Source organism: Chrysoperla carnea, chromosome X, assembly GCF_905475395.1.
Source record: "Chrysoperla carnea chromosome X, inChrCarn1.1, whole genome shotgun sequence".
Lineage (NCBI taxonomy): Eukaryota > Metazoa > Arthropoda > Insecta > Neuroptera > Chrysopidae > Chrysoperla > Chrysoperla carnea.
In genome coordinates this window covers 28,448,378-28,592,556 of record NC_058342.1, presented here as the reverse complement: position 1 = coordinate 28,592,556, position 144,179 = coordinate 28,448,378, and the positions used below count along the sequence as shown (strand labels likewise).

Here is a 144,179-nt window from a genome sequence, read left to right as displayed (position 1 = left end):
TATGATTTTCTTTTACGCATTAAATTCTGTTGCGCCTGTGGCGTGTGATTTCACTGCCACGCCCTAATTGCTGCTCTGCATACACGTTTTATTTGTATATGGAAGTTGTGTGGCGTTCATAGTAAATTTTTTAAATGATCTTTTCCCACGTATGTGACAAAATATGTGCAATTTTTTCTTGAAATATTAATGTTATATTTCTACGTAAATCTACATTAATTGTGCTGTAGTGGTACAATAACCCTATAAACATAGTGTTTCCTTCCGGTCCTTAAAATATATACAAGGTATACAATTATTTATCTTCTTTTTTATAAATAATTTAGGAATCCGTTTCTGAATAATATATTTTTTTATACCCTACCTTAATAAAATCAACATTGGCTTTGACTGTTGATGTTGTAATTTTATAATTGACCTGCTTTTAAAATTTTTTAGAGCCTAAATGGCGAGCGGTCTAAGGCGTTTGTCTCTGTCTATTTGTCCATTTAGAAATAGGTTGCGGGTTCGTATCCAGGCAGCGGCAGTGTGAACAATTTATAATTAATGGAAGTGCAGAATTGATCACATTGTCGGCGCTTGGATAAGAACGAAGTAACCGACTCCACAATGTTCGTCCAATCGTCAAATAAACCCGATTTTTGAATTTTTTGGGACAAAGTTACCTTATAAACTAAGTTTCATCGAATTCTGAAACAGAAAAATTTTTTTGATTTTTTTCGATTTTTTCCAAGGGGTACCCCTTCAAAAAATTGCAAAAAATCCAAAAACTTTTGTTGTTTCGGAATTTCATGAAACAAAGTTTCTAAGGTATAACCGACCCAAGAAATTCAAAAATTGGGTACATTTAACGATTGGACGGATAATTTTTGAGATATCGCCAAAAATCGATCCCTTTACTCGTTTTTTTCAAAATCTACTAACCTAATCGTCAAATAAACTCGATTTTTGAATTTTTTGGGTCAAAATTACCTTATAAACTAAGTTTTATCGAATTCTGAAAAAGAAAAAATTTTTTGATTTTTTTCGGTTTTTTTCCAAGGGGTACCCCTTCAAAAAATTGCAAAAAAATCCATAAAATTTTGTTGTTTCGGAATTTCATGAAACAAAGTTTCTAAGGTATAATTGACCCAAGAAATTCAAAAATCGGGTACATTTAACGATTGGACGGATAATTTTTGAGATATCGCCAAAAATCGATCCCTTTACTCGTTTTTTTCAAAATCTACTAGCCTAATCGTCAAATAAACTCGATTTTTGAATTTTTTGGGTCAAAATTACCTTATAAACTAAGTTTGATCGAATTCTGAAACAGAAAAAAATTTTTGATTTTTTCGATTTTTTTCCAAGGGGTAAAATTTTTTTCCCTTCAAAAAATGGTAAAAAATCGAAAAAAAAAAATTATGTTTCGGATTTTGATGAAACACAGTTTATAAGGTATAAATGACCCAAAAAATTCAAAAATCGGGTTCATTTAACGATTGGGCGGGTAGTTTTTGAGATATCAAGAAAAATCGACCCCAGGACTCGTTTTTTTCAAAATCTACCTGCCCAATCGTGAAATGAACTCGATTTTTGAATTTTTTGGGTCAAAATTGCCTTTTAAACTAAGTTTGATCGACCGGATTAGATGATTACGAAGTGAATAATAAAAAGGAAACAAATTTGAAGTCTGTAACTTACAAATGTCAAAAAATTTACAGAATTCCTTAGCTAAAAGCAACCAATATCTTTTAAATATTAAAATTAAACTTGATCAGAACCTATTTTGCATTTGTAATTAAAGTGTTATGTATAACATTTATAAAATTGGGGTGCGTTCTTATATGATACTTAGCGTACTGAACTAAATTCATTTTTAACCGATTTTTGTTATAATAGACATAATAACCAATTTCCTTTTTCACTTTAAATGTCAAACAATTGATTTTTAATTCAAAAGTGTAGATTTTCTATAATAATACCTATAAGAGGGCCTCATGCCAGAAGGCTGTATCGGCTAATTTGTTGATTTTGAGATATTTTGCAGTTGTTTTTGTCGGAGTTACATTGTGTTCAATTTTTATGGGTGTAGCTAAAATATTTACTGAGATAGAGACTGTTAATCTTGGGTCGTATGACTTTTATGAAATAATGGCATATATAGTACCTTTTGGAACGAAATAAAATGTTTTCATGCAGAATGATAAAATTTTTTCATGACAATGACTTTATTTTGCAAAAATGAAAATATAAGTTATAAAACTTCATCGACTGTATTAAAAAATTGTGTTTGTGTGTCCCTTCTGGCATAAGGCCCTCGATATAAAGTGCAGTTTTTTTTTTTTTTTTTTTTTTTTTTTTAAATCAAAGTTTTTTAACCTATTCAACGAATATAAATTTAAAATGCAGATATTATGTTTATTAATTTCAGCTTATGGTGTATAAATTTAAATATATTTAGCCCCAAATAAAAGTATTAAAATATTGATATTTTCTCAAAAAATATGATTTATTTTAAAACGTTTTATTTAAATTTTATAAATTTGATAAATTAGTAATTTGAATCATAAATATTCAATTTACAAAAACTGCACTGAATCAATAAATATCGGCTTAGTTCGTTAAATGCCACTACGAAAAAACATTAAAAGATTTTTATTAAAAACTCCTGAGATCTGGGGATCCGTAATGTGCGTTTTCGATTGAAGTGTACTGTGTCACTCTCATATCTTAAGTGGTATAATGTGTTAAGATAACAAAAGTTATTGAAAGTATGAGGGACTTTGACTTAGTACACAAAAAATTTGAAATAAATGTAAGAATTTTAGTTTCATAATACAAATATGTAATTTCTATGACTTGTATAATAGTACGAAACATTTGTGTGTTTTGTATACACAAACATACAAATAGAATAAAGACACGAAATGGTTACATATAATTTGTGTCAATCACATAGATCGGATATCTAGATGATCCGGGCTCGAGTCCCGGCTTCTGTGTAATTTTTTCGTGTCTTTCTATTTGTTCAAAGAAATGTTAAGAGGTTTTAAACAATTATGGTGACTTATATCGGCGCCGTGGCTTAGTTGGTTAAAGCGCCTGTCTAGTAAACAGGAGATCGTGAGTTCGAATCTCGCCGGGGCCTTAGACACTGATATATTTTTATATTTATATCAACACCATTGCGAAAAAGCATGAAACAATTATGGATTCGCGAACAATCATAAATTGCGGGAAATAATTGATTAAGTAATTTGTATAAAAAGAAGAAAGAAATTGTGTGTATTTTTCAGAAATAAATTTTTGGTGGTTAAGACTTCAGCATGAATTCCAGTTATGAAGGTTTCTGACTTATCCAGGCCCCACTTAACCAAGTTTCACTGTAATTATGTATTTTATATTCTGATTCAGTTTAAACGCTACAAATTCGTCGTAATAATCAATCCGTCATTTTAAATGATGTCGCTAAGACCAATTTTGAGTGTATTTATAAAAATACACTCAGATTTCCTTTTCCCACTACATGATTAAATTAGGGAAGTGACAAATATAAATAGTTATCAAATCGAATTAAAAAAGAAAAATAAACAAATTAATTGTGTTCGGCAATAATAAATTAGGAGATGTGAATTATTAAAAACAAAAACAAGATTGTCTACCTTCTAATTGACCTGAAATTATCTTCAGACATATGTCAATGTGATACGGTGCAGATCAGATAAAATATTAAGTAAATGGATGATGAACTCTAAACACACATATTACTGGATTGACATGATGGATTGATGAACTTTGAACTGAATCGTTCAGTTCAATGCATTTTTAAAAGTGCATTTACTTCTGAAAAATTAACATATATTGAATATGAAATTAGTTCTTATATTTTATTTGATTAATAATAATTTGCTATGTATAAGATGGCCCAGTATCGATTTATTTATCGGAAACGATGCACAGTGGAGTATTTATATCAAATTTCTGGACAAAAGTCACAAAACTCAACTCAGGTCTGTTTTGCATTGAAAGTAGTTTATTAGATATCCATTCCATCTCAAACAAGTCACTTGAGTTACTTCAACCTCACCTTCAAACAGGCAAGGTGTTTTGTAAGCTCCAATCTACCTGCTCTTACAGATATATGTTATTATCGTTGTTACTCTAGAATTACCGTGTCATTCAATTAACGTTTACTGTGTTTGTTAGTACAATTAAGTAAGTTTTTATATTGAAGACGAAGATTTGTGCTGTTTTTATTAGTATTTAATGTTAATGTTTCTATTAATATAATTAAATATTCCTGATTCATTAAAGAAATTAATTAGTTTCATTAAATTTTTTTGCTCCACAAGGATATGGATAGAGATAAAGATGGCTTAAGGCAAAAGTCAAAAGAAGGAGTAAGCAGTTTGCAACTTACAATTCCAAAATCGTTACGTGGAAATAAAAGCAAGCGTAAGATAAGACAAAAAGTGGCTCAGAAACAGAAAAAGTAAAAAAATTGAAATGGAAAACTAAGCAATTGGTTTTGAAGATTAGAGATTTAAATTAGAGATCAATTTCAAAGCATTTTTCATGTCAATTCTTAAAAATTTGCGTTTCAAACAAACTTTCACGCCAGCTTTCAACCTTCAGCTTTCCTTGTAGATAAAGCCTCACTGCTCATGAAACACACTGTACAATATGTATATCCATATATTATACTTATATATTTTAATATTATCTTCCAGGAGGTCCATAAACTTTATTTGAATGCACTCGCTAATGTAAATTAAATATTTATACCGTTTGTTTAATTCAACATTCAGATTCGACAGGAAACAACTAACATTTAATATATTCCTAAATTTATTAATTGACAAAATTGAAACTGAACTGGCCATGTAGTACAGCAGCTGTCCGTGAAGAATACCGTGTCTTGCCGTTTTGTTTGTCACAAAGTCCAAGTCAAAAAGTGGTGTAAGCATTTAACAAGCATGACTAGTAGGTACATCCTTATGCCAGCGCGATTGGCGCCTTACGCTTTAATATGCATCTTTTATTTTCCTTGTTTATTCCATGCTTCGATCTCGAAACAGGTAAAAAAGAACTTTTCAGACTTTTGTATGTCAAACACAGAGGGAAGGAATTGTTGTTGGTTAACTAAAAAATTTATACGAAGAAGTATCGATTCATACGTTTTTAAAAGATAAAAATAATCAAGTTGCTCACATAGAGAACGCCATAGTTCCGTCGGCGTGCATTAGAAATAAACCATTTTAATCCTAAAATGTGGAAATGCTAAACAATAAAACAAGTGTTTGACTTCTTAAATTAAGCGAGAGAAAAAATGAAAAAAAACAAATTAAACTTAAAATTACCAATGCTCAGAAACGTAAACAGTATCGTGAGAAAAAAAAAAAAATTACAAGAAACTAATTACAATAAACCTGCATGGTAGCGTACCACAAAACAAATTTTTATAATTAATTAATCATACAGTTATTTGTATTTTTAAATAATTTTTATCTTGTTGCATATTTTTCATTTTTTTGGAATTGTGTTTTTTTATATCAAATCGACTACAAGTCACACTGAATATTTTAAAAAATAGACAAAAGGAAAAAGCACAAAATGATCTTACAAAATTGAACATGTGCATAATCAATCATTCAAACCAGCAACGAAAATCAAAGCAAATCTGAGTAAAAAAGTAAGCGCTACATTTATAATATACAAAGAGACGATTGGAACATAGTTTCAACCGTGCGTCCCACGACTTCTCTCGTGTTTTTCATATCTTGGAATTTAGACGTTCTGCATCAGTTTTAATCACAACAATTTCAGTCAGCTATCTATGGTTACAATGTATACATTAGTGAGATTTGCATGTTATAGATTATCTAATATAACGATTATCTATGATTGCATTATACAATTTTAACTATAACGTAAAATAACCAACGTATAATAACGTTTTTTTGATGAATCAAAATCGAAGGTGGAAGAATATATTCGTGCAAAAGACCTATGCGTGATTCAGGTATGTAAAATTTGAACAAAAATTATGCAATCAATGCGTGAAAATTGCATGCAATTTTAGAAGTTGAAATAGAAGAAACAAAAAAATTCACAAAATTTATTACTTCCCTAAAGTAAGAATTTTGTGTATATCCCCTTATTTTATTTATTAGTCATATTTGCTCCGAAAATAATGACTTATGCACAGTATCGGGGAGAGTGTTACAAATCGTAAAATCGTATAATTTATGGATGGTACCTTAATTTTTGTTTTCAAGATATTAATTTTGATGTAAATTGATAAAAATTGGGAATTTAGGCATAATTATCTCCTGTTTAAAATGATCAAAATTTCGGAAACTATAGGGATATAATAGTAAGACTTATTAAATTCGTGCGGAATTCCACTTCCGAAGTTACCATAATCCGTGGCCGTTTTCCTAAGTGGTATATTTTTAGACCGTGAGTATATTATTCGTCAAGCTTAGGCATAATAAGCTTAAAAATGAAGGATGAAATTGATAGACATATATAAGATTTAAAGAGGGAGAAATATGACCTTAGTGATGGTGCTCTGTTGTTCATGAATTTTTATTATTAAATATACCAGACAGGATTTTGATATATGGTTCTATTCCGATTTTGTCTAGACTTTTGCTAATAAGATTTTTATTCTCATATTCGTGATTAAATATTTTGGTACGTTTTGGTACCATGATACAGTAAACCCTCAATAACGTTAAAAATTCTACAGATTATTAATTATGTTTATCTTTTTCCACTTGTTTAAAATACGTTTATGAATAATTTGAGAATTGAGTTTTGAATTTATAGTAATTGATATAAGTTTTTCAACCTTAAATTAAACTTTTATCGTGGTTTTACTGTATTTTTAAATTCTTATTTTATGATCCGTAAGTAATAGTTGTTTCAAACAGAACATTGCACTATTAGCACAACAACCGTGAGCGAATCGCCTCGTATTTGGCGTACATTCCTTCTAAATTTTGGGGGCGGAATGTCCAATTGTGGTAGCATCAATCGTTAGAAAAATTTTGGATTAAATCAATTTAATTACGAACCAGACGTATTTCGAATTTAAAAAATCCCAGTTAGGTCAAGAGTTATTGCAAAATAAAGGTCATGGGGCATTGTTGCATTCCTTTACACCCAAGTTTTAACTCATGTCGTCACTTCTTATACAGCTAAAAAAGATATTAAAAAAATACTAATAAATCCTTTATTTGCCGTCTCTAGAGCAAACTAAATAGGCTCTAGCCGAGATTAAATTATTTCGCATAGACGAAAGAATATCCTAGTTATATGTTTCATTTGTCACACAAATCAAAATTATTAACAAACAAGTGAAAACAAACAATTGACTGAGTTAATTGTTGAACTACCAAATATAGCCAGTATAGATTACGGAATCATTTGTTTTATTGTACATCATGTAAGTAGATAGCCACACAGAACTGATATTCCTATATGTATAATTTGCATCTGATTTGCGCTCTCAAGGGTTAACAGTAATGTTTATGAAAAAGTTTTTCAAACAAAAGTTGTTTATTTTTTTATAAGGAACATTTTTTTGATTTAAACTTACCTTCTATCTCTAACGGTTTAGATGATGGGTCCTACTTATCCAAGACCCCGTTGACGTATGGTTTTTGAGTTATCGTGTTCACAGAGAGGCAGACAACGGACAGACGGATAGACAACCGAAAATGGACTAATTAGTTATGAACACCTATACCAAAATTTTGTTCGTAGCATTAATATTTTTAAGCATTACAAACTTGGAACAAAACTTAATATACCTTAGTATATTTCATATAAGTATACATGGTTTAATAAATAAAGAGTGCTAATTTATTAAAGTTTTATTTTCCTTCAAAAAATGCCACCCATACAACTTATCTCGATAGCTAGAAAGATGGGGCGTCACAAAAAAACCAGGATTCGAAACAAAGTAGAGAAGTAAGATTACGACTATTCTCCCATAAATTAAACAAGTTAAATATTAAAGGATACTTTTACTATAAACATTCTGTATATTGTAATAAATTATGCATTTTATATGTAAATTATAATGCACAAATATAATAGCATTCAAAATACTAAATATATCATTTATTTAATTAAAATATAATAATTCTTGGAATTATCTAATAATCGTATATTATCGATACGATACGATATTTAAATTTAAATATTTTTAAATATTTTATATTTAAATAAAAAATACACACATATGGTGTTAAATACTCACTTAACATCTATATAAATGTGTTTTATCAATTATTCTATTCAAGAGCATTATTATACCATGCATATATGTAATATGCAAGGTATACTAAGTTTAGTCCCAAGTTTGTAACGCTTAAAAATATTGATGCTATGAACAAAATTTTGGTATAGGTGTTGATAAAATCACCTAATTAATCCATTTTCGGTTGTCTGTCCTTCTGTCCATCTGTCCGCCTGGCTGTCAACACGATAACTCAAAAACGAAAAAAGATATCAAGGTAAAATTTTTACAGCGTACTAAAAAGTGAAGTTGAGTTCGTAAATCAGCAACAAAGGTCAATTGGGTCTTGAGTCCGTAGGACCCATCATTTAAACCGTTAGAGATAGAAGAAAAGTTTAAATGTGAAAAATATTGCTTATAAAAAAAATCCAACTTTTGTTTGAAACATTTTTTCGTAAACATCACTGTTTACCCGTGAGGGCGCTAATTAGATGTAAATTGTATAGTATGTATTATGGGGACTGATGGCACTGGCTGTTTGTTCGTGTTTCAAATTGTATTGTAGTTTATATATGGAGGTGAAAAAAAGTTATTGAAGGTGCTAATTTATGATTTTTTTTCTGTTTGTAATAACTTTTCTGTTGGACAAAAAAGATCGTAATCGTAAAATTTATGATTTATGCTATAACCGTTTGGTAATAATTTAAAATGTCAGTGTTTTTCAATGCCTGGTAATTGTAGGTGGTATATTCCAAAGCTTATTAAATTTGCAAAAATTCACATACGCACATGATCAACAAAAATTGAATCATTTTTAAGGACACACGAGCGCCAGGGCGATTTTTTATAAAAAGGTTGATGTTTTTTATATGAAGTTCGATTAAGTCTAAATCAATACTGAAAATGTTAGAAGATGTTGCCCAATTATTTAAACAAATAAATGACTTCAAAAGTAGGTATATTTAACATTGGTCTTATGGGAAAACGGTAGATGGATGTTAAGTTTTCCTAGACTCCTCCAAAATTAGTCAGTGGAAATTAAAAAAAAAAAAAAAACTAGTCAAATCAAGTTAATACCTTATGTATGAGCACGGTAGTAGGGACACAAATTTAAAAAAAATATTTATTTTTCAATTTTGATGCTGAACTATGTTATGTGACTTGACAATATAAGACGGAAATCATAAATACAATTTTTCGATATCTGGAGTAATTTTCAAGATATCAAAAATTCAAAATTTTGTTTACTCAGAAAATTTTATTCTAATTTTTTGTCTACATTCATGAAGTTATAACAAAGATGAAAACAAGGTACAAATAATTTCAACTACAAGTCTAAATTTTAATTGGCGCTCATACTACCTTAAAACACAAGAATACGCATTGGTACAAGGACAACAATAAGAAAACCGTCTAGTACAAATAGGGTATTCCACAATTTTTGAAAAAGTACTTCAAAATGCTGATTTTGCTAATAAAAAGCCACCAAAAATTTATTTCGGAAAAATACAGACGCTTTCTTGCCAAAAACTTAAATTAAATTTTAAACCTCTTTTAAACTGTCAAAAACGCAGGCATCCAATTTGATGACGTAATATTGGTATCAATATACGAAATAACACAAATAAGTTTGACAAATATATTCATAGACAATTAATTATTATAAAAATAAATATTTACTATCGATGGATATATTATACCCAGCTGTCTACACTGAACTAACTGGTGATCTATGGTTCATACCGATATGGCATCACATCAGGGCTTACCCGCGTTTTAGGTCACGTGATATACAGTTTAAAAATTACGATTTTTAATTTTAATATTATAAAAGAAAAATGTGCTTTTATGACTCGAAATCAGAATATTTAAGTATATTTTTACATAAATTTTAACTTTTTTTAAATTTCATGATTTATTTTTGACTAACGATAATTCCCTATTAAGCACTAGTGCCTCCTCTGATTTCGTTTCGAAATTCACAAAGTCACAATATTTTTGGTTATCTCAATTTTTCTTTAATTTGAGTATACTTCTATAAAACTCTTAAGAATGTCATTCATTCTTATTGTAGAGAAATTACACAAATTTACGTGTATTTACTCAAGGTCTTAAGGGTATTAAAAATTTAATATCACATGTGAGTATATGACCCCAAAGAAATATGCCTTCATTTATAAAATTTATCTGCGGCTTGCATCATATTTTTATGATACAAATGCTGATTGGGGCTTAAGTAACCAGATGCATGAGCATCGCCAAGGAGGGCAGGTAGGGATAGGTGCACCCTTTCGAGATTTCCGAACATGGGTCAAAGTCCACTCATTTGATTTAAAATTGTAATATTCTGAATTCTACCGAATTCAAAATTTCATTTTCAATGATCAAATTGTATTTCTAGTAAATTAATAAGAGATCTCTTTTTAATCTGAGAGGTTTCCCGACTATTTTATTTACCTGTTCAGTCAGCGAGTAAATGAGTAACCTATTGCTTTTTATGTACAGAATAACTAATGAAACTTGGTTTTACTTTTAAGTTTGCTGTTTCGCAGGGAAGTCGTGCTTTTTAATTTGATAAATTATTTATTTTAATTTCATACATTTTACTGACAAGTTTCATTTTAAAACAATTATCTATTTATTTTAGTGGCAACATTACAAATAGATATGTATAACAAGTCGCCTATCAATAAAAAAGTTTTTTCACTCCGGATGATGTATGGAGTTTATCGATATCCCATACATCCAAATCTGTTCATGCATTTAGAAAAAATTGTGACACAAACATGAACTCGAAGCACATTCAACTCTTTTTTCTTCGGTAGCGTGTATTATAAACTTGAAAGGGTAAAAAATGTTATCCCTAAATTTTATATAAAGTGTAGAAACGTACCAAAATTTTTAAAATTAGTTTACAAAAAACATGTTTTGGCGCTGGTACTACCTTAATGAATCACAAACTTATTTAAATATATTGGTTGCGCAAACACAGTATATTGTTGCACCATTTATAATTCAAAAAAATAATAATTGCAATTTAAAATTTCATTTACGAATTTTACGATCAAACGTTTAAGTTCTTCTACAATGCCAGATAACGTATATGAAGTGAAACTTGTAAAAATAAAAAAACATCTCCAGTATTGCCACCTAGTCGAGTCCGATCGATGGTCGATTTCTGAAGTAAATTTATCGGCTAATGATTCTAAAACTTTAATTTTGAAGGCTTAAATTGACTATAATGGTTAGGTTAGGTTATATTGGCGGCACACGAAGGACACACTTAGGCTATAGAGCCCATTGTGATATCATATATGTGCTTTACCACCTTTTCCGCTGATAATTTCATTTATCAGCTTCTCAATTTCAGAGGCTGAGTCTCACCTTCATGCATATACCATGCACTTCACCAGTCCATCACAACTATTAAATAAATATATTTTTGTTGTGACGGCGGGAATCGAATCCGCTACCCTAGACATTCCGCAGACGGAATTTGTTACGCCTTAACCAACTGAGCTATTAGGGTTGACTATTGACTGTATAATATAGAAGCGAAATTTAATCATCCCTAGAAGTTGATCTAGAGATGAAAAAAAAATACCTGCAATTTCCTTCCTTGAAGTCTTTGACCAAAGTTTCGGTCTCGGCGCGAAATCTGGTTTTATTGGGTGAAAGTGGCCGAAGTCGGAGCTTCGGTTGGACACCATCACCAAAAAGTTTGTCTTGGTGTGGAATGATTTCTATGTGAGATTGCAAAAACGAATGAAAGTTTGTTGAAATTCGATTAGCGGGTGAGAATTTTGTTAATTTTGTAGCTAGAGGGTTGAAAATGAATTTCTTGATACTGATTACATCAAGAAATTTGTAAAACGTTCACATTTAATGAATACAATAGAACATCAATAAAAGTGACCTAAATTGAGAGTTTTTAACTCAAAAAGAATTTGAACTGTTGATATTTTTTATACCATAAGATTTGCTGAATTAGGGAAGGATAATTCCCAAATTATTCATTTAAATTGTAGAGGCATTTGTGAACTCTATCGGAAAGGGCCCATAACTTTATTAATCTACTAGGTGTTACCCGCGACTTCGCTTGCGTTAATAAAGATTTTGATAATCAATTCAGTTTGTCGTCGACACCGGAAGAATTAAAATAAAAACGATTAACTTATTTAATTCTGGTTGTTATTCAATACAGTTATTAAATATATATTTACAAAAGAAAAACACTACAAATGACTCCACAAAAACTTCCATACACTTAGCCCGTACCCTAAACCCCAACTTTACTTCCATAGAAATGACATGATTCAAATGGACGTAAAAAGTGAGGTCGAGTTCGTAAATGAGCATCAATTGGGTCTTGGGTCCGTAGGATCCATCTTGTAAACCGTTAGAGATAGAACAAAAGTTTAAATGTAAAAAATGTTCCTTATAAAAAAATAAACAACTTTTGCTTGAAACATTTTTTCTTAAACAGCACTGTTTATCCGTGAGGGCGCAAATTAGGCGTAAATTGTATAATATGTATTATATAATTTGTATATGTATGTGCAATGTGATAGAGTAATCAACACTATTTATGCGTAGTATTTCAACAATTAACTCAGTCAATTGTTTGTTTTCACTTGTTTTTTTTGAGATTTCTGATATATTATATGGAAGTGATTGGAATATTTGATATGAATTTCGTTGTATTGTATTGTATAACATTATTTATGAGAACATGTAAAATTAAAAATAGCCTTGTTGTTGCTTTAGTTTTCATGTCCAATAAAAATATCATGTGATAGGGGCAAGCTGCACACATCAAACACAGTTTATGTTGTAAATTAAGAGACAAGTTTACTGTTATTATTAACTGTTTAACCAATAAAACACGTTTACTTCATATTTTTATTAATAATAAGTACAAAACCTTTCAATTTCTCATTAAATTAATTATTTACAAAAAAAAAAACAAAAACAAAAACAAAAACCAAACTAAACTAAACCTTTTTAGGATACCGCACCGTACATCAAGATAAAACGAATCAAGTTAAGTACAAGATAGAGGAAAGTTTCATAATCTGTATAGGTTGCTTAAATCGTACCTGTTAATTTTTTCTTTGCCTGCAAATTTTTAGCAACGGTTAATACATAAACTTGTTCCTAAAGTATGGAATCGACTCGAAATCTCGCACAGATTTTCGATTTTTACATTTTTCGGCGGGGAATCAAATGGATTTGACCTCGAACATAGCCTCAAGGCTACAGCAAAGCAAAAATCGATTTTTCAAATGGGAACTCCTATTTTCTATATTGAGTTTGTATGACCTTGAAGCTCATTCCAAAGTTAAAGATCTTATTACCTCTTTTTTATTGCAGTTTTTGCAAAGAGAAGAATAATTCACGTCCAAATATAGCTTTGAATGACCTTAAAGGTCATTTTGAGGTCAAAGATCTTATTTCAAAAGAAAATCTAAGGCAATAGGAACAATCCTGCCAATCCCTTTCTTCCCGCTGACGCTGCGAGATCTTCAGGGGTTTCCAATCTTTTGGCAAAATCGAATAGTTTTATGGTGATGAAATGCCAGTAAATCAGGTAAATTTGATGTAAAATTTGATTTACTTGTTAAATAATAGGATATTTTCATCATTTACATTAAAAAAAAATAAAGAAATTTATAAAAAAATTAAGGACCACGCAAAATTAGATAGAAAAATTAGAAAAATGGCTTTCTGTGAAACATTATCAAAACATCCCCAAAAGGTTCCTCAGATGTTTCTGATCAAAACCTCTCCCGGCCACAAAACTTTTAAACGAATACTTTTTGACCTACGGGCGATTAAAGCTACATATACATTATACATATAGTACTTATATGACTAGGAAAATGGTATTCTGTGAAAATTTTTCAAATCACCTCCAAAATGTTATTCCTATCTAATCTTGTGAGGTTCTTTAGGAAACTGGTGAGCACGATTTAGGAAATCGGTTGTCAATATCGTCCTTTTGCATGTGTTTAATGTTATGGAGTAAGTTATGGAGTAGAGTGAGCTTGAAAACCTAGGTCAAATTTAATGCCTGCATAAGATGCGCGTCTACACACCCAACATTTTTTGCTTGAACCATTTTCGATACCAACCATCGATAAAATTAATTTTTCGAGTTTCAAGCATATGCCAACTTATATAATCACCCTTTAATTTATAAATGAATTTTTCCATACGATACCAGTTTTCGGAATTGCCCTGGTCGTATTGAGTCTCAATGATCGAGATTACTGTATATAATATTTTAAGGACATACCTCCCCAAATTTTTGCCACTCCAGTTGGCCGACTCGATACCCCCCCCCTTCCGTCTTTACTGTCATTAAATAGCACCAAAAATTTACTCTAAGTATTAGTGAGATTATGGAAGGGCGCGATTGAATCGTCATGTATTTTGCTCCGCCTGTCGTTCTATCATAAATGGACGTTTTTGATATGTTATATAGATTACTTCAATAATAAATCATTTTAATTGGATAGTGTAAACAAGTCTTTATATGTATCATTATTACAGTTAAACTTTCTAAAACTGTACTTATTTCTTTAAAAATATTATGAAATTCGCTGAATTTTTTTCCCATTTAAAAACAAATGTAACTGATTTATATGTCATTTGATTGAAATAAAAGTTCTAACATCATACAAATCGTTTGGTAAATTTTGATTGATGGTTTAAAAAACTCATCATCTTGACATCGTCTCTGGCAAACATGCAAACATAAAATAGAAGAACTTGTTTTAGGAACTGACGATAAATTACACTCCCTCCCCAAGTCCTCTATCACGCTCCAAAGCATCTCAATGGTTTAAGTAGAATTTATAACGATATTTCATTAGAAATTCCGATTTCTTTATCTGAAAGTAAAACTTTTCTTTCAAATTTATATAAATGAAATTGTAGCCTATTCCGTAATTTAATTTTAAGCTTGTTTTTAACGATTATATTGAGGCTGTTTTTCTGTCACATGACGAGGTATTCCTTATTCCTTTATAAATTTCCATAATTTAATATGGATGACTGATGACAGTGTACTGCTTAGGAAAAAAAAGGCTAGAGAAATAATATTAAGATTTAATTTTGTTCTGTATGTAATTTGTGTATCATATCTGTAATAAAATTGCCTATAAATAAAAAGAAAGTAGATTGCTGATAATATTCATCACTTATATATTATTTCTGTAGCCAATTAATAGCCAAAAAGAACCATATTTTATGTAAGTATGATATTTATAACAGCTAGATAAAATAAGGCCTCAATTCCACCACAGAATAATCAAAAAACAGTCAAACGATTTGATGTTTTCTTTACATATTCTGAAAGAGCACTGCGTGCCTTAATGCAATAATACATTTTAATAAAGAACTTTTGTTGCTCTGGGGCGGAAATGAGGCTTTTCGGCACGCCTCCTTTATCTGATTTCGGTACGTATCTATATAAACTCCCCTTTCCTCTCCCAAATGAAAACCGGATACTACCGTTTTTGCTGTTCAGGATATTTGGTTTATCGCAGTTCAGCTGTAATATATGTAAAACCATCGACCTTTCCAATGATAAGAATAAATTTTATTCATTAAATAGAACTAATAGTGAAATCTATTTAACAATTATTGAACTATTGAGAAAAATCACTTCTAAAAAAAAATTTTACTTGCCGAACCATTAAAATTCGAATACGTTCAAACTTGCTCAACAAAAAAATACTCGTTATGTGCGGGTGTTACTGATATTTTGTACTTAAATAATAGGCTTTCAAGTATATACATATGGGTGCCAACAGGCTTATGTTCAAATGGTTTGTGGGTGGGATTATCATGTGTGAGGTCTTTATAAATACAGGTACGCTTGAATCAGTTTACGCGTGGCCTATTATTAAAAATCAGTCAAGTGCGAATTGAACTCGCATGGACAGGGTTCTGTCATGAACCATGCCATATATTACAATGCTGACCCAAATTTGTTTGGGATGACAAAAAAGTAGATATGTATGATTTAACACAGTAATGAAAAACTGGTGCATATAATAGAATTAATAACATAGAACCGACACCCAACGGGTTGATCGTTATAGAGAGAGAGACCTTAAAAAAAGTACGCGTATAGCTTCTTCGTCTCTCTTATATTACTTCCATAAAATACACAGCATGCACGTGTTTATACAATAATTCAAAATATAATATAAGCGCTTTGTCATTCTGAGAGACAAAGAGAGAAGATGGTCCCTTTTTTCGGTCTCTTTTTTAACGATCATTAATTCACTGATTGCGTTTCCTATGCTTTTAAGTTTCTATGTTATATATAACCTCTTTGGTAAATGTACATGGTATTTCAACAATTAACACAGTCAATTGTTTGTGTACTCTTGTTTTTAATTTAGTTTTTTTCTTTTTCGGAAAGACTTTATTATGACAAATTTCTTACAATTTAAAATAAAATAGGTAATTATTTTACTTTTTTTAATTTAATGTAGAAAATTTGTGGGGTCAAGCACGTAATAAGTTGGAATATATAATCGTGTAAATAAAGCGAATATACAAATTAAAATAACATATCTTTACGTTTGCTTTGAATATAGAATTAAATTAGTACGAAAACATATCTATCATGTCTAGTCCATATGTGATTGAGACAACTTCATGAAGATTGTTGTTACCAGCTAACAGAGAGCTTGAATCAAACATATTGATCATTTTTATAACATTTACTCTATTTTTTGGTACATATGTAACAGGCATTGATAGCGCAGTTGGTTAAGATGTAGACTTAACACTTAAATCAATAGTAATCCATATGCTGCTGGTTCAAATCCGTCTTTTTTTTTTTTACTTGCTCGTATAGTTTTGATAACTATAATATTAATATTATTCAAAACAACAATATTTCAAATTTGTTAAGACAGCATATTACTTTCATACAAACAACTCATGCGTTTGTGTCAACTTCACCACTCATTCCCGTTCGTTAGTTCGTGGCACCATTCGCCATATATGATCTCGCGATGAGGTTGAGACAATAATTTTTTTCAGTGATACCAGTACCTTAATACTAAAATGGACTTACCTTCGAAATTTTTTTATGATTAAATTCATTTATCTCATTTATATGAAGTGATAAAAAAAGGTATGAAAAATAAAAACACAAAAAGTTTTCTTTTTGATTAAATTTTTCTATAGCAACATTTTTTTTTTTTAAATATAGTTTACAAACAAAATGTATTATGTATTTTGACATAACGTCACAATATAAAAATATTTTTAATTATAATTTATTCTAAGTGTTCCATTTTCTCGACACTAAAAAAAAAATCAAACAATCTCAAAAAATAAAAATAAGAAAATTAATTATTTAAAAACCAAAAAAAAAAAGAGAATAATCTACTAAGGTAAATATATTTATATATCAGTTCAGACTACGTCTCGAAATTATTTTACAAGTTTTTTTAGAACATTTAGAATACCACATATTTGATTTTCACAAAAGAAAATGCATTGAAATTAAAAAGAAAATTTATGCTCTGCATATGTTTTATCTAGCTTTTTGAAAGCTCACCACAATAGACCTAAAAAATATATGTTGCTCTAACTAGAAATTTAGTTGCATTCACAAGAGCATGTCAAAAATTTAAATAAAAACTAACAAAGTTATTTGGTTTAATACCCTAAAGCGTTGATTGAATAGGATTCAATTGGAAAAAATTTCCAATTCATTCCGATTCATTCGTATTGAAACCAATTAAAATTTTGAACCGAAATTTAATTGAAATCGAATTTAATTGGAAAAAAGTTTCCAAGCCATTCCAATTGAATTCGTTTCGATTGGCGAAATGGAAATGGATTCATTATAAAAAATGGATATTGATAAATATTCTGTAGTTTTTATTCAAACCTTAAACCTTGCGCCAGTGAAAGCCTCCCATCAAGTTTTCGAATAATTTTTCATTGAATTCGGAATAACCAGGGTATTTTAATTGATTCCTCCACGAACAATAGTTACCACCAATTTTCCCCAAATTCATTTCATACTTGAAAACTACTGAAATTATCAAGGTAGGCTATTTCTTATGGTTTGGTATTTTTTTTTGTATATCTATTTATTCATTCTTTACATTCATTTCGATTATCAGTTTAAGCGATATTAAATGAAAGTGTTGAGGGGGAAGTAGGATATGGGGGTACTCAAAATAGGATAGGATATGGGTATACTCAAAATAACTTTAGTTTTCGTGATGGAAACGCCTGAGATTATAAGGTTTACATTTTAGGTCAAAGAATGTCACGCTAAGCGATAGACGATTTTTTTATGTTTTTGAATGATTGTTGAATAAGCTTTCAAATTGTCATAAGCTTCAATAAAACATAATTTCAATTAGGACGGACCTGTATAAAAAAAAAAAACAATTCAACAGTGGGGAAAAACACCCTACACCAAAAAAAAAAATTAAAAAATAAAAATAAAATGCTTTTAAAAATTTGAGATCAACTTTAAACATTAAACATATTTTTTTTCTTAAAATTACAGATTTAATTTTACAGGGCTGTATTCCAATAACTGTAGGCACTAAACGAACACTAAACGACACATACATTAGGCGTAAACAAATCTATGTCAAAATACAGTCATAGGAATCCAGCACCGTAATATACACAATATTAGGTCCTTTTTTAGACAAAAAATTTTTTAAAAACGTATTTTTTTTGCACAAAACTTATATATTATATACGTTTCAAAATGCTATTTAGTTCCCAATCAAATTAATAATACTGATTTGAACTGTTTGGGGTACGTTCAGTGGAACAATTTCTTAACACAAAATTGACTGGAGTAGCAAATTTAATACACATTTGAAAACGTCATAATATATACGCAAATTAGAACAGTTATAAGTTACAGAAAAAAAAACTTCGGGATTTTATTCTATTCGAAATGAAGTTCATATCTTAGAAGGAGGGAAAGAAGTCTTGAAATTGAGGTGCAAAGACAAAATCACAAGTTTACCTGGACGTCAAAATATATGTACACATTTTGGGTAAAATTTAAATATACACCTTCATTTCCTTCATTTTAAGATATATTCGATTCGAAAACAAATTTCTCATCAAAAAAATGTTTTTTTGGAACTTACGACTGTGCTAAATGTAATTTCAAAAATATACTTCTTTGAATTCTTATGGTACTTAGTAAAAAATCACAAAAATTACAAGGCCTTTATCTTTAATGCACACATCCTAGCAGTCGCGCTCTTAACATGATTAATTATAAGATACAGTAAGGTTAGAAAGGCGGGGAGAATAGGAAAGGGGATAATTTATTTTTGCTATGTTACAAATTAGTACGAACGCACGAAAAAAAAATAAACAATTTTTTTTGTTTAAGAGAAGAAAATTTTGTTCTTCAAAAATGATTTCAGACGAAAATTTTTTGTTTGTTTTAACATTATTAAGGCAGATCACAATTTTAAGGCCTTTTAAATAATCACAATTGTTTTATCACGAGAAATGTATATTTTTTTTTTTTACTTTTTCAAAAAAAAAAAAAGGTTTTTCTTTTTTTGATTCATCACATCTGATTTTTTAAATACATGTCAAAATATACCAATTAAAATTTTAGGTTAAGGCTGTTGGCGTAATAGATCAAGTCAATTCACAAAACTCTATGTGAGAAATTTCGGTAAATTTTCATTAAAATTCCTATTAGCTACAAATAAAATAAAATATCTTTGACAGTTTCGTATAAAAAAGGGTAGAGATGGATCTGCTTTTGATATTTTATGTATTACAAACTTAAACCAGTCATGAATTTTGAAACTAATCTATTGCACCAATCCCCTTAAGTTCTCTCAATTCAGTTATAAATGGCACAAAGTACGCAAGAGAACGAAACCTTAAATTTCTTCGGTAGTATTGTCTGTTTAAGTTGACTACCATCGAAATAGCCTTACTATTCTAGAAAAGGACATTCGATAGTTTGTTTGCACTTTACGATTCTCAAGTTGTGTCTCAAATGTTTATGATAAGTACTTAGATTTGAATGAAATCTTGATTTGAAAATTGCAAAATGCAGCGTAAGTCTTAAAATCTTAAACACAACAAAAATGACTTTTTTAAATCTAAAAATAATTTTTTTTTTTTTTAATTCTAAATTTAGGGCAAAAAACAAAAGACTAATTCATGCATTCTTTATTTTTCTGTTTTAAAAATATAAATATTAATACGTCACAATGCTAAGTAGAAATTTTGGTAAAAATAATCGTACATTTCGTTTGATTTCGATTTCTGTTTTTTTTAATCTTTGTATTTTTTTTTTTTTTTTAATAAATTTTTTTGTTTTACAATTTTTTCAATATTTTTTGTTTACACTTAAATACAGGTAAAATCATAGACTAACAAAATATATACTTCTAATTTAACAACAAAAAAAAACGTTCGAAAACATTCTGGGAGAATTTTTTAACTGTTACAAACCTCAAGACAGGTTTCCATCACCTTTTTCCAACTTTCCTTTGTAGAATTCAAATTTTAAGAAAATTTTTAAATTCCATTTTTCAGCTTGGAAATTTTTTTCCGCGGTTCACCTGTGTGTATATTTTTACAAATGAAATAAATATATCAAAACGCACAATGTTTGATGGAAATAATCTTGAAATGTCTTCGAACTAAATTTCTATTTAATTAGAATTATATATTTTGTGCGTCTATGAGTAAAATATAAGAATAATTTTAGAGGTTATTATGTACAATAAGCTTAGACAATACTATTTATAAAATAATTCAATATTTTTTTTTATCTACTTATACAATAGCTGATTTTTATTTATTTTTAAAAGAAATTTAAAAGTTTTTTAAATCGTTATGCTTAGAAAATTTTTTCTAAGTATATAAAATTTGACGTAACGTTAATTGTCGCCATTATGCGATACGTCTTACACTTTCAATAAAATTGTGAACGCACCCTTTTGTAAAAAGAAATCATAGACGTTTATTAATAAGAGACTGATTGTATATCTTTGACGTTTGAGTAGAATTATATTTTACAAGCCTTTTGTGGATATTGATTGACTCAATATAAAGAAAATGAAAATATTTGGATTTCTGAGGAATAATTTTTCTAATAGATTCGTTGTATGAATAATAAATAAAGTCGTTGTATGAATTTAAGGTTTATGTTAAATTTTTTTTTTTGACATCGTAAACATAATTTGATTTACTATCGAACTTTGATCAAAGGTATTATTTGTATCAATTTACGTCAATACGAGATTTTTTTGGCGAATTCTTTTTTAAATAAAAATAGGGTACTATTTTTAATTAATAAATTATGTATGTATTTATTTTTATAAAAAAAATTATTTTAAAATAAATTTTAATACAAAAAAATGAGATAAAATTTTGTTTGTTTAAAAAAACTTAAGAAGTTTTTACAGTGTGTTTAAGAAGAAACTGTCCTCATTTCATTGATTTTTTTTTTGTTTAACTATGGGAATTAGTTTTGAGACAAACTTTTACCTAATTAATGTTTAAATAAAATCAATTTCAGGAAGCCGAAACCCAACTGGAATCTGATCGTTTGAATAAAATTTTTCGTAAACTTTATAAGTTATTTTTAACTATTTCAAATGTAGTTAAAAATATGTATGTTCAAGGCATAGGTCATTCGTGGACATTTAAGTGTATAGAGCGGCAGTTTATTCAACCGGAGACATAAGGAGGTGTAATAGCTCCTATTAGTTTTTATTTGAAGAATTATAATTTCTAGTGCGAATATAAATCATAGAGATAATACAATAGAGCTGTATAGACATAGGAAACGCAATAAGTAAATTCTTGACAGCAGTGAGAGAGGTAGTAAGAGAAACGAAGATAGCTATACGCGCCTATTTCATCTGTTTCTCTCTACTGCGATCAACTCTATAGTATTATCTCTACGATATTAATTGCCGTATTTTGCACCGGACCGGTAGTGCAAGTGATTTCCTTGGACAGGTTTCTAAACTGTAGACGATTTACAAAAATGTCACTGTCTTTTTTTATAGTTAAAAGATTTTATATTTATAAGATTTCGGCCTTATTTTTTGTGTTCCAATGTATAAGAAAAAAAATTCGTCGATTAAAAATATTTACTGGAACATCTGGTATAAAAGTCTTAATCATATATTTTAAAATATAAATAATGCCACCCACTGTTTAATTTTTTCAAAATATCGCACTCCTGGTTTTTTTTTGAGAATCTGACTTATTTTAGGTGTTAAGTGTTTATATTTTCAAAAATATTTTTGAAATCTATATAAAAACGGAAAGACCTTGTCATGTTTCTTTAAATTCTTTAAATTTTTTTAACTACCCAAAAAATTAACTATTTCAAGAATTCATTGTTAATGAAGTTTAGTTTTGAATTCTTTAACCCCCAAACTAAAGAAATGGGTGCTAGAAGTTTTACCGCTATGAGTGTGTGCCTGCCTGCCTGTCTGTCTGTGGCATCGTAGCGCTTAAACAGATGAAAGATAATTTAATGGAGAGTGAGAGAGTTCTTAGCTATATTTCAAGAACGAGTTTGGGATTTCGTATCCGAAAAAACTAAAAAATTGAAAATGGTCTTCAAAATCGATTCAGTTTGGAAAAGGTTTTAAGAAAAACGATAATTTAATGATGAGTATTCTTAGATATGTTTCAAGTGCGAGTTAAGGGTTCCGTACTCAAAAAATTTGCTCAAACAGCCGAACTATTTTAAAGTGCACTCAATCATAAGCAACTCATAGACAACCAATATTTCTGTTCCTATTATTTGAAGTTACTTTCACACTTTTACCAAGTGTTAATATTTTCCTTTGTCTATTCTATAAAGTTATTGTGCATTCAAACTTCAGCAACTCATAGACTTTTAATATTTCTGCCTCTGTTCGTTACTATTTCAAATTACTTATACGTTTTTCCTAAGTGTTTTTATTGATATTAAATACTGAATTTGGTCGTAATTTTGTTCGCTCGATCGAATTTAAAGTAAAATATAACCCAGACCAGTAACAAAAACATTGAACGTTTATGGTACGCTTTAAAAGTGTAAGACGTTAACATAATAACGTAATCAATTGTTTTATATGGTCACACGACGCACATATAAGTGAAATATAATGAAAATCGGTTATAACGACGTATTGGTTGGGTCCAAACTGCGGTCATTACTATATTTAGCCGTCTAATATACCATATTTAACACTATTAGCTTAAACCGTCAGCACTTGCGTTATGAGAATATTGCTCACGCTCGATTTAAATCATAAATCATGTAGTCAACATTAATATGAAATACTTACCAAGAATTGTTATGGTGGAAGTATAGGGCTGCGTTGGGGCGTGCCAATCCTACCCTTTAACAAAACGCTCCAGCTTTTTTTTCCGAAGAAAGATTGTTTTTAGTAAAAGAGTAATCAAATTAACTTTTAAGGACTATTCAAGCAGTAAAACTTAACTCTTTAACGATAATTATCGATATCGACATTTGTGGTCGGATTCTGTAACTTTGGTTGAACAACTAAAGTTGATCAAGTACAATTGAATACTTTTTTTTGCGCAAACGTAGAAAAAATAAAGTGAGGTTATGTGCATAAACGCGTAACGAAAAAAGTATTATCTTGGTAAATTTTCGGGCCTGCTCGTGTACTTCCGTAGTTTGAATGCTTCTTGTCTGCCCGATGCAAGTCGTTAGCGAATTGATTTGTAAAAATAACGTACTGTCATAATTTTTTTTTAATTTTAATGATAGTATTTGTAATAATTGACAATCAACCAAAGTGAACGTTCACACGTGTAAACTTTGACGTGTTTAAGTGCTAACGACATCAAGATTGATGGTGATTCTAATGTGTTGGCGTCATTATCGATATCGATGGTCGTCGTTAAATAGTTACAAAATACGGTTAAGAGCTTGCTTTAAAAAGTGACGGAATAATTTAACAACCGTCAATATCAAGAATCATTGCGAAACGTCGTTATAACCGATTTTGACTATATTTATTTTCAACAACTTAATCAGAGAAACGATGACATTGAAATAAAAAACAAATAAAATGATAACTTTTACAAAAGAAGAAAACTTAAACTATTGCACAAAGATATTGGAATTACCACAAAATAAATAATAATAAAAAAAATGTTTTTTTTATCAATTTGTAATTTTATTATTATTCTTTTATAATAAGTCTGTATTTCAAATTATACTCTAGGCGCCAGACCACTTTGCCCTAGCTAATGAACGTTCAAAACTGCATCAACGTTTTTCTTACGTATTTCTATGTTTTCGGCGGGAATTATAAATCGAACCATAAATGAATGATAACTGGTTCACTCTGTAACCTTTGACAACGCCATTGAAACGATCGGCTTTACGAAAAAATAACTCAATCATTTCAATGTACGTATAAAAATTAGGTCAAATTTTCAGGAAAATTTACAGCTACAAAAATTCAAAAATAGTTGATTAGTGAAAATATAAGGATAAAAAAAATATTGGTGGAACCTTGAAGTATCATCAGCTGCGAAAAATGGCCTGGCACCTAAAGTAATAATACACTTAAGAATTATATTAATAATTTTTTTAATATAGTTTTAAATTAAACTTTTTAGTTTCCCGTCTAAAAAAATTTTTTTTTAAAGTTTTGTTTGAACCAAAAATTGATTTGGCACTTGAATTTTTTTTTAGTCGAGAATTGAACCTGTCATTACCTCGTACACAAACCTTTTTTAAGGGGATTCCCATGGAAGAATAAAATGTTTATTGATTTGAGGGAGATCACCGGCATGTTTTTTTTGTTGTTTTAATACTAATTACACTTTTGTTTTAAACGTAAATCAGTCTAACTATATTTATTTTTTGACAATGTTGCCACTTTAAAAAAAAAATTTTAACTAACACTGTTTTTCACACTTTGTTTTTAGTTTTGTTTATGTTTTTCTTTTTTAATTTAGGAACATCCACATCTGTCGACCACCATATTTGGGAGTGTGCCGTATATGATGTTTAATTCGTGATCGAAGTATAACATTGATATTGGAGACATTTTCCGTGGGGCACAACATGCTTCGACTGCTGGTTTTGTGTCTAGAATCATAAAAAAAATATTTTTACTTATTAATTTTGGATTCAGAATCGAAATAAATGAAGTCATATATGTAAGAAAATCGCAAAAATTCTTGTTGTTTTTTAACAATTTTTGGTTACCCCCCTCTGGTCTATTGGCTGGCGACGTCCCTGCTGTCCTAGGTGAAGCAAATCTCCGGCGGAGTTATATACATTTACAAAAATACTTTATATTACCAAGAATTAGTTTTTTTTATATATAAGCAACCTTCGAAACATTAATATCAATAACAAAAATTGTTAATTTACCTGGTTGCGTAGGACTGGCCAAACTTGCGATATGTGTATGTGGAAATTTTTGCAAGAACACATAACCACATTCACCCGAACAGTAATTTGCTCGATATTGTTTTGGTGCAATAATCCAATCCCATCCAAATTCTTGAAAATCCACTGTTAATGGATACCGGCAGCATCGTGTTTCATCGGAGTTTTCCGTACAATCTAAACCATATGAGCGTTTTTTTCGTTTTTGTGATACATCTACTGTGTATAACTCAACGTACGGAACCTAGAATTATCGAATAATGCATTATTTTCATATTTAAATTAAAAAAAAAATTATAGTTTTTAGATTAATGAATATAGACGGTTCCAGGCGCGGATTCAGTCCTCAAAAAAGGTGATGGACGCACGGCACATTATCGAAAATCAGCCAAACATAATGCATTCCTACAAAGGAGATGTTTAAAAGATTTTGTACAGTGTATAGTTCCATAAGGGAAAAGCCGCGAGGCTCGTGTTCCATGAAACACGGTGAACATTAGTAGTTCAGTCACTGGTTATATAATATACACGGTGTTTTTTTTTGTGACTGCAGAACTATTGCCTCCTGAAGAAGCTGAGAAAAAAAGAAAAAAAATATTCTTTACCAAATTTTGATATGAAGCCTAATTTACGAGATATTTACTCTACTCTTATTATAATCACTTAATAAAAAATATATTCCTCAAAATCAAATTCATCCAATAAAACACTACTTAAACAGAAAATATATTTTATCATAGTGGAAGGCGTCTCTAAATGCAAAATTGTTACAAAAAAACTATTTGGCTACTTATATTATTATAACAAATAACGCATAAAAACCAAGTATTATTACACTCCCTTTCTGTGTAAATTAAGTATTGTTTAAGCATGTATTTGTCGAAACGGACCATAGTCCGTTTCGAAACGTTTTTGAAACTTTAAACTTGTTTTTCTCGAAACAGCCCTTTCAAAGACGGTAAGCAAGGTTTCTCCGAAACGGCTCGACCAATTAGTATCGAAATTCATAAAACCGTGGTTTTTTTTGCGCTCACAACGGGGTATAATTTCTCAATAGATGACAGAAATACTTTGTAAGTCTATAAAGTCCCAACCGACTTTTAAAAGATGAAACACATTTTTTTACTTCGCGCTTGGACTATAAAGACTGTATCACATTTAATATCGGTTAAAGACAGGCTCGTTAATGCTTTTATAAGAAAAATATAATATTCAAACAAGAAAAAAGTGTTCTTATCTATCGATAAAAAATATAGCTATTAGTAATTTTTTTTTTCTTTAAACCATGACTCAAAAACTTAATTGTTTTTTTTAAAATGTCATTAGAAATAAAACTAATCAGCAGCAGAGTTCTAGCACAAAGATCAGCTTTACCCTTCATAAAATTCTTCTTAATTTTGCTTTTTATTGAAATAGAATTTTTGTTTTTTAGGTTTTTGATAGATGAGACGACTAAACTTTTTTTACGTCACAAATTTAAAGACGTCAGTTTATTGACTATTTTCATATAAAAAAATGCGCTATATACGATCGTGACAAAAAAAATTGTAAACCATGGGCTTCATTCTTAAAAATTATGATTTTCAGAGGAAATTTTCATTGTTTTGAGGTTTTTTGACTTCTTAAAGAAAATGGTCCGTCGGATGAAAAAAAATTAATTGGCAAAAATTAAAATTTTAACAAAATACGTCGTTTGCAACTAGTTGCGATCTTTTATCTTTGACCGTGTAATTGTTATAACAGATTAAGAGTCAAAAATTAACAATTTTTTCTGTTCAACAAAAGGTCGTACAGATATTTTATTTCGATTAAAATATTGTATTTTATTCGTGCATATGATATATACCAAGGTATACTAAGTTAAGTCCCAAGTTTGTAACGCTTAAAAATATTGATGCTATGACAAAACAAAATTTTGGTATAGGTGTTTATAAAATCACCTAATTAGTCCATTTCCGGTTGTCTGTTTGTCTGTCGTCTGTCCGTCTGTCATCACGATTACTCAAAAACGAAAAGAGACATAAGTCATTTGGGTCTTGGGTCAGTAGGACCCATCTTGTAAACTGTTAGAGATAGAACAAAAGTTTAAATGTAAAAAATGTTCCTTATAAAAAAATAGACAACTTTTGTTTAAAACATTTTTTTCGTAAACATCACTGTTTATCCGTGAGAGAGCAAATTAAGCGCAAATTGTATAGTATGTATTATATGGGAATATCAGTCATATATGTGTGAAATATATGTATGTATGTGTGTGAAATATATATAATGTGACAGTGTAATCAACAATGTCTATACATGGTATTTCAACAGTTAACTCAGTCAATTGTTTGTTTTTACTTGTTGATAGTGATATAACTTGACGATATAAGACGAAAAGTAAGAGTAAAATTTTTCATTAAAATTTGCCATTATTTTCAAAATATTGAAAATTGAAAATTGTGTTTAAATATTTAACTTTCGATATTTCGTAAATGAAGGCAGATATCGAAAAGTTGTATTCTTATTTTTTGTTTATATATTTATAACAAAATTAATACTAAAATTCATCATCAAAGTTGAAAATAAAATAAAAATAATTTCAACCCTTAATCTACCCTGCATGTACATCCCTTATATGGATGGGGACACTTGGTTTGTTTCCTTATTTCATTTTTTTTTTAAATTATTTTCATTCGTTCCAAGTGAAAATTATAGTTTTATAGAAAGTAATAAATTTTGACATAAAATAAGGCGAGAAGGCCAACTTATCTGGCACTTCCGAGACACTAAGTCAACCTACTTAGCACTTCGCAATTCTCTAGTTGAATTTGGAAAAGGATTCCCAAGAAATCCACTTCAAATTGCAAGACAACTCTCGCTTTTGTAACAATCGCCTGCTACAAAATTTTACACACCGAAACTTCGCTTATTTGAACTAAATCTGGCCGCCGGAGGTACCCAAATTGTAGAGGGGTCCCATGTCCTTCAGAGTTCGTGTACTTTCGTTAGTTTAATAAGTCGTACTCAGTAAAATCAAAAAAAGTTTTGACAGAAATATGATGAAATTACTTAAAATGAATTAAATTATTTAGATTATTTCCTCTGCTTTAATATTTTCACTCTCAAATATCATTCAATAATCACGTAAATCAAACTATGTTTAATTAGTTAGTGCATTAAAAAATAAATTTATGTAGAGGTTATGATTTACAAAGCGAAATAATATTTAACCAACGCATGAACCTGGGACCCGAGTAACTGGACCGATTCCTTTGAAATTTTGTGGGAATCTTTTTAATAAATCTGTCTATCGGTCTTTAAGCATTTTCAATTTTAAGCATTTTCAAAAAATTCGAAAAAGCCAAAAAAAATTTTTCCATGTAGACGCCATGAATTTTTGTGAATTTTTGGCTAAGGTCAAGTCGATGGCGACGAATTTTTGGCTACAAAAATATATTTCATGTTTTTTACCTTAGTTTGAAAAATGCCTAAACTTTTAAAAGGCTTCTAGACTAAAATACCACCTTAAGGTTTTGCTTTCTTGACCCAACTACCTTAAAGACCTTTTATTATACCTATTTATATTTTCTTTTTTGAAAACAACACAATTTATTTTTTAAAAATAACTTATTTTTTTGTTTTTTAAATATTTGATTTGTATTTTGATAAAAAATGGGATATATTAAATTTTAATTATTCATTATTGATGCCATAAATAAATAAAAAATTAAAATTATAAATATTGATAATTTTATAGATGATTCTCATTGGTAGATTCTTGTTTATTTTACATAAATAATAAAAAAAATATTTACCAAGGTTTATTTGCTTTGTTCTTTAAGTATCTTTCGAATAAAAAGCTTGCGTAGGTTATGTTACTAACGCCATTTGCAAAGGTGTCGGACGGTTTAAGTCCAAAGATTAAGAAGAGAGTTTGGCTAGCCTTTGAATTTAAACCGCGCCGAAGTCTACAGTTTTCGAGTTGTTCCTTACATCTACGATTTTCGAGGTGTTCCCGGGTCTCTGGGCAAAGTTGTGAAATTAAAAAAAAAATTCAATCACTTTTATTGTTAACTTTTAAAAAATTTAAAAACACTCCAATCGGATGAGTTTAATGTTTGTAAAAACTTTTGCTTGTAAACATAATACCTCTCGCTTAGGTGCATTACTAAACGGATGTATTCTGTCATACTACAGATATGTATATGGGTAGATGATACAAACACACATGGTATATATGGTATAAAAACTAAATAAAATCCTTTTTAAAAACAAGTTTTTAGGAAAAGGGGAAAAAATAAATTTTTAGGCAAACGATTTCCATCAGTATAAATCCGGACTCCAGTGACTCTACAAAATTTAACCCTAGATCCACGCCTGTTTTCACATAAATTTTAAAATAAAAAATAAATTTTGTCTCCTATATTTTTATTTGAACAAACCTAGAATTTATACTTTTCCTATTTTCCATAAATCAACTTGCCCCCCTATTCGCTATCGGCTTGAGACGCCCTTTGGTGTTTTAGTTTCAAATAATAAGATTGAGGAGAGTGCGAGGGTTAACGGTCAACGATAAGGGAACTATATGCTGTATACAGATTCTGAAGGTCAAGAACAGAGGACAAATTTTTTTTAAGTGTATCCAATCATCCAACCATGGCTCCCACTCAAGAAAAGCTTGCGAAGATGCCATACCAAGAAGGTCTTAACATATTAGAAGATAATCTGAAAAACCAACAATTAAAGGCATGGACCAGCTACGAAGGAGAGCGAATCGCCAAAAGCCTGTTGGGTGAAGGAAACTCGCTCGGTAACAGAGCCGAGGAGATCTTGAAACTAAACAGAGCTGATATTAGAGTCATCGTAGAGTTACTCACAGGGCATGATAACCTGAACAAGTTCCAACATCAGATTGGAAAAAGATCTCCCGCGTGTGACAGATGCGGAGAAAATTCAGAAGAAACATCGACCCACTTTCTCTGTTACTGCCCGGCGCTCATACAGCAGCGAAGGAAATGGTTTGGTCCGGCCATAGTCGAACCAGAAGAAATTAGGAAACTCAGCGCTAGGCAAATCCTGGGTTTCAGAACATCAGTTGGTTATAATAGCCACTGAAAAGCGTAGCGGGGATAGAGTGCGAGGGTCTATTTGGCTAGGTGCTCTGAACCATTGCTTCGAGGCCCGATGCTCGAGCATGGCCCGCTAACCTCCATATCCATACCCCATACCCATCCAATCATATTTTATATTTATTTTGAGTACTATTTTTGAAGGATTTTATAATTTTCTAGCGAAGCGAGCAAGTAACTGCTCGAATTTTGTATATGAAAGAATTCAATAGTAGACAACAAATTCAGCAATGCTTTATTTAAAGAATAGTATCATAGAAGTAATCTCTCCACATGAGTCGAATTCGAAACTAACAAAAAATATTATAAATCTAAGAAGTCAATTTTAATCTTCTTCTAATTGTGCGATTAAAATTTGCAATCAAAATGTGTATCAAGGAGGGATTACAATACAAAAATTTAATAACTTTATACGAGTGTCTTGGCCTTAATCAGCAGGAAACTCTCATCTATATTACTTTAATAATACTATGTTGAAATATTGAAGAAATATAAGCTTGAAGAATTCCGTTCTAAATGCATTTACCCAACAAAATATTCCAATGCAAAAAGAACTTATGCATTCTGGCCAATAAAAATATTCATCTCAGAATGCAATTTTTACCAAAAATCAAAATTAGGTAACTTACTTTTGAATCATCTTCACTCTTACAATGTTGTACATCGAAACCAACGCCATTTTCATCTTCCGCACGTACAACAAAGCCCCAATTTTCACGTGGAGCTTTAAACCATGACGATAACATTGGCGATATATCCAATGGTATCCATTTTCCATCACCTTTTAAATGCGACCGTAACACATTTTCCGATGCAATTAACTCAAAACTAGGTGTTTCCGGATTTTTTTGATTTTTATGCACTTTATAAACACTAACCGTAATTGTTTCGGGTTCTTCGATGTCAAGTGGTGGGAACACTGAGGTTGGAATCACTGATATATAATCATTTTCTTTGTTTATAACAGGACGCGAATGTTCGTCACCGAATTTATTATCATTGTCCGTAGATTTACTACGTTTTGACCGCTTTAAAATATTTTCACTGTGTTTATGATTGTTGGGGACGGTTTCGTTATGTTTGCTTTTCGTTGGAGATGGTGTTCTTTTCTTACGATGATGGTTCCGTGACGGAGGATTTACCCAAACATTCAATATGGCTTCTTTGACTGGATGACGTAACGTTTTATCCGAGAAACGAAATATTAATACATTATGTTCTTTCCATCCATGACGTAGACGAACTGAAAAAAATAGAAAAAATTTATTAGATTCGAGTTTGAATTAGAAAACATTACTTAAGTGGTCCCAATCTAGAGTTTCCCAAAAAAATGTATACACTGATTAAGTAAGTTTCAACCAGATTTTGCTGAATTAATCGGTAATCTAAACAAAAAATTGCAGTTTTTTTGTGGGTTGAGGATGTATGACGGTATAAATGTAAATAAATAAACAAAAATTTATATTTTCAACTAGCTTGATACCCCCGCTTCACTAGTCTTAAAAATAAAACCACCGGTTAATAGCCTCCACCTATCTTGATCTCAGATAAGATGGCCATGAATTTTTGACATTTCCCATTTTAAACTTTTACAGAAATCTTTAATTTATGGTTCAAAGTCACGATCATAGATGTAGCAGTAAAATGTCAAATTAAATATAATTTTTTTTAAATATAACTTTATAAATTATCATGCGTTGTATAAATGATAACTCATACTGATGTATGAGCTATAATCTTGTACAGTTTACTTCAAATCCGTTCGATAGTTTTTGCGTGAAAGCGTTACAAACAAACAAACAAACGGACAAACAAACATCCTTACTTTCACATTTATAATATAAATTTTGATAGTGAATTATATTATAACTTGACGATAAGTAGGTAATAATAAAATTATCGCTATCTGGCGTAATTTTCAAAATATAGAAAATTGAAAATTTTATTTAATTATTGAGCTTTCGATATTTCGAAAACGAAGGCAGATATCAGAAAATTGTAATTGTGATTATCCAATTGTTGGAAGTGTTGAAATGAAAAAATTGAAATTTTCCATTTTTTACCGTTTTCACGTTGAATGCAAAAAAACGCATCTTTCTATGGCATGTAGTAGTTTGTTTAAAAATTTATTTAGATCAGTGAGTGAGTGATCAGCTGAACATAGGGTTCTATATGATATTAGATTAAGTGTTTGTATAAGGTTTTTCAATAAGAGTGATACTTTTAAAATTTGAATAAAAACATTTAACGTATCAAAATAAACTGTGATTTATTTTGTGTTTTAGACACTATAGTTATGTTTTTTTACAAAATATCGTTCAAATGTGAACCTCTATATATTAGAAATGCGAAAGTAAGCATGTTTGTTTGTTTGTTTGTTTGTTACGCTTTCACGATAAAACTAGCGAATGATTTTTAATGAAACTGTACAGCAATATAGCTGATACTTCAGAATAACACATGAGATGTAATTTATAAATTTATAAAGATATATTAATAAAAATAAAATTTAAAAATTAATTTAATTTGACATAACCATAAATTACAGATTTCTGTAAAAATAGTCAATATAAATACTCAATGAATAATTACGACAATTATACATTTAAAAATATAGAAAACCATACATATATTTTACTTGTGTTAAAAAATTCTTACCATTATTTCGAGTGTTATAGAAAGTGGATAAACGAGAGCAACCTTTATCAATCTTTACTTTTAAACCCAGCGAAGCGGGTGAGTTCACTTTTGTCTTATATATTTTTACTCTAGCAAGTTTTTTTTCTGTCCTATACCCTTATTATCTTATTCCTTTATCAAGTTCCATTTTTCACCCCTCATTTTACAGCTTATTATGTCTAGTATTGACGAAAAATATACTCACGATTTAAAAATGTATCGCTTACGAAAAATATGCTAGACAAATAATTTGAACGAAAAAATATAATAAATTTAAATATTAAGTTTATTAGGCAAACATGTTAGTTTTTACAGATGTTCTCCTAATACTCTAGGCAAATTAGTTTTTTCAATTTAAAAAAGTACCATTTTCATTGAAAGACCCTATATTATACATTATATTATAAAAGTTTCATTGAGTGTTACAAATTCATTCATAAAAGCCAAGCATTTTAGTTTATGAATGATCAAGTAAATATATGCATACAATTTCATTCATGTTAAGAGTTTAAATAACGCCATATTCACACTCAAAACCGGCGAATATCAATTTGATTATAATTCTCTTATATTTAATATTTCAAATCGATAAGAAATTTCAAATTTTTCGAATTGAAGGAGTTTTGGACGTTAAAGTAGTCCGGCCGTCACGGTCAACTAGGTAATTAGGCAATTTGTATGACGTAAATATAATAAAAACCAAAGTTTTTTTATCTTTTTTTATGGAAAGCGCCGTAAAGTAAAGTTTTGAAGCTTAATCACCGTTTAATTTTTGTACAATTTGTACTTGCTCAAACAACCGAACTACCTTAAACCTTAAAAACTACGAAAAACTACTATAAAAGCTTGAGGCGCTTAATTTAAAATATCAAGAATGAATCGGAACGCCTCATCTACTCCACATTAATAAATATTGTTCGATTCTATAAACAATATTTCTAATAATATATTATGAATTATAAAAATATACAGAAATGCTATAAAGTTGTGTCTTGTGGAATATTTAGGTTAATACGGTCATTGCAAAAAAAAAAAGGGATTACAGTTATTTATAATATAAGAACAAGTTCAATTTTTTAAAACAAGTTCTTACAATTCTTTAATTATATAGCTAATAGTTTTACGTAAATGTAATATAAATTGCCTAAACTTTATTACACAATCGAAATAATTTGAATAGTTTTGTACAAAAAATTAAATTATTTTTATACCATGCATACATGTAATATGCAAGGTATATTAAGTTTAATCCCAAGTTTGAGACGCTTAAAAATATTGATGCTACGAACAAAATTTTGGTATAGATGTTCATAAAATGACCTAATTAGTCCATTTTCGGTTGTCCGTCCGTTCGTCCGTCTGTGGACACGGTAACTCAAAAACGAAAACAGATATCAAGTTGAAATTTGGGTAAAAAGGACGTAAAAAGTGAGGTCAAGTTCGTAGGACCCATCTTGTAAACCGTTACAGATAGAGCAAAAGTATAAATGTACAAAATGTTTCTTATAAAAAAATAAACAACTTTTGTTTGAAACATTTTATCGTAAACATCATTGTTTACCCGTGAGGGCGCAAATTAGGCGCAAATTGTATAGTATGTATTAAATGGGAATATCAGTTATGTATGTATGATATGTATGTATGTATAATGTGATAGAGTAATCAACACTGTCTATACATGGTATTTCAACAATTATCTCAGTCAATTGTTTGTTTTCACTTGTTTTTTGTGTAACTATATGTATATATAAAATTTTTGTAAATGTGAACATTGCTTTATAATTAAATCAAATGGATTTTTTTACCTATGGTATTAGAATCAAAGACTATAATTTATCTAATTAAACCTAACACTAGCATTAGAACAAGAATGAATGAGAATATTGACATAATCTATGAATATTATTTATAAATTTTTATACACCTATTTGTTTAAATGTCACGGTAAAAGTGAATAATTGCTTTAATCACAGATGTTATTAAGTTACGCTGGTTCACATTTTAGTTTTGAAATATGTATATTAAAGTAAGTCCGACTGTTTGGGCAAGCACGGTGAAGCTTTTATTTAGTTTCAACTGTCCCGTTGTCTGTCTGTAATCAAATCTTGCAAGTCAAATTTGATCCATTTCCTTTATGTAAATATTTACTTAAATATTCGAGTCAAAAAAGCACATTTTTCTTTTATAAAATTAAAATTAAAAATCGTAATTTTTAAACTGTATATCACGAGACCTAAAACGCGGACAAACCCTAATGTGATGTCATATCGATATGACCCATAGACCATCAGTTAGTTCAGTGTAGACAGCTGGGTATAATATATCCATAGGTAATAAATATTTATATTTATTATAATTAGTTGTCTATGACTATATCTGTCAAACTTATCTGTGTTATTTCGTATAATGGTACCGATATTACATCATAAAAATGGATTACAGCGTTTTTGACAGTTTAAAAAAGGTTTTAAATTTAATTTAAGTTTTTGGCAAGAAAACGTCTGTATTTTTCCGAAAAAAATTTTTGGTGGCTTTTTATTAGCAAAATCAACATTTTGAAGTACTTTTTCAAACATAGTAGAATACCCTATTATCAATTACTAATAAAACCCGCATTATTCTCATTTACTGTAACGTATATATTTATATCAATTAAAAACTCTCTCCAGCAATAATTCATTTAATTACAGCTTTTTTTTTGTAAATATTGTATTTTTTATTGAAATATATAGGTAAGATTAGATTTTACATCCATATAGTAGTATAGTAATAATAAATAATATAAAAAGTTTTTTTTTTTTTGCTCTCACTTATCCCTCTTTTACAACATTCGAAATAGGGGTAGGGATTGTTTTACACAGGTAAAATATATGTACAGATTTCAATTCTTTTTGAAATGTTATACATTGTATCTTTTTGAAATGATCATGAATTGTATCTAGTTCAACATCTTCTCGTTCAAAATAATGCTCATAGATGGCGCAGTGAAATGCCATAGACTAAATTTAATTGTTTTTTTAATATATCTTTATAAATTATAGCTCATGTGTTATTCTGATGTATGAGCTATATTATTGTTAAGTCTCATTCAAATCAGTTCATTAATTATTGCGTGAAAGCCTAACAAACACACAAACAAACTTCCTTACTTTCACATTTATAATATAAAGAGATTTAACTTCTATCAACCATAAACAATGAAATATGTCGATAAAGAAGAATGCAATGAATTTTTCGGTTATCATATACTAAACTGTTAAGGTCTACCAGGTGATTCAGGCGCGATAGGTGATGACAGACAGGCGAATATTATCATCAGTGACTAATCAAAATTACCTTATGTACCTCTGTATTATCAAAATTGCAGACAGTAAAATTTTGTCGATTTTTTGCAATTAGGGAAAAATTTTTTAAGTTTGATTAATTTGAATTTGTTTTCTTAGAAAAATTCGAAAAAATCGTAAGCAATGGGAATTTGATAAAACCCAGTTAAGACAATTTGCCTAAAATCCAAAAAGCTAGTTCTTTTGACGATTGGTATTTTTTGAGAAAAACGGTATTATGAATCGTTTTCTGTCGTTATCTCGACAATTATTCGCCGAAGCGTTAAATGAACGCAATTTTTGTAATTTTGGATCAAAATTACCTTATGTACAGAGTTTTATCGAAATTGGAGACAGTAAAAATTTTATAAATTTTTTGCAATTTTCTTAACCAACCACTTCGAAAAAACCGTAAAAATTCGAAAAAAACCGTAAAAATTTTTTTGTTTTGGAATTTGACGAAACTCAGTTTTGAAGGAAAATGTGATAAAAAAAATTAAAAAAGAGAGTTCATTTGACGATTGGACGAGTATTTTTTGAGAAAAACGGTACTATGAATTTTTCTGGCGTTATCTCGAAAAATATTCTTCCAAGCGTTAAATGCGTGCTACTGTACTCCCGTTTGTCTGCCCGTTAACAAAAGATGGTTGGTTAGTTGGAAATTTTTAGGTAGCTTGGTTGATTCTAATTTCATACTAAACTCATCTGATAACTGAAATTTTAAATTCAAGAGAATTCTACTTTTTTTAAGAAAGTGGATGCTTGGAACCACTTTTGTGAATCTCTAGAAGAGAGGGCATCTGCCCCTACTTGCTCCCCCTTTGCGACGCCCATGCATAAAATAATATTCCTTGCGAAAAGAGCAATATCTGAACAACTCAACATAAAATAAATTCAAAATTGAACAAATCTTTTTTTAAATATTCTTACATAAAAAAAAAATCGTTAAAGATTTTGTATGAATACATATTATTATAAATTATGAGAAAGTTTAATGAAAAATTATACTTTTTATACCATGTATATATGAAATATACATAGTATATTAAGTTTAGTCCCAAGTTTGTAACGCTTAAAAATAATGATGCTAGGAATAAAATTTTGTCATAGGTGTTCATAAAATCACCTAATTAGTCCTTTTCTGGTTGTCCGTCCGTCCGTCCGTCCGTCTGTGGACACGATAACTCAAAAACGAAAAAAGATATCGAGCTGAAATTTACAGCGTATTCAGGACGTAAAAAGTGAGGTCAAGTTCGTAAATGAGCATCATAGGTCAATTGGGTCTTGGGTCCGTAGGACCCATCTTGTAAACCGTTAGAGATAGAACAAAAGTTTAAATGTAAAAAATGTTTCTTATCAAAAATTAAACAACTTTTGTTTGAAACATTTTTTCGTAAACATCACTGTTTACCCGTGAGGACGCCAATTAGGCGGAAATTTTCTAATATGTACTATACTTGATTATCAGTTATGTATGTGTCACATGTTTGTATGTGTTATGTGATATAGTAATCAACACTGACTATGCATGGTATTTCAACAATTAACTCAGCCAATTGTTTGTTTTCACTTGTTGAAATATTTATTAACATCCATCTCATTGCAAGCATAATTTTGTTAAATGTTCGATGTCGTCATTTATCTTCAAACTTCAATATAGTTTGGTCTAGAATAATAGGGTATTATCGTTAGTCAAAAATAAATCATAAAATTTGAAAAAAGTTAAGATTTATGTAAAAATATACTTAAATATTCTGATTTCAAGTCATAAAAGCACATTTTGCTTTTATAATATTAAAATTAAAAATCGTAATTTTTAAACTGTGTGTCACGTGACCTAAAACACGGGTAAGCCCTGCTGTGATGTCATATCGTATGAGTCATAGACCATCAATTAGTTCAGTGTAGACAGATGGGTATAATTTATACATACATAATAAGAATTTATATTTATTGTAATCAGAAAAATTTAAAGAATAATTAACGCGCGAAATATTTGACACATGTGCAGAAGGCGTGAGCAAAGCTTTCATCACGCAGATATTACCGATATTACCGAACGGTTGACGTGAGTGAGGTATGAGGCAACTTAATGGCAGGGGATCAATATTTCAAGCACTTCTCAGTTTGACTTATCGTAAAAGTTTATTTTGCTTTTGCGTTCAACTCAATCATTTGAAAATTATCAACGAATTCGAACCTTGCTCAAACAACTTCAAATTCTGAGATTGTTTTAGAAGTTTCCAAGAATGATTTGAATTGTTTGAGAGTGATTCGGAATGTTATTAATCAAAAATGTTAGAGAGATTTTCTATGATAATTTTAATCGATCAGGTATGTGATATATTACATTGTATGATTTTTCAACGGGTTTTTATCTAGTTTAAAAATAAAACAAACAGCTGTTTATATTTTTCTAGAACCAAGAATATATAAATTCCCACAATAAAAAATATTGTAACATGTACAGTGCACACACAATATCATTAACAAAATACGACCCACAGCTGAGAGTTAAAACAAAAAAAAAAAACGTAATGTGATAATTTTTTTATAATATTTTCCCCAAAAATATAGACTTATGCACAATTGTGTCGAAGATACCCGACGGTAGGAGTAAAGACAGCCCCGGATTTAGGGAATCGGGAATGTGGGAGTTCTATCCTCGAAGTTCATAATATATTGTGTTTGAAAAAACACCCGGTTGTACCTAAAACTCGGACAAGCCTTGCTGTGATGTCATATCGGTATGAGCCATAGACCATCAATTAGTTCAGTTTAGACAGCTGGGTATAATATATACATAGATAATAAGTATTTATATTTGTTATAATCAGATGTCTATGAATATATCTGTCAAACTTATTTGTGTTATTTCGTGTAATGATACCGATATTACGTCATCAAATTGGATTACAGCGTTTTTGACAGTTTAAAAAAGATTTAAAATTTAATTTAAGTTTTTAACAAGAAATTGTGTGTATTTTTCCGAAATAAATTTTTGGTGGTTTTTTATTAGCAAAATCAACATTTTGAAGTACATCATATACATCATATCAATATCAAGGACCTAATGAGGGAGAAATATAACCTTAGTAATGGAGTACGTATGCTCAAGATTTTTTTTTGAAAATGATTTACTGCATAAAATATATAATTTACATTTCAAATTGTTCCATATAAACTTTATATAAACTTCTCTTTTTTTGAAATGTTTCTAACAAATAGTTTGCAAACAGCTTGGATTGGACGTTAAATATAATGACTCGTGTGGTTTTGTTTGGCCTTGAACAATGACCTACAAAACCATTAAAAAATATTACTTTATTCCATTCACACAAAAACAGGTGATAACTTCACCTGTTTATATGGGTTGAAATTGTAAAATTATCGGTATATAACATGCAATTTTTATGTAATTAATTAACTAATCAAAATTAAATATATCTCAATTTTATTATACCGTGTATTTGAAATATATCAAGGTATACTGAGTTTAGTCCTTACTTTGTAACGCTTAAGGGTGTATGAGCACGCTAGTGGGAGCATAAATTTAAAAAAAATATATTTTCAATTTTGATGATAAATTATATTATAACTTGACAATATAAGACGAAAAATAAGATTACAATTTTTCAATATCTGGCGTTATTTTCGAAATATCGAAAATTTTGTTTAATTATTCAGCTTTCGATATTTCGAAACCCAAGGCACATATCGAAAAATTTTATTCTTATTTTTCGTCTACATTCATGAAGTTATAACAAAATTCATCATCAAAGTTGAAAATAAGATAAAAATAATTTCAACCCTTAATCTACCCTGCTCTTACATCCCTTATATGGACGGTGACACTAAGTTTTTTCTTTTCTTATTCATTGCTAATATGTTTACTTTCTATTATAAAGTTTTTTTTTAATTTGTTTCCATTCATTCCAAATGAAAATTATCAAAAACTTCCAAAATATGTCGTTTTTTGAGATTCCTCCATAAGAGCCAATGTATTTTATATCGATTTTTAATGACTTTTTTCTTAAAAATTTGCACGGTTACCTAAGCTGAAATTTTAACCACATATTCTTTGAGTAAAAGACTACCTACAAACAAATTTTGAGCCTTTAAATCAAACATTGTTGTCATGCTCATACATCCTTAAACATATTGTTGCTACGAACAAAATTTTGGTATAGGTGTTCATAGAATCATCAAATTAGTCCATTAGCGGTTGTCTGTCCGTGCGTCTGTCTGTCAACACGAGAGCTCAAAAATGAAAAAAAGATATCAAGCTGAAATTTTTGTAGCGTGCTCCGAATATAAAAAATGAGGTCAAGTTCGTAAATGAGCCATATAGGTCAATTGGGTCTTGAGTCCGTAGGACCCATCTTTTAAACCGTTAGAGATTGAATAAAAGTTTAAATATATAAATAATAATGGGGTTTAACCTCCGTTTTTCTGACATATACGCCTATAACAGAGGCCACACACATCATTATTTGTTAATCTTTATTTATTTAATTACAAACATATTTACAATTACATTTTGATGTGGGTAGAGTCGGTTACTTCGTTCTTATCCAAGGGACGACAATGTGATCAATTCTGCACTCCCATTAATTATAAATTGTTCACACTGCCGCTGCCTGGATTCGAACTCGCAACCTAAGTCTAAATCGACAAACAGCCGAAGACAAACGCCTTAGACCGCTCGGCCATTTAGGCTCTAAAAAGTTTAAATATAGAAAATGTTTCTTATAAAAAAATAAACAACTTTTGTTTGAAACATTTTTTCGTAAACATCACTGTTTACCCGTGAAAGCGGAAATTAGACGCAAATTATATAGTATGTATTATATGGTAATATCAGTTATATGTGTGTGACATGTATACTCATCTAGCTATCCCCAATGGTATCAACATAGGTGGAGGCCCGAGTTTACAAAACAATGATTAGACCGACGGTACTCTATGGATCGGAAACGTAGGCTATGAACACAGCGACAGCGGCTAATAAATTACTGATTTGGAAGACGAAAGTTTTAAGGAAAATTTATGGAAGTGTAAAAGATGAGTGTGGGCTTCGGAGAAGAAGGACAAATGAGGAAGTTTATGTATTGTATAAGGCCCTCAACACTGTAAATGTTATCAAAGCACGGCGCGTAGGATGACTGGGGCACATTTGTCAGATACCGGATAAAAGAATTCCGAAAAAATGATTATCGAAGGAAAGGGTAGACAACAGAAACGAGGGAAGCACTAAAAGAAGGTGAATTGGAATCACGATTGAAGATCTACAACAGATCGGAATCAAGAATTGGAAAGAAAAGGAAATGAACAAGAAATAGAAGACAATTTATAAAAAAAAAATTGAAGCCATGGGCCCTTGAGGCCTGCAGTGCTAATAAATAATATAAACACTTTATAACCTTGAAGTAATATAAATGGCCGAGCGGTCTAAGGCGTTTGTCTTCGACTGTTTGTCCATTTAGACATAGATTGCGGGTTCAACTCCAGGCAGCGGCAGTGTGAACAATTTATAATTAATGGGAGTGCAGAATTGATCACATTGTCGTCGCTTGGATAAGAACGAAGTAACCGACTCCATCCACATCAAAATGTAATTTTAAATATGTTTGTAGTTAAATAAATAAAGATTAACAAATAATGATGTGGGTGGCCTCTGTTATAGGCATATATGTAAGAGAAACGGAGGTTAAACCCCATTATTATTATTATTTAAAATTATTATAACCTTGAAGTATTAAATGACCTTGAATGCCGAAAAAGGGATCTAAAATTAAAAAGAATGATTTCTCGATTAGAGGACTTGTTTTACGTATGAAAAGAACTCATGTTTTAGTCTTTATTCAGGCAAATTGTATCGAATTTTAATGAATAAAAATGTTAATCATTGAAAAAAAAGTTATGATGTTACATATTACATAAAATGAATTTCAAATTAACGAGGAAGTGCAATAAAGACAGAAAATACACTTAACTAAATTTTAACATCGTTTTCTAGAACTTAAAAGAAAATTTTCAATTTTATTGAAGAACAAAGGGCTTTAACGTCAACACGATTATATATAGAGCATTAAAACAAAACAACAAAAAAAAAACGTAAATTTTTATTTTTCTTGATCGAAATGGATTAACAATGTATTTCAGCTGTTTTTAAAGTGCAAAAATTGCAATAAATTTAAAATGGCAAAAATGTACTTCATTGTACTAAATATAAAAATAAAGTGAATTTGATTGCTGAACAAAAATAATTATTGCAATATACATGGTGTTTCATAAAAGAGGTATCTTTGAAAAATAATTTTCATTTTTTAACAATTTCTTAAAAGTGCAGTGAAAAATAATTTGCAGTGTCCTCTTAACAGGGTGGTTATTACTTATGGCAGTATCGAAGCAATACCACTATAGTTAAGTCAGCAATATTTTTTTTTCAATCTATAATAATATAAGAAAACAAGTGAAAACAAACAATTGACTGAGTTAATTATTGATAACCATGTATAGACAGTGTTAATTACTCACATTACACATCCATACATGTTACACATATATAACTGATATACCCGTAAAATAATACAATTTGCGCATAATATGCGCTATCACGGGTAAACAGTGTTGTTTACGAAAAAATGTTGTATAATTTTTTATAAGAAACATTTTTTACATTTAAACTTTAGTTCTATCTCTAACGGTTAACAAGATGGGTCCTACGAACCCAAGACCCAATTGACCTATGTTGCCCATTTACTTGATATCTCTTTTCGTTTTTGAGTAATCGTGATGACAGACGGACAGACGACAGACGGCAGACGGACAGATAATCGTAAATGGACTAATTAGGTGATTTTATGAACACCTATGACAAAATTTTTTTCCCAGCAGCATTATTTTTAAGCGTTACAAACTTGGGACTAAACTTAATATACCTTGGAATATTTCATAAACATGGTATAAAAAACAAAATTATTTATATGAATTTGACTGATACTAAGTAGTTACAACTTTCGTACAATTTTTAAGGTGGTTTTAATGTTATTACTGGTAAATTTTACGTTAAATGTTAAATATGTGATACTGATTTACATGGAGGTTATAAAGAGGATGGAGAATTTACATGGAGGTCTTCATAACCTCCATGCTGAATTATTTAAAATTAAGTATTTTGAGTAAACAAACACACGTGTAAAATTTTAATAATTTTCAATATGTAATAAAATTAAAATTATAAAATTGTTAACTAACGTATATTTTTGATTATAAATATGCCTAAAATAAGAAGGAATGATTTATAAGAAAATTTGGTGTCTATTTTCTCCAAAACTATAAAATTTGCAGGTAGCTTCATCTAGTGGTCTTGTGAAACATTCTCGAAAAACGAAAAAAAGTCTAGGTAACACTATACAAAATTTTCGAAAACCAAATAAATGGTTTGTGATGGTTTCATTCAACACTTTCTATATAGGCTATTACAATTAACTCAGTTTATTAATTAATTAACAACAATAGGGTATAATCGTTAGTCAAAAATAAATCATGAAATTTGAAAAAAGTTAAAATTTATGTAAAAATATACTTAAATATTCTGATTTCGAGTCATAAAAGTACATTTTTCTTTTATAATATTAAAATTAAAAATCGTAATTTTTAAACTGTATATCACGTGACCTAAAACACGGGTAAGCCCTGCTGTGATGTCATAGCGGTATGAGCCATAGACCATTAATTAGTTCAGTGTAGACAGGTGGGTATAATATATTCATAGATAATAAGTATTTATATCTATTATAATCAGATGTCTATAAATATATCTGTCAAACTTATTTGTGTTATTTCGTATAGTGATACCCATATTACGTCATCAAATTGGATGCCTGCGTTTTTGACAGTTTAAAAAAGGTTTAATATTTAATTTAAGTTTTTGGCAAGAAAGCGTGTGTATTTTTCCGAAATAAATTTTTGGTGGCTTTTTATTAACAAAATCAACATTTTGACGTACTTTTTCAAAAATAATGGAATACCCTATTGTTTGTTTTCACTTGTCACATATATGTATAAATTTTAAAAATAATTATTAAAAAATGATAAACTTAAACAGCAGATATATTTAGAAGTGCAGCAATGAATAAGAATCCCCTGTACAATTGAATACTAGATATAATCAATTAAATCGGTCTGTCTAGCCAGTGTTTTGTAGGTTACGCAATGAACCATATGACCTGTCAATCAAAGAAAACTTGACCCTTTCATTCGTCTGGCTAATTTCATTACCGGTAAACTGTGTTTGCATAAAAAACTCATTTCTGTTTGAAGTTATTTTAATTCTTTTTTTTTTTTTACTTTATATTTTTTATTACGCTTATTAGCTTTATAAATTTATTAATTATAGTAAATATTTGTTTTAATGATTTTTTACCTGTTTTGAAATAATATTTTTTCATGATTATAATTCAATAATTATTGAATGCATTTTTATTATAATAATGGGGTTAAACCTCCGTTTTTATTACATACGCCTTATCACAGACGCCACCCACATTATTATTTGTTAATCTTTATTTATTAATATTACATTTATGATGTGGGTGGAATCGGTTACTTCGTTTTTATCCAAGCAACGACAATGTGATCAATTCTGCACTCCCATTAATTATAAATTGTTCACACTGCCGCTACCTGGATTCGAACCCGCAACCTTATTCCAACGATCAAAGATTAACGCCTTAGACCGCTCGGCCATTTAGGCATCAAGCTATTCATTCAAAATTGCAGGCGGTCGGCAAGGTTTTTATTTGTTTAATATTTCTTTCTTAAAGTATTAACTGTTAAACAGAAAGTTTTTTTTTTCATGTTCTACGATTAAATTTGGGTGAAAATTGTCAAAATATCGCGTCTATCAACAGCTTTGTCATAAGACCAATGTTAAATATGCCTACTTTTGAAGTCAATTAAAATAAAATTTTCAGAAATCGTTTAAACGTATTTAATTTACATATAAAACAAATAGTACCTAGATAATTTTCAGTAAAATCAAGCCTTTTACTGAAAGTTACTACCTCGATCGTACTTTCTTAACAATAACTAATTATTTTATAGAAAAGTTAACATCGGTTTATAAATAGAAAAGTATCGCAATTAAGGATGAATTGAATAGTGGGTTGTGAACATGGGCGCCGCCAAGATTTCATTCAGGGAGGGGAGTGCATCTGCATCTACACTTGAGTGAGTGAAAACACTCGACTATTTTCTTTTACTTTCGGTACCGAAAAAATGGTTGGTATCTCTAGAAAATTATCTCCAAATATAAGATATTAATAATTTTAGGAGAATCCTCATTATCAAAGTTTTCATTTAACTTCATCTGATTGTGAAAAAATGGGATTTATTGAACGTAAAGCAAATCTCAACACATTTTTTTGTAGTGAAGTTGAACGTTCTACAAAAGAGGTGTCTGACACTTTTTTGAAAAACTGAAACAAATTTTTTTCTTCTTAATTTTATAACTCGGTAATTAATAAAACTCATCAAATGGACAAAACATATTTTTGAAGAAAATTACTATTACTTTTCGAAATATTTATCGAGTTTTCGAAAGCTTTTCAAAGTATTTCTAGATAGATACCAAATTAGGAATTCGTTATACCATGGTGGAACAAGTGAATCAATATGTATACCTTGGAGTTCGTTGAAGGCAGTAGATGTGCAGATAAGATAAAGAGGCGTGTGATCATCGAAAAGGTAGCTTGAAATAAATTCAGGTCGTTACTGACAAACAGAAGTATTTCTAAAAGAACAAGGACTTGGTTGCTAAAGTGTGGCCTGTTTTATTGTATACATACGAATCATGGTCTGTGATAAAAAGAACGGTAAAACTTCTGGAAGCAACGAAAATGTGGTTTTATTGACGAATGAAGGATAATTACTGTATGTTTAATAAATAGTGAGACATGAATTTTTCGTATGGGATCTATTTCTATGAATTTTCCTTCATGGACAAGGGGGTGTAAGTGCACCCCCTCCTTCTCCCGGCGTACCATATTTCGGTGTCATTCATTAAATATCATTGAATAAATAATCTACAATGATATATATATTGTTATTACTAGAAGTATAAAACCACCTTTAAAGACAAGGTCAAATTTAATAAACATTTCAGCAGTGATAATAACTGACTTACAATGTCTAGTCCATCTATATAATAAAAAAACTCATGAGCAGCAAAGCTCCATCACTAAGGTCATGTTTCCCCCATCACTAAATACTTATTATTAGACTGAGAAAATTTTATGAAATCGTGACAAATCCGCGTGGAGTTAACTAATTCGAGGTTGAGTCAATAGAATTATGATTCATTCAAGTCTGTCGGAATTAAAGTAACTATGTAGCTTCTTTTAAACCAGCTAGGGAATTGAAGTTAAGTTTTAGGTTGGAGTTGAGTCCACTTTTGAATGAATTTGTTTTTGATACAACAAAATAAATAAGTACAATCAATAAGCTTTCAATAATTGACCTGGAACTTTTTACATTTCAATCAATTTGTTTTAAAATTTATTTAAAATATTGAAGGATTTTTTGCAAATTTTTACGAGTGATTGAAACATATTATCAATGAATATAAATGAAAATATATTTTGATTTAAAATAAGTAAAATTGGAATAATTCCTGAAGTAAAATTGATTTATTAGCCCGCGTCTATGCGGGCTTCATCGTAGAACAGAAAATCATGTGACTCAAAATATATTTTTTCTCAGTGCATAAATCGTGTTCTGTGAGTCTATAAGACACCCCTACCCTTTTGATATGGTGCATAAGTCTATATTTTCCTGATACAAATGACTAATAATAATAATAACAAATAAATTGTATACTTATTTTGCTGTATGACGTGCGCCGTTTTTAGCGTCGCCAACACCCCGTGATTGATTACATTACTATCATCATCAATGTTTTCAACTAGTAGCGTCTAGACGCTTTAAATAATGTATTTTAGCATTGTATTCATGTATATTGTGTGCCAATAATAGATTTTATGTTTTTCATTCAACTGGAGCAATTATCCGAAAAGGTCAAACATCGAACATGTGAACTTGGCATGGTCTACCTTTCAAGAAAAGAATAAATTCTTTATTGTGTTTTATGTCTACCAACTGACCTGCAAACTACTGTAAAAATCTAAAAATTGCTTAAAAAACACCCATTTATCCATCTAACGCAATCATTCCCAAAATGGGCTATATCGACACCCTTGGGGTTGATTCCAAGGTGAAAGGTATCTATGGGTGGAAAATAACAATAGAGGGTTCATGACAGTAGAAAGAAGTCTATGGTGAAGAAAATACGGAATCTTAAACTCGCACTGGAAACATATCTAAGAACACTTTCCATTAAGTTACCTTTTTCCTTTAAGCCTTTTCCAATCTGAGCCGATTTTGATGATTACCGCCAATTTTTTAGTTTTTTCGGGTACGGAACCCTTAACTCGCACTTGAAACATAGGTAAGAACACTCGCCAGTGAATTATATTTCAAACGAAACAAAAAAAATCAAAATCGATTCATCCGTTTAGGCGCTACGATGCCGCAGACAGACAGACACGCACACATAGCGGTCAAACTTACACCCCTTTTTTTTAATTCGGGGTTGAAATAAAAACGATGAAAATCTGTGTGATTCTGTTTGGTGATACATAACTTTAAGGTAGTTGGATCATTTAAGCAAAATGTTAAAAAATGTTCAAAATTTTTAATATAAGTAATTAAAACCTTAACAAGTGAAAACAAACAATTGGCTGAGTTAATTGTTGAAATACCATGCATAGTCAGTGTTGATTACTATATCACATAACACATACAAACATGTGACACACATAACTGATAATCAAGTATAGTACATATTATAAAATTTCCGCCTAATTGGCGCCCTCACGGGTAAACAGTGATGTTTACGAAAAAATGTTTCAAACAAAAGGTGTTTAATTTTTCACAAGGAACATTTTTTACATTTAAACTTTTCTTCTATCTCTAACGGTTTACAAGATGGGTCCTACGGACCCAAGACCCAATTGACCTATGATGCTCATTTACGAACTTGACCTTACTTTTTACGTCCTGAGTACGCTGTAAAAATTTCTCGCTCGATATCTTTTTTCGTTTTTGAGTTATCGTGTCCACAGATGGACGGACGGACGGACGGACAACCGGAAATGGAGTAATTAGGTGATTTTATGAACACCTATGACAAAATTTTTTTCCTAGCATCATTATTTTTAAGCGTTACAAACTTGGGACTAAACTTAATATACTATGTATATTTCATATATCCATGATATAAAAATGGCATTTTTAACGCACGTAGCATAGGAGAATCGTACGAAAATGCCAATCTTTTTCATTTCTTTCAGTGAAGGAGAGACCGTTTTGACACAAATTTGGAAGAATATTACATTTTGAATCATTAAAAATAAAAAATAATTACGTTTAGAATATTTTTTAATAGAGGAGTGTATGTATGTATTAATTATTGTATTTGATTGTAGTAGTGTACGCTACAGTAAACAGTAAAACAACTTAGTTGTATGTATACGTAAGATAATAATTTTATACTGGATTGCAGAGAAAGACTTTAAAATTAAATTATCTTGAACTGAACATCTTATGATTACCAAAACGACCTGTATTAACTTACGATTGCCATATTTTAAAATGGTGGTTATAAAATTTAGGTGAATATAAATAATGATAGGTTATTTTCACGGAAATTTAAAAAAAAATGAATATCGTGATATTCAACTATAAAAAATTTAATAGTCATGTTTATGTTTAATTTTTATATCGCCAATGAAGACGTTCTTTTCCTAAAAAAAAAGATTAATATACTTTTTATTAAAGCTTTTTAATTTTTATCGATAGATTATTATTAGTAAATACACGAGTTGTATTATTTCCTTGAAAAAAATCCGCAAGGTAGGGGAAGTGAGTTGGAAGTCTCAGATAAGTTATCACAAGCGGTAGACGAAGCAAGAGGGAACGCGAAGACATTAAAAATCTGACAACATCTATTTAACCGCTATTTTTGAAAAAGTACTTCAAAATGTTGATTTTGCTAATAAAAAGCCACCAAAAATTTATTTCGGAAAAATACACACGCTTTCTTGCCAAAAACTTAAATTAAATTTTAAACCTTTTTTAAACTGTCAAAAACGCGGGCATCCAATTTGATGGCGAAATATGGGCATCACTATACGAAATAACACAAATAAGATTGACTGATATATTCATAGACATCTGATTATACTACAAATATAAATACTTATCTATGTATATATTATACCCAACTATCTACACTGAACTAACTGATGGTCTATGATTCATACTGCTATGATATCACAGCAGGGCTTACCCGCGCTTTGGGTCACGTGATATACAGTTTAAAAATTACGATTTTAAATTTTAATACATATTATAAAAGAAAACAGTGCTTTTATGACTCGAAATCAGAATATTAAAGTATATTTGTACATAAATTTTAGCTTTTTTAAAATTTCATGATTTATTTTTGATTAACGATATATGATATATGATTTATTTAACAAAATGTAATTTTGACTGACACTACATGAAAAAGGAAACGTTCAGACATTTTATAAACAGACGAAATTGTGCTAAAAAATTAGTAATTACTATTGATTTGCTAATTGCAATTTTTTGTTATTCATAGGAGCAATAACATTTCTTTCTTTAAATATGTATTTTGTTTTATGTACAAGATGGTGCAAAAAGAGAGAAAAGCCTATTGCGTACCGGTTCTTAAATTATACCGCGCAGTTTTTTTCATAACTCGTCGTTTTTATGCGAAATTTAACGAGCAATTTGTAAAGTAAATGATAAATCGGTAATCTAGACAAAAAATTGCACTTTACATGACGATTAAATCAAAAATTACAGGATAGCAATGTTAAAAAAGAGTATGCGAGTTTCAACGCCTTTAGGGATTGTGTCCAGTCATAAAAATGTAAAACGCGCGGAAAGTAGGAATGTGCTAAAACTAATTCATAACGAAAATAGAAATTTTAATAAAAAATACTTTTTAACAGGCAAGTTTTTATTGTACTAAAAAGTAGAAAATAATTTTATCTATAAGTCACTGATACCCGACTATTTGTAAAAACTTGTAGCGCTCAATTTAAAATATAAAAATGAATTGGAACACCTCATCTACTGCGCATGCGTCATTATATTTCGATTCATTCTTGATATTAAGCGCCTCAAGCTGTTACAAATAGTCGGGTATGAGTGACTCATAGATAAAATTATTTTCTACTTTTCAATACAATAAAAGCTTGTCTCTTAAAAAGTATTTTTTATTAAAATTTTTAATTCAAGACTAAAAAAAATGAATATATATCAAATATGGGAAAATCTAAATGTGCATGCAAGCACATTTCAGCTCAATCGGAAACCGGGAAGTGGATCAAATTTGTCTTGTAAGATTTGATTATAGACAGACAACGGGACAGTTGAAACTAAATAAAAGCTTGTAAAATTGAAACTTATATAGTTTATTCCAGTCAATACCAACGGAAAAATATAAAATTTCATGTAAATACTGATTTTTTAATGTATACTTTTTTACTTGGAAACAAATACCAGATGGCGTTCGTGTCTGCACACGCGACCTTCTTCTCAATCTAATACTCTTTGTGTTAAATGTAAAACAAAAGATATCAAAAAATCAGATAAGATTGTTATAATTTGTTGACACTATATTTTTAAATAATTACAATCATTTTAATATTTATAAAATCAATTTCATATAATATTTATAATTAATTTATAAAGATTATTTTAATTATTTTTTAATTGTACCATGTTGTCTAAATGGTACCAAAACTGAGTTGCTAAAAACGTACATTTAGACTAAATTTGTATAATAAACATAAGAATTAAGTTTATTTAAAGTTTTTATTCAATTTTTGTGGCATTTAATCAAATAAATGATCAAAATGATTAATTGTTTATGTTATAACTATATTTTTTTTAACAATAAGAATAAGTATGACTAGTTCAACCCGTGGCTACTCTGTACTCGTGGTTCAAAACAAGAAACATTAAACGTAGAAAAAAATCAAAAGTTCTTAAATTAATATTATAGAGAACGTTTATTAAAATTAGTAATTATAGGAGAGCATCTTAGTCGTGTCATTTTAACATTTCACAGAGAATTTTTTTGTACCTCAACCTATCGAGTCAATCTTTTTTTAAAATGATCAGGAGAGTCCATATATCGGAATCTACATCAAACTTTTAGCCGCTAAAAAGTTTTGGCTTTTGTTATGGGCCCAATAGGCAAATCATTAGAATCCAGTTATGAGGTGATTTTTGAAAATTTTAAAACCTTGAAAATATGGGTCAGAAACGTATACTCGGAAGGTTTTCGGAGTCTCTGACTACTATTTCAAAATCAGAAATTCGATATAATCTCCCCCTCTTGGTAATATCAAATTCTGTAAAAATATATACTCAATGAATAATTACGACAATCATACATTTAAACAAATTGAAAACCATACATATATTTTACCTGTGTAAAACAATCCTTTACACCATTATTTCGAGTGTTATAGAAAGGGGATAAGCGAGAACAAATTTTTATCAATCTTAACTTTTAAACCCAGCGAAGCGGCTGGGTATCACTCTAGTAATGCATAATTTATTTTGATACTAAAAAAATTGAAAACCATACATATATTTTACCTGTGTAAAACAATCCTTACCATTATTTCGAGTGTTATAGAAAGGGGATAAGCGAGAACAAATTTTTACCAATCTTAGCTTTTAAACCCAGCGAAGCGGCTGGGTATCACTCTAGTAATGCATAATTTATTTTGATACGTTGAATTGTATCATGTTTCAAAGTTTAGAAAAAACCATACTTAATCAGTAAATTTAAAATAATCAACAAATGTTTTCGTTATTAATATTTATAATAATAATATTAATAACGAAATTATAAATATTGTTTGAAAGTGTCAAGTTGGTCGTTATATTCAAGTAAGTATAATTTTCTGACATTTTTTTTCGATAATAATTTTTATAATTGGCCTTCAAAATATTAATATTGTGAACACACAAGAAATTGTTTTTATACATTATTTGATTTATCGTTTCAAAAACATACTTTTATTTTGCTTTATTGCATCGAACGAATGTTTTTAAAATATTGTTTTTAATGTACGTATTTTATCAAACACGTTGAAAAATAAATCATAACGAAAAACAAGTGAAACCAAATAGTTAATTGTTGAAATACCATGTATAGACAGTGTTGATTATTCTGTCACATTACACATACATACATGTCACACACATATAACTGATATATCCATATAATACTACAATTTGCGCATAATATCCGCTCTCACGGGTAAACAGTGAAGTTTACGAAAAAACGTTTCGAACAAAAGTTGTTTAAAACAGAAAGAAACCGGAAATGGACTATTAAGGTGATTTTATGAACACCTATGACAAGATCTTTTTCCTAGCATCATTATTTTTAAGCGGTACAAACTTGGACTAAACTTAATATACTATGTATATTTCATATATACATGGTATAAAAAGCAATGATTGTGATGAATTTTTGAAACAAATAGAAGTGGATTATGGGTCGAATTCCACTACGGCGAGAATTGCTGCTTCGAAATGTTTTGAAGTAATGACTGTTGATACCAATATTACGTGGATGATAACGTTTTTAACAGAATAAAAAAGGTTTAAAATACTGAAAAATATTTCTTCAATATTGTTTTAATCAATATTATTGTTTCAATACACTTCTAAGACGATCAATATATCGTTCAATATCGATATTGACTTAATAAAATTGATCGTGATAGGCCAGCGTTTGATTTAAAAACTATTTGCTTTTAACTTGCTGAATTCTGATTGAATATCGGACAGAGAATACTCGAGTAACTGATTATATCATGTATTGTGTGAACGATTGACATTTTTTTTTCGCATGCAGATTATTTCAACTTATATAAACAAAACAATAATTTTATTAATTATTTATAAAATGTTTAGATTAATCAAACTAAAAAAAGCACAAACAAAAAACTTCCTTTGTTTAAAAGTTTTATCAACAGTGAATCATACCTCGAAGGCACCTGTTGAGTCTCAACACAGTAAAATCGACTGAAATGTAACAAAGATTTGTTATATCGTTGAAAAAATCTCCATTTCTTTTTCAGAGAAAAATTTTGAAGTTATTCTTTCTAAAATATATCATTGGCTAAAAATTTTATGAACATTTTTATACCATGTGTATGAAATATACCAAGGTATACTAAGTTTAGTCCCAAGCTTGTAACGCTTGAAAATATTGATGCTATTAACAAATTTTGCTATAGGTGTTCATAGAATCACCTAGTTAGTCCATTTCTGGTTGTCCGTCCGTCCGACCGTCTGTGGACACGATAACTCAAAAACGAAAAAAGATATCAAGCTGAAATTTACAGCGTACTCAGGACGTAAAAAGTGAGGTCGAGTTCGCAAATGAGCATCATAGGTCAATTGGGTTTTGTGTCCGTCCGGGATCCATCTTGTAAACCGTTAGAGATAGAATAAAAGTTTAAATGTAAAAAATGTTCCTTATCAAAAAATAAACAACTTTTGCTTGAAACATTTTTTCGTTAACATCACTGTTTACCCGTGAGGGCGCCAGTTAGGCAGAAATTTTATAGTATGTAACATACTTGAATATCAGTTATGTATGTGTCATATGTATGTATGTGTTATGTGATAAAGAAATCAACACTGACTATGCATGGTATTTCAACAATTAACTCAGCCAATTGTTTGTTTTCACTTGTTTTTTTTAATAAATTTACGGTAAGGTACACTAAATGATACCGAACCATTAAAAACACACTTGACCATATATAACAAATTGAATAACAAGGAAAGTAAGACAGTTTACGCAAATTTTATGATAAAATTTTTTTTATAAAAATTGTTTTTATAACAACAGAGAAGAAGGAAGAATTTTTATCTCTAGTTAATTTTTTTTTTTTTCATAAAATTTATTGCACCAAAAAAAAAATTATATATATATGGGTCACGAAAATTAAGTGCGTGACATAAGCGAATAATTAATTACTAGTTTAAAAAAAAATTTATTACACTTTATTTTTAGTTGAAAAAAAAAAATTAATAAAATAATAAAAAAAAATTCGTGAACAGCCAGATCTCCATCAGTAAGGTCATGTTTCCCCCGCATTATTGAAATGGAATTTTTATCATTTCAAGTCTACCACATAAAATATGATAGAAGATTCGAAACTATCAAAATAAACTGTCCGAAACATCGGACAAGACTTTATTATATTATAAAATTGACTATTCTTGTAATATTTTTATTGAAAGCAGTCAATTGTAAGACTTATTTAAAAACAAGTAATGAGGAACAGGCTTATGTATTTATTGGAATTAATATAATATTTAGAAGGATGTAGTTTGGTAAGGGTGAGGTTAAGCAAAAATTACCAAGCTACAAAAGTTACTTAAAAAGACATTTTAAATAATATTTGATCAATTTTGGGTAGGGTTGATTTGACCACTTTTGACGATTTCATCCCTTCCGGCTCCACGACTACAGGGGGGGGGGAGTCCCAGAGGGGAGTTATATCAAACTTAGGACCTTGCTGATATAAACCCTGATACGAAGTTTCATTGCTGTCCCCTCAACCTCCCCCTAGATAATCCCATTTTCCTGTATTTGGAAAGGTTTACCTTAGGGTGTGGGCCTTCTCGATTTTCCCGGATATGTGGCTTATACCAATCCTAGGAACACCTTAAGATCTAGCCTTGTGCCAAGTTTAATCGAAATCGTTATAGCCGTTTTTGAGACAACTCCAAAAATCCTGTTTTTGCCTAGAGGGAAATACCCTCGAAAAAAGACCTAGGGTAAAAATGAAAAAATTGTCTGGAATTATAACCAAACTGAATCTATGAACCGAGTTTGAGAAAAATCGGTTGAAAATTGAAGGCTCCAGCTTGGTAACAGACATACCGACATACCGACGGACGCAATATTTTTTAAAAATCACTTTTTTGGAATCAGGGATCCTCAAAACGTGTATTTCCGTAGAAACCCCGATATCGATTTTTTTTTTCGATCACAATACTTTATTATAATTATAATATAATAAAGTAAAAAAGAATTTCGCTAACATTAGAATTCCTTTATTACAGTAATCCTAGACGAAATGCTATATAGTAAATCGTATTTTTGGGGGAAAGCGGTTTGGATGATCAAAGATAAGTTCAAATTTGAAAAGGCGGGATGCTACCCCTTGGGGGAAGCTCACCATCTTGCGAATGCGTTTTTTGCGTAAGTCACATATTAAACAATCTACTGAAAAGTTAGTGTGCAAAATTTGAGACAAATGATTTTCTTTTTTTACGATTAAAGCAATTTTGGCGAAAGGAATGAAAAAAAAGTCTCAATGGAAGTTACACACAGCATATAACGGGTAAAAACATTATTCGAAACAATAGCTTACTCCACTAGATGACGGGGAAACGTTTATCCCGAGTACCAGGTATCTCTGAGACCAATTCTGTCACGATATTCGTGTTCAGCGACCCCAAAAACCCCCTTGTAACAAGTTTGAAATCATGTGCATCACTATTAACAGATTTGTGAATTTAATATTAACGCTCAATTTAAAATGCAATTATAAAATGGATATTAATTATGCTAATTGCATATTTTTAATTTCTTAATAAATTTAGCTCACAAAATTTCCTGACGCTCTAACGAATCGAATGCCGAAAACCACATTCAAATCCGGCCTAATGCTCAAATTTTTATTCCTGCGTTTTTTCGTCTATCTACACCATAACATAATTTCACCCCAACCCATCGCGTTGACTATCGATACAGTACATAAGTCTATATTTTCAGATAAAATATAACTAAAATGTTAAAACTCCACATATTAAAATGCTGTTTTATCAATGGAGCGGCCACATTATTGTATAACAACTTATGTAGCAATAAAAAATTAGCACCTGGTAACAAAAATGCTAATGTTATTTTTAATATTTGTTCGTTGCTTCTTTATAACCCTTTATCGAAGGGTTGTCTTTATCTAAACTAATATTATATAATTGTTTAAGGATGTATGAGCATGACAACAATATTTGATTTAAAGCCTCAAAATTTGTTTGTAGGTAGTCTTTTACTCAAAGAATATGTGGTTAAAATTTCAGCTTAGGTACCCGTGCAAATTTTTAAGAAAAAACTCATCGATATAAAATACATTGGCTCTTATGGAGGAATCTCAAAAAGCGACATATTTTGGAAGTTTTTGATAATTTTCATTTGGAATGAATGAAAACAAATTTAAAAAAAACTCTTTAATAGAAAGTAAACATATTAGCAATGAATTAGAAAAGAAAAAAACTAAGTGTCACCGTCCATATAAGGGATGTAAGAGCAGGGTAGATTAAGGTTTGAAATTATTTTTATCTTATTTTCAACTTTGATGATGAATTTTGTTATAACTTCATGAATGTAGACGAAAAATAAGAATAAAATTTTTCGATATGTGTCTTGGTTTTCGAAATATCGAAAGCAAAATAATTAAACAAAATTTTCAATTTTCGATATTTTGAAAATTAAGCCAGATATCGAAAAATTTTATTCTTACTTTTCGTAATTTATATATTACGTCACCAAATTGGATGCCCGCGTTTTTGACAGTTCAAAAAAGGTTTAAAATTTAATTTAAGTTTTTAGCAAGAAAGCGTGTGTATTTTTCCGAAATAAATTTTTTGTGGCTTTTTATCAGCAAAATCAACATTTTGAAGTACTTTTTCAAAAATAGTGGAATACCCTATTCCAATTATTTATAGTGCATTGTTTTAGACAATCCCAGTAATCGAAACTCTCCTGGTTTTTATGGAGTCTCGAGTAATGAGACTACTGTATATTTAACTTATATAAGCAGTTAATTGAATTTATAAAAAATAATACAACACTGTACAAAGTATATTAACAATAAACTCGGTCAATTGATTAATTTCACTTGTTTTTGCTTAAAATTAACATAAACTTTAAAATTTTGCAAACGGGGGCAAAAATCTCTAATAAATAGTTTTGGTTTAATCTATTTATTAAAAATAAATAATGTCAAATTTGACGTAACGACTTAAATAATGACGTAATTGATTCTAATCAATCACATTAATTAATTATTATAAATAAATCAAGTTAAGCAAAATTTTAAATAAATTTTAATATTGCTAAGCATTTATTGTAAACTTAAATTTTCAATAGGAAGTAAACAAGACATTTTTATACTATGTATATGAAATATACAAGTGAGGTCGAGCTCGTAAATGAGCAACATAGGTCAATTGGGTCTGGGGTCCGTAGGACACATCTTGTAAACCGTGAGAGATAGAACAAATGTTTAAATGTAAAAAATGTTCCTTATAAAAAAATAAACAACTTTTGTTTGAAACATTTTCTTGTAAACATCACTGTTTACCCACGAGGTCAGTAATTAGGTGAAAATTTTATAGTAAGTATTAATATGGAAATATCAGTTATGTGTGGGTGGCTATTTAAGAGTGGAAATCTTTCTTTATTTACGTGACGTCAAAAAACAATCTTTCTTTTTTGACGTCACGTAAACAGTCTTTTTTATATCTCATTTAACCAGATTCTACTGTATATTTATTGTAAATAAAGTAGGATACTTTATTATAAAGTACAGTTGGCAACCCTAGTTTTAATGTAAAAAATTGCTCAATTTACATGTGCTCAAATAATATGTTATTAGGTACATAAACAGTTGATAATTATTATAAAATGCGGTTATTAGGAGCATGCACGTGTCAAATAGGTTATTGCAAATATTTTTATTAAATAATATATTTGCACATTTTAAAACAAAATGAAATTAAAAATTAATACCTTTTATTTATTAATAATAATAATTTATTTATTAAGTGTATTGACCTTAACTTCAAAGAAAAACAGTTAGGTTTCAAAAGATTATTTAGATTAAAATATCTATTAAAAAAAAAAAACTCATGAGCAGCAGTGCACCATCACTAACGTCATATTTCTCCCTCATTGAATGCGCTTGATATAACAGGTACACAATTTTTGTAAAACTGCGAAAAAACATGGTTCAATATTGATAAATGTATCCACTATGACTACTGAAAAGGAATCCACTTCCTGTTTTAATTGGTACGAACTATTATCGTTAGGTGGTGAGATTTATCTGATTTGAATTTGAATATTTTGATTGGCCTTCAAAAATGGTAAGTACGAGTATGGCCATCTGGTAATCGAAATTAGAACTACTTAAAACGGGTCCACTTCGTGTTTTAATTAGTGCGAATTATTATCGCTAGTTGACGGGTTGCAACTCCCAGTTATCAATAGAAAAGTCGCAAAGGGTTGTTGGAAGATTGACACCTCCAACATCCGTTAGAAGTACTTTCTTGTGCCAAGCTTTAACAATCAAGAAAATCTAGAAAAATGATCAAAGGGCTTTACTCCAGTATGAGGCCCCAGATAGATTGACTTGGACTAAAAAAAGAAAACTTGAACAAAATAGAAGAAAAGTGGAACGAAATAGCAAAATTTTTTGGCAAAGGAATTTCGTTGGGCCAGAGGTTCTGGAGCCTGAGCCAGATTTTGCGTTAATGTCAAAAAAGAGCCATTCTTATTCCCATAGCCTCTTTAAAAGTGTTTTTTAAGAAGTGTCAACTGTCCATCCCTTTTCTATTTCAAAATTTCAATTTTTTCGCAGTTTTAGAAATTCCAAAAACTCCAAAGTTATATAGATTCTAAAACCGATTTATTTTACACCCTTACTTCACTTCATTGACCTTTGATATAGTTCCTAAGTCTAAATTTTTGTGGGAAATAAGACTAATAACTCAAACTCTCAATACAATCAATCTGCAAATAATACCTATCTTTGGGGCCATATTTTAACAATGATCCATATTATTGATTTTCATCAAAGTATTAGAATATGCTGTTAAATACAGGGTATCACATTTAAGATAAAGACACCCTCATATTTTCGTTATTTATAGGAATATCGATTTGAAATTTTACACAAAATTGAAATCTGAACTTGAAACTCAACCTACTAAAAATTGAAAAATAGGGCCAATTCTTAATATTTTGCGTAGCGTCAGAGGTGGTTAGAGATATCGCAAACAAAAAATTAGAAAAAGTTGCTTAGAATAATTTTTTATACCCATTTACCGATTTTTATGACAAAATTCGTTTTTTTCATTTTTCTATTGTTTTGATCTACAAGCAAAACTATTACAAGTTTATTGAAATATTTGAATAAATAAAATTATTAAATTATCAATTTGTCCAGTTTTTACATTCCATAGCACACTAGTTCCTTACCGTTATCGATTTATAAGCGTTTGAAACCAAAAATTGAGGAAAATAAAGATTACTCACAAATTTGATTTGAAATTTTTACGAGAAGCACAAATTAATCTTTACTTTCGCCAATAACAAAAACGAAATAGCATTCCGCGAAAATTTCAAAATTTCTCTCGAAAACAGTAAAGTTAGATAAAAATGTCAAAGGTAAAAAAAATGCCTAGAATTGTCCAAAATTTAAAATCCAATTGTTTTTCAATGTTAATTAAAAAGAATTTGGTATTCGGAAGTAGGGTGCTTCTGTTCCACTATATGGGCATAAATAGAAAAATCACAAGATCGTACACATATACTTGGATCCCATAAAAATCTAGTCATGCGGAGGTTTTTTCTGGATCAGATTGTTTTTTCGATTTTATTTCCTCGATTACGCTTTTAATACTTTAAAACCATTGGAAAATATAGTATAGGTTAGATTAGGTTATATTGGCTGTCCACGAAGGACACACTTAGGCTATAGAGCCCATTGTGATACCATATATATGTTTTACCACCTTTCCGCTGATAATTTCATTTATCAGCTCCCCAATTTCAGAGGCTGAGTGCACCTCCTTCATGCATATACCATGCACTACACCAGCCCATCACAACTATTAATTAAATTAATTTTATTGCGACGGCGGGAATCGAACCCGCTACCCTAAGAATACCGCGGACGGAATTGGTTACGCCTTAACCAACTGAGCTAATAGGGCGACAAATATAGTATATATTTGTGTAAAAATTTTGATTGAACATTTTTTTCATTTCAATTACATAACAACTTTTATGATGAAAGGTAAATTTTGAAATGTCTTAACATAAAAAAAATTTTACCAAATCTAAAAACAAAAATTTTTAATTCGACTTTGAAATGTACGCAAATTATATCAAACATATATACACAGGTAATAAAAATTTTATCCTGGGTCAGTTACGTAACCAATAAATTTACTAGAGGGGAGGGGATTATTCATCTTTTTAATGCAGTAAAAATTTGAGTGTGTGGTTTTTTTTTTTTTGTAAAATTCACTTTACTAATGTTATCTATAGATAAAAAAATTGCATACAACTGAGCGCGCATTTATTAAAATTTTGCAACAAATGATATTGGCTCATAATGAAACGGAAAATTGAAAATTTTTGATAATTTATAAAACCAGATAATATTACCGTGTGATTGGTTTTACTCATCTGCCAATATACTCAAATCAAGAGCGAATTAGTCTTTCTACAAAACTTGAGCAGTTCAAAAAACATTTTGTATGGTATGGTTTGGTATGGAGGTTAGCGGGCCATGCTTGAGCATCGCGCCTCGAAGCAATGGTTCAGAGCACCTAGCCAAATAGACCCTTGTACTCTATCCTCGCTACACTTTTCAGTGGCTATTATAACCAACTGATGTACTGAAACCCAGAATATGCTTAGCGCTGAGTTTCCTAATTTCTTCTGGTTCGACTATGGCCGGACCGAACCATTTCCTTCGCTGCTGTATGAGCGCCGGGCAGTAACAGAGAAAGTGGATCGATGTTTCTTCTGAATTTTCTCCGCATTTGTTACACGCGGGAGATTGTCTTTTTCCAATCTGATGTTGGAACTTTTTCAGGTTATCATGCCCTGTGAGTAACATCATAAAAACACCAAATTTTGCCTCATTGGTACAACTTGTTTAATTTGAAATTGACCCAATTGTTGCCAACTCCAGTTTTTTATGCGTGAATTAAATATTACTTTTTTTATTTATTCATAAAACGTTTTTTCAATAAAAAAAAATTAATCATAAAAATTATAAATAAAAAAAAAATTATTAAATCTAAATTATCACAAGTACTAAATTTTTGACACTTTGATTAAATAAAATTTAATAAAAAATTATCAACATTTTTTTTTACTAATGTATAAAATAAACTTCATAAAAAGACGCCCGCACTGCATCTATTTACACGCCAGCGCGCAATTAATTTAAGAAGTCATGCACACATTAAATCGATTGAAACGATTCGAGAATGATTTTTGGACATATATTCACTTTACCAAAATCAGTTGTTTAGGCATTATCCTAGAAATATGATAACCTTTCAGAAAGTAAAAAAGGTGGTAGCACACTTAGGGTGCCGAAGGAGTCCTTCAATCTAACCTAACCTTATTCATTTGATTACACGAAGTAAAAAAATTATAGCCAAATCAGCTTTCCAGATAAAAAATTGTCCTCGAAAAAAAAGGTTTCCCCTAATATATTTTATAATGCCCCACAGCGAAACGTGTCTGGGTACAGCTAGGGCTTTTCCCCTAAAATTAGGGTTCTGCACTTAAATATAAAAATCGACGTAATTGTGAACAGAAGGAGTATAAGTAACGGCATATGAAGTGAAGGATATAAAATTGAAGTTGCCCAGTAGTTCACAGCTAGTACTTTATATGTTTAACCCCGAACTAAAAAAAAAGGGGTGTTATAAGTTTCACCGCAATGTGTGTCTGTCTGCCCTTCTGTCTGTCTGTGGCATCGTAAATTTCACTTGTCCTGGATCCAATTCTGAAGTTCGTGCAGACAGACATTTTCAGTTTCCTGCCTAAGTTGTTTCATAGGCTAAAAGATGTTGTATTTTTGATAATAAAATGTACAGAAACTGTCGAATCGAAATCAGATTCATTTTCTTTCTCAGTTTATTAGTTTCAATGCACTAAAATTAGTTTCAATTTCATGCTTATGAAATTTATATTTTTGATATTTTCAACCCCTTTTCAAGCACATAATATTTCTAACGTAAAAATTATTGCAACATTAATGAAGGCTATTATAGTCATAAAAACACATTAACCATAAAAAATAGTTAATTTTTTAACTATTAACCAGAATATCCAATTTGTGACGTATGTTATGACGAATTATGATTACGTTATCTTAAAGTAGAAAAAAAAAAGTAGGCATGGTTTTCTTTCACAAATACAGTGTGTACAAATACGATTTTTATATATTCAATCTTCCGTACAGAAAAAACAAATTAATTTACATATAAACAAGTGAAAACAAACAATTGACTGAGTTAATTGTTGAAATACCATGCATAGTCAGTGTTGCTTTCTTTATCACATTACACATACAAACATGTGACACATACATAACTGATAATCAAGTATAGTACATATTATAAAATTTCCGCCTAATTGGCGCCGTCACGAGTAAACAGTGATGTTTACGAAAAAATGTTTCAAACAAAAGTTGTTTAATTTTTGATAAGGAATATTTTTTACATTTAAACTTTTGTTCTATCTCTAACAGTTTGCAAGATGGGTCCTACGGACCCAAGACCCAATTGACCTATGATGCTCATTTACGAACTTGACCTCACTTTTTACGTCCTGAGTATGCTGTAAAAATTTCAGCTCGATATCTTTTTAGTTATCGTGTCCACAGACGGACGGACGGACAACCGGAAATGGACTAATTAGGTGATTTTATGAACACCTATGACAAAATTTTTTCCTAGCATCATTATTTTTAAGCGTTACAAACTTGGGACTAAACTTAATATACAATGTATATTTCATATACATGGTATAATAAACGTAGATGTGAAGTGGTGAAGAAATCAAAACTTCTTAAATTAATATTAGGAGAACATGCATCTGTAAAACCTAACATGTTCGCCTAATAAACTTATTATATAAATTAATGATATTTTTTCGTTCAAATTATTTGTCTAGCGTGTTTTTTTCTAAGCGGTACATTTATAGACCGTGAGTATATTTTTCGTGAAAGCTAGACATAATAATCCTGAAAATGAGGGGTGATCATGGAATTTGATAAAAAAATAAGACAGATAAGAAAGGTAGGACAGAAAAAACTTGCTAAATAATATATAAGATGAAATTTAAATAAAATATACTCCTGAAAGACTCTGTACAGTACTCCATAAACACATTACTTACCGATAATTCCGATCTAAGTGTAGCAAGTTAGTTTTATATTATTACTTAATAATAAAAAGCAAAAAAAAAAATTAAATTATTAAGGTCATTTGAATTTAACGACAAATGATAAAGATTTCACATTTCTGACACATGCCATGATTTACAAGGCTGTGAAAATTGAACGCGACGCGCGAATATAATATTCCTTCAAAAAAACACATACATTTGTAAACTGTTGTATATAGTTTTTCATGATCACGAAAAATTTTCAGCACATGCTAAAAATTTTTTTTTTTTTTAATTTAAGCACCAATAAATTTTTAAAGAGATAATTTTTTTTCGTGTTAAACATACAAAGCACGTTTTTTCCTTTAACCGATTAAGTATTAATAGAACTTCGATTCTTTGGTTGCTATTCGAGTTTTTGTGTCTTTTGATAAAAGCTCATAGATATATTAATTTTCAATTTTCACGTTTAAAGTAATTGATTAGTATGTGTGGTCTTAATTTGACTTAATTTAGTCGAAATTTAAAAAAAACAATAGAAAACAAAACAATAGAATGATTAAATTGTTTAAATACCCTGTATAGAAAGTGCTGAATATCAGTTTTATAAATTAGAATACAATTATGGCTCTATTTACTTGGTTTTCGAAAATTTCGAACATTTTCGAAAGTATTTTCTGGAATATTTTCCCCCTTCCCGATAATGTTTCACAAGGCCAGCATTGACTTTCTATTTTTTATAGTTTTGGAAAAATTTTTCAAACAAAAGTTGTTTATTTTTTAATAAGGGACATTTTTTACATTTAAACTTTTGTTCTCTCACTAACGGTTTACAAGACCCAAGACCCAATTGACCTATGTTGCTCATTTACCAATTTTATCAATTTTTGCGTCCTGAGCATGCACTAACATAATTTCAGCTTGATATCTCTTTTCGTTTTTGAGTTATCGTGCTCACATAGACAGACGGACAACCGGAAATCGACTAATTAGTTGATTTTATGAACACCTATAACAAAATTTTGTTCATAGCACCAATATTTTGAGACGTTACAAACTTGGGACTAAACTAAGTATTCCTTGATATATATTACATATATACAGGATACAAAAATCAATTTTAAGTTTGTTTCATTTTTAGAACAAACCCATTTATTTTAAATGATCCAGTCCAAAATAACGACATTTAGACCGATTTTTGACGCCTCACAAAATTACTCTTTTTTTACATTTTGCAACATTAAAAAAAAAAATCTTAAGGACGTTCCAAGAACAGCATCTTTTCTTACAAAAGCAATAGCTCCATTTCCTTCGCTAATTCGCTAAAATGAACGACAATATGGACATTTCTACCTTTATGTTAGCCAAATTGAAATTTAATATGGGACGCCGTAATAAAATCTCAAACCACTGTTAAAACTTGCTAGATCCGACCGCCCTTGTACCGCTTGTGCAAGAAAAAACCTGCTTAATTTTAATTCAATTTAATGGCTTACTAACTCTAAACAAAACCTATGCAAGTTCTTTCAAGTTTTTAAAATAAAAATAAAAGTTTTAAAAACAATAAATTTCAAGTAAGGAAACTTTTAAATTATTTAATGCACACTAAATACTTAAATAAATGCATTTTTATTTGAGTTATGAGTCATCCGCGCACGATATATGAAACCACATGAATCAATTTAATAAGTTACTCCAGTCGCTAGCAATGGTCCTGTGAACACGAAGGGCTTTTCTTGAGATTTATATTATTTTCTTGTTTGAGTGATAGAATCGAAATTTGATGATTTCAAAAAAAAAAAGATTCAATTTAATATAATTATAATGGAGTTTAACCTCCGTTTTTTGTGACATATACGCCTTATAACAGGGGCCACCCACATCATTATTTGTTAATCTTTATTAATTTAACTACATATTTACAATTACATTATGATGTGGGTGGATTCGGTTACTTCGTTCTTATCCAAATGACGACAATATGATCAATTCTGTACTCCCATTAATTATAATTTTTCACATTGTCGCTGCCTGGACTCGAACCCGCAACCTCCCAGTCAGTAGCCAAACGGTCAAAGACTAACACATTAGACCGCTCGAACACTGAGTCGGATAGTTTCAATTTAGGAAGAAAATCTTCTGGCAACTTTTGAAAGGGTGAAGGATGAAGGGTGCTTTAGAAACCCTCAAAAAATGGGAATAACTTGAAAAGAATCTACGGGTTAAAAGATAAAGGAAATGATCTGAATCTCGAATAAACCCCTTTGCGTTCATAAAACCTTTGCTAGCAACTGGAGTAAATTACTACAGTTTTAAAATTTTGCTTACTTTGTAAAATAAAAAAACAAACCTTTGAACCGAGGCAGTCTTATTTATTTATTGAATTTTTTTTTTTTTTTGTACTATAGCAGATATTATTTGCTTCCGTGTATTTTAATCTGTGTATGAAATTATTTAAAATACATGGCTCTTTTAAATTTTTGATCTTGACTCTGCGATTGACAACGAAATAATTTGCAACAAGATTTAATAATCTTATTCCTTTCAGAGCTTAAATAATTAAAATAATTCCGCCATACTAGAGTCGGTAGCTCATGTCAATGAAGCATGCGACCAAGATTTACAGCGTAACTCTTCCGGTCAGCGTAGCTACCGCAGAGATATCGTTTTCTACACTTCACACACTAAATCTTGGAAAAGGAAAGATTATTCGGGCTTGCTTTCCTAAACGCTTTCACGAAAAAAAAAGAAGCCTTAAATTTATTATTTAAGTAAAGAACCTAAATAAAATTATCTAATATAAAATGTATACTGGCGTTTAATTTAATTTAAAGTTCCAAAAATTTCATCAAAATTGGTTCAGCAGTTTAGAGTCTGAAAGTGACACACACAAAATTTTACAGGTTTGTTAATTTACAAATACACTGTACATAATCTTAGTCAGGGCGTTATATATTTTAAAAACATCTCCTTTGTGAATGCACTATATCGATCATGAGCAAGTTCGTACTCCGATTCGTATTTGGCTGATTTTCGAGAGCTGTCCTGAATCCATTACCTTTTTTGAGGTCTAGATCGGCTCTTGGCTATAACTTTCTTTCTGCTTCAAATTTCTTCATAAAATATCAGCAGAGTATTTCTGTGATACCAAGGAAAATTTAAAACGAGAAAATCCCCTTAACGAAACAAAAAAAAGTCGCGTTTTTATTTTTGCGAAGTGTATTAATGTTGTATGTATAATTAATAAATTGTTTATTTTTCATAAATACAAATAATGTGCTGATTGGATATAAAATGGTAATATTGAAATAAATTAGGTATTTCATATCAAATTACACCAATACACACAATAGTGTTAATAGTACAGCGGCCAGCGGCGATTCGATTCGTATTTCCACAAAAGTTTTTGCAAGGAGTTACATTCAATTAGAATTTTCAAAAAATCGATTTTTTTTTTACATTTCCGGTATGTACAAATACTTAAGTATATCCTCTGAAAATTTCAAGTTGATCTGAGAAATATCCGTAAACACGTTTTTCTCGAAACAGAATTTTCAAACTCGATAAGCAAGATTTCTTCGAAAGGGCTTCGAATTTTTACACAATCTTTTTAGATATTTTCTTCAGGTATTAATCGAAGGAATAAGATTTTTGAAACTTATTTCAATATTTTCGACCACTTGAAGTTAAAAATTCAGTCGATAAGCAAAATTTTTCCGAAACTTTGCTTCTCATTACAATCTTCTTAGAATGTAGTTTTTTGATGTAGTCAGAAAACCACTCCATCACAAACAGATCACTGGAGCTACCTTAACCTGGTCCCCCACCTGTTTTGTAAGCTGCAATCTACCCACTCTTACGGATGTATGTTATTCTTGCCGTAGATCTCGATTTACCGTGTTATTCAATTTACGTTTACTGTGTTTGTTAGTGCAATTAAATAAGGATTTTTTTTTATATTGAAAACGAAGGTTTGTGCTTTATTTATTATTATTTAATGTTAATGTCTATTAATATAATTAAATATTTGTGATTCATTTTCCTGTTAAAAAAGGTAACTTTTGTCATTAAATTTATCAAACTAAAAGCTTTTTGTTTATACAGTGCAACCTCGATATAACGAATCTGAAGGGAACCAGTAAATATTCGTTATATCAAGTAATTCGTTAAACTGAGGTTTGTTATATTGAGGTTAAGTTGGTCTAAAATTCGTTATAAAGAGGAAAAAAGTGTCGGAACCTCTCGCGACATGAATTACATACTGTGGAGTATACTAACTGTCATATATTGGTGGGACTTTATACGTTATATAAAGGTTTTGAATTGACGAATTTCGTTATTTAGAGGTATTTAAATTTTTTATGTAGTTGAAAATTCGTTATAAAGAGACTGTTCGCAAAAAATATTCGTAATGTAGAGGTATATTTTATATTGACTCTTATGGACAATTCAAGGGGATTGCGAAAAATTTGTTAAATCGAGGAATTCGTTATATTGAGGTTCGTTATATTAAGGTTGCACTGTATGTCCCTTTTTGTCTGGTAAAATTTTTTGTAATAGGGCAAAGTTTAAGTTTTCTGTATGTTTATTAAAAAAAAAGTTGCGCGAACTTGCGCCTTTTATTTTAAGACTAACATAAGGATAAGATAGATTTTTAAGATAACTTAATTTAAAAGTTAAAAAAAGGAGCTAGCAGTTTTCCAGTGAAACTTTGTAACTTATAATTCCAGAATCACGTTACGGGGAAACAAAAGCAAGCATTGATAAGCCAAAAGTGGCTCAGAATCAGAAAAAATTAAAAAGCTTGAAGTAGGAAATGAAGTAATTGGGTTTGAAGACAAATATAAGTTTCTTTTTTGTATTTAAATAGTCTTTGAATCAATTTTGAACATAAAAATCCTTTCATGATATTTTGTCCGGAACTTTGGTATAAATACGCCACTGTGCGCTGGACTATAGTAGCCGCTGTGTAAGTGTTGTATGAAAATATTAAATTTTGATTTTGTGCGTATTGAAGTTTGAAGTATAAACATTTCAAACATAAAACGTTAGAAGTGTTTAATTTTACATAAATACTTTTATTATTATTAACAATATTATGAATTATGATTCATAGTTGCTTAACTTGACTTAATATTAATTATAAAACAAAAATATTAACACAACTTAGTTTTCAAATCGCAAGATTTTGATATGATAACTAGCCAGTCATTCTCAAACAAAACTTAAAGCCATTATATTATTATACTAAACAAAATTAAAATAAAAAGTAATTTTTAAGGTAGTACGATCGCCAAGGCAAGTTTAGATTTGTGGTTGAAATTATTTGTACCTTATTTTCAACTTTGATGTAGTCATGAATGTTGACGAAAAATAAGAACATAATTTTTCGATATCGTCTTTGGTTTTCGAAATATCGAAAGCTAATTAATAAAACAAAATTTTCAATTTTCGATATTTCAAAAATTACTCCAAATGTCGCAAATTTTTATTTTTACTTTTCGTCTTATATTGTCAAGTTATAACATAATTCACTAGGAAGGGGGAGGATATACTCCCCCTCCTGGGATTATTCGATCCCCGCTGGCCGAAAATAGCAGCATTCTGTAAATATTCGACAAAAAAGGCAAAAATAAAAAAAATAAAAAGTATACTCGAGGGTTTATGTCACTGATGAATCATTGATCATGATTCCGAAGTTAGAATGGGAATCAGCAACCCCAAAAACCTCCGAGTATACTTTTTTCGTCTATTTTGTTGAATATTTTCAAGATATTTCTGTATTGGGTCAGCGAGGGGCGAATAACTCCAGAAGGGAAGAGTATATTCCCATTCTAAATTCAGAATCGTAATCAGTGACCCCGAAAACATCTGAGTATATTTTTTGGTCCATTTTGTTGAACATTTACAGAAAATTGGAATTTTGGACCAGCGGGACGAATTACTCCAGGAGGGGGGGGGATATATCGACATTCTGACATATAGTGATCAACGACCCGAAAACCCCCGTGTATACGTTTCTGGCCCATTTTGTGTTGAATATTTTCAACGTTTTAAAATATTCAAAAATCACCTCAGAAATGGATTCTAATAATTGGCCTATTTGGCTCATAGCAATGGCCAAACTTTCTAGTCATAAAAGCACATTTTTCTTTTATAATATTAAAATTAAAAATCGTAATTTTTAAACTGTATATGACGTGACCTAATAACACGGGCAAGCCCTGATGTGATGTCATATCGGTATGAACCATAGACCATCAGTTAGTTCAGTGTAGACATCTGGGTATAATAAATCCATAGATAATAAATATTTATATTTATTATAATCAGTTGTCTATGAATATATCTGTCAAACTTATCTGTGTTATTTCGTATAATGATACCGATATTACGTCACCAAATTTAATTTAATTAAAGTTTTTGGCAAGAAAGCATGTGTATTTTTCCGAAATAAAATTTTTGGTAGCTTTTTATTAGCAAAATCAACATTTTGAAGTATTTTTCAAATATAGTAGAATACCCTAATGTTCGCGTTAAATAATTGTTATTGTAAACACCATTCTTTGACAAATTGTGTATGACTAGATTTATTTTAAGTTTAGTCTACCAAATCAATTCAATTTAATACTAAGAGATGTTTCACTTACTTTGCAATAAAGCTTTGACAATTATTTCAATTTCTAACAAAAACAATAATTTTACAATTATTTAAATTGTAAATAGTTATTGAAAACTATTCAATAGTAGAAATTCCATTTAATAGTAAAGAAAAACTTTTTATTATAACAAAAAAAATAACAAAAAAATTTACTTAAACATTTTACAAAATTACAATAAAAAGTCATAGAATTTCCCCAAATTGTACTCAATCAAAATATAATACAATTCGTCATAATAAATTTTTTTAAAGAAAACATAAAATCTATTGTACTTATGTTAAAACAAATCATTAACTGAATTAACTGTTTAAATACTATGTAAAGACACATGTCACACACACATAACTTATATTCCCAAATAATTACATACTATATAATTTTCGTCAAATTTTCGTTCTCACGGGTAAACAGTTATGTTTATGAAAAAATGTTTTTCAGAATCGAACTGATTTTTTTTGCATTATAATTAGGTAGTAGGGCACCGCTTAAAGAAGGAAGTTATTTCTTTAAAATTGTCTTAGAATACTTCGTTTTCGATCGCACATGGTTTTTCCGAAGCATCCATTTTTCCATTTTCGCAAACCGTGTGGGAACTTTACATTATTTTATGAAGAAAATTTTTTTTCAAAAGTATACCATTATAAGCTTTAATTTGAGCCTCGAACAGATTTCCTGCGAGTTCAAGCCGAGAAATTATCCGGTCGGAAAAACCGGTTTTTCTAACCTTTCCGATTTTTTTCAAATAACTTCCTAATCTCTGTGTTTTCTTAAAAATTATATTTTTTTTTATGAAAATTGTTAGACACTAAAGAGAAAAAACTCTAGTTTTAGAATGTTCTTGTATTTTAGAAATCTACAAACTTTAGGGGGTGAGGGGTCCAATTTATTTGTTCTTGATTCGATTACAATAACTTCTATTAAGCTTTTATTATCAAAATGTGGAATAGAAGTTAAAAATCAATTTTAATCGAACTCAATTAACAATAATCAAAGAGCAATTTGCCTCGATAATTGTCAACTTCACCTGTACGTTATACGCAACGTATTAAAATTCAAAAACAACATTTGTTTGTCTCTTTTTACCCATAAATATCGTCGTATAGAGTAAATGGGTGGGTTTTTAATTAAGTACTCAAATATCTAAATAGCCTTTTTTCTGTGTAATAGCTAATAACATGTTTAGTCACCTAAGTAGTCACTACTGCTAAGTACTTGTATACATATTTATGTATATATACTAGTGATGTTCCGAATATCAGTTTTCGTTTCAAATATCTGTCATAATTAAACGATACGTATCCGTTTCATTTTTTCACGTATACGTTTCGAAATTTATAGCATATTCGATCCCTGCGTGAGTTTCGTTTCCATGGTAACGATACACTACTTAAATTATAGAATGAATTGTATGGATGCATATATAATTGTATGGATTGCATTTAAAACTTACATTGAAAATTTAATATTATTGTCTCACAAATTTAAATAAATAATTATGATAATTTACATTTGAAAAATAATATTTGTGCAATTTGATTTCTTATTTTCACAATTTTTAATGCATTAAGTTTAATTAATTCGTGTTTTACAATAATTTTAATTTGACATTTCTATAACATTAACATGTAAAGAACTGCAAATTAGTCATAACAGCCTCCTTTAACGCCAAAATTTTTACTGGAAGCGCTGGCATCGATTTTATTGTCCCTACCATGACTACGCACACAACGAATAGAAGAAATTAAAAACAGCATAAAATCACAGTAATTAAACCATTTTAAATTGTATGATTTGCATTCATCTATAAAGAATTTATTATCGTTGGAAATTTATCTTTAAGTTAATTTTCCAACAAGTGAAAACAAACAATTGACTCAGTTAATAGTTGAAATACCATGTACAGACAGTGATGATTACACTGTCACATTACACAAACGTATACGTCACCCATACATAACTGATATTCCCATATAATACATTCCATACGATTTGCTCCTAATTTGCATCCTCGTGGGTAAGCGGTTTACGAAAAAATGTTGCAAACAAAAGTTGTTTATTTATAAGAAACATTTTTTATATTTAAACTTTTGTTATATCTCTAACGGTTTACAAGATGGATCTTACGCACCCAAGACCCAATTGACCTATGTTGCTCATTTACGAACTTAACCTCACTTTTTACGTCCTGAGCAAGCTATAAAAAAAGTTTGATATCTTTTTTCGTTTTTGAGGCATCATGTTCACAGACGGACAGACACACATCCGGAGGGGACTAATTTAGGTGATTTTATGAGCACCTATACCAAAAATTTTGTTCGTAGCATCAATATTTTTAAGCGTTACAAACTTGGGACTAAACTTAGTATACCTTGCATATTACATATATGCATAAAATACGATAAGAATTATTTACTTAGCCCGACGCACAAAATTTTAGAAATGATGATTGATAATAGAAACCCAATAGAAAACAATATCTTAATTTCTACTTTATCCCCGATCTAGTTCAAGCATGCATCAAACAGCTACAAATCAAAGACCCGTATCCGTATCCGCGGATATATATATATTTGCCGATCCGTCACATCACTAATACATTTACAATAAAAATACTAACACTTTATACTTAAGGTTCGTCCACACTAACATGTTTAAACTCTGTACATGTATATATAAAATGTATCAGAGCATATTAAGTTTTGTCCCAAGTTTATAAAACTTAGAAATATTGCTACTACAAACAAAATTTTTTAAAAGATGTTAATAAAATAATCTAGTTAGTCCATTTCTAAAAATAAAACCTAGCGAGATCGATTTTTCGCCTCAAAAACGCCCTAAAAATAATTTTCAAGAAAATCGTTGAAGTCGTTTCCAAAATCAAAAACAAAACTCGAATGGCTAAGATCAGCACTCAAAAATAATTTTTGTTTCTTTTGTGAGAAATCTTTACCCTTCATTTGGGCTAGCAAATTTTGATACAGGGACACTCCTAAGTGGCTAAGCCTCCCAAGGCTTAGGTTGCGGGTTTGTCTACTTAAGCTTAGGTTGCGGATTCGAATCCAGGCAGCGGCAGTGTGAACAATTTTAATAAATGGAGGCGGTATAAGAGGGTATAATCGTTAGTCAAAAATAAATCATGAAATTTGAAAAAAGTTAAAATTTATGTAAAAATATCCTTAAATATTCTGATATCGAGTCATAAAAGCAAATTTTTCTTTTATAATATTAAAGTTAAAAATCGTAATTTTTAAACTGTATATCACGTGAAATAAAACACGGGTAAGCCCTGCAGTGATGTCATAGCGGTATAAGTCATAGACCATCAGTTAGTTCATTGTAGACAGCTGAGTATAATATATACATAGATAATAAGTATTTATATTTATTATAATCAGATGTCTATGAATATATCTGTAAACTTATTTGTGTTATTTCGTATAGTGATACCCATATTACGTCATTAAATTGGATGCCTGCGGTTTTGACAGTTTAAAAAAGGTTTAAAATTTAAGTTTTTGGCAAGAAAGTTTGTGTATTTTTCCAAAATAAATTTTTTGTGGCTTTTTATTAGCAAAATCAACATTTTGAAGTACTTTTTCAAAAATAGTGGAATACCCTATTGCAACTTTACGTGTGATTGACGTCTATTATACAAAAAAAAAAAATATTTATAAATTTATTTTTAGAATTTAAATAAAAAAAATAATATTAATAAATTTATTATTAAAAATTTCAAATAATTTCCATGAAAATGTGTAAATAATACACAAATTAAAATTATTTCACATGATTCACCAATAATTTTTTTTTAGGAAAAAAATAATAATTTTTGTTGTTGTAAAAGTTTAAAACAATTATCATACAATCAAAACTATTTTTCTATTTTTGTAGTATGTGTTTTAAAAATTTTTTGTAAAATAATATTTATTATATTTATCGTAGAATAAGCGAAAATTTATAGTAAAAACTAAAACTATTCTTTTATATTAGAAGAAAAACAAATCAATTTTGTATTTTACTATTGTTTGAGTGGATTTGTATTTTAAAAATAAAAAAGACTCCGTATTTTAAATATTTTTCTTATTACACCATGCATGTATGTAACTAATATGCAAGGTATACTAAGTTTAGTCCCAAGTTTGTAACGCTTAAAAGTATTGATGCCACGCACAAAATTTTGCCATAGGTGTTCATAGAATCACCTAATTAGTCCATTTCCGGTTGTCCGTCCGTCCGTCTATGGACACGATAACTCAAAAACGAAAAAAGATACCGAGCTAAAATTTACAGCGTACTCAGGACGTAAAAAGTGAGGTCGAGTTCGTAAATGAGCATCATAGGTCAATTGGGTCTTGGGTCCGTAGGATCCATCTTGTAAACCGTTAGAGATAGAACAAAAGTTTAAATATAAAAAATGTTCCTTATCAAAAAATAAACAACTTTTGCTTGAAAAATTTTTTCGTAAACATCACTGTTTACCCGTGAGGGCGCCAATTAGGCGACAATTTTATAGTATGTACCATACTTGAATATCAGTTATGTATGTGTGACATGTATGTATGTGTTATGTGATAAAGAAATCAACACTGACTATACATGGTATTTCAACAATTAACTCAGTCAATTGTTTGTTTTCACATGTTATTTTTTTAAATTAATATTTGTCTTTAAGTTTATTATAATTCTGAACTGTTTCCAACAAACGAATTCGATCTTTATCCATTTTTGGGACAACATGGGCCATAGAGCCGAGCCTATATGTACTGTGTAAGTATAGTTATATAGTATACAGTACCTATTACACGACGTGTATTAAAATATGTTAAATTGACCATGGTAATAATTAAAGGTAGCCGCCGCCGGTGAATACATGTCATTACTGTTTAAGATTGTAAATCAAGACACCACAATTAATTTATATGCATCAATATAATGACATGAAAAAAAACCTGTGAATCAGATCTTTTGGGTCAGCACAAAAAAAATTATTTCAAGGGTAATAAAATATTGCCAATAAATACAAGAAACAAGTTTTTTAGTTTTAAATAAAATTGCAATAATTTTTTTTTTTTTTTGTAACAAGATAATTTGCATTGCCATCTGTAGTTCGATTTATTTAAGTTTTTTTTTTTTTGGATTTGTCTAAATTTGCAAAATTTTAAAATAAAAGAAATGTTTTAAGTTTGAATTTTAAAACACTAGATGGTATTTCGTTGATAAAAAGTGAATTTTGTAATATAGAAAAAATTCAGTAGAGATCCTTTCATTGGGACCTGGATAAATGAGAAACCTCTATAACTGGCACTCATGCTGAGGTCCCCACACTTTGTCACTGAATTATCTCTGTTAGTGGGACGAAGCAAACCTTTATATCTGAGATTTGATCTTTCGATTTTATCGTCATAGTTACCTCTATAACTGAGACAGCGAGTGAATTTTATATGCATTAACCTCTGTAACTGAGAACTGAGATAGCATCGTTTTGTTTGTTTACTTACTTATTCCAATTTTACCCGCAAATTTCGCAACAATTTTGAGCCTCAATGACCTTCAGTTTTAGTTTTGCTTTACCATCATACGGATGTTTAAAAATGCCGCAATGAAGGCTCGAAGGCCTTTTTCCTCAGTGAAAAACTTAAGTTAATATCCGATTATGAAAGTGGGAAGACACGCGATGAAGTCTGTGTCGAATTTTATGTACCTAAATCTAATGTTTGTAGAATAATTCAGAATAAAGACAAAATTCAATCGTTTATCAGTCAGAATATCCTGAACTTGAACAGTGTTTGCTAACATGGGTCAAGCAACTTCGTAACAAAAACGTTACCGGTAAGTGGAGCGATGATTAAGCAAAAGACACAAGATTTCGCGCGAAGGCTCGGTATTAATATTTTTTGTAGCAGCAACGATATTGATAATGCGTTATGTTATTTAATAATCGCACCTCTTTAACTGAAATTACCTGTATTCTGACCTCTATTACTGGAACATTCTGTAAATGAGACAGATTATTATTTAAACCTGGATATCTGAGACTCTATAAGTGAGACAAATTTGCAGGTTCGTTGATGTCTCACTTAACCAGATTCCACTGTATTATTACATCAGAAAAAATTTCTATCGATTAAAATATAAGCAATTATTTTTATTGTCTTGATATTTAATAAATCGTTTTTTATTTTAGTATTCTTCAAAAACTAATAAAATGAAATTATTTTTCGGTCCCATCATCCGAAGGTAAACGCTAGAACACCTTTCTTTAACAGGGAAAATTGTTGGAAAACGAGAAAGAGGTCAAAAAAGAACAGCAGAAAAAATATAAACTTATCCAGGAAGTGTACAGTTCTAAAGTTAATCAGAACACCAACCAACTGTTATGTAATAAAAAAGTAGGTAAAATTTTCCCAATAATTCAAGCAAATTTTTAATCAAGCTTGCCAGAAAATTGTAATCAATACTAAATTTTTAGAACACAAAAAAAGAAGAGTTTTAATTATAAGAAAACTGCATTTAAGAAAATAAATATGAAAAAATTATTTAAAAGAAAAGAAATGACAGAACACCCTGTATAGGTAACAAATCAAGTATTATGTAATAAAAAAGTAGGTAAAATTTTCCCAATAATCCAAGAAAATTGCAATCAAGTTTGCCAGAAAATTGTAATCAATAATAAATTTTAAAAACACGAAAAAAAAAAGAAAAGTTTTAATTAAAAGAAAACTGCATTTAAAAAAATAAATATGAAAAAATTATTTTAAAAGAAAAGTTATTTAAAAGAGAAAATTTCTTTCAATATTTATAGAAAATAAAAATAATATTTTTTTGTAATCTTTAAGTCATACAGTTAAATTAATTTATAACAGTTTTAATAATTATAAAATAAAAAAAATTTATATAAAAAAACAGCTTTATATGTGCCCAGTACACAAACGATGCACTTATATATTACAGAGGTGGATTACACGAATTAAGTACCCATAAAAATAGATAAAAATTTCATCGATATGCAGAAATTGCGTTGTCTAAAAGCTTATTCTAATCCGTTTGTGCAATATGAGTATCTGAGTTTTCTTTTAATCCAGAAATGAAATTCCTATCTTAGCCTAAATTTTCTCAGCGGCCTACTTGATTTTTTATACCACAAAATCATGTTTTTAGTAGGCTAGCCTTGCCCCGTTTTGTCCTTTTTTATGTCAGAGTTTCTACTCTAAATACAAAGCACAGTGGAGTATTTATACCAGATTTCCGGAGAAAATATAATGAAGGGAATTTTATGCTCAAAATTGACTATTTAGATTCAAAAATATTTGGCAAAAATAAAAAAAATTTCTTCAATTTTTTTAATATTTTTTGCTTCTGAGCCACTTTTTTCTGTTTCCACGTAAGGTGATTTTGGAATTATAAGTTACAAATTTTCACTGGAAAACTGCTTTCTCTTTTTTTAACTTTATCTCTATCCGTAGCTTAGTCCTAAAAGAAAAGGCGCAAGTTCGCGCAAGATTTTTTTTCATAAAGATGTAATAGAATACTTAAACTTTGCCCTGTTACAAAAACTTTTACCGAGCAAAAAGGTGCACATAAACAAAAAGCTTCGAGTTTGATAAATTTAATGAAAAAAGTTACCTTTTCTAATAATCAAAAATAAACTAATAAATAAACCACAAGCTTTCGCCTTCAATATAAAAAAAATCCTTACTTAATTCCACTAACAAACACAGTAAACGTAAATTGAATGACACGGTAAATCGAGAGCAACAACAATAATAACATTCATCCGTAAAAAAAAGGTAGATTGCGGCTTACAAAACAAACGGAGGGCGAGGTTATCCAAAAGAACAACTTTCAATGCAAAACAAAGGACTTGTTTCCGGAAATTTGATACAAATATTTCACTGTGCAAAGCAGGCAACAAAAAGATTTTTTATTTTTCAGGGCTCCAATCTGACTGGAGCTGATTACAGCCCTGAATGTTTATATAGATTAATATTACGATATATCTACTTGGCACATAATATTATTGATTAATATTTGTCATAAAATCATTTAGATAAACCCTCCAAGTTATATATAAATATATTAGATTAAAAATAAATTTTTGTTAAGCATAGTATATATATTTTGTGCAAAAATTTTCTTCTGATCGAAGAAGGTCACGACTTACGAGAAATCTAACCAAAAAAGAATCTTTTATTTTTGAAATTATACTTCTTTAGGCGTAAAAATGACGAGAGTCAATTTTTTTATGTGCACAGGGCCTGTACTGCGGGAGGGGAAATGTACAAAAGAGTGCGCTTCCACAGTTATTTGGATTTGAAAGCGGTTTTCAGCATTCGATTCGTTAGAACGTAAGCAGATTTTAAGAAATTTTGGGGTCACGAATATCGCGTCAGAAGTGGTTTCCGAGGTACCTGCTGCTCAAGGTGGACGGAATCTCCGTCGTTTCATTGTATTCGGGAAATTCGTTATATAATCGATTCAAACTCGTTACCCGGGGGTTTTTGGGGGTCACTCAATACGAATATCGTCATAGAATCGGGCTTCAGATATCTGGTGCCCCAGATACCTAGCGTACTCGAGGTATCTTGGACACCAGGTGCTTAGGAGATCAATTCAGACGATATTCTTGCTTAGCGATCCTAAAAACGACTGGGTAACAAGTTTGGAATCATTTTCTTTCTAACCGAATTGTGAATTTAGTATATTTACGGCCAATTTAAAATAAAACAAGTGAAAACAAACAATTGACTGAGTTAATTGTTGAAATACCATGCATAGTCAGTGTTGATTTCTTTATCACATTACACATACAAACATGTGACACATACATAACTGATAATCAAGTATAGTACATATTATAAAATTTCTGCCTAATTGGCGCCCTCACGGGTAAACAGTGATGTTTACGAAAAAATGTTTCAAACAAAAGTTGTTTAATTTTTGATAAGGAACATTTTTTACATTTAAACTTTTGTTCTATCTCTAACGGTTTACAAGATGGGTCCTACGGTCCCAAGACCCAATTGACCTATGATGCTCATTTACGAACTTGACCTCACTTTTTACGTCCTGAGTACGCTGTAAAAATTTCAGCTCGATATCTTTTTTCGTTTTTGAGTTATGGTGTCCACAGACGGATGGACGGACGGACAATCGGAAATGGGCTAATTAGGTGATTTTATGAACACCTATGACAAAATTTTTGTCCTAGCATCATCAACTTAAGCGCTACAAACTTGGGACTAAACTTAATATACTATTTATATTTCATACATACATGGTATAATTATAAAATGCATATTATTTATGTAAATTGCATATTTTTAATTTCTTAATAAATCAATTTAGGTCACAAAATTTCCTGACGGTCTAACGAATCGAATGCCGAAAACCGCATTAAATTCCGACTTACTGTTCAAACTTCATTGCATCGTTTCTGCGACTATTTGGAGATCACACTATGTTTGGCATAGACCATTCGTCCGATTTATCGCATTGTTTTTTAGTAACATTATTTTTTGTTCAATTTGTTTTTTACACAGCCGGTATAGTACAGCACAAAAAAAAAAATCGCATTAATTGAAGAAAATAAGATGTCATAAACACTTGATGAAATTAAACAATAAAAAATTAAAAGAATCGCAAACCAAATTGTGCAATTTATTAAATTCATGATTGAAGATAATATCAAGGACATTTGATTTTAAAAAGTAAAATCAAATATATAAAAATAATAAACAAACCAGCAGAGTAGCAGATAATTAATACATCCATCCATGGACCATATAGCATCCATAATATTTTTAATCAAATACAGTGAAACTTGGTTAAATGGAATCTGGATAAATGAGAAAAGTTTCTCACTTATTCAGGTCCCAACACTTTGGCACTGAATTACATCTCATATATAGGATTCGATCTTTCGATTTTATCTTCATAGTTGTCTCTATAACTGAGACAGCGAGTGAAGTTTATGTGCATTAATATATGTAACTGAGAACTGAGATTGCATCGTTTTGTTTGTTTACTTACTTATTCTTATTCTATCCGCAAATTCCACACTTAACTAATTTTGAGCCTCAATGACCTTCAGTTTTAGTTTTGCTTTACCATCGAAGGCTCAAAGGCGTTTTCGGCAGTGAAAAACTGAAGTTAATATCCGATTATGAAAGTGGGAAGACACGCGATGAAGTCTGTGTCGAATTTAATGTGCCGAAATCTACTCTTTGTAGAATAATCACTACATAGTATAAAACAAAGTCGCTTTTTCTGTCCCTATGTCCTTTGTACGCTTAAATCTTTGAAACTACGCAACCGATTTTGATGCGGTTTTTTTTTAATAGATAGAGTGATTCAAGAGGAAGGTTTTTATGTATAATACATCCATATTATAGTAGAGTAAGGGGTTGAAATAGGGGTTGAAAGGGATATGCTTCAAAAACTAAAAAAGTTGTGCATCGATTAAGCTCAAATATTGACACGATATACAACCAGCTTCAAAGATCTATTGTTTTTATCTACTTTTAACCTTCGGAGGGTAGAAAGATGTAGCGAGAAAGTGGGAAGGAATTATCGAATATTTACAAATATACCTAAGTGGGGTATCAAATAAAGGAGCATGACGTGTACATTACAAAAATGTTATCCCACGCAAGGAAATGTGGAGGGAGGGGTGCAAGTGGGGATGTTGCCCAGCAAAGCGGGTAGTTCACAGCTAGTTAATCTATATAACTGAGAACTGAGATAACATCGTTTTGTTTGTTTACTTACTTATTCTAATTTTACCCGAAAATTTCACACTAATTTTGAGCCTCAATGACTTTCAGTTTTAGTTTTGCTTTACCATCATACTGATGTTTATTTGAAAAATGCCGCAATGAAGGCTCGAAGGCCTTTTTCCTCAGTGAAAAACTTAAGTTGATATCCGATTATGAAAGTGGGAAGACACGCGATGAAGTCTGTGTCAAATTTAATGTGCCGAAATCTACTCTTTGTAGAATAATTCAGAATAGACAAGGAAAACTAAAACGTGTACGTTTATCAGAATATCCTAAATTGCTTAACATGGACCAAGCAACTTCGTAGCAAAAGATGATATATAAATTTTAACAATGATCATTTTTGAGATCCATTAGGTAGGATCGATGAACACTTGAAGAAATTTTTCATCATTACGAAAGCAATAGCTCTATTTCCTTCAGCAATTCGCTAAAAGCTAAAAAAAACAAGCTTTATTGCACTAAAAAGTGGATAATAATATTGGTAATATAAAATCCAAAGCATCGGGTGGTCGATATCTGTCAAATCAGATAATTTGAAGAATGAATGTAAAAATTAATGACCAACCTACGCTTTAAATTTTACATTACAATTATTATTCACTTTTTAGTGCAATAAAGCATGTTTTTTTTTTTTTTAGTTTTTTCAAACTATAATTTATTAAATGTTAAAAAAAAAGCGATTTAAGAGTTGTAAATTCTACGATTGTAGATCGGAAGAATTCAGGAAATTAAAGTTTTTTATGGTCTTCAGTTTTATCGAGGACCGATTATTCAATTAGTAATATTAATTTAAAAAACCAAAACGGTTCATTTAAGCTTAAGGTTATCGAATAATAATAGTCCAAGCAATTTAGCAATTGGTTAAGAGGGGACAAGGGTCTGAGATACCAAAAAAAAAAAAATCATATTTTTATGAGTGGCTTATTTATTAATATTTTAAACTTATTGTAGCATTATTAAGCTTTATTCTAAGAATACACTCTGATACATTTTCATTAAAAAATGTAAGTTATGTATAAAATTATGAATAAAAATAATATTTGTATCACGTAAATGTTTTTTAATGCTTTAAAAGTATCATAAAAGATAAAATTTATACGTCAAGTTGACTAATTTTTTACGTTTAAACGTCAAAAACCAAAATTTTTTTATGTTTTCTTTTTGGAAAGAACCGTAAGGTTTTTTGAGGGACAAAGACAGAAGATGGTTCTTTTTTCGATCTCCATTTTAATGGTAAAAAATTCACTTATTGCGTTTCCTATGCTTTTAAGCCTCTATGTTTGATATTACCTCTTTGGAAAATGCTCGTTTCAGAAATGAAGTATTCAAATTCCTAATTTAATTGGACTATAACCTTAAAGTTTCTTTGACCACTCTATTAAAAATATCACCCTGTATTAAAAATATATTAATATAACAATTATTGTTGATATTATTTACAACAACGCGACAACAAAACAGATGAATAGACAGCCAAATAAGTTGGTTAAGACGGACTTTGCAGTGTTGCAGATGTTATTTCAAATATAATATTGTTGCAAGTGCATAATGTGCTCTGAAAAGGTCTTTGATTCATCATAGTTTATCCGACTTTGATACATACAATATCATTACTAAAAACAGGGTTGTCAATGCCATCTCATCCTACTTTTTAAATACATAACAAACCAACACAAACATGAATATATACCAAATCGTGGTGAACGTACCCTTTCAAAGCCAGTCAAATAACTTTCTGATTTAGTCAATTACATATTTAATTTTATTCATTGGTTAATTAAGGTATAATGTCCGTATGACCACTTTTTTACTGAATAAAATAAAATTTTGAGTAGATTTAAAAAATAAATGTTCTTTTGTGAATTGACTAAATCTTTTTAAATCATATCTTAAAAACTTTGCAAATCTAAGGCTCCTGACGAATAAACTAATTTCACGTAAGATCAAACTAACCATTTACGATACCCTGATTCGACCCATCACAACATATGACAGGGAAAGTTGGACCCTGACACAAGAAGACCAGGAGAAGAAGATTTGAACGAAAGATCATAAGAAGGATATATTGTGCAATTCGAGTGAGAGAGGAAGAATAGCAAATCCGAACCAAGAGGAAAATCCAGGATTTTCTGAAGGGAGAGTATATTGTGAAGTTCATCATATCACAGAGGCTCAGATGGTTCGGACATGTGTAAAGAATGGATGAAAGAAGGATACCCAAGAAAATATTGCATGCCAAAGTGTACGCCACTCGAAGAAGAGGCAAGACTCGACTCAGACGGTTGGACTAAGTTATCGACGACCTGAAGGTGGTATGAGTCACTGGATTGGGATCTGCTGTCAAGGACCGAGCAATCTGGAGGAGCGAGGAAATAAATTTTGTTTTGTTAATTCTGAAAATTTGTGGAAACTGTTAAAGGTAGCATAGCAATAAAATAAAGGGGGGGGGGGGGGAATCTGGTAGCCTAAAAAAAATAGTTTAAGTTCATGGATTATCTTTAAAGGAGACGGTTAGTCAAAAAATTTCTATTCTAATCTCATAATATTCCCACTGCTTGTTTGAAGCAAAAAAATAAATGGAAAAATAATTGGCAGCCCTATTTTAGATACCATAGCTCGGCTTCACTTGATTGAGAAAAAAAAATTCAAATTTCAATTGTATGTATCTCAAGAACAACTGAGGGCATTATCCTTCGCGGAAAATACACTCTACACGTGTGTGTCCGCCAAAAGTTCAACAAACACTCTAATCAAGACATCTTTGCCAAAAAAAAATTGTAATTACATTTTTTTGAATGAATAAAGAAAACGATCATTTTGTAGTTTTTTAAATCTTAATTTCTATGAAAATGTAGACTTATGCACTATATCGAAAGTCAACGGACAAGCTTTGGAGTGGATTACAAATCCGTCTTACAGCCCTTAATTTGGATGGGATTCCTAGGAGAAAAACCGTATTTCGACGTTTTTTTTTTCTGTTCATTTTTAAGCAAAAAAGTACTCTAATGATTTTTTTCTAGACGCTTAGTGTCCGAAATAAAAATTTTTGAAAAATGTGTTATTTGAAAGTCTCTGCGGGAATCGCTTAGCTAACGCAGCTCCTGCGCTACGACTTTTTTTAGGTTGAAGGCTGAATAGGTCTTTGCTTATAGCGGAAGATTAACCATAGGTAGGCCATCCGACTGTGCTCGCCCGAAATTTACTAGAGCACAGTTGAGTAGGGAGGTGGGACTGACAGAACACTGTCGACTGAACTATCACCTTCACAATATCGGGATCATAAATGACCCCACTTGTAGAGCCTGTATGGGGGATGACGAAAATTCCGTACATGTTATTTGCACCTGCAGAAACCTGCAGGGCGTTAGATTCAGAATGTTCGGATCGGAAACCTTAGATCCATCTATCCTGGGAGAAATCCCGACGGAGAAGCTGTGGGCTTTCTGTATGGCATCTGGTCTCGACCGAATCCTTTAGCTTCATCTGATTTTAATAGCGCCCCCTACCCAAAGACGCCTCGTCTTCGGTCGGCAGGTTGTTCTCAAGGAGGCCACAAAGGACTCTTGGTCTAGGGGCTAGGAACCCACTTTCGGTACCCCTCTTTTGTCTTATTATTATAGCGGTAGATTTAAGAAGCGGGAAAATTTTAACGGCATTCGAATCAAAAACATTTTTTTACGGTTGCTCAAAATTCGAAATCGATGAAACTGAATTGAGAAGCATTTAATGAGAGGTAAATATGATCTTAGTGATGGAGGTTTGTTACTCACGTTTTTTGTTTTTGTTTTTTTTTTTTTTTTTGTAGGTGTCAAAAACGTATTAATAATTAATTTATTCAAATAATGTATAACAGAGCAGACCATGTCGGGCACGTCATTTCTCAATTAATTATTAGCATTTAATAATTGAAAGTGAAGAACTAATTATGACATCAGAGTTTAGTTGAACATGATTAAAAAAATGGTGTAAATAATCACATAGCTTCTATGTACAAATTATAGTCTGGTTACAGTAGGTTACACTACTGTTAGTACAATTAAACTAAATATCAAAAAGGAAAAATTAATGCATCTTTGAAATTTTCCACAATTGGTTATTAGGTTGTAAAACCTTCGTAAAAAAAGCTGACTTCTCAGAGGCGTACCTAGCCCCCATTTTTGTGTGGTAGTTGGGGGGGTAAAAAAAAGTTAAAATAAAAGTTCTAGCTGAAGTATTTGTAAAAGTTTAAATGTAAAAGTTATTCCTTATAAAAAAACTAACAACTTTAATTTGAATCATTCTTTCGTAAATATCACTGTTTACTCGTGAGGGCGCAACTTAGGAAAAACTTTGGCTTCTACTAATATCTATGTGAAAACAAAAAACTCTAGAAAAACAAACAAATATTCCAGAAAACACTTTAGAAAATTTCGAACGGAATCACAATTTGTATAAAGTTTTGCAAAAAACGGTCAAAATCAACGTATTTTAACATATTCTATGGGAAAACGAGTATCTAGAAAAGCTCTTTGAAGATTGGAAAGAGAATGTGAGAATTTTCAAATAAAAACCCTTATTTTTGATCGTAGATTATTTTATTTATCTGCACAAAAGAGATAAATCAAAGAAAATGAATAGTTTTTCAACATTGCGCTGTTTCGATTCTTTTTCTCAACCATAAACGACTTGAAACGAACACGGGAACAAATTTCCACTTTCGAATTTGATTTCCGAATTACTTTACTTCTACGCTAGTTTTCGAGAAATTTTTATCTTCTTAAAGTCCATAAAAATCCGTTTTTTTATTGTGCTCGAAGTTCTGTCACTATGTCCGTGACAATTGTTTTGCACAAAAATACTTAACGACACATTTTCTTAACACATTTTCTATCAGAATTTGAAGCAATATAAGAATACAAAATTTGAAACCGAAAATTTAAAATGGGAGGTTAAAAAAACAACGAGAAAAAAATGGATTTCTTGGATAAGATAAGATTTCTCGAAAAGTATATCTTACAAAGAAATTATGAGGTCAATTTCGCAATCAGCGCAACAAATTCTATAGAAAAATTTATTTCGCATGCACCAAATTAAAAGTAAAAAATTGTTTCCCATTGTGTTATCGAAGTCTGTACACGGAGGTTAAACAAATGTTGTTTCTTTTTTTAGCAAAAAAAAAAACAACTCACAAATCGTCTCTCTAATTTGAAAGTACATAGACACACAACAAAATTTCTTTACTCCTTGCATTTTTTGATGATTGTCAAGGTTAGATTCGAGTAAGGTTGAGAACTCTCAAGGCCGCAATACATTTTTGTACCCACATCACAGTAAAATCTCGTCAGTGAAATTTTTCATTAAATTCATTCGTATACTTTCACTTGCGAAAGAAAAGTGAAAAGTCAAAAAGTTGCTCTCGGCAAATAATCCCGAAAAAGTGAAAGTTAAGGTCGTTTAACATTCAAAATTGATCTTTTTAGGAATCGATGATTTCGCACCCAGTAAAATCATACGCTAGCAATTTTTCACCTCTTCATATAAGATAACCTTTTAGGCAACTTTACTAATAATTTATAAATATATGGACATTACAAAAAATAGGTAGATCTTTTTTAGTAATTTTAAGTTTTTTTGTTCATCATTTCTCAACTTTTTTTCCAAAATATGAAAATTTTAAGCCGATTTTCCGCACACACAAAAAAATTTTTTTTTTAAATTTTCGTAATTTATTTTCATCAAATTAAAATTACTCGATTCGAAAATTCTATTTTCTTTTCCTGAAGAATTTCGGAATTTTCTTTAATGTTCAAATTTTTTACAATTTCACGAAATCAGTAAATAAATGGAATCATGCAGATAATCTTAATGCTTAAAGCTACCAATTTCAGTCTAGTGAAATTTTTTTGCTATGGCAGGCAATTTTTAAAATCTTATTGTATTTCGATATCAAAATTTGCATGTGAAACTAAACTTAGGTCTCAATTTTTGAACAATAACTAAAATTAACTTTATTTCTCATAAAATTTCCCCTAAAATTCTCAATTTTACAATGCAAGCAAAAAAACAGATATACAGAGTGCTTAAACTTGGCATATGCTTGAAACCTCAAAAATAAGTTTTATCGATAATGCTTTAAGCAAAAAATTTTTTTTGTATAGGCGCACATCTTCCGCAGACATTAAACTTGACCTAAGTTTTCAGGCTCAATAAAAAGCTTATTTTACTCCAGAACTGGTACTCGATAAATTAACACTTTAAGTTGTTATTGATTAAAAAGGTATCATTTTTTGTTCGAAATATTTTTCCGCAAACCGTACAGTTTAGGCAAAAACAGAAAATTTTTACCCAAAATTGTTTTTTGCGTATCAAAATTGTTATTTCGTATAATTGTTTCTACTGAAACTACCCACTCTTTGAAAAAAAATTTGCGAATAAAAGTGATTTGAGTTTTTCTAAAAAGACCCTTTTCGTTCAAAGTGAATGAACACAGAATAATCTTTATTTTTGCTATCAATTATTGCGTAAATTATTCGATTTACAAGAAAACGTTTCAAACAAAAAACATGTTTATATTTTTATAAAGAACAACTTTTCAGTTTAAAATAAAATAAAAAATTTATTTTAATCTGAAACCTTAGACCGATTTTCCTCGATTAAACATAATTTTCGAATTTCACGTATATGTCAAGTTAAAAAAAAAAACACCCCGTATATGTAAAATTCCCGCTGAATTCAAAAACACATTTCTTAATTTCTTAAAATTATTTAATTAAACTTTTTTTTAAATTTATGCAAGAAAAGGTTTTCTCTAAAAACAATTTTAACTTGGTTTTCGGTAGAATTTTTCATTTAATAAGAAAAACATTTATGCCATGTTTTTTCAATGTGGCAAAAATTTTCCGCGTGTATACATTATTTCATTTTCTAGTACTGACATTTCTTTGAATCCGTCGGAACAGTTTTAAATTAAATTTAACGAGATTTAACTGTAGAAATTTATGATAATTTAAAAAATAAATTTGATCTTTTGCTAGTAATTAGATAATTTTTTTTTTATTTTGTGTGTACATATTTTAAAATCCTGGTTTTTACTATTTTTAGAGAGATATTTTAAAATTGTTAACAGCAAAAAAAAAATGTCACTGTCAAACCAAGCAAAAAAAATTAAAAACCCCACACTTACATTGAATTTAAAACTTTCATTACAATTCACTCAGAAATGCTTATTTATTTTGGGTCAAACTTTCTACTTTGCTTATATAAGATTGCAATATTAAATAATATAATAATTTGTGCAAAAAAAAAAAAAAAACTTTCTTTACTTACATGGTTGAGCCCATACAATCATTTTTTCAGTTTTCGCATGAAAATCGTCACCTTCTTCATGGACTTTAATACCTTCTTTCCATAACTGTTTTCCTTCGCTCCACATATCACCGTAACCACCATTTTGTTGCATGTACGCATTTGGATCATCGCCTTGCATACCTTGATCCATGTCGAATCCAAATTTTTTGATAACTTCTTGCATACGCGCTGGTGTCATTTGTGGTAACGTTGTTATATTTGGTTCTTCCTGCATTCCCATCTTCATGAGCATCTCTCTTTTCAAACTCTCAATTATATGCTTTTCTAATTCTTTACGTTTCATGCAAGTCGTACATCTGGAGATGCCATTGTTGGAATCTGAAGATGTGCTACTTGTACCATCTACAGCGCTGTAAACGTATTTTTGACTGTATGTATCACGATTTTGATTCGATGTACTATCCGAATTTTGGAATGATCTAGAATTTCGTGGATTTAAATTTCCCGCCATATCACTACTACTCGTATCGTCTTGCGTTAAACATGGTGTTAACGTAGAGAATATAATTAATAAAGTTGTAATTAAATGTACGTTCGTTTTCGGACATATTGTTAATAATTTTCGCCATCTAATCGAACTGGTTCTTTGTATAAATTGTAAAAAAATTAGTAAAATATAGTTTTTGGTATAAATTTGTTGATTCATTTTTAACAATGAATTTTTAACATGATTGTTACATGTTAAATTTTCTGTATTTCGTAAAGGGCTTATTAAATTTAATTGTTCATAATTTATAGTATTGTTTAAATTTTCCACACAAATTTTTCGAGCTGTACGCCGTTGATTTTTTGTTAAAAAAAAATAATTTTTTGTTGTAAATAAATCCGTTGGAAATAAACGCTCCGCACAATTTAACAACATTTTGACGCTCAAAAAAAAAAATTTTTTTTAAATTTTCTTTTTTTTTTTTTACATTCCCACAAAAATTTTTGCACAAAGTTTTTAGGACGATTTTTTTTGTTTTTTACATATTTGCACAAAAACGCGGATTTCAAATCAAACCGGCTTTAATTTGTGTGTGTGTGTTGCTGTATAATATTGTCGACAATGATAATTTATTTTGTAGTTAGCGTTGATACACAGCCGCCTTAGGCTGCTTCTTGCTCCGTCAACGGTATAAACGCAAACTGACTTCTGAAACAGTCCGCGATGCTAGTATATGTATGTTCAATTTAGTATGCGTGATAGTAGTCCCCCCTTTTTTCTGTATACTCTCTCGACCACGAGCCAATAAGTCCACTGTTCACTGCATTGTAACTAAATATTCAATGCAACAATTAAAAAATACAACCCCCGTATCAATTTTATTTTATTTTTTTTTTATATTAGTTTGAATTTTTTTTTTCTTATAAAAATAATAACGATCAAGAATTAAATATTATTTTAAAAGTAAGTTATAACAAAAAATTTTAGTGTAAGCGCCACAAAACCTCTGTATAACGTATACACTTCAATTTTTCCAAAATTTCCAACAAGAATAGATATTTAATTTCCAATTTATAGTAGAGTAAAATTACGCCTTGTGTATGGATTAAAAGTTCGGGCAGAGCTAACTTTGGGGTTTTTCTTTTCACATCAAAATAAGTAATTTTGGAAATGTTTTTTTTTCGCAGATTGGTGCAACATGTTTAACCAACTAAATGGCGTCAAAAATGGAATTTTTTTCAGAAATTTTATCATTTTTATTTTATATTCGCAAGAGGAGACATCGGTGCATATCCAAATTTGGTAGGTTTGTAGTCGATGTTAAAAACTACTCTTCATATTTTTTTGAGGGGGTTTCGTCCCTTCCCCTCCCAGTTATATATATATATATGTATACATACATATGGTAAAACAGTTCATTTGACTGTAACTTGAAAAATATTTGATTGATTTTAATGAAACTAATATTTGTAATAAGTTTGTAATGCTTAAAAATATTGATGCTATGAACAAAATTTTGGTATAGGTTTTCATAAAATCACCTAATTAGTCCATTTCTGGTTGTCTGTCTGTCTGTTGTCTGTCGTTTGTCCGTCTGTCATCACGATTACTCAAAAACGAAAAGAGATATCAAGCTGAAATTTTTAAAGCGTGCTAAGGACGTAAAAAGTGAAGTCGAGGTCGTAAATGAGCAACATAGGTCAATTGAGTCTTAGGTCCGTAAGACCCATCTTGTAACCGTTAGAGGTAGAACAAAAGTTAAAATTTAAAAAGCGTTCCTTATATAAAAATAAACAACTTTTGTTTGAAACATTTTTTCGTAAACATCATTGTTTACCCATGAGGCCGCAAATTAGGCGTAAATTGTATAGTATGTATTATATGGGAATATCAGTTATGTATAGTCTATGTCAAAAAAAAAAAACGCACGTTTTAAAACATTCTAAGTGCTACTATTATAACATAACATATAATGAGTACGCTTAGAATGTTATATGTGTGACATGTATGTATGTGTAATGTGATAGAGTAATCAACACCCTCTATTCATGTTATTTCAACAATTAATCCAGTCAATTGTTTGTTTCATTTGAATTAAAATTGATCGGACATTAAGGCAATGTATTGATAAAAATTTTAATTGTTGATGTGTTATTAACTGCTATCCAATACTAATAAAATAATTCTTTGAAAATTGTTGCTCTACCTTCTATAGATTGAAAAGTAAAAAATTAAATCTCATACATTATGTTAAAATTTAAAACAAACAATTGACTGAGTTAATTGTTGAAATATCCTGTATAGAAAATGTTGAATACCAGTGTTTGCGTTACTTTTTTTATAGATTATAGATTTTTTTTAGAAACAAATCTGAGCATTTATAATGTCAAATTAAAGATCTCAAAAACGTTTTTTTCGAAATAAATGTATTGAAAATTTTAAAAATACTAAAAAATATGATAGGTTTCTTGTGTTTTATTCTCTGAATGATGCTTTGATTATACCTATAATGCGATTTCCATTAAGAATGTCTGAACTTGAAACTAAAACAAGTTATAAATGAAATAACTCTATATATTGTCAAATTAAGTCGACTAATCATAAAAACGGATTTACTGTTCTGTAATAGTGTACTATTTTTGAACGCAAGGGCTAAAAACTTCAGAAAACTTAACCCAACCAACTCGTAACTACAACAATACTCCGGGTCTATTAAATTTTCGGTTCAATTTTTTACGATTACCCATAAAAACATGTAGCTGTAGTGTACACGTACACTGTTTGTGACAACAGACGCGAAACTGTATATAAAACTTAGACATCGTATGTATACATATACAAATTACATATACGCAAATGCATATGTATGAATTGCTTTTGTTTATCTTTTTAACAAGATGGATAAGAACCGTGCTCTTGATACCAAAAAATTCGTCATCAATTAAAGAAATACGGACATTCTACCTTAAATCAATAGATTCAGTAAATAATCAATAAAACATGCGAATGTAGTCGTCAAAATCTGAAATCTGATCCTGATTTAAGTATCCTTAAAAGCAAATCAATGCCATCGCTGATATCCGTTCCGACCAATTTTCTCGAGCCATGGAGGAATTGTATTTTTCATATAATTGCTGTGCGCGAAGCTGTAGTTAAAATTTCGCGAATATAATGTGTCACAAAAAATGGCATAAAGAATTGGTATTCTTTCAAATAAAAAAACAACAACAAAATTTCATTTACAATTAAAGTTCGGACACTTTTAATAGAAAAACCTTTATTAAGAAAATGTAAGTAAATATTCTTTTTCCTCGATTTCGTCCATTTCAAGAAATATCTTAAAACGACAAATCGAATCCTGTATATATGAAATATATATCAAGGTATACTAATTTTAGTTCCGAGTTTGTAACGCTTACAAATTTTGACATTGGTGTTGATAAAGTCAACTAATTAGTATTGCCGCTTGTCCGTCCGTCATTTCCTTCTGTCATTACGATAACTCAAAAATGAAAAGAGATATCAAACTAAAATTTGTATAGCGTGCTCAAAGCAAAGTGGGTTTGAGTTCGTAAATGACCAACATAGATCCATTGGTTCTTGGATCAAATGGAAAATCACATTTTTCATCAATTTTCCACCGTTTTCATCAATCACACATTTTTTTCAGTAATTTTCCTAGAAAATTTTCAAAAAAATAAAACGTACCCAAATTAAATTTTCTATAGAATTGAATAATGCACTCGTTTTGAATAGAATGAAATACGAAAGGTTTTAAGTTATAAAAATTTTTATAGCGTACTCAGATCGTATAAAATGACTTTAAGCTTGTAAATGAGCAACACGGGTCAATTTTGTCATGACTGTAAGAGATAAAACAAAAGTATAAATGTAAAAGTTGTTTCTTAAAAAAACAGAAACTTTTGAATAAGTACCTGTAGGTATGCGTTTTAGAGAGTTGTACACACGGACGTCAATTTCAATGAACTATAAAGCTCCATTTAACATTAATTATAACCCACGTACGTTTTAAATTAACGTGCGTTAAAATCAACGCTTCTGTGATTCTCGCTTAATTGCTTAAAAATGCCTCAAAGATACACTTTTAAGTAATAGAAGCAAAGATGCAGAGAAGAGCTTATATTTGACATAAAATTCACCCGAGGTTAAGGAAAAAAGTTACTGGAACATTTATTTTAAAAGGAATATTCATGAATGCCCGATTAAAAAAGGAGGTAATTAGTCGGACACAGCGAGTTTTTTTTTCACTAATTTATTAACATTTTAACTTTAATTTTAATAGTTTTTTTTAATTTCCACCGACTAGTTTTGGAAAAATCTAACAAAAAATATCATCCATCTACCGTTTTTCGATAAGATCAATTTTAAATATCCCTACTTTTGAACTCATTTTTTATATATTTAAATAATCGGGGAACCCCCTTTAATAATTTTCAGAATTGATTTAGAGTTAGTCCAACTTCATATTTTTACTCGTTCATCCTGAATGTCGTAGTAAATAAACAATTTTAAATTTTTGACTAGATTCTGTTCGATCGACACTGCGGCCTGCGGGTTCCTGAAAATCTGGCATTTTCAATGACAATTATGTCAAGAAAATATTTTTAACTCTAATTTAAAGAATTATTTTTAATTAGTTTTAGAAGCTAACTAGAAATAGATGAAAATCAAAAGAAATAAATTAATTGTAATAAATAAGACGCCGAAAAAAACCTAAGTAGAACTACCCATAAGCGTGCAAATAAAACATTAATTTTAAAATATAATTATTTCCAAAAAAATAAATGTTTTTATTTCCTGTCCTGTTAATTTATTAATTGAGAAATTCTTCAGATCGAGAACCTTCGAAGGACTTTTTTTTAAGTTTAACAAACGCATCTCAGGTTAAGGACTCATTTCCATCATTCCAAGCTATTAAACTATATTTGGAATAAATAAAAAAAATTTTTTTTGTAACTTACGACTGTATATTATAATTTTTTTTATATTTAAATTTTTTTTGAGATGCGGCAATCTTATTGATGAGATAACATCTTGAAAAAAAAAATATATATTGTTTTTTTCTACCTGAAGTTTAATCGTTTTTTTATATCTACCTGGAAAAAGATGCATCTTTCGTTTTAATTATGAATCAAACCTTAAACTCTTAAAGGGTTAAAAAAAATTTTTATTATAACAAAAAAAATTATTTTTTTAAATAATATTTTGATTTGGTTTATGTAGTTGAAGACATCAAAATGCATTTTTATAAATGCGCTTTTTAAATGGTAATTAAAAGGATATTATCCTCGATTTCAACCCCCTTCAATTATCAAATATGTAAAGTTTTCTCTTGAACAATTTCACTTTTTTTTATTCATTCACTCAATAATAGTCAAAATTGATTATAACGACATTCTGACTGAATCACGCGACATGTAAACATATCGCTTATACTACTGTACCCCAAAAATAAGGTGACATTGTATTTATTTTGAAAATTATTTACTTATTATTCCAAATCAATTTCATCCCCTTCAAAGTAATCGTCTCCCGATGCAATGCACTTATGCCAACGGATTTTCCAATCTTCGAAACACTGGTTGTAGTCACTTTCCGGGATTGCCTTCAGTTGCGCCTTCGCTGCGGCTTGAATCTCCTCTATCGTATCAACACGGTGTTCCCGGAGCGGTCTTTTGAGCTTGCTGAACAGTCAGAAGTCGCACGGCGCCAGACCAGGTGAATACGGTGGTTGCGGAACGATATGGGTTGAGTTTTTGACGAAATGATCACTAATTATGAGTGCAGTATGGGATGGTGAATTATCGTGGTGTAAAAACCATGAATTGTTTTTCCACAATTACGCAAATGACGCATAACGTTCAAATAATACTCCTTCTTGACTGTTTGGCCGGGCGGAAGGAATTCATAATGCACAACAAACGCGCGCAGTTTAAATTCAAATGTCATCTTATTTTTTGGACACAGTATGTATTATTGATATCCCATCGTATAACATCCAATCATAATTGAAATTCATAACTTTTGTTATGAAAACAAATGTATATTTGTTTCAAAATATGAATATAGACGAGGAAACGAAGGAATAAAGATCGAAAAATTTGATCAATAAGTCGGATTTGACCTAGTCTGATTTATAGAAATTAAAAATATACAATTAGCATAATTAATATGCATTTTATAATTGCATTTTAAATTGACCATTAATATTAAATTCACAAATCGGTTAATAGTGATGAAAATGATTTAAAACTTGCTATACAGGTTTTTGGGATCGCTGAACACGAATATTGTGAAAAAATTAGTCTCAGTGGTGCCTAGTGCAACAATATCCCCGTCGTCTCCTGGAGTTTTCGAGAAATTTTTCGTATAATCAGACGGCGGGTTTACCGTTACACCAGGTACCTCTGAGACCAATTTTTTCACAATATTCGTGTTCAACGACTCCAAAACCCCCTGTGTAACAAGTTTGAAATAATTTTCATCACTATTAACCGAATTGTGAATTTAATATTAACGGTCAATTTAAAATGCAATTATAAAATGCATATTAATTATGAAAATTGCATATTTTTAATTTCTTATAAATCAGACTAGGTCAAAAAATTTCCTGATGCACTAACGAATCGAATGCCGAAAACCGCATTCAAATCCGACTTATTGCTCAAATTTTTCGAACTTTGATCATTTTTTGTGCCTCATTTCTTCGTCTAATATGAAGGCGAGATTCTACACTTCAATTTGATTAACGCATATTACGTATTTTCGTTTAGACAAATAGAAAGAAACGAAAAAAAATACACAGAAACCGAGACTCGAACTCGAGTCCTCCGGACATAAACTTCATGTTTTTAATATGAAACCAAACGTTCATTTGTTTTAAATCTTTGTTTACTTTTTAAACAATCCAGATTTGTCGAGTATACTCACCGAGTATACTCGTCAAAGTTAGCCGAAGTTAAGCACGAAACATCAAATTCTTGTTTTATTCGCAAGTATCATATTGCTATGGCTGAGACAAATCTGTATGATTAAAAATTTTATAGCATGTAGATTCCAAAATTTTTCCTAGAAAATACTCCGAAAAGTGTTTGTAAGATATTTAAACAATTATCTCAGTAAAAAATTAGTTGTTATATAAGTTCGTTTGTTTTGTTTTCAATGCATTCCGGGTTTTTTTGTTTACAAAAAGTTTTTGGTTTATTAGACATATTTTTAATTATTAAAAGATAAAAATAGCTATTACATTATGTTAAATTATCCTGTTTTTCAATACATCATCTCTGTAAATAAATAAAAAATATATTCTAAGAATTCTTCAAGGAATTCTCAGAACAAGTTATTTTTAAAAAATAATCTCATCTTGACAATGACATCTATTGTATTAAGAGAAAATTACTTCGAACAATAGGTCTGCGTAAAAGTATTTTGTAATAATTTTAATAAACTAAACGGTCCGAAACATCGGACAAGACTTTATTATATTATAAAATTGATATATTATTCTTGGAATCATACGGTAATGAGGAACAGGCTTAGGAATTTATTGGATTTAATATAATATTTAGAAGGATGTAGTTTGGTAAGGGTGAGGTTAAGAAAAGATTACCAAGCTACAAAAGTTACTTAAATAGATATTTTAAATAATATTTGATCAATTTTGGGTAGGGTTCATTTGACCACTTTTGACGATTTTATCTCCTCCAGCTCCACGGCTCCAGAGGGGGAGGGAGTTAGGAACTAGGAACTTGTTGATATAAACCCTGATCCGAAGTTTTACTGCTGTCCCCTAAACCCCCCCCCTAGATAATCCCATTTTCCAGTATTTGGAAAGGTTTTCCCTAGGGTGTGGACCTTCTCGAATATTCCGGGATATGTGGCTTATACCAATCCTAGTAACACCTTAAGATCTAGCCTTGTGCCAAGTTAAATCGAAATCCTGTTTTGTCCTATAGGGAAGTACCCTTGAAAAAAAGCCCTAGGGAAAAAATGAAAAAATCATCTGGAATTATGACCAAACTGAACCTATGTACCGAGTTTGAGAAAAATCGGTTGAAAATTGAAGGCTCCTGCTTGGTAACAGACATGCCGACATACCGACGGACGCAACATTTTTTAAAAACCCCTTTTTTCAAGGGTTTTAATCAGGGACCCTTAAAACGTGAATTTCCGTTGAAACCCCGTTATCGATTTTTTTTCGATCGCAATACTTTAATATATTTATAATATAATAAAGTAAAAAAAAAAAAGAAATGCAAGGCCATAATATTTTTTAATGTTTTGAATTATCCCCAAATGCAATTTGTCCAATAGAAGTATAGTACATTTAATAAGCCGGAACGTGTGGAAAAGTGGTGGAACAGCTCCGATTTCAAAAATTTTTGTGTACGTGCTCATTAGACCTTTAGGAACATTCAGCCGCACTAACCTCGGCATTACAAAGAAAACTGAGAAAATTAGGGTAATTTTCCCATCTCTAAAGCGAGAAAACCCCGGTGAGAAAACTTCATGAATTTTTTAAGTGTCGCATGATACTCTATGAAAATTTTTTACTCACTTAATTAAATTACCTCTCAAAAATTATCCCTAGATAAAAGAGGAGTGTAATTGATCAATTTTCCTATATTTTTTTCGGAATTTTCTAAAAATGCATATAATAAAAAAATGTATAAATGTATTTCTCATATTGAGCTTTTTTAATTTGAAATATCACATGATGTAATTGGGAAAACTTTTTTTTTATAACTTTCTAACTTACCCCCGAAACTAACACCCAAGATTAGCACTCGATTATTTATACACACAACTCAGAGAAAAGACTCAAAATTCTACACCTAATGGCCTTTAGATTTGACAACAACAACATTTTTTTTTGTTAAAATTTCTAGATATAATATTTCGAAAACTAAAAACTTTGAAATTATGTCATAAGATTTTTATTCTACCATTGAAAAATTCAAGTTTTCAGTCTTGATAACGAGTTCAAATTCAAATTCAAAATTTTGGCGATACATTAAATTGACGATACATCGAAATCTATATCCACTATTATCGTGAATATGGGACGATTAATTTTTTATGATTAAGAAAAAAAATTAATTTAATAAAATTTTGAAATAACTAATTTATTGCATTCTTTTTTAATTTGTCAGTCATATACAAATATTTCTCAATTATTAAAAAAAAAATTATAAATAGTCATGTTTCCCCGAAAGTATAGACTTATTCACTGTATCGAAGGTCAACGAAAAGTGTACGGGAGCGGAATTCAGGACGGCTCGAGCTAGTATTTTTTTAGTAATGATAATAATTTTAGTTCACTTTAAAATTTTATTTCCAATCAATAATAATATAATCTCATATTCAAATTTTTTGGGTAGAACCGTCCAAAATTCTGGCAAACAATATAGGCATAGTTTCCGGCTTCTTTTAGCCACCTCTTATGGTTCAAATAAGCTGAAATTCAGTATGTTTTTAAGGCGGGGCTGGAATTCAGCAGTTTGAAGAGAATTTCGAGGGAAAATACTACAATTTTTCCACAATTTTTAATGTTTTGTGTGTAAAATGTTAAAAATTAGAACCCTACCTTCCTTTTTATGTCGGAATATCATCCACATTTCATTTTTTCACGTCCATTAAGCGTACCTCTAAAGAAGGTCTTAACAGATTAGGAGATAATCTGAAAAACCAACAATTAAAGGCATGGACCAGCTACGAGGGAGGGCGAATCGCCAAAAGCCTGTTGGGTGAAGGAAACTCGTTTGGTAACAGAGCCGAGGAGATCTTGAAACTAAACAGAGCTGATATTAGAGTCATCGTAGAGTTACTCACAGGGCATGATAACCTGAACAAGTTCCAACATCAGATTGGAAAAAGACAATCTCCCGCGTGTGACAGATGCGGAGAAAATTCAGAAGAAACATCGATCCACTTTCTCTGTTACTGCCCGGCGCTCATACAGCAGCCAAGGAAATGGTTTGGTCCGGCCATAGTCGAACCAGAAGAAATTAGGAAACTCAGCGCTAGGCAAATCCTGGGTTTCAGTACATCAGTTGGTTATAATAGCCACTGAAAAGCGTAGCGGGGATAGAGTACAAGGGTCTATTTTGGCTAGGTGCTCTGAACCATTTCTTCGAGGCGCGATCCTCGAGTATGGCCCGCTAACCTCCATACCCATACCCCCATACCCAAGCGTACCTCTACAACTTCACCAAAATGAATTAGTGGGTTGGAATTCGGTCTTAGAATTGAGGTAATGTTAAGGAAGAGCCTTTTGCTGGTGTCGTCTTACCGCTCTCCTTACTGCGTTTTATTATAAATATTTCATGTGTTACAAAAATGAAAAGACAAAAATCCCATTTCGATAAAAACCGTGTTATAAGAAGGAAATATGACCTTTGTCACAGAGCTCTGTTGCTAACTTGTTTTTTTTTTTTTAAATTTACGTCATTCTCAAAAAGATTTTGTTTTGTTAACAAAAAAAAAAGTTATAAAAGGATTTCACTTGTGAAATATCAGAAAAAATGCGCAACTTGAGATCTCTTTAAATAATGATTCATTCATTCATCGCGATATGCGTAATAATTTTTGCAAAATTGTGCTGATTATATAATAATTTTTTTTCTTGCTTAAGCGTTTGAAACTTTTTACTAAATAAAAATACGTTAAGGATGTACGAGTGCCACGGCCATTTTGGACAGGTAAAACGCTAAATTTTTTTTATATGAAGTTAGACTAAGTTTAAATCAATTCTGATGACTACCAAAGTAGACATATTTAACATTGATCTTATGGTAAGACGGTAGATGGATGATATTTTTTCATATATTTCTCCAAAACTAGCCGGTAAAAATAAAAAAAAAACAAGTGAAAACCAAAAATTGACTGAGTTAATTGTTGAAATATCATGCATAGACAGTATTGATTACTCTATCACATTACACATACATACATGTCACACATACGTAACTGATATTTCCATATAATTCATACTATACAATTTACGCATAATTTGCGGCCTCACGGGTAAATAGTGATTTTTACGAAAAAATGTTTCAAACAAAAGTTGGTTATTTTTTTAGAAGGAATATTTTTTACATTTAAACTTTTGTTATCTGTAACGGTCTACAAGATGGTTCCTACGGACCCAAGATCCAATTGACCTATTTTGATCATTTACGAACTCGATCTCACTTTCTACGTTCTGAGCACGCTATAAAAATTTCAACTTGATATCTCGTTTTGTTTTTGAGTTATCGTGTTGACAGACGGACAACCGGAAATGGACTAATTAGGTGATTTTATAAAAACCTATACCAAAATTTTGTTTGTGACATCAATATTTTTAAGCAATATATTGGGACTAAATTTGTGGTACCTTGACATATATTACATATATACAGGGTAAAAAAAAGGTAAAAATACAGTTTAAGTTTTTCTTCTCTTCATCCTCTCGGTAATGGTTTTAACTCTGACCATTATCGAGAGGATGCAGTTGAAAACAATATTATACACAATGTTAAGAAAATTTGATTTTGGTTTTGAATTTAGCTTCTTCACAATCTAAATCTGATTATATAAGAAGAAGCTCTAAATAATATCTTAAGCAGTCCCAGTAGACCGTCCTTAACCATAAAGGTTTTAGACAAGTCCTCTGAAGACGAACTTTTGTCTTAATGCAATGTTAACTAATCTTAGTACTTATTGAGTAAATGTCAACAAACTACTAGCGAGAAGTCCAATATAAAATTACTTTTTTTAGTAAAATTACTGATTGATGAAAATAGTAGGCTTTGAAATACTTTAATTAAATGAAAAAAGTCTAAATAAAATTTGATTTAATTAGAGACGTGTATATCTTTCAATATCGTGTATATCTGTCTATACATGGTATTTCAACAATTAACTCAGTTAATTGTTTGTTTTCACTTGTTATTTTCATGCGTAAGTGTAAGGATGTTAACCTTGAAAATAATTAATATCCCGAGAGCCCGTGAAAGGAAAGCTTTTGTTCTACCTCTAATTGATTAAAATATGGATCCTACGTATCCCGGACCCCATTGGCCTTTGCTGCTTATTTACAAACTCAAACTCAATTCTTACATCCTAAGCACGCTATAAATGTCTTTTCATTTTTGAGTTAGCGTGCTGACAGGCGTACAGACGGGTGGATGGAAATGGACTTATTAGGTCCTTACTTATTTTAAGAACACCTATACCAAAATTTTGTTCGTATCAAAAATATTTCTAAGTATTACAAACTTGGGACTAAAATTAGTATACTTTAATATCTATTTCGTGTATACAGGGTATAATAAGTGTTACAAGCATAAACAGAGTGTATAGGTACATTTTTCAGGGACATTCTGTTTACAAGGTGGGACAGAGAAGTGTGCAATTTTGAAAACGCTGTACAAAAAATTTCATTAATTTTTCCAAATGATCTCTTTATTAATTTAATTGTATTTTAAGTAAATTCAGTTAATTAAGTAGACATTTTCAGATATAAGTTTTACAGCATTGCCAGTGTAATTTGAGCCACTTTTTGTCGGATTTGCTTGTTCAGTGCTTTAATATTGTTTTGATAAAACGCTTTCAAGCGCAACGCTAGGGTAACAATCGTTACATTGTGACTGAATGCAAGACAGGAAAAGCGTGATAGGCGAAAGGAAAACTTTAATTAGCAACATTGCCTCAAACTTGTTATCTTGCTACAATATTGTGAAAAAGTTTTAGATTATATAAGAGTAGATAAGCTTGTACTGAAATAAAAAATAATTTTTATTTAATACCGTATCATACAACTGTTTCACGTACAAGATACTATGTAGGATCAGTTGTTTAAAATCCTGCTGGTATAGTTGTTTCTGTTACAATCACAAAACTTTAACTATTATTGTTGCCTGATGATATTTATAATTGTGCAGAGGTTGTAGGGAAACTCTTAAAGAAGAAATTGTTTAATTGCTTCGTTGCCGACCGTGTACGGCTTTTCCTTAGCACTTATTTTTGCTACAATTTGAGCCTTGAATGGATTTCTTCCGAGTCATACTAGTCCAGAAAATGAATGGCGAAAAACGCGTTTTTTTCCGATAAAATCTAGTAAAATTTCAATCGTATTTGACTTCAGCTTCAGAAATCATACATTTTATTTAAAATACAACTAATTTTCAATTGTTCACATGTAAATAGTATAGTAAATGACATATTAACATTATTGAAAAATAATCGTTAATGTAAAACATATACAAAATCTATAGACTTATATTTCCATCCATTCAAATATATTTGTAAAGCAATGTTTCGTTACAATGGTGACTTAATGGCATAAAACTCTTGAATGGAGCGAATAAGTATTTCGCATAGTTCTAGAATGATTTGAAATGTTCAAAAACGATTCAGAATGTTTCAGAATATTCGAATTTGTATTTTCTATAAATCCAATTACTGTATCAAAGAGTAACACTGCTATAATAGACTTTACCAGAAAATTCTAGAGTTTGGCAGGAATATTTCAGAATGTTTTAACCAGAATATTCCATATTTTGAATGAATAGAGAATATCCAAGCAACTTCGGACCTTGCAGCTAGTAAATCATAAATATTATAACACGAATCGAATTTCACTACAAATGACTTTATTTTTGTCTTGAACTTTAATCCAAAACGATTAAAACTATGCAGTTTTAGCAAAACAAGTGCTGAGAAATATTAGAATATGTGGAGTTTCATAACCTAATTAAAATTGCTAAAGGGATGAATAAAAATAGTGTACTATTTGAGTACCCTCATCAATTTTTTGACACGTTAAAATTAACAAAAAAAATCGGTTTAATTAAGAGAATAGTAGAGGTGCTTGATCAACTCAAAATGATAATAAAAGCGTTTAAGGTGATCCGATCACGGTATCAATTCAAAAACGTATAGCCAATTTATTTATCCGTTAATCAATTTTGACAAATAATGTAGGCAGTCACTGAGTTATACCACAGGAGGTGGATTGACACGAAGGCAAAAATGTTTGTGACCGGCAGAATACATTTTGTGCCGTTAGCAGATGACGGGCATGGGCATCACCAAAGGGGGAAGGCTAATAGGGGCAGCTGCCTTCTCTATAGATTCACAAAAATGGTTCAAAGTACCAAAGAATTTTTAAACAAAAAATTTTCTTCCAAAAGTTGACCCCTTTAATCCTCTCAATATTATCGAATGGTCTTAGTATGAAATTAAAATCAATGAAAGTACCTACAAATTTTCAACTCACCATCTTTTATAGTTTTTTTGAGAAAATGAAAACTACATTTTTGCCCTTAATTGGACCCTCAGTGGAAAACAAAGTTATTTACGAAACGTTTCAAACAAGTTTAATTTTTTATAAGAAATGTTTTTTACACTGACACTTTTGTTCTACCTCTAATGGTTTACAAGATGGGTCCTACGGATACAAGACCAAATGGACTTTTGAACTTAAACTCATTTTTTATGTCCATAGTACGATATAAACAAATTTAAGCTCGATATCTCTTTTCGTTTTTGAGTTATTGTGTTGATGGACAGACAAACAGAAATAGACTAATATATCAAAATTTTGTTTCTAGTATCAATATATTTAAGCGTTACAAACTTGGGACTAAACTTAATATACTCTGATATATTTCATATACAGGGTATGAAAACTTAATCAGATCCACGCCTTTTTTCAGATAAATTCATGGTTAAATAAGTCTAAAATAAAAAATAAATTTTGTGTTTTTTCTCCTATATTTTTACTTGAACAAACCTAGAATTCATACTATTCTCCATAAATAAACTTGTCCTAATTTTTGGAATTTTTTTTATCTGCTTCATCCCCCAAACAAGCCTTCTAACGCTTACACTTTACCTATATCAAATTATTAAATGTTCTGGAATATGTTTTATGGATAACTATAACAACTAAGTACAGTGACGGTACTCCCTTAAGAGGATAGTAACAGTGCTTGATTAACTGAAATTGATAATAAAAAGCGTTTAAACTACACCAAAACAAGAGGGAAAAAAGTTTTCTCACATTTAATCAGTGGCGGACTTCAATGATTGGTAAGGTAGCTATTGTTCTCTAGGATCAGAAAAATCTTTGTTTCCTTTTCAAATTTGAAAACTATTTTTATTTTACCTATGTTTAAAGCTTGCCTAGCACGGTCAATATAATTGAACCAATATCGATATTGAATAATACAATATTGATCGTCTAAGGATATATTGATTCAAAATTATTGATAGAAAACATAGTGAAAAAAATTGAAAGAATTTAATTTTTATTGAGAATCCATTAATATATTTGGCGGACGCTTGGTTTCCCTATAATGCTCCCTTTTTTCGGTGATCACGATGTTAATCATATTTTAAGTCAATAATATTGACCCATGTGAGATTAGGGAGCATCCATAAACAATGTGGCTCAATTCCTGCCTGTCTAAATATGTCAAGAAATCCAGAGATGTTTTGTCTGATCGAAAATCCCGAAACCCAATTCCAGGTTTATAGCGTATACCGTTTAGTTTTTGTGAGCTTTTTTATCGCATACCTTCTGTTGATTTTACGATGGAAGCATTGCTCCTGGGCTCTTTTTCTAAATCCGCCACTGTACACAATATCATCGATTTTTTTTTCTTCTTTGATTTCATCTTTGATAGTTCAATAACTCATTTGACCTTGGACAATTAAGCCCAATGAAATATAAATATATATAACAAATAACTCAAATCTGGTTTTTGTGTAAAAAAATTATTGTATATGAGAAGGTCGTCAAGGTCGGTCCCACTTTTGACTATTGTCCGTAACTTTCGTTTAAAAACGTAATATACCAATGAGATTTTAGGATTATACCATTTTAAGCTGAAAAATTTTTCGGTTTTTGGGCGAAATTTTGAATATACATTTTTCATAACATGTCGTATTAAAGTGTGGTATAGTTAAATTTAGATCCCCAATTCGTGATCAGCGGCTAATGGAATCTCCTAGGAGAAATGCTCGCTTCGAAATGTTTCAATTTTAGTCCAAACAAATGATTTTTTTGGTAAACAATTCTGCGAATCCCGTACTGCAGTGTAATATTGTTGAATTTAGACTCCGTATTCGTCATCCTCGACCAAAAACAGCTCTTGAGCCAATTCTGAATTCAAAATATTTGTTTTATAAACCGTATCTTGCTGGGGTGGTTTGGGGAAGGGAGTTAAAACTTTTAATTTTCAAATCAAGGCAGAGTTCAGTGGTGATAAATGTTTCCAAAGATCTAAGGAACACGCAAGAAAAAGAAGTTTTAAAATCTGTACTGTTCGACAGGTTTCCAACATTTTCCATTTTCATTTTTTTTTTACCAAGACAACTTTCCCTTCTGTGTATATATACTTTTTTTTTTTAATTTTATATTCTAAAAATAAAAAACAACTTTTTTGATTTGATATTTTTATTTTGGATAATAAATTAATTTTTCCATAATATATTCACGGATATAAACATTTTTTTTCAATTTATTTTTATAAATTCAATAAATCGGCAATAATTTTCTTCTACCGAAAAGCTAATCAATTTTAGGTCGACTATAAAACAATTTTTTAACTCGGTAAACACGTATTGTTGCGTTTTATTTAAACCTCAGTAAAACAAACAATATTACCGACTAACACCCGTTTATCTTTTTCCTCCAGATGTCAGCATTTATTTATGACGAAAATACTAGTAAAGTAACAAACCAAGTTCTACTCCACAAAAAATTACAATTAGTAAAACTGTTTAAAATTATTTTATTTATTTAATTTTTGAAAGAAAAGTTTTGATTGATTTTTTATATTTTTGATAAAATAAAGAATCATTTTGATTAAATTTAAATATGGAATGAATGCTTTGATATTCACTATAGATGGCAGCATCTATTGATATGCGTCAAGTATTGTAGAAACAAACCAAATATGTACAGGTTCCTATATACTAAGAATTTCCATTTATGAGCAATATTGAAACGATTGATTTCAGAACCTTCTACATTCATTTATTTTTTTCATTTGTGCCGCTCTAGACCAAAAATTCCTAAATTGCACACCCTTTCGGTTCAAAAACTGAGTATAGTCATACTCTAGACTGGAATTATTAAGAGTCTAACAATATATCTAAAACTTAACAATTATTTCTCGCAAAAATTAGCTTAAAATTTTATCTCTGTCGAAAATTATGATGAATTGAATCCAAAAATTATAAAAATCCTTTTAATTTAGCTTTCAAAATCATGCAAGCATTTTACTTGATTCCTATAGTTCCGATTTGAAGATAAGATGAAACCTGACTTAAATTTCACTAACTGACATTAAATATCACTGTTTACTTGGAGGTAGCAAAATTAGGACAAAAATTTCAGAAAAATGTTTTCAGAAAAGTTTCTTATTGAAGAGTGTCGGAATGTATATCAATATGTGTGGGTAAGATCGTTCGCCATTTTGAACTAATAGACATTATGGGCTGCTAAAATATATATTTCGAGAAAATATATCCCCTTCAGAACCCACAATAAGAGAATTTTTATATTATAGATCCTAAACGAGATATATTTTAACAAAATGCATTGTTCTCTCTATTTTTAAATGTGTTTTTTTTATTTATCAATAATTTTTTGTATCGTCACTACGAGCGCCTCGCGACAGTATGAACTCGGCTGTCGAAAATCGTACTATGGTATGATAAAGTGTTATTATCTTTATATTGAATATTAACTATATTTATATAGTGAAATACTATATTTATATCGTCATAATATCTTTGCACAAAGAAACTATCGGATGGATTAACATTTACGATAATATATCCTTTTTCTGTAATAGAATAGTGACTAAAGTAAGGTCTAAAAAGTATGAAAAATACGAAAATATATATAAATATGTATTTATTTACTGTAAGGTACATTAATTTTAACAATAATTGTCCTATAAAAAGAAAGTGAACTTTGTTTTGAAAATTTTTTTATTACTCATAAATTTTAGATTTTTGTTTTTTAAGTAAGCTGTTCTTGTTGCTAAATTTTTACTCATTCTCTCTTAAATTCAAAAATTTACATCACAATATGATTAATTTAAATTTCGCGACAAGTAAAACGTTTTTTTTTCTGTTCTTGAAATCCGTTTATTTTCAACCAAAATTGAATTTAAACCAAGGTCTCTGTCATTATTTTATTGTAAAAATGTTTTTGATATATTGCACTTCTGGCCATTCTGACTATTGAAAATATTTTAAATAGAAAGACATTTTGTCGGAAGTCAAGCTATCACTTATGTGTTTAATTCCGGGACCAGGTGTCCACATTTTTGAAACCTATTAGAGCTAGGTTAATTTTGATAACAAATTTGAAAAGTATGACCCAAAATTAGTAGGATTACATACTTTGTTTATCCAAATTGGATAAAATTTGGATTTGATAGAGCAAAATTAAATTTTTTGGATTTTGATGACGTCATGAAGTTAAAAAATTCGATTGTTTGATAACACAACCAAATTTGATCCGATCTTATTGGAATTTTTTTTGAAACCCACTAATTTTGGGTCAATCTTTTCAGCTGTGATATCAGTTTTTCGCTAGCTATCACTAATGTGCTTAATTCCTGGACCAGGTGTCCACATTTTTGAAACCTATTAGAGCTAGGTTAATTTTGATAACAAATTTGAAAAGTATGACCCAAAATTAGTAGGATTACATACTTTGTTTATCCAAATTGGATAAAATTTGGATTTGATAAAGCAAAATTAAATTTTTTGGATTCTGATGACGTCATAAAGTTAAAAAATTCGATTTTTTGATAACACAACCAAATTTGATCCGATCTTATTGGAATTTTTTTTGAAACCCACTAATTTTGGGTCATTCTTTTCAGCCGTGATATCAGTTTTTCGCTAGCTATCACTAATGTTCTTAATTCCGGGATCAGGTGTCCACATTTTTGAAACCTATTAGAGCTAGGTTAATTTTGATAACAAATTTGAAAAGTATGACCCAAAATTAGTAGGATTACATATTTTGTTTATCCAAATTGGATAAAATTTGGATTTGATAGAGCAAAATTAAATTTTTTGGATTTTGATGACGTCATGAAGTTAAAAAATTCGATTGTTTGATAACACAACCAAATTTGATCCGATCTTATTGGAATTTTTTTTGAAACCCACTAATTTTGGGTCAATCTTTTCAGCTGTGATATCAGTTTTTCGCTAGCTATCACTTATGTGCTTAATTCCGGGATCAGGTGTCCACATTTTTGAAACCTATTAGAGCTAGGTTAATTTTGATAACAAATTCGAAAAGTATGACCCAAAATTAGTAGGATTACATAATTTTTTTTATCAAAATTGGATAAAATTTTGATGTGATAGTGTCCCATTTTATATGCGAACTATGGTCGAAAAAACTTTAATTCGTATAAATATGGTTTTGTTCAGTACATACATTCAGACAAACAGACTGTTTTTCGGTTTTATTTCCTCGATTATGCATAGTTTATTTACATCTAGCAAATCGCTACATACTTAATTCAAATTACCCAAAAATGCAATATACCGGGTGTCCTATTTTAAACAATCTAGCTGAAAACTTTTTAATCGAAGAGCATTTAGAAAAAAAAGACCTATAAGTAAAAGGGGATATCTCATAGAGGAAATTAATTTGACCCTGAAGGTCGTTTAATAATAAACAGACACAACAAATTTCCAGCCTATCGGATTTGGCTTCTACTTCATTTTCTCACTCGACCAAACGATTGACGCGAGTGACGAGTTTTGCGATCTTGCAATTCAAGGTCAAATTATTGGCTTCTATGAGATGCACCCTACAAATAGAATTTTTACAAGGGACATTATTTCCAAAAATTCTTCGTTATTTAAGGCACCCAGTAATGTAAATCCAATTTAAAAATAAAATGTCAGATTCCATTTTATAATAGAGTTCGTACAAAACAAAGTGGCACTGAACAAGAGAGAGTGTAGATACGAGTGCACATACATATACATCATACACTCTCTCTTGCTCGGTGCCACTTTGTTTTGTACGAACTCTAGAAACAATTGTTTTTATAAATATCTATTGATAATATTGTGCATTTATGAAATAAAATCTCAAAAATTTATATGTACAATTAAGAAATTTTTTTAATAATCCCTTAAAAAAATAATCTAACTTAGTAGTTCCTTTGTACAAAGATTTCTAAATGCATTCTAACTAATGCATGATTTTTTTTTTTTTTTTTTGGAACAATTTGATATTTTATTTTCTTTCTTTGTCGTACGTTTTCCATTTTTCGGGGGAAATTTTCTATCGCTAATAACTGAGTTTTGTTTAAATTAAAATATTTTCTAATATACGCTGCTGTCATAGACGTGCTTTGTGGAGTCATTTTGTTTGAAATATCAAGTTCAGTACATGTACTTTTACACAGGAAGTGCTTGTAGTGAGTGTAGTTTCTAAGTAGAACCCTATTAGACGAATCATTTTAGCATTTCAAAGATAATTTTTTTGTACTTCGACTTATCGGGCCAATGTTCAAAAAGGTTCATTTATCAAATTCTACATCTAACTTGATGCCGCTTACCTTTTAAGAATTTGAGAGAAGGATAGATTAAGATAGCTTAAGGCGAAAATAAAAGAAAGGAGTAAGCAGATTTCCAGTGATACTTTACAACTTTTAATTCCAGAATCACGTTACGTGGAAACAAAAGCAAGCATAGATAAGACGAAAACTGGCTTAGAAGCAAAAGAAATAAAAAAAATTGAAGAAAATTAAATGATTGGGTTTGAAGACGAATCTGACTAAATTGAATCAATTTTGAGTATAAAAATCCTTTCATTATATTTTGGCCAGAAATTTGATACAAGTATTCCACTGTGCGTTGAGGGCATAATTTAGGACCCTAAATACTTTAATAAACAGGAATGTATATTATTAATCTTCGAATAAAATTCACATAGAGAAGTCAAATGCTACCCCTGATAAAAAAATCTGATTCAATTCCGATTCAAATTTCCAATTCATTCCAAATGAACTCCGATTCAATCCAATAGAATCAAATATGAAATTGTCAATTCGATCCCATGCATGAATTAGAACCAATTGGACTAATTCTATTAGATTGAATCGGAATTCAATCAGATTAAATTGTAAATTTGTTTCCCACTTAAATCCGAATCATTTCAATTAAATTTCGATTTAAATTTTAATTGCTTTTAATAATAATGAATTGCAAATTTTTTTCCTTTTGAATCCTATTCATTCCATTTGGTTGAATTAGAACTTTCCGATTCATTAATCGGACTTTTCTATCAGGGACTCTATTTTTGCACGATAGCAGCCTATACTAGAATGCAAAAACTACAAGCACTAACCAGTATTCAAGTACGGAAATCCTACAAAATGTGACACGGTATTAAACATTATATCGAGCGAGAGACACATAAAATGTATGTTGCGCGATATATCAATTTTTCTATTTCAATTTTCAGAAGATAAGGCAGAAATATGGAAGCGAAAGTTCTCTTTCGAGATTTATTGCTTTATTGTTGAGGTTAATTCTTCTTAACTTTTCCAGTAAACTCTTGTGGTTGGTTAAATCATGCTTCCGCTGTATACCGCGGCATATTTTGTAGGAATACTACGAGATATCGAAATAAATTTTATGTCTGGTAGTGCATATTTTCGTGTAATGTACTGAAAACGTGAAACTTAATAATCCAAACATTCAGATTCTCCGACTTAAGTAAATAAATTTTTTGCCTCTTAAATTGGGAACTGTGATCCCTCCAATTTGGTTCAGTCATCGGCTCTTATCTTTAGTCCGAGCAAACTTGTTATTCAATATTAGTTGATTTTAGTTAAATTCTGAAACGAGCAGTTTCTCAACGTAAAGTTATAGGTTTTCGGGACTGTAAAACCCTCAACACGGCTTGTGAATTTTGTATACAGGATGAGTCGTTAAGAATGCACCGAGCTCCAGGAGTGGCTTCTACACGTGAAAACAATGTAAAAAAATCCAAATGTTGTAATCCGATTTTCATTTGTTTTCAAGTGATACCGTAATTAATTTTTTTTTAAATTCGATGCGTAAAGAACCCGCCAAGTAGGAGTGCATTTGAAAATTCAGTGCATTCTTCACGACTCACCCGGTGTACGGAGAATTTTTTTCACCCAAAAAGTTTTTATAGACAATTTTTTACACAAATATGTCAAAAGTAGGCAAGTAAAGTCTACTTTTGGAGTAGATTTTACTAGTCTACGCTTCGCTGAAGTAAAGACCACCGGGTTATAGCATTCACTTCTCTTGCTCTCACTTATCTCTCTTCCATAATACTCCAAATAGGGATCGAGATTGTTTTACACAGGTAAAAGTATATGTACATTTTTCAATTTAAAAAAAAATGTAAACTAGTCATAATGCATTGAATATATTAGAAAACTCTGGTTAAACAGATGGCCATAAATTTATGCTTTACAATCATGTTCATAGATGGTGCATAGTGAATTTGTCAAAACAATAATTTTATGAAATTATTTATTAAAACATATCATATAAATTACAGCTCATTATTGTAAAGTTTCATTCAAATCCATTCGATAGTTTTTGCGTGAAAGCGTAACAAACAAATTCACTTTCACATTTATAATAGAAATATATATAATTTGTAGGGTGCTATGAGGGTACGGATTACTTTACGTTGAAAAACTTCTAGTTTCAGAATTTAACGAACCAAATTGCTAATTTGCCCGGACTACTTAGAAAATCAGATCCAACAATTTTCACAAACTTACTTGTATTTACATTAAAAATTACAATTGGTGTCAAGGTATTTTATTTCTAGATACTAAATCACTAGTATCTAGACAACCTGATGTATTTGTATCCGATATGGATACATTTCCTAATTTTAGATATTCGTAGTACAAATTTATATAGTAGCTAAGACGTAATACAACGTTTCTCCATTTTGTCTCCAGTAATGACAGATACTTTTTATTTACCACGTTGTGTCAAAATCATTGAGATAATACCATAAAGCTGAAAAGTCGCCGCCAAACGGTTGATTGTAATAAAAAGACACAAATAAAGTAAGCTCGCATAGCTATCTTCGTCTTTCTTATACGCCTACAATTACTGTCTCTTTTTACCTCTCTCACTGCTGTCAAGAATTCACTTATTGCGTTTCCTATGTCTATACAGCTTTATGGTATTATCTCTATGGTCAAAATTAACATATCCATAATTTTTTGTTATAATATTAATCCATAATTTTTGAAGTATCCTTTTTAAGGAAAAGAAGGAAAGGGGAGGGAGAGCTACGTCAACTGGAAACTCTTTTGATGCATTGTTAAGGTAGCAACTCTATGGGTGCTTCAAAACTTTGGTCTGTCGATATTTTTTTCAGGCAAATGTGATTGGAAGCTCCAGGAAAATTAAAAAAGGGCTGCCCATAAAATACTATTCAAAGGGGATATTCGTAGGGTTACATGGGAGGATGGGTTGTTCTAAACAAACATTACATCGCAATTATAATACACTCCATTTTCTCTATTTTAGAAATCACATTTTTTATGGCGTGAAAAAGCGTAAATATCAAATCTATGAACTTCCAGGTGGGAGGAATTACTCGAATGTAATTGGGCATTGAAAATACTGGGTTTCTTCAGTGTGATGTATTTTATGGACAAACCCAAAGAAGCATTTTCTACTAACATTGAAAAATATTATTTATTTTGAAGTTTAAAGTAGAAAAACTTAAGGATTGTGAGACTAAGAATAATGAATCACGAAAAATTTCAACGAAACTTACCTTAACAAAAAAAAAACTAAATGAATTTTCCAAAGGCATAGGCGTAACTAAGTTATTTTTTTTTTGCTCAACCACAACTTTTGAGTGTGATATCATGATATAACAATAAATAATGTCTCAATAATTCGAATACTATTTCCTTACTCAATGTTTACAGTAGAGGATGTTTTTTTAAGTTGACATATGCTCGAAAAATAATTTTTATCGAAAAAAATTTGAGCCTAAGTTTTCAAGCTCAATGAAAAGCTCACTCTACTCCATAACTTTAAATTAGAAAGTTATTATTGATTAAAAAAGTAACATTTTTTATTCGAAACATTTTTTCGTAAACCGTACGTTTTACCCGAAATTGTTATTTCGTATAATTGCTTCTGCGAAGTCTAGGCAATCTTCGAACAAAATTAATCCAATAAAAGAAAATTTAGATCGAATTCGATGCCGGAATAAGATGTGTGTCTTTGAAACTTTTATCGATAACATTTAGTTTGAAGAATTTTTCTCGATTAAATTTATTTATCGAGCTTCAAGCATATAAGAGTTTCATACCAAAGGGATGGGGTGGTTGGGTATGGGGTATGGGTATGGAGGTTAGCGGGCCATGCTCGAGCATCGGGCCTCGAAGCAATGGTTCAGAGCACTTAGCCAAATAGACCCTTGTACTCTATCCCCGCTACGCTTTTCAGTGGCTATTATAACCAACTGATGGGGTGGTTGTTGGAACATAAACCGGATGGAGAATTTCTCTAGAAGGTTTTCCCTGATCTTTATCAAAATTTCCAAGTTGCACCTTGGAGTTAAAAATTTTCTCCAATTTTTTGTATCTTGGATTTCATGTTTTGGTCTAAAGTGAGAACTCATTACTCGCTCAAGTTTACCATCGTCTTAGTTACGCCTACGCCACTAGACAAAAATAACTATGAAAAACAAAATTTTAAAAAAAAATCATACGAAACGCAAAATAAATTTTCTTTTAAATACATGGAATGAAGATTTTTTTTATTTTGATAAACCACGCATTCTAAAAAAAAAAAAAATGAAAATTATAAAGAAAAAACAAACACATTTAAACACAAAGAAAAGTGACAAAAAATTTGCGAATTTTTATTATTTTAAATTATTCATATGCAAATAGTCAAATAGTAAAAATTAATTCTATTTACTAAATTATGTTTTTTGCTTTGTCTAGGTAAAATTTTCTTAAATTATAAGAAAATTAATTTCCCTTTTGTAATTAATTTAAAAGATTGCCTCTAGTAAAGTCAAATTATAATAAAAAATTTTTTAATCAAATTTGTCAGAGCGGTGATTTGCGCTCGCCCATAAAATACGTTCTCAATAAAAAAAAAGGGGGAATATTATATCACGACGACCAAAGGAAGAGTAAACAAGTGAAATTTATAAAATTTAAAAGACCCTCGATAATTTTTTCGGATACGGAACCCTAAATTTTCATTTGAAAAGTATCTAAGAACACTTTCCATTAAATTACCTTTTTCCTTGGGGTGAAAGGTGAACACTCTGCATTAAAGTATCTTTCAAAAGAAACAAAAAAATCTAAATCGGTCCACCCCTTTAGGCACTACGATACCACAGACAGACAGACACACATTGCGATCAAACTTATAATACCCCTTTCTTTTGATTCGGGGGTTAAAAATTGAATTTTTAGTGTGACGTAATTACATGATGAAATTAAAAAGAAATAAAAAATTTAATATAAATCACAGAATAAATAAATTTCAATAAAATTATTCAAATTAAATTTCGAAATGAAATGTTTCGATTGATTAATTTTTCCAAAGAATTTTTAATATGGAAAAACAGATTAAAAATTACTAAAGTATTTTATTTACAATCTAAAAATAAAATAGTTTTTAAAATCAATTTTCCGATCCAAAATTAATTGTCCAAATAAATTTTCCGATCTAAAAATAATGATTTTTCATTTTTGGATAATCGTGTTGTCAGACAGGCGGGCAATCGAAAATGAGATTAATTAAGTGATTATATGAACACCTACCTAAACCAAAATTTTGTTCGTAGAATCAATATTTTCAAGTATAATTAGATATATTTCAAATAATAAAACATAGATGGACCTATGGTTAGTTTAAGGATCTGACAACACTGTACTCGAAATCAACTATCAGACTTTGGTCGCGTAATAGACAGAACGACGTTTTTTTAGTCACAGGATATTTAAAATTAAATTTTTTCGGGTCCCTTAAAAGATAACTTCCCATCTTTTACAAATTTTCAGGAAACAAATTCCCCTCGTCTTGAAATGACTGTCAAATGCTGCGACTAGTCTTATTTTGTATTAAAAATTCATAATTTTAATATAATTCGAATATACTTTCTGGCAATTACTCGAAATAAATTTAAAAAAAAAAAAAAACTAAAAATTGATCCGTTTTGGTTATCTTCGTCAAAAAGGTTAAAAAAACACATTCAATATACATGCTTCTTAGATTAATTATCTTATTAATTGACGTTTCATCAAGTTAGCAGATTCTACAAAAAAAAAAAAAAAATATTTTATCACAATTCTAAAAAAAACAATCATGCTAAATACAGGATGCTTCACGAAAATATGGTCAATTAATATTACCGTAGAACACAAAGCTAACTAAAACAGATCGAAATTAAAACATAAACTTAGATTCGAATAAAATCATTAACGGGTAATGGGTGAGGTGTGTGTAAATGGAGAAAAGAGAGAGAGGGGGGAAAATCGTACTGTACATATTAAACTAGAAATTTCACATAAATTAATTGTAAAAATGAAAAAAATAATTATATATATATATATATATATAGATTGTATACAATATAAACATTTTTAAATATTCTCAGTTTTAAATTTTGTAAACACAAAGCTTTTCTGGACAACATGGCGTCCTATTGTATTTTAAAAAATCATTATGCCTATGCTTGCTACTTGTTTGTTTTTTTTTTTGCACACGTTGTACTTTTATATTCTTTTGAATAAATTCTGCGGATTGTGGATCTACTTGCCGACTGAAAGTGTGAAAGTCAGTAATAACTATTCCTTACGCATTCTGAGTGATACCATAAGACTCGAGCCTTATAGATCTAAGAAACTTGCAGTATTCGATCTAAGTTCAAAATATTTTAAAGTTAAATCAACAACGTTGGTAGTTTATCGCCAAAAATTGGTTCGCGAGATTCGTTCTTTGAAAATATCTTGAAAATGTTTCTCTTAACACTCAAAATTACGTCCTGTTTCATATTAAAATAGAGATCTTGAAATGTAGATCCACATTTTTCGACGAATCTGCACACGAAATCATTCAAAATGTTATGTCATGCATTTAAAATGACAGAGAATTTTTCCTAATTTTAAATCAATCTTAATCAGTATAATTTTCACTTTCGTATGATAAAATTTTTACAGGAGAAAAGGATCAATTGGACCCTAACACCATACGAAGGAAAATTATTATGCAAAGATTATTTAAAAAAATAATATCACAGAGGTTTCAGAGACACTTTTTTTTTCACTGGTATAGGATTTTTTCTAATTTTTTTTGTACTCTCTGTCAATTTACAAATTTTAAGACATTCTAAAAAAAAAAAATTTAACAAAATCTATTTAACACTCATACAGTCCGACTGAATAATGGCTCTTAATTTTAAAAATCGAATAGCCGTAGTAAAGCAGTCGTTTTTACAGAGCCATAGTAAAGCAGCTACAGAAGTGTGCAATACTTGAAGGTAATTCGAATGATTCAAATGAGCTGAATAATACAAATTCAAGGCCCAATTTTCGATTATATTGAAACACCGTACCAATTTCGAACACCCCTGACGTATCTACAAATAATAATTGGTAGTATTGAAATCTTGACCTAATGGGAGAGGCGCTGGTATCAATCAATATTTATCCTCTCTCTATCATTGGCGTGAGCCTTTTAAATGTCAGGGTCTAAATTCAATATCAACTGTCTAAAATAATCCGATTAATGGCTGCCATGGCAGATGCAGCGCTCTCTAGTGGTGTAAATACACTACTATAATTCGAGTGAGCTTTTCATTGAGCTTGAAAACGTTTAATGCCTGCGTAAGATGTGCGCCTACACACCCAACATTTTTTGCTTAAAGCATTTTTATCGATAAAAGTTATTTTTCGAGTTTCAAACATGTCACTTTAAAAAGCACCCTGTATAATTATACAAAACCTTTTTTTATTCGTCAAGGTGTGCGCCATCTACACAGTACTAATGACAGGGGGAAAACTACGCCAAAATCATTTATTTACGCTATAATGTTGGCATTCAAATAACAACGTCTGGCCAAATAAGACGGACTCGTATAACATCGAGTTTCAGACCAGTGGTATACGCATGAATATCCAATTAAACAGGAAACGAGCATAAAATTTCTGTTGAATTCAAGTTATTAAATGAAAATATTTTGGAAAAGTCGTCTGAATTATGTTTTGCATCAATTATCGCGTTTGTAAAATTCATCTCCGAGAATTCCTATCTTGACATGATTATATTCGAACAAAAAATGACATGATTTTATTCCAAAAAAAACATGATTATATTCAAAGAAAGACAGACAGATCTTACAAATCGTACTAAAATTGGGAAAAATCTGATAATCATTAAAAACTCCCGAGTTATGATATTTTAATCAAATAAAATGCGCAAAAGTATTGTTTAAAAAACGAAAAACATTCATTATCGCGATTTTCAATAGGTCATCAGTCGTTCCAACATGGCTGCCTTCAGAAAATTGTATCTAAGTGGAACACGGTGACATCTAGATGCTAAAAATGTAAACGTAACACTCTTTATCCCTATTCTGTATTCGTAATACCTCTACTCTTGTGCAAATATTTACAGGATAATAACCCTTCTAAATTTTACCTGTAAGTTGTAAACAAGATCGTTCATTGGACAAACGAAAACACAATGATTTTAAATACTCAATTGTAATGCCACATAATTTATACTACAAACTGAAAAAAGTGGATCAATTTTGATTTTCTAATATACCACTACAGGGTGTCATGACCCCTAAGAGTGGACCGTGTGTGTATTGTTTTTACAAAATTTTTGAGAAAACAAGAAATAGACGTTAAAAACATTTGTCTCAATTTCTTTCTCCTCAATATCTATCGTTGGATAATTGATTTCCATGATTTTCTTCACTCAAAAAAAATAAAATAATTAAAGAAAGTTGTTTTACGCCCTATAAATTATTTATCAAATCAAACTACTCCTTAAATCCTAAAATTGAAGTTTAAAATTTATCACTGTTTTACAAAGCGTCCTTCAATTTAGAACTTGTCCCGCTGTGTCACACTGTGGCCACAACGTGCTACGCGGTGTACTATGTGTTCGATCATCATCAAGAGTCTATAATCAAATGACCGTCACAAAATATTTCGCCGTCATAACACTCGTCACTACTTAATAATAGTATATATTAAATATTCTGTTGACTACTCTCTGGTGAATTTGTAACTGTATCCAAAGGTGATGACGTTGATGAGGCACCACCGGCGGATAATTGAAATGCGGAAAATGTACCGTTGTCTTTACCCACACAGGAATTACATACATAATCTTCATCTTCGGCAAGGTCATGTTTTGCTAAACCTACACATAACATATGGAACCATTGATTACAGCCACCGTCGCATTGGACCCAATCAACTTCCGTCCCTGAAAATAAAAACAATTTTTCAATCACATTTTCCATCATAAATATAGACTTATACTCTCTATCAACAGGGAGCGGTAGGGGTAGGATTGCGTTACAAATCCATTTTGTAAACCCTTGATCATTTGCCTGACACTGAATAACACAGTCAGACTGATCTGGACACCAGGCCACTTTGGCATTAAAGGGAATGAAGCAACTTGTTGACACGAGATGGGGTCGTCCCAAACGCCCCTTTTCACCTTAATTATACCGATTCAAGGGATAGCTAGGACAAGCCCATCATGATTACTGGGACAGCTAGGTCATTCGATTATTTTTGCTTGAAACTCACTAGAGCACAGTTGAGAAGAGTGGTGTAACCCTTGACAGAACACTGTCGTTTGAATTACCACCTTCATAACATAGGGCGATGAAACATTCATATATGTTATTTGCACATGAAGGGAGTCAGGTTTAGAATGTTTGGGTCCAAAATCTGAACCATAGAGCTTAAAATGGCATCTCTTACACGGTGACTTCTCGCCTATGAGTGACAGGTTTTTCTCGACCAGTGCATAGGGATATCTTCCCTTGATAGTTGATACTTGAAATCTTAAGATAACGTTTTCTAAACAGTCTGGAAAAGCCGACGGAAAGTGACATCGGGAAATTAATAAGCTATTCTAGAAATCTTCTAAGCGAAGGTTTATTAGCTGCAGAGTTAAAAAAGGGCAGCACGATGGGCATCAACATTTGTTTTTATTTAGGGAATATTCACGACTTAACAAGAGTCGATTCAATAATCTAATATAATCTTAAATAAAATTTACCTGATGGTCTGAGACAAACACCGGCAGCACAATCGTCTTCTTCATCAGAAAATTCCACGTTACTTGAATCATGATTTGTAGTTTTCTGTTTTTTCGGTGCTTCGCCACGCCGTTTTCGTATATTATCTTTGTTACCACCACGTCGCATTTTAACTTTCTTATCCATTTCGGCTTTTGTTAATGCTTTCATTTGTCGTATATTACCCTTCTTTAAATCACTTTCATCGGATTTACGTTTGCGACCTTTTAATCTTGGCTTTGGTATGTCTAAATCGTTCGGTACTCCCTGTAACAAAATATAAAATTTAAAAATTCTCCCCCATTTCATTGACACCTCTCTCATCTTTGAATATTTCAAATTTCTAAGTCGGTTTTAACGCCCCCGAGGGCTTATAAAGTTTTAATATTTACGTTAATTAGAGACTTGACAAAAAATTTTTTCAACTCCCTGTGCAATTAAAAACAAATGACAGACCGACACACACACATAGTGGTCAAAATCATAACATTCCTCTTTTTGCACCGGGAGTTAAAAATAGCGTTCAACGTTACTTACATTAAAATTAACAAATATCCTATCTTGTTCCACTGAAGGTTTGGTAGCTTGAAGAATCTTCCAGATATGTAATGTCTCATCCAATTGCACTTCTAATAAATCTCCCTCCATCATTAGCTCCACCAAATTTTGATACATTGTTTCACTAAGTCGTAAACAGCAATCGTTATCATTTGAATTTGGTGCAACTGCTGAATACGCATGCTCACTATTTAAATATGCATCTGAACTGGCACTCATACTATTCGTATCATTCCAATCGAGTTCCTCTTTAACCATCACATCGTTCGTATCCAAGCCACAATCTGGTGTGTTCCAATCGATGCCACTTAATGGTGTTATTGCTTGAACACGTTTATGTAATTCTGGATTGTTCGCTGCCTTTTTCAATTCAGAACTTATGATTTTTTCAGTCTTTTCACGTGCGGCCGCTTCGGTTAATTTTTGTGACATTACAGATATTTGCATTAATGCTGATGATAATTCTTTGGTTGCTAACATTTGTCGAGCACGATCTTGCCAATTCATGGCACGTTCTGTTAGGCACTGTAATGCTTCACCTGAAACAATTTTATTTCAAAATATCAAATCGCTGAAAAATTATTTAAGTTTTGTTTTAATTCTATAGTCGAGTAAATAAGTCGGAAAATACTGTAAAGTGTGGAAAACCTGTCGACCAACACCGACTTTAAAAATTATTTTTTCTACGTGTTCATTAGACTTAAGACTAAGAGCATTCATCACCACTAACTAACCAGGGGAGTTTCAATCCTTTCAGTCATTAAAATAGTTATAAAATTAATATTTCGCCTGTGGAATTGGCTCTAGAGGTATTTTTTTGGACGCTGATTATTTTGCTGCGATAATTTTTAAGATGGGATAATTAGTAGAGGATCTTTAAATCAAACATTGTTGTCATGCTCATACATCCTTAATATCGGGATCGTTCCAAATAAAGTAAGTCATAGCTGGATTTCCCCCTTCTTTTAATATGAAATGTTCTGTACAATCTTTGTATTATTTAAAAAAAGAACGAATAATTGAATTGAATTAAGGTAAATCAAGCCCAAAAATATATTTAGGTTTTCAAGATTTTCCTAGTCGTCCGTAACCGTGAAAAAAAATTAAATCAGAAGTAGGAATAACTTACCTTCATGTAAACGAACATAAAGTTTCTGTAACGATACTAATAATGTAAGAATTGTTTCTAAGCGTGGACGTCGAGTTCTCATACAACCAGGACACAAAAATTTATAATCCTTCATCGAAGCTCCACTCTCAATATGCATTAACTTCGTCTTCTGTGAATTTAAATTTTTCGGTACTGTCACACAATTATTATGATACCAATCCTTACACAAATCACACTGTATCATTAAACCATATTTACGACCATTACATATACAATACGTTTCATTATTTTTATCCTCTAAATATTTACGGGTGTTATGTATACGTTTCTCAGCCATTGCATTCATTTCACGTTGTTCGGCAGCTTTGAAAGCAGCCACAACTTGTGCCGGTTCTAAACTATTATTTATTTTATTGTCTAAAACATCTCCATCTTTAGTTTTCGGCACAGTTGGTGCTTGATATAAACGGGGACATAACGCTTCCATTAACGTACAAGTTGAATCCTTGCGTAAGAATGTTTTCGATGTACGTTCTTTCCATAATCGAGCCGAATTTAATTGTACTTCAAGTGGTTCTAATTCTTCTAACAGTAATGGTAAGTTTCGTCCACGATTAACGACCTCTTTTAACGTATTATAATATGGATAATGCTCTAATGACTGCATTTTGGCAACGGAATCCAACCAATCATTTGCACGCTTAAGTGTATCCCGTATTGTTTGCTCGGATGGTAAATATGCTTCAATTTGTTCGGCAACTTGTAGCATTGTTTCCAACTCAGCCATTGTACTTTGATTTTTCGACTCTAAACAGGATTTTGCTTTCTCTTCCCATTGTTCCACTTGCGTGAGCATATCTTGCAATTCTCCTAAATGTTTTTCTACAACTGCATGCGCTGGAAGAGTAACTCCGACGTTAATCCATTGTCGTAAAACTTCAATTGTTACATTATCGGGATCTTCTCTTTTCGTTTTAATTTCCGCATGCCATTTGGCTTGATCTAAACGTATTTTGAGTGTTTTTAATGCTGGAAGTTCAATACACAACGATGATCCATTTTCAATACATTTTTCAATCTCCGATGGAAGGTTATCGTCAATTGATTGCGCTAGTAAGCGTTTCGTTTCTTTCTCGAAGTCACGTGTCCGTTGCAAAAGTTCCCGAACACTTTCACCCTCTTTTAAAATACAGGCTAAACTTTCGATTTCCTCGTGGAATAATACTAATTCTTTTATGGTTAGTTTATATTTAGGATCTACGGAGTTACGAGTACGCGTACGCATTTTATTCAAATCGAGTTGGTGGATAACACTAGCACATTTCTCAGCATCGGTTACGGCTGCTGTTAATGTGGCTAACAAATCTGATTTAGGGAATTTTTTTATTTCAGCTTCTGTTAGCAGTTCTTTTAGACCTGGTAGGTCAAGTACTTTTGGTTTACTTGGGTCCAAAGCGTCTTTCACCTGATTCACCCAATTGTCAAATGATTCAGCTTTCAATTTTAATTTTTGTAACATTAACGGTAATTCGTCCAACGTATATCGATAGCGTAACGTATGTTTTTCTGGTGGACATTCGCAGAGTGATGTATAATGGCGTAAGCATACTAAGGTATCGTTGCTACATGAACAAGTCATTGCGGATAGAAAACATGTTGTCTTGCATACTTCACATTGCCGTTCATCGTCTGGTAATAATTCAAATGCTTCACGTTCAGCTTCTGTTACACCCTATAAAAATAAATATTGAATTTTAGTAAACAAGTATTTCTTGAAAATTTTGCATCTGGAATGAAATTATGATAATGATTGCCAATTTGATTCATCAAAAATGTTTTGCATTTAAAATTTAACCCTTCAGAACGGTTGTGCAGCTTACGCTTATTTTAAAAGGTTTTTTTTTTTTTTTTTTTAATTTCAAATGGAATAACCACTTGAAAATTATTTATCTTCCCAAAATTGCGCTTGCGCAATACCGTGAAATTTTCTATCATCACCAGAGTAATGATTGTGGTACGAAAGACGAATACTCTGAAGGGCTAAAAGAAAAACGTATTAAAGGAAAATGATACAAAATTCGAAAAAGAAAGACGATACTATACCCATTCCAACAAAGCTTTCCGCATTTTCTTCTCATGATCGACCATAATCAACATATCTTGATACGTAGCCGCAGCCACAGTTAAATCCAATTTTTCCGGTTCCAATGCCATTTTACAAACCAACTCGTCATGTGAAAATACACAAAATCGTCGTAAATGTGAATAATGACTGATACATTCTCGTCCCATTTTTAACCAATCAGCTGGTGCAAAATTAACAGCTTCAGCAAAATTGTATCCTTGATTGAAACCAGCATGATATGCACGTGGAAATGTAATAACGAATTCGCCCGCATGTTGATCCGTACGGAAAACTGGTACTCCAGCATTCATTAATATATTTGGATTCATTATTGTGACTAGTTGATGCAAAAGATCTGGTTGTGATTGGAATAATTCTGGTGCAGCTGATTTCATTGACTCTTCGAATGCTTCCGCTTTGCTGCCCGGCACACCATACCATGTTTTTGGTTCACCCCAATGTAGATAATTGATGGAATAACTCCAATGATCTTCGTTATGCCAACAAAATGTTGCAAAACACATACCAACATACATCCACGGTACTTTCATGCCGGATATATCCGCATTTATATGGCCTAAAACGGAGCCTTCTAATACTGGTAAATTGTTTAGATTCCAACTACTTTCGGCATATTCTTGATCACCCGGATATAAATTGACGGATGATTTTGTTGGAAAACCAGAACCATGATCCATTGTGTGTAAATCGGCACCGTATTCAACAGTTACATCTTCGTCGATTGATGACACTATTCTCCAAAATTCACGTTCTACTAATGAAGTAGGCACCATCTGTAACATTTAGAAAAGAGCGATTTTTTAGCAAAAGCTTTGTGACATCACATTTCCATGGACACAAGATGATTAAGTTTTGTATTTTTGATTAGCATAATTAAGTGTCTATTATTTCTTAACTAGTCATTCGTTGCCTCTATACTTTGAACTAAAAGTTGATTTTATTAAAGATTATTCAATAAATATAAGAATAAATGGAAATAAATGTTTTTTTTAAATTATTTTTCGATAAAATAGGAAAATATGTGACGTCACGTCAGGGGGAGGAGCTTTCAAAATGTGAAAACTTGTGACAAGGGCGGGGGGAGTGGTTAAAAAGTGCTGAAATTTGTGTGACATAATTTATGGATGGCCCCTAAACACTGCAACGTAATTAATCTTTTTAAGGAAAATTCAAGTTTATTTTATAACATCAAGTCATACACGGAGTTTTTTTAATTTTAGCAAAGAATTCCATACAATTCTATTAATGTTATAAAGCAGTTTAACTGTATTAAAATAAAAAAATATACTTACGTGAACGGGCATGTTAAAGTAATCAGACTTAAATTGATCAGCCATTTCACCGAATTGTTGCAAGGTATATTCACGTTGGGCTTGTTCAAAACCAAAGGCTTCCATAGGTTTTGACACTTCTTCGGCAACACATTTCGGACAACGCCAATCACCTTTTGGTATTTCAGACAATGGTGGCATTAAACAAAATGTATGATAACTATCGTCACAACCGTCACACAAAAGCATTGATTCTTCGGCATCACCACGTCCACAATTATGACATACATATTTCGCCAACTGTAAATAGTAAAATTATGTAAGGTTAGCAATTTTTTTAAATATCTTATTAATATACTATGCACAGAGTGTTTCGGGGATGATAATAAAAATAAAAGATCCCATAGACCAAAGAAAGAAAGAACATGCAAAATCAATATTTTACAAAGAAATGTTGACCCAAAAAACATGCAAATCAGGTTAATTCAAGAATTCTAACCTAACGATATAAAAGAAAAAACTAAAATATTCCAAAATGACATTTCCCTAAACACCCTGTATATCAAAAATTTATATTCGAAAAAATCATGATGATTTACCGGATCTAATTCAAAAACAAATTTTTTATTTTTGTTTTTGCCATCTTGTTGACGATATCCGGCCATTTTTGGACCTGCTCCATAAAACTGTAAACGACGTAATTCACTACTTTTTTCGTCACCTTTAGATCCTCCTTCAGTTAATTCCGTTTTCTCCACCTAAAAACAATATCACATCGGTAAATTTTACATATATGTAAAACCATGCGATCGAAATAATGCTATGCAATTCTTTGACTATTCCCTAATGCGAAAATTTCCTAACAATTTTTAAAGCCTACAATCTAAAGCAATATAATAAGATAAGACTGATATAACACGCTTTAGGGACGTTGAAAAATAATTGATCCCTGGAAGTAAACGGTAGACGAAATAAATTTGAGAAACTCTTTATCTAAAATAAATCTAATTAAAAAAGCAAGATTGTATAGTTATTGCTGACATTGGATTCATTTTTTCCGAGATATAGGCAAAAATCATAAGCTTGGACAAACTATAAGTGTACTTAAAAACTTGCGGAAATCAGAAAAAATATTTTTCGTGATAAAAAAAACACGATTTTGTGAGAAAAAATTCGGGTTTAATTTTTGACGTGATAGATCCGATAAAAATGTAATAGGGCCCTCGTGAAAGATCGATAAAAATAGAGATTTGCATGTCTTCTGTGCCCCCCCCCCTTCTTGAGTGCGACCTGTCCTTTGATGATGAAAGTACCCTTTGATAATGAGTTAAATATGAGATGCTAAATCTATTGAAATTGTCGATAATGTACAACAACGTCAGCTTCACTGCCAGGATTTCTCTCATGGTAAATAAAACGAAATTGGGGCACTCAAACTACAATACTGAAGACTTTGAGTGGATGTTTCCTCCACAAAAACTCTGAAAATTCAATTGTGGGAATAAAAGTCTCCACTTTTTCATGAAAGTCCAAAAAAAAGTTCTGTCGCAACAAACTTATAGTTTGCAAATTCTCTGAACGTTTTGCTAGGGAAATTACAGGTTCTCACAATAATTTTTGTGATTCTGAGATCCAATTGATCTTGTCTAGGTAAAATATTTTTAAATGAATTGTTTTCAAAAAAAATTTCTTAATCATTTGACATTACCAGGTCTTGTAAGTCATTCGCTGTCCTGTCAATTTTGACTATACAGGCTCTAAATATAGTTTTATCATTTTTTTTCTGACTAAAATTAATACCCCCCCCCCTTATGCAAAATTCCATGACAGTTCAAGATTGCTCGCCATCCTGAGACTAAAATTTTGCCTTAACAGACCTTGACTTAGGAATATTAAAATTTACTGAAATTTCCAAGTTTTCCAAATCATTTGGAATATCGAGGCTAATTCCGTGACTTTACCAGAAGCTCAGACTTTTTATGTTACTCGCAATAATATATAAATTTTTTGACTATACCTTTTCAATTTTCGGCTCAATTTTTGTTGTTTTCTCAGTTTTCTCAGTAGTTTCATATCGTTTAGATCGTCTCGCATGTTTTTCTACCGGCGGTTTAATTTGTTGTCGACATACAATACCATGCGGTTTATAATCTTTATCAACTTTTTCATTATCTTCGGGTTCCGGTTCAATTTTAATATCTGCTAATGTTTTTCCTTGTCGGAAAACATCAAACGGGTACAAGATACGTTCATAGTGTCCTTTTAAAATAGTGCCAACGCCTTTTCCTTGTGGATAACCCAAGCGTGCTGCTATTTTCGACCATTTACGTTCTTTGGTAGCACATTCGTGGCCACCTTCTTCTTGGACAATACGATGTAAGGAATATAAATCGAGTGCACGTCTTTCGACCATAGGAATCTTTAATGATGATCCTTGTAATTCCCAAAATTTTGCTATTTGATCCAAGAAATTTAATTTGACACGTGTTTTTGCCTATAGAAAAAAAATTCCTGTTAGAAAATCTTCTCTTCACTTAAATAGAATATTAAATAATTTAGAAAATATGCATATTACGATTTCCGAAAAAATAATCATTATATAGAAAAAAACAATTTCAAATTTTGTAATTCTCTAGCTTTTTAATCAAAAGATTCGAGCTCGAATTAACAGTCGAATCTGGGTAAGCGAAAGTTCAAGAGATCGTCATATTTTTTCGCTTACATTATTAATTTTTCTCACTTCTACAGAGGTTTTTGATGAAAACAATGTTATTTAGTGCCACAAAATTCAAGAATCATTCACTCAAAAACTACTGAATGGATTTTAATAAAACTTTATAATAATATAGCTCATACGTCAGAATAACACATAGGTGATAATTTATAAAGATACTAGTAGTTACCAGACCGCTTCGCTGGACGATTTCGATTTAAAAAGCAAAATAATTGGCTTCAAAATAAAAATCAACATATATATTTCGAGTGATATAAGTGAGAGCAAGAAAGATTATTCACTCGCTTCGCTGGATGATTTCGATGAGCGAAGTGTGCGGATAACTGCTCGTAAGTTATGAATATAATACATAAAATACGCTCAATTGTCGCTTAGTAAGAAGCAGTCTCTGTTATAGAGTCCGAAGGAAGTTATGGCGAGAGATAAGAAGAAAAAATATTCTCTTATAGAATTTCCTGTTTCTCACTTCTAGAGATTTAAGAGGATTAAAATGATGAAACCTGGCAATAACTCACAGCAAGTTTGAATGAATATACATATGAAATTTGAGAAATATGTCAAATTGTAATCGTCATTGCACTTCAATGCATTATTAACAAATCCAACTATTTAGGACTGATTTGGGAGAAAGTATTCCCGATCTACTCTCTGTTCAAATTATCAACAAATAAAACTTAAAATGATTAACTATTACAAAAAAAAAAATTAAAATAAATTGAATCTCGATAGAAACGAAGCGAGCATATTTAAAGCAGAAAGATTACATGGATGTAGCACGTATTGCCTATATTGCTTAATAGAAAACACAATGATGCATTTTCAGATTTTAATGACTTTCTACGGTCATATTGATAAATATGCCTTATAATGATCACTAAAATATTACAAAAAAACTTAAAAGACTGTCTCTCAATATCATAAAAATTGTTTGCAAATTGCCTGGACAAATTATATTCCGTAGCTTATGGCTTAATAATCCACGGACTAAAAATTTGGCTATACAGGAGAAACATTCAAATTTTATGTCCAAAATATAAGTCTTATTATCTCCAAAACGACTCATAATCAAATTTCGCCGGATATTTTTTCATATATCCGGAAAAAACCTCCGGGAATCATAAATCATACATCAAATTACTTTAATTCGAAACCGATTTATGTCAACTCCGAGATCTGAAAGTTATAGCTCGAAAACTATTTGATACATTTTGATAATCGATGTCTTGGAAAGTGGCTCCCTAGGAAATCGTAATATTACTTTTCCTAAAAAGTTACAGTTAAATTTATTTGAAACTACATTTTTAATACAAATTACAAATATATATGTTTTATTCGATCGATATTAGAATTTTCTTCGAAGTCTCCGAATATTAAACGTTCAATATTTTGAAGGTAAACATCGAAAAATTTTATTATTAATTTTTTCGAATTCATCAACAAAATTTGTCATCCATTAGATTGCTTTTGCTTCAGTCCTTAAATCGAAATATCGGCTAAATTTTAACAATTCAAAAATTATATTCTCAACCAAAAAAAAAATTACCCTGGCACTCTTGCCCGAAAAAAATTCTGCCTAATCTACACTTTTGGTTGGTTAAAAATCGATAAAAATGCAGTTTCAATAAATCCACCATTTTCTAAACTTTTTTGTTATATGCAATGTTTCCAAAAAAAAAATTTTCTAAGGAAACTCAAAAAAAAATTGCAAATAGAATCACCTCTAATTCATTTAATCGTTGAATTCGTGGCGTAAATCGTAATTTATCCACATCTACTGCAAATGGTGGCTGCCAATTCTAGAAAAAAATTTGGAAAATAATTTTAACAATAAAATTTCGAGAAAATTTTTTATTTTCTCCCCAAAATTAAGTTAATAAATAATAATACAAACGATTGCTTAATAAAATTCAAAATATGTTATCAATAAAAAAATTATCACAATTTTTAATTGCTAGAAAATATCCCATAAAAAGATTACGAAAATGAGTTTAACGAAATTTTTATAATAAATTCATACTTAAAAATGTGTAAATATTTCGTGGAAATTATTAATCATTGAAAAAAATTATATTTTCGAAGCTCAAAAATATGTAAAATTCAATGACAACTGTTTAAAAAGATTCTACAATAATAAATTGTTAGGAAAATATAAAAAAAGCATTCAATTATAAATGAAAAACAATTGAATTACATGAAATTAAAAAGTAAAATCACATGAAAAAAATGAACATCTTTTTTTTGACGCCATTTTCAATTTAAAAGAAATAAGGATTTCAGAGTGGAAAAAATTTTTTGTAATCATAAGCTTTGCATAAAAATTAGCACAAATTAACAACTTACAGATGGTGGACGTATTTTACATATTCCCGATTTTTCAGCAATTGGACGTATTTTACTAATATAACGTAAAGGATCCGCAAATTCGGTCACAGTTGGTTCAAATACAGGTGCTTCTTCGGGGATTTGAAATACAAATTCCTCTTTAACACGACTCAATTTTTCACATTGTGTCACTTGGGGTGATTTTACACCTAATGTAACACCAATTTTCTCCGGTCTTGAAACCATCGTGGTGTCACAATAATTTTTTATTTCGAAAAAAAAAACTACTTTTCTTTCGTATTTTGTAAATGGTTATTTTTCACACACAAACTTTTAAGTTTTAAATTTATATATAAATTTTAAATTAAATATGAAAATTAATTGTAAATACATGAAGAATTTTTATAAAATAATAGTTTGTCATTTGAATTTTTTTTATCACTTAAATCACTTATATTTTGTATTGTAAATATTGCAGCCATGGCATATAAAAGTATAATTTTTAATACAGAGGACACAATATGTACCTGCAATCCATGTGCGCATATTTACGCGCAGACAAAGAACAACTATTTTCAAACTAGCCCAGGCGCCAGGTGGACTTTACACACACTGTAAGTATTTATTTATATTTTCGAAATATCGATAGATTATTTTGTATTTTTTTACTCAAAAAATCAATTTTCAGTGCATACGAACACTTTCACTTGGTAAATTCACCCTTTTTACTTTCTCAGTGTGGTAAAAACACATTTCGTCCACCCAAAATCCACCCAAAAAGTTGTAAAAATTGTGTTTAAAAAGACAATTCCAAATCAGATGAATCTTATTATATAAGTTGTAGTGACCAAACATTATTAGAATTAACTGTAATCCTACAATAATGGCATTAACTACAATGCTTACTAAACTATACCCTGGGGTGCCAGCCTATTTGGGACGCAATTTTTAGTGGTTGTCAATTGTTCATTTTTTCCGTAAGAAACAATTTTACGAATTTCTATCAACAATATAGCCAACAATAGTGTGAATAAGTTAACAATAGTTATTATTTTATTAAGGGCTCATTTGGGGTCTTTTCTCCCAAACTCATTCTTCTCCTATGAAAAATGATAGTCCAGTCACCAAAAGACAAGCTGGGACACTAAAATTTTTCTCTGGAAGATAATTATTCTGTAGAGATAAGATATATCTTTCGCTTTTAACGACAATCGAATATAACGGCCATATTGTACAGTTCCTTCAACGCCATTTTAAACTAATTTAACTATATATGCAATCTCAGTTGAAATTTCTCTAAGGGATTTTTTCTTATCCTTAATTCGCGTGAATTGAGAAAGTGACGACAAAAACCATCACAAATTGATTTTAACGGATTAAAAACCATAGAAAATTATCCATATCTTGACGCAACTCACTCAGTGTCTGCAGAAACTATGTTAAGGCTTGGAGAAATCCATGATTCGAAAGCTTGATAACTTGAAAAGTATAGTAATCTTAGAAAATGCCTTTGGTGGATTTTTTCAATTTATTAGGTAGATTTTGTCTAGACAGTTTCATCGAATTATAAATTTTGTAGTGCTCAAAAGTAGCGGTGGTAGATTGAAACCATCAAAAATTGATTCTTCAAGTTTAAAGACATAGAAAATGATTTGTATCTCAAACAGATGCTTTTAGTGCTCATAGAACCCTTGCTAGCGCCTGGAGTAAGCTGTAACAGATAAAGATAGAAGTATATATTCATATTGAAATATCTATTATAAGTCAGCCATTGTTAATTTATATGTTAGCATGTATTACAAAAAACTTTTTTTAAACTACACTATGTAAGGACTTAGGATTCATTTCGACTTTTCCTCTCAGAAAACTCAAATTTCTATGTAATCTCATCTAAGTTCAACTTATTTAACGAATTTTGATTCTAATTTTTGGTAACTTTGTAACAAAAGAGTGTTTTACAACGTAAAACAGAATCATACTTTAATACGCTCCTGTTTTAAGATGTACAGTAAAACCTGCATGAAACTAAGATCAACCCCTTGAACTTTCAAGTAAATCGTAGTTTTAAGTAATAAACATATCGAAATAAAGATTTTGTTTAAAAAAAAGCAGTACCGTATTAATATTTACACCTGTTTTACAGTGTTTGAACAAATTATTTATAAATAAGAGAAAATCAGAGATTAGTTTATCAGCTAAATTAAAAAGGGGTCGCATACAGACATGTTACCCCTTTAACATTTCAACCTAAAAAGAGCTTTTGTGATAAAACCCTTCATTTAAAAAACAGGGCAATGAACTAATATTGAATATAAGGCTCACTAGGTCCATTTTTACTTTTTCGAATCGCCTAAAGTATAATGCTTCAAACGTAAATGCACCCACAATAGAAAAAGCTGTTAGTTTGATGGACCGATTTAGACCAAAAGTTTAATACACTTATTTTTAGTAAAAGTGAGAATCTGAAAAAATTTTTTAGTTAACGTATACACTACTGTCACATCAGACCTGTTATTGTACTTAATACTTGGACAAAGTATCTATACATATACAAATTATACATACACAACCGCATATTTATAAGTTATTATACTCTGTATATATCAAGGTATACTAAGTTTAGTCCCAAGTTTGCTTAAAAATATTGATGATACAATTTTGCTTAGGGCGTAAAAAGTGAGGTTGAGTTCGTAAATGGGCAACATATGTCAATAAAGTCTTGGGTCCGTAGGATCCATCTTGTAAACCGTTAGAGATAGAATATAAGTTTAACTATAAAAAATGTTTCCTTACAAGAAAATAAACAACTTTTGATCGAAACATTTTTTCGTAAATATCTTTGTTTTTCCGCGAGGTCCAAATTAGAGCAATACTTACTTAAGTTTCCATTTTCTTAAAAACTATAAAATATAGAGAGTTGAAAATTTGTAGCATCAACTCGTGGTCTTACAGAACAGGTTTTCACTTCGATTGAGTTTCAGATGAAAATGTATCGTTATTTTTGAAAATGACTGTACAAAAAATTATTGAACCATCTATATTATAAACCAACAGTTGAGAAAAAATGTAATTTATTGAAATTGTCGTCGAAGAAATATTGTTGAGTTTATTTTAATTGCATGTAATCGAATAACCTTAAAATTCAGGTAAATTCTCTATATTTGTTTATATTAACTAAAATCCACAAACAAATCAAATCATTTCAGGGGCGGATTTAACAAGGGAACCCATAAAGCATTAACATTACACAAACTTGAAATACTATAATGCAAGGAAAAATAGGGATGTCTGAAGAGTTTAGGGAACAAATTAACATAAGATTTTGAAATCTGTATTTAATTTATAATACTTACACAGGATAAAATAGGATTTTTTGAAAGAAATAGTATAACTATGATCTATTGAAAATTTACAAAACTTAGAAATGGATTAGAAATCTAGACACAGTGCCATCTAATGAATATTTACACAAAATAAAAGTAAGATTGTTTGATGTAAATTGTATAACTGCCATCTAAAGCTATTCAAATTGTAGTAATTCCATCAAATAAATTGGACAAATCCTTATAGATAATATATTTTACTAGATAGGCCCAACGTATACCAAGTATGAACATTTCTGCTTCACAGATCAAAGACAACAATACAATATTCAAACAGTTGACAGAGAAACATTATAACAGAGAATTTTATTCAATGCGCATGATCGTATTGACGGAAATCAGCTGCTTCAATAGTCACTGTTTGTTTAATTAATTCTGTATAAAAGTTCTAAAAATGGTTAGTGTATCACAGATTAGTAAAGTTTAATTATTAAATAATATTTATTAAATGGCAATTATTATGTTGAAAGTACGCGCCAGGATATTATATTTTATATTAAGTCATGCGCATTAATAATCATACTCTTTCATATATTATTATTATCTTCTGTGAGAGGTGGTTCTCACTCTGTTGCCAATTCCAGTTAGTAAATTTTCAAAGGACAACTCACTTTAAAACAAAACTTCCTCCTCTTTCACATAAAAATTTTAGATCCAAACCTGGATTTAAGTCAATTGCTTTATGGCCATGAATAAAAAATATACTGTATAAGTTTATACTGTATAATAGTCAAACTGAATAGTATATATGGATTTGTAGTTAAATAACAGGGGTCATTATATCCGATAGGTTATATTTTTCTATGATTATATCACCCACATAAAATGTTCAATATTGTCATAAAACTTTTTTTCAAAACTAAAAAATATTTTTTTATCAACTTTCTCCAAACCATAATTATTTGCAAAATTGTTGGTTGCTTTGGGTACCCTCCTGTCTAGTGATTCGATTAAGGTTATACGTCCACTAGAAGTACATAACAGGTAAAAAATCAAAATGTTCAAATTTTTTAATAGTGAATAATTAAAGTTTAAATTTTGAAAGTGTTGTTATTGTGTAATTAGGCAAATTTCCCCCGAAAATATAGACTTATGTAACGTATCGAAGGAAGATTAAGGAGGTATACATATATATATATATATATATATATATATATATATATATATATATATATATGTATATCGATAGTCACGCCAAAACTACCGATTGGATTTGAATGAAACTATAAAACAATATAGCTCATACATCAGAATAACTCATGAGCGATAATTTATATTTAAAAAAAAATATTTTTAAATTAAATTTTATCTGACATTTTACGACTATATATGATCATCATTTTGAAGCCTTAAATAAGGATTTGTGTAGAAATTTAAAATAGTAAATGTAAAACAATTCATGGCCATCTTTTCTTATATAATCAAAGAATTATTACTATTTTACACTAAAAAAATTGAAAACTGGGCATATATTTTAGCTGTGTAAAACAATTTAGCTGGGGGATAAGTGAAATCAAGAGAGGTGGAGAGTATAAAGCGGTGGTTTTTACTTTTAAGCCGAGTGAAGCGGGCAGATATCAAGCTAGTATATACATATAACTTTAAAATAATCTAATTTGGCAATGCTAAAAATATAAACAATTTGTTGTCTTTATCGTCGCATTTAATTACCAAATTATCTTACTTTCATCGTAAAGCTCACCGTTATCAAGTTATTGGTGCATGGAGTAGTGGCCGTGGATGGGCCAACCCTTTTCTGGTATCACAACGGACTCTATGGTGTAAGTGTGTCCCACCCCAGGACAGCCGCTCTAACCTAACCTAACTTAAGTTATTGATAGTTTAACGTTCGGAAAAACTCCAAAAAAGTCATTTCAAAAATTGAAAAATAATCTTAAAACTCTTCAAAAAAAATTGTTGGCGATTTTTTTTTCTCTTTAGCTTTATCTCATTTTAATGTTTGTACCGCTTAGAATTAACAGAAAAAAATTCGATTTTTTAAAACTTTAGTATGCAATACCTTGGAAACGAATCAATTTCAGAAAAAATCGTTGTGAAGAATCTTCATTGACCCTGTAAGAAAACGCAAAGAAAAGATTTCATCCTAAACTTTTCCGCAATCGTCCACCATTACGTCATACACTATTTTATGAGAAAGTTTAAATTAATTGATTAAATTAAAACTACTCATCAGATTTCTTCCAAAAAATTAAACTATAATGTTTTCAAGAAACAATACATGATCAAATAACCTTAAATGTCATTATGCAAAAAATATCCTTAATACATCTCTGTGCAATTTACCATACAGTCCAAGTAGGTGTGTTGTATTTTAATCGTATGAAAAAAATCTTTTACAATTATTGACGTTCGATATGAATATGAACAAAATCTTTTTACGACCTTACACAGCTTACGGATACACTTAATTATTATTTTGATATTTTATCAAGTCTCAAATTTTTCCGATTATACAAAAAATAAAAAGATAGGGTAAATGTGTTGTTGTCTTCAAGCCTTCAAGGTTGATTTATTACAAACAAAATTTCACCAAATAATCGAGGCACAGTTTAATTCAGGAATTGACACATTGTCATTGTTTTATGGGAGACGTTGGAAAATGTTTTCTTTTTCGATTTATTCCCATACGGTGTGACAGAAGAACCCTCCTCCCGGACACCACATTATTTTTATTAAACATTAAAAAAAACTATTGGGTTATATATTTTGAACAATTCTGAGCATTTTTTGATCCCTGATTTTTTTTACCTAATCACACCGTTTTCGAGATATAAGCATTTGAAAAAAACGGAATATTAGATTAATCATTAATTTTGGTTAATGTAAAGCAATAAAAAAGATAAACATCATTTCTGACGAAACAGACTTAAAAAATCGATATCTTTTGAACGATTGTTTGCTTTGAGATCCTAAATTTATATTTTCAGTTTAGCTATTTAAACACCCTGTATAAATGTAGGTTTTTCCAAAACTACGAAAAACTGGGGAAAAAAAAGTCAATAAAAAATTTCCGTTTTACCACATTAAACTGAAATAATTTTTCCCTAAAATGCATTGTTTTTGAGTAAATATGGAAAATGTTAAAAATTGTAGTTTTTTAGTACTGAAAATCAGCGATATTTCATCTTTTTGTAATGGAGTAAATTTATGTAATTTCGACGAAACTTCTCATTATAAAAATGAAATATAAGGAAATGAAATAAAATGTTCTAAAATTATACTTATTAACACACATATATACCACCCCCTTCCCTCCTGCGCGATGCATATATGGTCCCCTGCCATAATATTACCACCACTGGGCACTCATGTATGATCATTGTATGATAAATTCAGAAGTAACAGGTATTGAACGCAGATGTAAAAAAAGATTTTACGATTTTATAAAATAAATTCATTCAATTTATCCAAAAAAAGAATTTTTTTAAAGGTATGTCCGGCGATTAATCTTTGTTTATTGTAATCTTAATCATATTCATCTTATAGTTTACCTTAGATTTAATCGCAGGTTAAAGTTTTGTTGCAATAAATTCGAAAAATTAGCTTTTATAAAGATGTTTGAAAAATCAATTTAATTGTTTGTTAAAACAAATAGTTCAAAAACTTTTCAATTTTTGTGAAAAAAAAAAATGTTTATAGTATGAAAAAGTTTAATAATCCTAACCTCATTTCTTTGTATTAGATAACACTACAGTATATAATTTGATTGTTTGTCCGATGCACATTATGCGCTGTTCTTTCGGATATCTTAAATATTATCGTAATTTTATATGAGGTGTCTCAGAATTACCGCATTATAAGAATAGGGTGGGCGTATAGGGTACAATTCTAGAATTTGCAGAAGTACAATAGTAGTACTTTTGAGAATTTCACCTTAAATCTCAGATGTAGAAAGTAAATTAAATTTGTATTTTAGCGACTTTTCTTAAAAATGCTTCTAGATCGTGGAGAAAAAAACCAAAATAAGCCTTTTTTTATGTAGATTACGAATCCGTTGAAAGATATGGTGAAAAATTAGCACTTATTCTTTAGTTAACGAAAATTACAAATTTTCATTATCAATAAAAGTTTCTTTTCTTACATAAAAACTAATAAATTTGAGGGTATGGTGTCCATTTTAACATTATACGACGACTAGTATTCTCTTACCATAAAACTTTTTTACAATACTGTAAGGAGACAACAGCCTTAATGTAATGTTTAATTTTCAACAGGCTTTTCGGTTTTGAATGTAATAATTACATAATTGTATTACAAGTTGTCTATTTATAAATTATTCAGTTACTTGAGAAACATACTTTTTTTTTACAAATTATATTAATTTAATCTTTGGTCAAGTATTAATTGTAAGTTAAAAGGTCAATAGTCAAAATTTCATTTTTAAACATACATTTGCCAATAGCACAGTTCCTACCGTTCTACCTACATGAGGGAAGTGAGTAATCCTTTCATAAAAGAAGATAGTGATTTTAGACAGTGGAAAGTGGAGGCTCATAGATATATAAAATACACTCAATATCTGTGAGAAGGTCCCAAAATTTCAAACACACGGCATTTTTGTTGTGAAAACGGAAATAAAACACGACTTTTTGTAAAAAAATAACCCATCATTTACTTGTTATCACATAGTGTCGAAGAATCACTCGACTTCCATATAAGAGATTGTTTACATTATCAGAGAAATTAGACAAAGTTTTTTGTCCAATTTCCTAGATGAAATTAAAATAACTTGGGTAGCTTTAGAAGACAGTCTCCATTTTCAATAATTTAAATAAAAATAAAAATAATATTTTAATTTTTACTTAAAAAACTTAATTAATATTTTTTATTTTTTTGTTTTAAAGATTTTGAAATATTTTTTTACCTTATAAAAATGTATTGAACTAACGTGAAATTAGCAGCTAGAATGATTTGAGATTTCGTTCAAGTATGTTGCTGTCGATGAGTCGAGAGTTGGATGTTTTCTCTAGTGTAGCATCCAAGTTTTATGGTTGCATCAAAGAACTTTGTCAAATTTGTTTGATTGTGGAAACCCCTTAAAATGGAATAAATAGCACACATGTAACACATTACATCAAATAAAGTCAATCGGAAAGTGTCCTACCAGTAGTACCAGTAGTACTAATCAGTAATGGTTGCTATTAGCTAACCTGAGCGCAGGAGTTCTTCCACTTCAACTCAAGCAATAGTGACGGTTATTGAAATTTCCTCTTACTCTTCATCTCCTGCACTTACGTGGGTATTATTCAGCTCACTGGGGCAGTAAAGGTGGCTAGTACGGGCAACGAGAAATTGTAACCCATGAAATGATCCGCCAATAAGCTTACACGCGAAGAGTGTTTTGACTTTGTTGAAGAATTATTTAACAAATGTTGCTGTGCTTATGTATAAGCATACTGTCCTGTGATTTCAATGTCTACCACTTTAAGTTCTCAGTTTTATCCGGCACTACTTCCCCGTGTACATTCGGTTTTAAATGGAAATCGTTATTGTCCCCGTAACCTACTATTTATGCCCATTTCACTTGGCCCTCAATACAGGTCACTTATATGATCTCTTAAAAATAATCATTTAATCAGTCATTACAAGCTCTTGTATATAGAGGAAAACAAAATTTGAGTCATCTAAACAAAATATTGGTCGCTTCCGCTTAACACTGATCAAAATTAATTGTTTATCTTAAATGTTTATTAAAGATAAACAATTGATCGATTTAATTGAATAATTAATAATATTAGTATTCAGCAATCATTATTAATCATTTCCTACATAATCACGTCATGTTGTCTAATTAAATCACTTTAATTAATTCTTCGTCACCTTATATTTTGGAAACATTACACCAAAATATTAAATAATTTATACATAGAGGTAAACAAAATAGTTTATTAAACAAGCAAAATAATGAGTACAGTAAAATTGATAAATGATGACTAGATAGAAAATTACAGGAAATGTCATTTAGTTTTTTCTAATGAAAAACTACATATTAATATAAAAATTTTCATATTTTCTATGAAAAACCTACATTTATTAAATTTTTTTTCAAAAAACGACTATGAAAAGAGATGTAGTATTGTAATGCCATCTATTATTAATATTTCTAAATAAAATTTAAAATTAACTCAAATTAGGAATGTTTATTTTAATGAAAATGGAAATATAAATGAAAAAATAATATTATTAATACATTTCAATCAAAGAAAACCACAAGTTATGAAGAAAATGAATGAAAAATAAATTGATGTCTTGAATTTGAAAATATTGTTATGAATTTTTTCGCGCAGAATCAGTATGGAATAACCATGTTGTATACGAAAATGTTACTTATGAAGTAAAAACCATTTGACAAACAGTAAATGAATACTTAATTTTAAAAAAACCAAAAACGAAAAACAATTTAGTTTCATGATAAAAACAGTTTAGTTCATTTAAAATATATTAACTAATTCATATATTAATTAAACAAAGTTTATTAGTGTTGTATTTAATAAATTAAATAATTTCGTATAAATAAACAAAAAAAAAAAATTTTTTTTTTCTTATTTCAAAGATAAAAAATTAATAAATAAATAAAAATATATGAAATATATTAAAATATTTTTATTAATTAAATCTAATTAGTTTAATTAATTACTTCGTTACAATTATTTCAAAAAAATATTTTTGCAAATAAATAAAAAATAACAAAATTTTTATGTGTGTATTTCAATTTTATAAAATAAAAATTCGTAAAATTTACAATGGATAATGAAGATGTAAGTATCAAAATTTTCATTTAAAAAGGAAAATCGTTTCTCATGTTCATCGGTGATTGAAAGTTTGTTTTGAAAAATTTCAAAAAAAAAACATTTAGGTTAAAAATTGAAACTCGCTTCTTATAAGACATTTTTTTTGTATGGAAAAAAATATTTGTTTTGATTCGAAAAATTTGTACATTTCAACTAAGTTGGAACATTTTGAGTTATTTTTTTTTTGGTTATAATTTTCAACGTAAATGGTCCAAGCTATGGTGAATAGTGAATATTTTTTTCCCTACTGTTTGGCGTTTTTTTTTTGGTTAAGAGTTAAGTTAAGAGGTTATTTGAAACAAAAACCATATTGTAATGAGCTCTTAATATTTTTCATTACTGGAAAATCTCCTGTTGATTGAGAAAGTGGGGGGAAAATTATGTAATTTTGTTTATAATTATTGTTTAGATTATTCGATATTGTTTCTGACAAGTTATACATCGATTTCGTAATTGAAGCATGTCAACGAACGTTCAAGATACACGGTTCAATTGTCTACCGTACTCTTTCGTCTCCTTTGAGCTGGAAAACGTGTGTTTATTTAAAACAATTCATTTTTTTCTTTTATTATGATTTTCTTCGAATCAATGTCTGTATCTTAAGCAGATAGAAAATATGTTTTAACCCTTAAATGGTATCGTAAAGTTTACAAACGTTACTGTATATTGTTACTAAGCAAGAGACTCACTGAAAATTTGGTTATAGACAATTGAAGGAATTTATAATGTCAGAGTTGCTGTAACGTGTGAAATGTGAAAAATTTGGGAAATGGAAAAAAATTTGGTTTCTACCAAAAAACATGACAGCTACGCGTTGAGTGAAAAAAAACTTCAAACAAAATTTGTAGCTGAGATAATTCTGCCCAATTTCCTTTATTATACGGCTTCTTAGAATAAAAATCGGTTGAGATATGCCAATTTTAACGATAAGTACCAAATTTTTACCGTTTTTCTCGGACTCGAGAACTGTACATTCAATTGAAAAATATGATATTCGATTAAGTTTCTTTCCTGTAAAAATAATACTTTCGAGAAGCTATTATAAGTCAGAAAAAAGGTTTTTGTAACGTATTTATAGGATATTAAGGAATATTCAGCCAACTTGATCTCGTCACAGGGGAAGGGGGTATAGGGCCCCAGCGGAGGGCATATGCAGCCCAAAACTTATTTTAAATTATTTTGGCTTAAAAATGTCATCTGGTAGGTATTTTTGGTCACTGAATACGAATGAAATGTCAGATTAGACGGATTCTATCACGTATTCTGAAAACCGTGTTTTTTTTTACCGGAAATTCTAAATTATATATCGTCCAGACTGTCCCTCTAGGATGCATTTTTGGTCGCTGATTACGAATCACATAGCACGGGTTTTGTACTATATAAGTTAATTGAATTTAGCAGGATCAAGAAAATTTAATTTTCGTAATAGCTCCAGTAACTTTGACATTGTACCTACTTCCTTTTAACTGTCTATAACCATATATGGATGAATTTTTGTTGACTTCGAGTTGAGATATATTGAAATAAATACCACGATACTCGAAATAAAATTAGTTTTATTTTGAGTATCGTGAGATATCGTGATAACTAAAATATGTTCTTCTAAATAGCATGGATTTCGATGTGCATAACAACAATTTTTGATTTAAAGGCTCAAAATTTTTGCATAGGTAAACTTTCACTCCTGAAGTCCGTCGATGTCAAAGCTTTCCTGCTGTTCTTAAACAGCTCCAAATGGTTTATAGAGTAGTGGCCGCGGATGGGCCAACCCTTTTTCGGTATCATAACGGACCCTATGGTCTAAGTGTGTCCCATCCCAGGACAACCACTCTAACCTAATCTAACCTAACCTAAACTTTTACTCAAAGAATATGTGGCTCAAATTTCAATTTTAGGTATCCATGCAAATTTTTACGAAAAAAATCATATAAAATATGATTTTTGATATCTTTTTTCGTTTTTGAGTTATCGTGTTCATAGACGGGCGGACGGACGGACAACCGAAAATGGACTAAATAGGTGATTTTATGAACACCTACTTATACCAAAATTTTGTTGGTAGCCTCAATATTTTTAAGCGTTCAAACTTGGGACTAAACTTAGTATATCTTGTTAGTAAAACCAAATATCACCGCCCAACTTCAATGATGAATTTTTTTATAACTTCATAAATGTGGACGAAAAATAAGAATACAATTTTTCGATATCTGCCATAGTTTTTGAAATATCGAATGTTGAATAAGTAAAGAAAATTTTTCAATATTTTGAAAATATCGCAAGATATCGAAATATTTTATTCTTACTTTTCTCCTTATATCGTCAAGTTATATAACATAAATCACTATAAAAATAAGATAGTATGGAAATTGAAATACGCCCTAGATTTTTGAAATACGCCCCTAGTTTTCTATTTTTGAAAAACGTCAACTAAACGTAATTTTCCAACATCCGTAGATAATCTGATTTAGTATATTTTCATAATATTATATATTTATTGGAAAATGGCATAGAAGATTGTTGTAATTATATCATGTCTGAAATAACACAAATTTAATTTCCCCCACTTCTTTTTCCTCCTGAGGATATCCGTTAGTAATGCCTTCTCAAACTATCGACAAAGTTTCTCATCCCATCGACAAAGTCGTTAGATGATTTAAAAATACACAGTTCTATTCATAAACGAGAGATTACATAATTTTATAAAATTCGTGACTATTTTTTACTACTCTAAACTTTTTTTGACAACCTTTCGGCATTTTTTAGTCGCGTGATGAAAGATTTGCTCACACGTTTTGCACATTTGTCAAATATTTCGCTTGTTTAAATATTCTTTAACTTTGTAATTCAACCTCTACAAAATTTTATAAAAATTTATTTTTCAATGCACTAGCTAATCAAAAACAAGTAAAAACAAACAATTGACTGAGTTAACTGTTGCAATACCATGTATAGACAGTGTTGATTACACTGTCACATTACACCTGCAACCATGCCACATACATATAATTGATATGCCCATATAATACATACTATACAATTTGCGCGTTCACAGGTAAACGAATATCGAATATCTTCCTTTGTGCAGAATTTATGATTTTAAATTGTAACTGGGGTCAAATTATTGGAAAATGATAAAATAATAAACTAGTATTTTAAAATTACGAAGAGCCTTTTTGACGTTAAATGACCCAAAAAATCTAGAGTAACTTTTACTTGATTCAAAAAAATGACATTTAACTGTTTCTGTGGAAGTATGCAAAGTTGGACCAATAGGGTTTCTGGCAAGATCCACAATATTTATAAGCTTTTCTGATCAAGAATCAATTGACAAAATGCTGTTCTCATATTTTGCACACTCAACCCTTTCCAGCGCCTGTTCTATTTTTACTTAACTAATTTGTATATCAAATATAATTGTAATGCACAATCGGTTAAAACGTATTGCATTTTTAAACAATCTACGGGTATAGTTAGGTCGACACCAAGTGGAGGCTATTGCTTTGTTTCTTGATTTCTTACTGGTTATATTTTGGTATTTGCAACATTTCTAATAATGGAAGAGAGAATGGAAGAAATTTTTTATGAAATATGCGAAAAAGTAGTAAATTCAGCAAATGATATTAAAAAAGAACTGAAAAGTGAAACAAATGATATCAAAAGTATGTGCCATACAATGCAAAAAAAATATGATGAACTTGAAACTAAAGTGAAAGAACAACAGGATACAATTTTACTACTACAAAAAACAATTAACAGGAATAATTTAATTATCCACGGATTGCATGAATTTCAATGTGAGAAAGAAGATTTTATAAAGGAAATTGTGGACTTCATTAATGAAAAACTTGAAATGAATTTGGGAGAGGATCAAGTAGAGAATGTATATAGAATGGGAAAGAATTCTGGGAATAAAATAGCACCAATAAAATTAATTTTAACAGATTATAGTACGAAAATGGAAATAATCAGTAAAAGATCTATGCTAAAAGGGACAAATGTTTACATAAATGAGGATTTACCTAAGGAAATAAGAGTGAAAAACGCCAAAATT

The 144,179-nt window shown here is 30.1% G+C and overlaps 3 protein-coding genes and 1 non-coding gene across 6 annotated transcripts in view; 2 read left to right on the top strand and 2 right to left on the bottom strand.

Annotated features, from left to right (window-relative positions):
- Positions 1–3,056: 3,056 nt before the first annotated feature.
- Positions 3,057–3,130, top strand: Trnat-agu. The gene has a single exon. It is a non-coding gene; the product is annotated as a tRNA-Thr (tRNA).
- A 22,097-nt stretch (positions 3,131–25,227) lies between these two features.
- LOC123303043 (bone morphogenetic protein 2) lies at positions 25,228–97,866 on the bottom strand. The gene is made up of 5 exons (XM_044886139.1): positions 97,859–97,866; positions 88,941–89,566; positions 31,411–32,024; positions 25,653–25,914; positions 25,228–25,364 (listed from the first exon to the last, which is right to left on the bottom strand). Exons 1-5 carry the CDS (start codon positions 97,864–97,866, stop codon positions 25,228–25,230), a joined length of 1,647 nt encoding a protein of 548 aa, XP_044742074.1.
- Positions 97,867–115,835: 17,969 nt separating this feature from the next.
- On the bottom strand, positions 115,836–130,248 carry LOC123303124 (lysine-specific demethylase lid-like). 3 transcript variants are annotated; one of them, XR_006535564.1, is made up of 11 exons: positions 129,952–130,248; positions 129,330–129,407; positions 126,895–127,371; positions 125,477–125,635; positions 124,899–125,177; positions 123,564–124,379; positions 121,479–123,192; positions 120,329–120,888; positions 119,773–120,058; positions 116,548–118,962; positions 115,836–116,483 (listed from the first exon to the last, which is right to left on the bottom strand). XR_006535564.1 is itself a non-coding variant. In XM_044886248.1 (10 exons), exons 1-10 carry the CDS (start codon positions 130,177–130,179, stop codon positions 118,724–118,726), a joined length of 4,836 nt encoding a protein of 1,611 aa, XP_044742183.1. In that variant the 5' UTR covers positions 130,180–130,248; the 3' UTR covers positions 115,836–118,723. The 3 variants fall into 3 exon arrangements, 2 of the variants coding, with proteins under 2 accessions (XP_044742183.1, XP_044742185.1); XM_044886248.1 differs by having other exon boundaries at positions 115,836–118,962; XM_044886250.1 differs by lacking the exon at positions 125,477–125,635 and having other exon boundaries at positions 115,836–118,962.
- A 13,433-nt stretch (positions 130,249–143,681) lies between these two features.
- LOC123303042 (rho GTPase-activating protein gacZ-like) overlaps positions 143,682–144,179 on the top strand; it is a 7,819-nt gene continuing 7,321 nt past the window's right edge. Inside the window, exon 1 of the mRNA XM_044886138.1 lies at positions 143,682–144,008. Coding sequence (XP_044742073.1) covers positions 143,682–144,008 — 327 coding nt within the window. The remainder of the gene's footprint in view (positions 144,009–144,179) is intronic.

Bases quoted from the DNA above. Each gene is read 5' to 3' on its own strand.
- LOC123303043 (XM_044886139.1), bottom strand. The intron at 25,915-31,410 runs GTAAGTTACCTA...CGATAATTCTAG, and splicing joins AGAGTGAAGATGATTCAAAA to GTTCCGTACGTTGAGTTATA. The intron at 25,365-25,652 runs GTAAATTAACAA...TTATGATTCTAG, and splicing joins GGCCAGTCCTACGCAACCAG to ACACAAAACCAGCAGTCGAA.
- LOC123303124 (XM_044886248.1), bottom strand. From the start codon at position 130,179: ATGGTTTCAAGACCGGAGAAAATTGGTGTTACATTAGGTGTAAAATCA. The intron at 127,372-129,329 runs GTGATTCTATTT...TTTTTTCTATAG, and splicing joins AACGATTAAATGAATTAGAG to GCAAAAACACGTGTCAAATT. The intron at 123,193-123,563 runs GTATAGTATCGT...TTATTTTTATAG, and splicing joins GGAAAGCTTTGTTGGAATGG to GGTGTAACAGAAGCTGAACG.